General features: G+C 40.4%; 5 protein-coding genes across 12 annotated transcripts; 3 read left to right on the forward strand and 2 right to left on the reverse strand.

Annotated features, from left to right (window-relative positions):
- Positions 1-2,441: 2,441 nt before the first annotated feature.
- On the reverse strand, positions 2,442-16,891 carry LOC309704663 (interferon-induced protein 44-like). Its single transcript, XM_082529995.1, has 8 exons — positions 16,821-16,891; positions 15,027-15,038; positions 14,611-14,641; positions 13,710-13,911; positions 13,369-13,512; positions 6,666-6,837; positions 3,180-3,280; positions 2,442-3,074 (listed from the first exon to the last, which is right to left on the reverse strand). The coding sequence occupies exons 2-8, from the start codon at positions 15,034-15,036 to the stop codon at positions 2,907-2,909; spliced, it is 828 nt and encodes a 275-aa protein (XP_082386121.1). The 5' UTR covers positions 15,037-15,038; positions 16,821-16,891; the 3' UTR covers positions 2,442-2,906.
- Positions 16,892-18,825: 1,934 nt separating this feature from the next.
- LOC309705587 (interferon-induced protein 44-like) lies at positions 18,826-20,975 on the forward strand (the record flags this gene model as incomplete). Its single annotated transcript, XM_082531508.1, has 6 exons — positions 18,826-18,966; positions 19,084-19,117; positions 19,310-19,508; positions 19,895-20,041; positions 20,328-20,499; positions 20,842-20,975. The coding sequence occupies exons 1-6, from the start codon at positions 18,897-18,899 to the stop codon at positions 20,973-20,975; spliced, it is 756 nt and encodes a 251-aa protein (XP_082387634.1). The 5' UTR covers positions 18,826-18,896.
- Positions 20,976-28,757: 7,782 nt separating this feature from the next.
- LOC309705511 (interferon-induced protein 44-like) lies at positions 28,758-33,824 on the reverse strand. Its single transcript, XM_082531395.1, has 9 exons — positions 32,585-33,824; positions 31,969-32,014; positions 31,507-31,545; positions 31,355-31,388; positions 30,964-31,162; positions 30,430-30,576; positions 30,008-30,179; positions 29,807-29,907; positions 28,758-29,682 (listed from the first exon to the last, which is right to left on the reverse strand). The coding sequence occupies exons 3-9, from the start codon at positions 31,541-31,543 to the stop codon at positions 29,512-29,514; spliced, it is 861 nt and encodes a 286-aa protein (XP_082387521.1). The 5' UTR covers positions 31,544-31,545; positions 31,969-32,014; positions 32,585-33,824; the 3' UTR covers positions 28,758-29,511.
- Positions 33,825-37,238: 3,414 nt separating this feature from the next.
- Positions 37,239-62,480, forward strand: spag9a (sperm associated antigen 9a). Of its 8 annotated transcripts, none has more exons than XM_082531016.1 (31): positions 37,239-37,755; positions 41,214-41,334; positions 43,325-43,395; positions 43,492-43,580; positions 43,702-43,852; positions 45,896-45,982; positions 46,985-47,120; positions 47,245-47,338; positions 47,436-47,557; positions 48,045-48,056; positions 48,836-48,893; positions 50,830-50,982; positions 51,235-51,286; positions 51,387-51,517; positions 51,673-51,729; positions 53,295-53,456; positions 53,583-53,712; positions 53,969-54,058; positions 54,160-54,276; positions 54,386-54,572; positions 54,652-54,867; positions 54,947-55,166; positions 55,443-55,559; positions 55,800-55,880; positions 55,996-56,063; positions 56,246-56,397; positions 56,550-56,721; positions 56,981-57,094; positions 58,480-58,662; positions 58,980-59,117; positions 60,315-62,480. In XM_082531016.1, exons 1-31 carry the CDS (start codon positions 37,456-37,458, stop codon positions 60,431-60,433), a joined length of 3,900 nt encoding a protein of 1,299 aa, XP_082387142.1. In that variant the 5' UTR covers positions 37,239-37,455; the 3' UTR covers positions 60,434-62,480. The 8 variants fall into 8 exon arrangements, with proteins under 8 accessions (XP_082387142.1, XP_082387141.1, XP_082387147.1 ...); XM_082531015.1 differs by lacking the exon at positions 48,045-48,056 and adding an exon at positions 48,539-48,553; XM_082531021.1 differs by lacking the exon at positions 48,045-48,056 and adding an exon at positions 48,539-48,553 and having other exon boundaries at positions 56,249-56,397.
- Positions 62,481-123,422: 60,942 nt separating this feature from the next.
- LOC309705889 (protein Tob1-like) lies at positions 123,423-127,308 on the forward strand. The gene is made up of 2 exons (XM_082531956.1): positions 123,423-123,704; positions 124,987-127,308. Exon 2 carries the CDS (start codon positions 125,217-125,219, stop codon positions 126,234-126,236), a length of 1,020 nt encoding a protein of 339 aa, XP_082388082.1. The 5' UTR covers positions 123,423-123,704; positions 124,987-125,216; the 3' UTR covers positions 126,237-127,308.
- The last annotated feature ends 16,871 nt before the right edge of the window (positions 127,309-144,179 follow it).

Genomic DNA, 144,179 nt, shown 5'->3' on the forward strand with positions numbered 1-144,179 from the left:
TTATTGTTGTTGTTGTTGTTGTTATTATTGTAACTTCATTTATATGGCACTTTTCAAAACAGAATTACAGGTGCTTAACAGTTCAAATAAAAGCCAGAGATTGAAAATAAGTGTACATGTTAAAACATACAGACATGTAATCAGCCATAATGACAAACATTCATTCCAACATACATGCATACACACATGCATGACTGCAAACTAAGGCCAAAAATGATCAAATATATATAAAAATTAGTTTTTAGCAATTTCCTAAAACAAATAACAGAGTCGGCCTGATTGACTGAGAAAGGATGTTTCACAGTTTCAGTAAATAGGCCACAGGCTGACTGCAGGCAAGTGGAAACCAGAAGTGGTGGATGGAAGAGCTAAGTCGGGTTGGTGCGGCAACAGGGTGATCCAGCAGGAAGGAGCCGGAGATGGGACGATAAAGCAGGTTGTGGTTTTTAGAAGACATATAAACTTGAGAAACTCTGCTACAAGAGACTTATCTCCACTCCTGCAAATAAGCAGAAGCAACACGCACGCACGCACACACTCACACACACACACACACACACACACACACACACACACACACACACACACACACACACACACACACACAGTAGATGGTGACTGGGAGAGAGAGAGAGAACCACTCAAGGTCAAAGTGGAACAAGGTCATGCTGATTCAGGATCAGTTATTCAGGGCGAGTGAAGTGCTGGCGTGACACTGATTTTCAGTTTGGAGTTCAGTTTCACTGACTTATCTATTTGTACTTTTAGGAAACAGCCTTATTTAAGCCTCAGTTTATTGAATCACAATACCAACTGCCTTATGGTCTCCGCTGATAAGGTGACTTATTTACCGTAACAGCTAAACATTTCTCTTTTACAGTACACAACTTTCATCTAAATCTAACCATAAAATTCTGATTATTAGGCTTTAACATAATAATTCTTCTTCTCTGAACAGCGACAAAGAGAATAATCTCCAGTGCTCAAAGAATTACTTACCTGATAAAAATGAGCTCTAGAGCCTGAATTTTTCCTGGACCCGAGCTGGACCCAAGTCCAGCTTCACTGACTTGTTGACTCGTTGACCCTCTTTTATGAAGAAGAGCGACCACTCACTTCTTGGTGGATGCAACGTTTTGGGATATTGTCTCTTTTAAAGCATGTGTTAATTCTGAGTGTGATTTAATCAAGCGCGTGTATTTCATACATGAATAAAGTCTCACTGTGCCACATTATGGCAAAAATCGGTATATGTTTACCTATGAAACCTTCCAGTGCTTTTACCCTGTATGATTTTTCACTGATGAACTGTTTAAAAGTAGAATTTGTTCATTCCCACCAGACTCTCTCCTCTGTACACTATAAAATGACCCATTGCAGTGACGTCTCTGTAGATGAGCCTATCGGACGTGCTACGCAGCAATCTCTCCACCGTGTCCTGGTTCTGCCCCCAGGCTTCCTCCCAGTGGGACAAACCCAGAACACCCCCCCAGGAGACATCCTTGTGCCTGAACCACCTCTCTGGTTTCCCTGAAACCATATTCAGTCAGCTGAAGATAATTTAAGGGTTTTTGTTTCGGAGTCTTTATTTGACAAAAGTAGAGTTAAGCAGATAAGAGCATGGGGGGAGATGCAATCCCACACAAAAGGACTTCATTAAATTTGATGTATGATGTACTCAGTGAGTACTAAGGGAGTCCCATACATAATTTAGCTCAGCTAAATGTACAATTAGATTATGAACAGTCACACGAATGACTTAAAAAAAATCAAATGGAAAAACAAATTTTGTGTACAACTTTAACTTCTATAGGTTGTCTTTCTTCAGTGAAGGCTTGGAGAGTCCCGAATCAGAATATTGTAGTCTTTCTCTATAAATAACAAACTCAGACAAAAATACTTAACAAGTATTTTTACTTCAGAAGCTAGGATGATCTAATAGATGAGTAAAATAAAGGAAGTCCAACCTCAAACCCTACTGAAAGGCACCAACCAGATGGTGGACCTTCTTGCTGTGTGGCAACAGTGTTAACCACCATGCCACCGTGCTGGCCCAAGAGTGAAAATGTCATCCATATAGTTATTTCTTTCTTTCATTCTTTCTAATACAGTGAATGACTGTTGGAGATGACTCTATTGTAACTAATGTATGAAACTAATATAGATGCAAATCCATTATCTAACATGTTTGAAAAATTGGTACTCAGGGAGCTAGTAGAGCTAGTGGCCATGCTCCCCGTTCATGTTGAAAGGATGCAGCTGACATGGAGCCATCTGATCAAATGGTTAAAGGTTTTTCCTGGCACACCCAGCAGGGAGCAGTGTGAGATCGCCTAGGAGGAACTGGAAAATATTTCTGGGAAAGATCTGGACTAAAGGTCACACCCACAATGTCCTGGAGTAAAGCCTAGTCCTGAAACACAATGACTCTATTCACACAATTTGAAAGCTTTTCTTTTTTTTTTTAATCTGAGTTTTTAAGTTAGTAAAAAAAATACAAAAGAAGTGGAAACCGTAGGGGCAAAACAGACACAGATAAAAACAATTGAGACAATCACACTGGGGAGGAAGTAAAATCAAGCAGAAGACACTGGTGACTTGTGCTATGGGAAAAACATGACGAGGTCAAACACACAATACAGACTGAAAACAATACAGTTTTTGCATAAAAGCAGTGGTGTGATGTGTATGAGAGGAAAGGCACTGTAGACTAATGTATTATTAAAAGTTTGTGCATTAAGTCAGTGAGATAGGAAAAGAGTTGCTACATATTAATGAACTTTAGCCTATTTGAAGCCAGGAAAGAAAGCTGACTGTGAAAATTAACAGACAGTCTAGGTATAAAACGTGCGACTGAATAAATATTCAGTCTGATGTTTAAATGAAATGTTTCATTTTCTCATGTCTCAGTCATTCAAGTGGCTGAGATAGTCTTCTCCAAAGACAATCATCTGTTTCAGTGCACACAGGATGTGAGCATCAGTGGCATCATTTGTATTGATTTCTGAACTGTAGTTCTTCACAAGAAAGATGCTGTTCACTGGGAGGCCCAGATCCTGGCTAAATCTGTAGACCTGAGTGTTGAAAAGATTTCAGTGATTCAGTAACTGTAAAAAGATTTCAGTGCTAAATTTAGAAAATGTAACTGAAAAAGTGCATTCAAAATTGATAAAATTTACCTGTTTCTTCAGGTGGTCACTCTTGTAGATGTTGTTCACATTCTTTTTTGCCTTGGGACAGGCGCCATCAACTTTAGTGAGAATAGCCAGCTGGGGAATTTCTGTTAATGCAAAAACGTAATCACTTTATAAACATTTGTTTTTCTCCCTCTTTTTTGCTGCATATCCCATAAATTTATTTTTATATATATATATATATATACACCCAGCACCTAGTGCTCCGATTACCACGGGGACCACCGTTACCTTCACCCTCCACATCCTCTCGAGCTCTTCTCTGAGCCCTTGGTATTTCTCCAGCTTCTCGTGTTCCTTCTTCCTGATATTGCTGTCATTCGGAACCGCTACATCGATCACTACGGCCGTCTTCTTCTGTTTGTCTACCACCACTATGTCCGGTTGGTTAGCCACCACCATTTTGTCCGTCTGTATCTGGAAGTCCTTGGTGGTTGCAGCCTTTCTAGCGGCCTCTTCATGGTTCCCATTCGCCTGCAGGATCCCCAGGTACTTGTAACTGTCCTCTACGTCTGCAATGTTGCCTTCTGGTAGTTCAATCCCCTCAGTTCTGACTACCTTCCCTCTCTTTGTTACCATCCGACTACACTTCTCCAGTCCGAACGACATTCCAATGTCATTGCTGTATAGCCTGGTAGTGTGGATCAGTGAATCGATGTCTCGTTCACTCTTGGCATACAGCTTGATGTCATCCATGTACAGGAGGTGGCTGACAACTGCTCCGTTCTGTAGTCGGTATCCGTAGCCAGTCTTGTTAATGATCTCACTGAGGGGGTTCAGGCCTATGCAGAACAGCAGTGGGGACAGAGCATCTCCTTGGTAGATCCCACACTTGATGGTGACTTGTGCTATATATATATATATATATATATATACATATATATATATATATATATATATATATACATATATATATATATATATATATATATATATATATATATATATTGTTAAATTATAATATTATTTTATGCCATGTTAGACCCCTAATTAAAGATTGTGAATTATTATGTAGTCTTAGTTGGCATCATTCTCCTGAATTAGAAGAAGATGATAACTATTGCATTAGTTAAACTGATTTGCATTACATTAGACTGCTGATTTATTGTGGATGAATGATATTGTTTTATGATGTTATAAGAAATACTGTTTGCAGAAAGTCATCGCCTTATTTGTCTGATTAGAAGAGAACGGAACATGCTGGAGTTTTCTGCCCCATCTCAGCAGGAGCAGATAAACGGGGAGCCAAGGTCGTAGCTTAGGCGCCGTGTGAGAGACAAGCATGTGAATGTTTAGGCTTTTATGATAAGGTGGGGGCACCAGAGGCTATAAGAGTTTGATCAATGATCCATCATTTTGAGATCTGAGGCTGTCTGCATACAGTGTCCATCTCCCACGTGTGTGACTATTACAGTTTTTCTCAGTCGCTTTGGTGCGTTTCTCAGATCAGAATTGAAATTCTCATAACTATTAGTTCAACCTCCACAACACTCAGTCATTTGTGCACATCATAGTAGCAATTTCTCCTCTCTCTGAACAAACTGCAAATGATTTTGGACATGAATCAGTTGCTTCCATACATTTCCCTGCTGCTTTCTGACATTTCCATTTGCTTATGTCATGTCAGTCAAAAGTAATCATACCTATGGATGCTGAATAGTCGTTCCCAATAAAACTATTAGTCATACATCCATTGCTTGAGTCATCACACACAAAATTGTTGAACTAGTTATCACATGCCAAATATTGGCCATCTGTCAAGCAAATCCTATACCTTTCTGTATCATTGTTCCTGGAAATGTCTCCGAAATTGAACAATTGATCTCGGGTGAATTACAGCTGTCACTCATGAGGAGGCGTGTGAAAGTTTAGTTGTAACCAATGACAAACAACTTGTTCACTGTCAATTATGGATGAATCCTGTGAATCCCCAATTGGCAAGCATATATAAACTGCGCAGGAGCTAGTGTGTACCATTTCTACACTTCTGTGACACAAAATGGAAGGTCAGCACCGTGAAAGAGGGGTGAAGATGCAGGGAGGAAGGGGAAGGGGAAGAGGGAGAAGAGGCAGATATAGGCGGATTCCTAATGAAATAAGGGCTACAATTGTGGACCATGTTGTCAATCACGGCCTCACCATGGAGGAGGCTGGTTGAAGGGTGCAACCCAATATTGGAAGAACTACTGTCAGTAAATCATTCAAACATTTCGTAGGGAAAACAGGTATGCAAACAGTAATACACTGTACTGTACTGTGCCATCTCAGACACATCACATGTTACTGTACTGTATTTGCAATTTCACAAAAAGTTTACTCTGCACCACATAGGATTGTAAGACAACCTCGCGGAGGCGGAAGAGGGCCCCTTTTTACCCCACAGCAAGAAGAAGCCATTTGTGCAATGGTCATTGCAAACAATGCAATAAAGCTGAGAGACATACAAAGCGCTGTCATAGAGAATTACACGGTATTTGGCAATATTGAATCTGTTCCAATTTCAACAATTGACAGAGTACTCAAGAAAAATGAAATCCACATGAGCAAATGGCCCTGCTAGCAGCCATGGATGCAGCATGTGACGACATCACAGCAGGGTCCTGCAGAGGATGGATTCGCCACTCCAGGAGATACTTTCCTCGCTGCATTGCGAGGGATAACATCTGTTGTGATGTAGATGAAAATATGTGGCCAGACAGACAGGAACGTCTGGATGTGCCAGAATGATTTACTGTACTGTTACATGTGCTGTTTATTGTTCACATTAGTGCACAGCTCTACCAAATGGGTGATTTTATGTTTACATGTATTCTACAGTGAACAAGTGACTGTAGCATATTTTTCTTTTGCACAATTCTGTAGGATTACAAACACTTCTACACAATGGAAATGTGAAACGTACGTATTCAGTGTCTCAGTTACTCCCAAGACTCCCATAACATCTACAGTGACTTTACTGCACATTTCAGATGGCTGTACAGGTAGGCCATAGTGCTGTCGTCAGCATTTTCAGGTGTCACCAATTGTTTTTGCAATGGGAAACACTGAAATTATAAACTGTCATAGTGGAAACATGACAATGCCATTTGACTATCTTGTTCATAAAGATGGTGTCAAGACTTTTCATTTTGATGGCACTGACAGTTTCATTGACATGGATACTTGCTTTTGAGGTATGGATAATCAATTCTGTGCATGTGACGTGCTTTTGCAGGCTATCCACTAGGTTTTGCAGTTTGCACTAATTGTTTTGGGAAATGCACTAACTGCTGTGCAAATGTTAATGGTGTTCTGAGAAACGCACCAAAGCGACTGAGAAAAACTGTAAAATCATCGTTTGACTTAACCCGGCCGGACCAGTGTTGTTATTGTGGTTTTTCTCTTGTCTCCATCCCCAATTTTGAACTCGTAACAATATATATAATTAGTCCAAATAATGTATTACAGAAACCTTTGCAACTGCTACCTTACCCAACGCAGTGGCTGCCAGTCTGATATCTCTCAGCTTTGCGATCATGTCCGGAGTTAGTAAAGACACTACGGCAGCAGGAACAACAGTGACCACAACATGAACTCTGTCACTCAGTTCAGGAGCAGCGTTGTATCCTAGATCTCCCTCTTCCAGCTTGTTTTCAGGATCAAACTAGAAAACAATGGAGTAAGAAGAGGTGTAAAGAAGATTACACCTCTTCTTACTGAAACTCATCTCAGTTAGTTTTTCTCCATTGGTTTGGCTCATTTCTTGAAACAGAAATTACATTCTCAAAATAACATGGACAAACCTCCAAACCTCTTGGCAAATGTTCACAACAGAATGGCATTTCTCATTCATTTTATCAAGTGGCAAATGCCTAAGTACATGTCTCAATTGTCTCAGCGCATCTTTGCAAATGAATAAGTACAAGTAGCCTACAGTTATACAGTTAGCCCACATTTAGCACATTTTCCAAATGAATAGATCTTGTAGATCTAAACTGATTAGTTGATTCTCAGTCTAATGATCATTCTCTCTAAAACATCAGCATGATTTCATTGTATAAGTACTCGCATGCACAACTGTCTGTTCAATTGTCAAAATTGGTCAAGAACATAATACCATGAATACCATATATGAATTTCTTTGAATATTTGATAAATTGATGACAGTCATTGACAGTCAGGTGAAACTAGACTAACGAAGGGGTAGTATCACACACAGGTGTGTTCCATGATTGTGTGCTGGCAAACACAGATATATAGAGCTTGACCAGAGCCAGTCCGATCTCTGAACATGGATAGACAAGGCTAAGCAAACGGACAAGGGGAAGTTCTTCCTCAAGGAAGAGGAGGAAGAAGAAGAAGAGGAGGACTGAGAATGCGTGGTGGAGGAATAGGGGGAAGAGGCCGCAAATAATGCCATCATATTGAGACAGATCCGTGATGCCATCCTTCAGGACAATCATATATTCCAGAATATAAACACAATAAGCATCTCCACAATAGACCGGGTTTTGAAGAAGCATCAGACGACAATGAAACAAATCTACAGGGTACCATTTGAGAGGAACTCTGACAGAGTGAAGGAGCTGCGCTACCAGTCTATAAATGTAAGACAGTTACTGGTTGTCTCTCATTATAACCTTACCTGTAATCACAGTAAGCAGTAGTTCACTTATTTGGTTTCAATACCTCCTTTACCTGATTTCAGAATCAGTATTTGCTTCATCTGACTTCAACAATTTCAACAGAAAACTGCAGTTTACTGTATGATACAATTCTCATCATAATCCTTATTTTATTGTCTCCCAATCAAATCTATCTACTACTGTAGGTTTTACTGTAACATCTCAGTAAGTCATCAGTATTTCCCACTCCCCTTTCTATCAAATACCCCTGCAGTACTTCGTAGGCCTATCACTAGTTTAGAACCACTGGAGTAGTGGCCTGTAGTATATTGAACCTGTGGGGGAGAACATGTAATTGTCTAACTGTAGTATATGACTCTTCTGTATGGCTGATTTTATGTTCTTTACTCTACTTTAGAGAATAATGGCATTGGAAGGACATGAGACCCCTCACATCCTGGTGTTCGTGGATGAAGCTGGCTTCAACCTGGCCAAGGGCCGAAGACGTGGCCGTAATATTATTGGCCACCGGGCCACAGTGGATGTCCCAGGTCAGTGAGGGGGCAATATCTGTGGGGCAATATATGTGCTGCCATTTCTGAGAATGGTGTGGCTCACACTGCCAAACCAATTCACCGGACAATTATATCCACGCTCTTTGGTTCTGTCCACCAGTTCAGAAGTTTTGGCGCGAGATATGTGAAGACTTATCAAAGTGTCTGAAATGTAACATTCCAGCTTCCCCCTTAGTGTGTTTGTTGGGCAGCTTAGATAATGTCACTTCAGAAAAGAATATCACCCATATGGTTTTCACTGCCCTATGCATAGCCAAGAAAACAGTCCTCATGAACTGGAAAAATAAAAATAATCTTAATTCTAACCAATATAGAAATTATCTATTAGATTACATTAGTCTTGATACAGCCTCTGCCACCACATCAGATCAATTGCTCTGGGCTCCTTTGATCAGCTCCATCACCTAATGGGGGTGGGGGGTCATAGTTTGGTCCCGCCTTCACTGTTGTGATTGGTGTGGGGGTAGGGACAGACTTAGGGCGTCGGGGGGTTCCCCGGAGGCATCTTCCTTGGGGGGCTCAACCCGGGGTAGCGGTCATGTCCGGTTAGGGGCTCTGTTGGCTCTCAGGTGACTGTTTCCTCGCGGCTGCGTGCAGCGGGGCTAGGGGAGGGTCTGTGCTGATGGACGTGGGTTACTGACCTGGTAGCCTGGCTGCCCCTGGGTGGGTCCGGGATGGGCGTGAGGTTCTGGGGGCGCTCCGTCTCTGGGCTGGGACCCGGACCGGGCCTCGGGGGCTTGGGTCCTGGTTGGTGTGTTGCCGGGGTTGTGGGCGGGTGGGTGCATGGGGGCCCAGCCCTGGAGCGGGGTGCCGCCGGTGCATCGAGCCACCTGGGGGGCTCTTCAACTGGTGGGGGAGATTGTCACATCTTGCAGGAGCTTTCCTCTCCTCAGGAGCTCCCTCTGCAGGAGGGGGAGATACAGGAGAGGTGGAGGAAGATCTCAGCCTGGGTGTTTATTGTCTTATGTAGTCTGGAAGATGAGTGGATGGTGGGGTGGGTGCAGTTTTCTCTGTGGTGGGGTTGGGAGGACTGTCCCGGGCTCTGTGGGGCCGGGAGGCGCTGCTGCACTGGGCCCCGGTCTGGATGGGCCTGGGCCCCCTTACCCTGGCGGGTCGCGGAGTATGGGGGTGCCTACTGGGGTCAGCGGGGGAGCTGGCCCCAGGGAAGGGTCACTTGCCCCTCCCTTCCTTCCCTCCCCATCTCCAGCTGCCTCCCTCTTCCCGCTCCACCACAACCACCCACACATGCAGGACCTTGGAGTAGGGGTATGTCACCAGGGTGCAGAGGAGGCTACCCCCCCCCCCCCTGTCCCCTTCTGGCTGCCTCTGCCTCAATTTTATCCCACAACTTAGACATTCACATTACTCACACTCTCATTACACATACATATAGGATCTTGGGGGTGGGCACGATACACGGAGTCCAAAGTTCCATCAGGGTGTACACCCCACCCCTGGCATCATTGCCCACCTCTCAATTTTAAATACACGTAGACATTGAGGGCTAGCAGGAGGGACCATGCGCTTACCTGCTGCTCTCTGGCAGGTAGCTCCAAGCCCTCCTGGGTTTTAATTGCACCTTAGAACACATATGCATCAACACTACAATGAGCGGGTGGAGGGAGGTTTGGAGTCTTCTCTCACCCCCATTCTCTGCGACCTGCTGGAGCGGGAGGGCTAGGAGGAGGAGTTGGCCGTCCGACTGCGGTCTGGAGTGTGGGGCCTTCCTGCTGCTGCAGAGTCGGGGCGGTCTGCCTCCCCCCACCGTAGGGAAAAGGGTAACACCACCTGGGTCTGGGTGCAGTTCCCCCCTCCAGGGGCAAGGGTACCTAGACCCGGTTTGTAGAGTACGCTTGGGGAGTGTGATCGTGTGTACAGCGTCTCTTTATGTCTGTCTCCACGTTGGTTGAGTGTGGAGTAAGTGCATATGAGAGCATGAGGTTGGGAATGGATGTTTGTGTCTGTGTGTGCCTGTATGTCTGTGTCTATATGTCAGGTTGGGTGTCAGGCGCCACCTCTCTGGGGACACCTCAGGCCCTCCAAGGTTTGGAGGCCTATCTCCCCCTACCACCACTTCCCCTGCCAGTGGCGGACCCCCTCAGACATCGGTGCGTTGGTGGTTCTTTGTGTCCGGGGGTGGGCGTCCAGGTACACACCGGCTCTCTCCTTGGCGGCCGCTTATCGGGGCCTGGAGCCTGGGGCTCGCTCGGGCCACTTCGGAGGTGGGGTGCCCCCGGCCTCTCGGCCTGGGGCTCGGTCACTCAGGCGCGGCTGGCTGCCGGCGGAGCTCACGGGCGCGTCACTGCAACTCCCCCTGGCTTCTGCTCCGCGGCTGCTGGGTGAGCCCTCATCTGGGACTCTCCTCAGCTCTTTCTGGGACAGTGGCGCGGCTGCCCCTCTGTTGGTCTTCCTTGGTCTCTTGTGTTCTGGGGGCCTCTGGATGTCTGGAGTTTTGATCTCCTCCATACCTGCTTCATGCCCTGAAGGACGGGGCTGTGGCCCCCCCACACCCTCTAGCAGATTATTACATGAAGGAACCTTTTAAAAAACAAAAAACAAGCGCGTCCATGCTCACAGGTGTACACACGGGTGATCACACCCACAAACTACACCCTTTTTGGCTCCTACCTCAAAGCACACTGTGTTCTGTTGATCTTATGTGCTGCACAATAATGTTTAACATTTAGTATTTACTGTCATATTCCCATATATCATTGTGATGTTGTTTATTCTATTACTCTTGTTCTCTTCTGCTTGCTTTCTTTTTTCTTTCTCAGCAGGTGATCCAGGTGATTGATATATGCATTTTTTTTCTCTGCCCGTTCTGTTGGTTTTTGTCTTTTGCCCTTCTCCCCCGTCCCTCTTCTCAGCTGTTTCTCTTTCCCTCTTTCTTTCTCCCCTTCTTTTCCCCAGTCAAGTCTGTCCCGTATTCAGTAAGTGAAAATAAAATAAACAATAAAAGGTGAATCAAATGGACCATTACGGCAAGGCTGGGATGGTCAGTTTGGTAAAGTAAATCCGTTGGGCATCTTTCTTTGCCTTTAGACAACAATTCTGATGGCAAAAGAGCCAAACGGGACAGGCAAAAAAAAAAAAAAAAAAAGAGAATGGTGTGGCCACTCACATCCCCAGTCTTGGCCCATACAACACACACAAGCTCCTCATCTTCTTGGATCGCCTTTATACCGATTTTATCCCTGAAAATGAGAGAGGTCTCATAGGGCCTCACCTACCCATTCATGTAATTGTGTGGGACAATGTCAATTTCCACCATAGCCCACTCATAAGGGGCTGGTTTGCAACGCATCCAAGGATGGTCATGGGGTTCCTACCACCTTACTCTCCTTTCCTCAATCCGATAGAGGAGTTTTTCTCTGCTTGGAGGTGGAGAGTGTATGAGCATCATGCTCAGGATCAGCCATCCCTGCTCCATGCTATGGACGCAGCATGTGACGACATTACAGCAGATCAATGCAGGGGATGGTGGCGGCATGCACGCCGTTTCTTCCCTCGTTGCATCGCAAGAGAAAGTATCCACTGTGATGTGGACGAGAATCTGTGGCCAGACGGACAACAGCATGTAAATAATCAGGAGGGTGAAGACAGTGAACAAGAGCGGGAGAATGAGTACAGCGACCACTGAATAAGTCCTTGTTTTTTGATTTTTTGTTCATACAATTTACTACTGTAATGTACATTTTCTTTTTACATATGTATAAAACTTTCTTTGCGTGTGAATAACAAATGGTTATAATTTCCTTGGTAGTGTGAGTGCAATCTGTGATGTCAAACCTTGGAGGCTACTCTTTTCTGTTGTATATTGTTGGTCCTCTGCCATAGTGACAAAACATCGAAACATTTTGTATGGCAGTGCTCACATAATGCCAAAGGGACGATGCATTTTGGGGGCACTGACTATTCAGATTAGAAAGAAATGTAGTTTTGACACATGACTGAACTGTTTTAGGGGAGATATGAGCTTTTGCAGGTGGACCATGTTGTTGTGATCAACCATCCAGGTTTATTTTGACAAAAGCAGCAAGAATGATGAGAATGTCCGATCTGTGTCGAGAAATGAGCCAAAGCTATTGAGAAGGATCTTTGCCATTTTGGAGACACTGACTGTTTAAATGAGAAAGGGATTTAGATTGAAGCCCGAGTGAACAGTTTTGGAAGAGATATGAACTTTTGCAGGTGAGCTATAGTGTTGTGCTAAACTGTAAGAGTGTTTTGCCAAATGATCTTAGAGTTTTGAGAATGTAATTTCTGTTTCAAGAAATGAGCCAAACCAATAGAGAAAAACTGTAATATCTCTTGTTTATTAAATAAACAAGAGTTTAAGTAATAATTGTGATTAATTATGATTATATTCAGAAGGCACAAACTAAACAGAGCCCTGAAAAGAGTAAGTCTTACGAAGTTTTGACTCTGGAGAAGATGAGATAGGATGAAAGACGGTAGAAGTCAGAATCAAGGGTCTTCAAAGTCAGAAAAGAATGAACTGACTATGCAATAAGGACTTAAAGGCTGCTGAAGTCCAGAAATTATCAGCCTGTGATAAATGCCTGAGGACATGGTATACAGGGAGGGAGTGATGCTTGAAAGAAGAATAGCAGGCTCATGCTGAGACTGAGAATATCACTGCTAAAATTATTATGACTCAAAAGAAAGGTAGCACATCATAAACAGAACTTGTCACAAGATCTAAACCAAGACTACACACCATTACTCAACTCTGTACTCACACAGCTTATTTTTAAGATATTAACTTTTATCTTGCAGGCATATAAAATAATAATTTGTAAACATATTATTATTATGTTTACAAATTATATCCCTACTATATCCCATACTTTTGAAATGAAAACATTGTAACACTAAAATGTAAATGCAAATCTAGTGATTTGCAAATCGTATGAACCCATATAAGAACACAAATAAACAAAACCAAAAAACTAGACATATGAAGCAAAGCCAAAGGTCAAAAGATTCTACCTTGTAACCATCTTTCACATGTCCTCGTAGGGCAAGCTTAATGTCTTCCACATGAACGCCTTTGTTCCTTTCCATGCCCATGATGTCATTAATAACAAATGAGTAATGACCTTCATTGGTTTTGGAGAATTTATATGTTTTGTACTGAAAACAGAAGATGGAGTTCATAAGTCTTTGTTTAAAGCAGCTACAGTCATTATTTGACAGTAAAAAAATGATAGATAGATAGATAGATAGATAGATAGATAGATAGATAGATAGATAGATAGATAGATAGATAGATAGATAGATAGATAGATAGATAGATAGATAGATAAATAGATGGATGGAAACATACATACCTTTTTAGTGAATGAATCTGCTGTATTGTGGTGATCTGTTAGAGCTCGACTAGCAACTCTGCCTTGTAAAACGCTGTCAACAGAGTTGATGAAGGTAGATTTCCCCTCACCAGTTGGTCCAATAAGCAGAATTCTGAGATGGGTAGCTTCATGATTTCGAGGACTGTACGATTTCAGAAAATCCAGCGTATCCTGGTTATTCCTGCAAACAATCAACCAAACAGACACTGAAACTTTACAAATAATTTGTTTTTGTTTTTAGAAATAAAAAGGTATCACTTTAATTTTTCTAAAAATTTAGCATAAATAATATTTCCTGAACTTTAGCCAAAACCTTCTTTTAGGCCATACCAGTTTTGTGTTTTACCAACAAAAACTGAGCTATCATGAGCAGGATAAACAACACCAAATATTATGTCAGTGATCTGGGGCATGTAGGTTTGGATCCCCCCCCTCAATCAGTAACGCCTTTGTTTAGAAAATGTAGTGTGTTTTTCCATATATTATCTTTGTCTAATATTTACATTTATTTGATAATCTGAAACATTTAATTGTGAAAAAAGAAAAACGAATACAAAAGGAAGAGGACAAACACATTTTCACACCACTGTAGTCTCAACAGAGTTATTCTTGTTCACTAGCTGGCCCGCTAAGAAGGGGTTTGAGAAGAATGGTTTCATTATTTTGATATTTTTGAAATTTCACAAAATCAAGAATTTTTTGTTTATTCTTGTTAATTAAAACAAAACAAAACATTGAAATAAGATATGGCTTGCACTGTTAGCATAACAGCGATGCTCTTCTATCACACACAACAGTCAGCTACCAAAACAAAAAATCTAAATTCTGTGTTAAGGAGCAGAACGAAGCCAAAACAATAATATATGTTTATCATACTCACTTTGGCAAAGGCCTCCATGGCTGACTAAATCCTGAAGAGGAAAATCACATATGTTAACATAATGGGAAGACAGGAACATAAACAAATAGTGTCACAATGCAAAATTTGAAAATTTATCAAGTGTTAACATCATTATCATTTAATAAAATTTGAGTGACAGTAGGTGAAGCATCTATTGCTAATATTGTTACTGTTTTTTTTTTTATGTTCACCTTAATTACTTGGTTAGGTTGAAGAATAAAAGTTCTTTAAAAATGTTTCACATATAAGGATTTCACAGTTTTCAGTGTTTGTTGTAAAAATAAAATAAAAAACCCAATCATAAATGTTTTTAATTTTTTTTAAACTCTGGATCAATGGAACGATCATGCATTTTGCTCTGAGACTAGTGCGACATGTAACAGGCCAGGACTTACCTCCGCCCATATCTGTAAAACAAGACAATTATATGAAAAGGTCAGCAAACTGAAATAAAAAAAAGATGAAACTAGATATGATTTGCAATTCAGAGTCTTTCATGGTCCCTTCATCCTCACTATATGCGTTTGAGTCCATTCCAAGATTCAGAATCCTTCAATTGAGTCTCATAAACAAATATTTTATTGACAGTAAGACAGAAAATATAACAGGTATTTAAACTAAGATATTTTACTATTTCATGAAAAATATTAGTAATTACTATAAATATAAGTTATAATAAAAATATTAATAAAATATTAATTTAATAGTTAATTGTGAATATGATGACAGCAACATGCTACAAAAAAACTTTGGAGGTGAGCAACAAAATGCTGGAAAAATAAATGGTGCTAACAAGAAGCAGCCAGAGGAACACTTTACAGCTAAATAGGTTAATTTACAACAGCTCAGTGACATGATTGGGTATAAAAAGAGCATCTTAGGCAGAGTTTGTTAGAAATAAATATGGGCAGAAATTTATCAATCTACAAACATTATGCAAATTATGGAACAATTTCAGCAACATTGGGTGTTCAGGATCAGGCTGCACTGCATTAAAAACAGGCATGATTCTGTCATTGAAATCACTGCAGGGCCTCAGGAACACTGTCAGAAATCACCTTCTGTGCATACAGCTTGACATGCTATCCAAGCAGATTAAAGCTCTATCATGTAAATAAGAAGCTATATGTGAATATAATCCAGAATAATCACCGTCTTCTCAATTTAGATTTGCTTAGTCAAAGTTGAAAACTTCTATGTGTTCAAATGATTTGAAATGTAAACTAAAGACGAGAAGGCCATCTGGCGTTTTATCAGTGAAGATCTTGCAAGACAATGTTAAACTATTTTCTATTCTACTTTCTATTTTCTCTTTTCCAGTCAAGTCTCGGTGCTCAACTACATGCAGTTCAGACCTTTCACCAACCGAAAGCATTTGGTGCATCAAACCTCTCCTCTATAAAAGTCCAGCAGCTGTTAAAAGAGGAAAGGACGCTACACAGAGGTAAACATCCCTATGTCGAAATCCAGTATGAAAACAATAGAACGGAAGGTGTGTGTGCACATATGGTTCTTACACACACACTGGACTTTCTGGACTTTGTTTTTGCACAACACTGGTCACTATATTCTTCATTTCCAGTTAATACTTGTACAGCTGCTGTTATTGTGTATATATTTATTTATATTTAGATTTCTTCATACATTCTTATATAGTTCTATATTGTGTATTGTGTATTTTGTTGTACAGTTATTTTATTTTCAACTTTAATTTATATATTTTATCTTATTCTTCCCAGTTAAATTTACCCTTCATTCTAATTTGTGTTGTACAGTTATTTCATTTTTAACCTTAATTTATATTTTATTCCTTCCTAGTTAAATTGACCCTTTTTAATTTTTCATATTTATTTCCTATCTTATTCATAGCCTTTCCTTTTTTGTTTTCTTTAGGTCACGAGCAGTTGTCCAAGCATTTCACTACATATCGTACTGTGTATGACTGTGTACGTGACAAATAAAATTTGAATTTGAATTTAGTGGAAAGTAGATATGCTCCTGGAGAAGTTAGGGGAACTCACACGTTTTATCAGAGTTACTTTTTAACACACACACACACACACACACACGCTCTGAGAGCAGAATAAGCAAGGCTGTGATTGTGACTAACTACACAGTGAACGAATTGTCTTTCTTGTTGGTATTGTAACTGAATTTGAGTCAAAGCAGTATAATTGAAAAGGTCTTACCTTCGCCGATGTGGTTCTGGACACAATGACTGCAATGCTGACACGTGAGGCTATTCTGTTAGTTTCCTTACTGCTTTCACTTTCATATTCATCTATTTTTTTTTCAAGTAAGTCATGTGACTTTAAAGAAGCATAGTTTTCTTGTTCACATTACTTATTGAATTACTGACATGCAGGTTAGTGCGCTGTCAAAATAAAAGACGCACACCTGCAACGCGCGTTTGCGTACATACTGTATAATAGGCACTGTTTTTGTCCGCTAGAGTGGGATTTTCACTACATCTCTGTGCTTTCATCGTTTGTTTGAAGCCAGTTCACCTCCTTCAACCACTTTTCCGAGAATACGTGCTTCTTTTGCGGTTCGGACTCCTTCTGACATTTATTTGGAGGTGGAGTAACACCAAAGTAGGGGAGACTGGGGATAGTTGTAACGTGGGTCAGTTGTAACACTTCCAATTTCTCCAATCAGGGCTAAGTTTCAAATGATGTGATTCATCCTGTACATGCCCAATTCAGTTCTTCTATCACATGTGAAAAATCAGCACATTTTGTCAAACACAGACAATTTAAGAAGTTTTTTTTATTTTTTATTTTTACTTTATTTCATCTTCTAATAGCATTATCTGCTTTGCAGTTAAACTCATCAAATTAAATTATGTTATTTGTACGTCTATGGGGATATATTCTGTGTAGGTCTTTAGTGCTAATGTTTTAGCCGTTGGCTGTAATGTTAGCTAGTTCATGCTATAGTTGTAACAGCAACAGTCTGGGTTAGTTGTAACAATAATGCAGATGTTACAACTTACCACACTATTAATTTAACTTATATTAAACAAGTTGGGGCAATGACATCAGCAGAGAGATGTTCCCTGGTCACCTTTGGATATGCGATTAATGCCATTGGCAACACAATTCCTCCACTGTTTGTGTTCCCACGCATACATTATGCAGACCACTGTGTCAGAGATGGACCAGTAGGAAGTACTGGTAGTGGAAATAAATCAGAATGGGTGCAAGAAACAGATTTCCTCATCTTTCTGAAGCACTTTGTAAACCACACCAAGGTAAGCCATGAAAAAAAGTAATGGAATGAGCATGAGAGGCTTTGAAAGGACTGAGAGATTTCTGTTTTAAACTTTTACATTTTATTTTTGTTTAGTTTTTGTGTCTGAAGGAGGGAAAGATTAAAATAAATCTTCAATGACATCAGTATGATGCATGGCCATTGCTTCATGGCTCATTGTAAATTTCTTGTTGAACTTGGGATCATTGTCGTGTTTCATGATTCAAGCCGCACAAACTTTAGCTGTTGGGTTTCTACCCCCAAGTGCGCTGTGGATGTATTACAGGTGGAGCTATGGGAGGCCCATCTCAGCATAAAAAAAGACTTTCAGCATATTTGGTGTGTTCTAATTACAGATACATTTACATCTATACATGTTATGGGTCTTAAAATTAACTAAGAATCTTTGTTTAAAATATCTCCACAGGAGGAGATGATTGGCTTATTCTGAAAGAAAATCATGTACAGTGTAGACGGTGCTGTGCTCGCCAGTCAGAAGACAAAACAAGACTTGTAAAAGTGAAAGTATGTGAACGTATTTCCCATATTTGTAGCTTGCAACACGGTGGCAGTCATTAGTTCCACTTCATGGTCTCAAAAGTTGTCGTTCCTATTTAGTTCGACAGACACATACAACAGGAAAACGTTAATTAGGTACAAGTTTTCAAGGTAAGGATTATTTTTTATTTTATCAACAAAATGCTTCAACTAAAAGTAAAACTAAAGTGTGCATTCTTCTGCATTCATAAATGCAATCAAGGATGGATGATCATTGTGACACTATGGGAATATTTTTAGCATGCTAAAACTGTATTACAAACATAATAAATTTAATATATTTTTTCAAAAACACATTTTCCTGTTATTTAATTTTTTAATCAATAAAAATACATTAGTGAATTGTATTTCCCCAGTTTGATTAATATAGCAATGAAAGCATTGGTACTTTCATTGTTCTAATAAATTTTGGGCAAAGAGTGTTATGTTCTAAATGTTTTAATTCATATGTATGGATGTACTATTGTGCTTTTTTTTTTTTAGCAATGGGAGGACAAAAGTCTCGACCTGTAAACACTCCAACGAGTAAGATAAAACATAACACAATAAAGTCAAACAGATCAGAAAAATTACATATTTTTAAGAAATGCTTTCTTAAAAAATATTTTCTGTTTTCTTTGTCAATTCTGTGCAATTTTTCAGCTTTAAGTGAAGAATGGAGGAAAATACAGTGGAAGTGAGTGTTTGATCCTGAATGGGCTTTTGTTGCCACGTAAATGTTGTAAATTAATTACTTGCAAAAATCGGTTGCTGTCAGCTGAATTTCCCATTCTCATTGGTGTTCATAGCATAGTCTCACCACTGTATCTGCACCACTATCAGTTTCACTTTCTTGACTTTAACTTCATAAATATTCTTCTTTGAACAGTGGCAAAACCAGTGATCTCCAGAGCATAAATAATTACCAGCCTCATAACTCTGAGCTCCAGCACCTCAGAATTCTTCTTCATGGACCCGTTGGTGCCGGCAAGTCCAGCTTCATCAACTCAGTTGATGCTCTTTTACAAGGCAGAATGGCCACAAATGCTTTGGCAGATGGAATTTCTGGAAAGAGCTTCACTAAAACAGTATGTTTTAATTCTAGTATGGTTTAGTCAAGATCATGCATTTTGTGCAATTTGTTAAACAAAAGTCATGCAATTTGTAACAAAACTAGGGGACTGAAACTAAACAGCTATAAAGCTGCACGTAGAACCAAGGTCTCTTGTTTTTCCACTACAGCACAGTAAAGATTAGCACTTAGAGGTCTTAGGATGTGGTCTGCTCTTGCGTGACAGATGGGGGTTTTTATTTTTTGCTTCTTGAATCTTTGTCTGAAGTTTAGTTTCACTTTACTTTTCTCCATAGTTGTTCTCACAGATATCAGCCTTATACTAAACCAGAAACCAGCTTTGTAGTCTTCAGTGATTAGGTGACCTTGTTATCAGAATCGTTAAAACCTTTTGTTTTACAGTATGAAACTTTCAAAATCCACAAAGGAGGACCAGGAACTTTTTATCCTTTTGCCTTCACTGACATCATGGGCCTTGAGAAGGACACGGGAGTTATGGTGGAAGACATCATACTGGCCATGAAGGGGCACGTGAAGGATGGTTACACGGTATCATGAAGTTTAAGGCATTTTTGCAGACACTATTGAATGGTGTATACAATGACACGATTTAATTATGCCTTTAAATAACACATACGGTGTATTTAAAAGTTAGATTTAAAAATCAGAGGAGGAGATACATTTGTTCCAACGGGGATCAAAGTCTGGCAGAGGCATGGACATGTAAACCAGGAGGGGGCAATCCCTCGTTACCCTTGGGAGAAATTACACTGTGCATGTATATACATGTGAAACATTTTTATATACTTGTTTAACTGATTTGATTGTTTTCCAGGTCAGTCCTGAATCTTCATTATCCGAACATGATCATAAGTACAACAAGGAGCCCACTCTAAATCACAAAGTTCATGTTTTAGTGTCTGTGATCGATGCCAACAAAATAAAACTCATGAGTGATGATATAATAAAAAAGATGAGGACTGTCAGACTTGCAGCCAGGGACATGGGTAAGAGCCAAGCGTGGTTATAGGATAAACCCAAAATGAATTAAATAAGCTGACAAACATCACTTCAGCTCTGATATTCTGTGTATTGACAGGAATTCCCCAAATGGCAATTCTCACCAAAATTGATGAAGCCTGTCCAGAAGTTAAAAAAACATATAAGAAATGTGTATAAGAGCACCTGGTTGAAGGAACAGGTACTTTTCTAGCGGTAAATTTTTTAAAACGTTTTAAATTTTCAGTATTTATAAGTATAAGTTTAATTCAAGTAAATTTTAAGTAAAATAAATGCTAACAAAGGTTAAACTGTTGAAATTTAGATGGAGATAGTGAGTGCGACATCAGGTATTCCACTGTACTGCATCTTTCCTGTCAAGAACTACCACTCTGAGATCCAAACAGATGATGACATCGACACACTGATACTGGCTGCTCTGAAGCAGATGATCAACTTTGGAGAGGACTACGTCAACAAATAGAATAGAATAACAGAAAACAGCGAAATAAATAAATAAAACACATAAAACATAAAATTAAAACAGCCCTATGTTAAAACAAAAACAAGATAAAACAGCATCGAATCACCTAAAAACAACTAAAATAAAAAACCAACATCTCACGTGGTGTCAAAGGCCAGGGTAAAGAGGTGGATTTTCAAGAGTGACTTAAAAACAGATAAAGAACTGGCCTGTCTAATCTCTAAAGGAAGCTCGTTCCACAGTTTGGGAGCTGCTACAGCAAAAGCACGATCTCCTCTAAGTTTACGCCCAGTCCTGGGTATCTTCAGGAGCAGCTGATCAGCTGACCTGAGAGAGCGGGTGGGTGTATAAGGCTGTAGCAGCTCAGAGAGATAAGATGGAGCTAGGCCATGGAGAGCTTTAAAAGTAAATAAAAGAATTTTAAAATGAATCCTAAAAGAAATGGGCAGCCAGTGAAGTGAAGCTAAAACAGGGGAAATGTGCTCAAACTTTCGAGTGCCTGTTAAAAGGCGAGCTGCGGCATTTTGCACCCTCTGTAGATGACTAATATATAATGCACTGACCCCAATATGAACATACAACAGAGCAGCATGACGTTGAAGATAAGGACAGGGCATAAACAGGCATTAAGAGTGAGAGAACAAATACACAGAATATACAGTATATACACAGATTACACAGTTTTGAAATTAAAGTGACTGCACTGAAAAAAAGGGACTGGCCATCTCTTGGATTTATGTAAGCATCTTGCATGTATTTAACACAATTGCCACATGTTTTAAAATTAAATGTAACTACATAGTGTAAAAACTACATGATGTGCAGAAAGGGTGTATTAAGTTGTTCATATCATGTTCAGGTGAAGTAAGTCAATAATATAGCAACGTTAAATCTTGTGAAACCACGCGTGATTTCATCTTGCGGGCTTTGGATCGTGGTTTAAAAAAGGCATCCTTCTCAGTCAAGTCGAGCAGCCAACTCTACGTTTTTTGTTATGTCTTGATTTTTTGAATTAATATTTACCATATTTCAGCCAAATGTACAGGGTGGGCCATTTATATGGATACACCGTAATAACATGGGAATGGTTGGTGATATTAAAGTCCTGTTTGTGGCACATTAGCATATGTGAGGGGGCAAACTCCTCAAGATGGGTGGTGACCATGGTGGCCATTTAGAAGTCGGCCATCTTGGATACAACTTTTGTTTTTTCAATAGGAAGAGGGCCATGTGACACATCAAACTTATTGGTAATGTCACAAGAAAAACAATGGTGTGCTTGGTTTCAACGTAGCTTTATTCTTTCACGAGTTATTTACAAGTTTCTGACCACTTATAAAATGTGTTCAATGTGCTGCCCATTGTGTTGGATTGTCAATGCAACCCTCTTCTCCCACTCTTCACACACTGATAGCAACACCGCAGGAGAAATGCCAGCACAGGCATCCAGTATCCGTAGTTTCAGGTGCTGCACATCTTGTATCTTCACACCATAGACAATTGCCTTCAGATGACCCCAAAGATAAAGGTCTAAGGTGGTCAGATCAGGAGACCTTGGGGGCCACTCAACTAGCCCACGACGACGACCGTGCATGTGTGCATGCTTGCAGAAGGAACGTCAAGGCAGACAATCAGCTTTCTTTTTCTTTCTTTTTTTCTTTTGACAAGAAGTGTAGCTCATACATTGCGATAAATGTATTCTGCTACATCTGCTAATGAGAGAACATGTTTTTCATCACAAAGACTGTGATATGCAGCATCGTTAAAGTGTCACTTCAGTAATGCTGGACGGCATCGTCTTGAGCCGTCTGTTGTAGTGATTTGACACATTATAAGTAAAATTGAAGCACACAATCCCGTCGCACAACATTAACATTTATTTATATACAAAATAAAAATGCTTTTTTTCTTTTAAGCAGAAAAGAAGAAAAAAAATTGCCTCAACAAAATGGCACTTTGGGCACCCACCAGGAAAGGGGCGGGTGCTCAAACCCCTCCCGTTTTGAAGAAAGACTGGGTTTGTGCTGCTGGATTATCATCTTTAGGTTGGTGTTTAAGTGGATCAGAAAGTGTGGAACAACCTTTAAGACTTCAGTGAGAGAATTTTGTTTTTAAAGCACAAAAAAACAACAAATGTTCAAGTTACATCAACCCAACAAAACCATTCTCTGGCATTAACATCAGCACAATAACTGTTTGCTGCGAGCTTCATGCCTCCAGTAGGTGTAAAGTGTGGGTGGCTCATTTTAGTCCACTAGTAATCTTAGCTGTAGGGAAAACAGTTTGTGTGGAGAACAAAGGAGTGATATCCTTTGTTCTATTGGTACTATATGAAGTATAAAGTAACCCCTGAATATCACCAGAAGTCCCCAAAATACTGACCATTTCCAGGTTTGCAAATTGCAAATCCAAACAATGCAAAATTGTTCATTATCACAAAATATACAAAGTGTAAAGTACAAAAACTATGCAGTACAAATCTGTGAAGCAGAACTGTCGGCTTGCACACTTTTCCTCAGTTCAAAACCGCTTATATACTGTGTTTAATACTGTATGAACTGCATAACGCTGTTTGATAGTCCCAGCCAGCATGAAAAGCATTAGCATCTCTTTAGGTCTGAACCTGGTGGCTTTCCTGGTGATTGTATTCTCCTACTCCAGTATGTTCTGCTCCATCTTTAAAACCGGCATCAATGCCACCGACCGGAGGAGCAGACTGCACAGAGATGTAGCTGTGACCAGCAGGTTTTTCTTCATCGTGTTCTCTGATGCCCTCTGCTGGATTCCTATACTTTTGGTGAAAGTCCTCCCGCTGCTGGAGGTGGAGATACCTGGTAAGAAGTGAAACAGCTGCCTTATAGTATCTTAGAGGTTTTACATGGATTTTTAATATAGGTCACTGTGTTACTTTATAGAATAGTTTGCTGAAAAGCATCAGCACAGTTATATTTCTCTAAATGTCAATCGCTTGTGAAATGTTTCCTTCCTCAGGATACCATCTCCAGCTGGGTTGTCATCTTCATCCTCCCCATCAACAGTGCCTTCAACCCCATCCTGTACACCTTGACCACCAGAGAGCAAGTGGAAGTTTTACTCTGTCACTGGCAGAGGAGACATACATTAAAGAAAGACGGCAAAAGCCTTACCTCGTCCAGATCTTTATGGCGACGTCACAGGGTCTGTGCTACCAGCCACCCGTTTACCTCCAGCAGGTGTCACTTATAAGCACAGAATCTCACTATGCCTGATGATGTATTTGTAGAGATACAGCATTTTGTACTTTTTATTGTTTTACTCCATCTTTAAGAATAAAGTGTGCTTCAGCAAGACTTCAACAGACGTTTGCTTGGAAATAATTAGCAGTCACTGTGCCGTCTCATCGCGCTCTGACATTTATAAAATGTGATGACAACCCCAGAAACAAACACCAACCACCCTCAGCAGATGACTGTCTCATCATACCGTTCAAGCTACGTGTTGACTTTATGTTTGCAATGAAATTTGAAATGAAACCATTTCCATTTATTCACTTATGTTCCTCCTTCTTCATAAGGTGTTACAGGTACATCCTGGAGAGTCACGTAGAGGCAGACATCCACCACTGTTCACATTCACACTCACATCCAGGGTAGAATCACCAAATATCCTAAAATCAATATATTTGGTCCCAGATAGTGGTTTTACAGCTTTTTTTCTACTGATAAAGACCTGGCTCCCCCCCCCCACTAATTTCCAGTGAAAACATAACTTTTCTTGGAAATGAACAAAAACCATCTTTTTTAATGTCTGGGCAATGAGCTACCTAAGCTTTTTATGTAATTTTACACATTTATTTCTTACTATCGAAGCCCCAAAAGTCATTCTGTCAGATTTATTTTATTTATTAGCATTTCTTTATCATGTAGAAAGAGATGCACAATTTAAATTGCACTTCTTAGTAATCTGTTATATAGGAGGGAATAAATGTGCAGTTAACTTCTTTAAACCGATAGAAAAGGGAGTTTCAGTTAAGATGAAAGTGAGCTATATGTGGCCCATGATGTAAAATGTGTTTTTCATCCCTGCCTTAAAATTCCTTAAGTCAATCAAGAAAAGTGTTTAGATGACTCTTGTAAAATGCACACATAGATCCTAACCCATCACTGTGGTGAACCTTTTATGAAATTTAGAAGCTGTGGGACAAACACAGGGGGACTGGCAAATACCAGTGACACAATATTAATGAATCACATATTTTTATATACAGATTAGAAAAATATTTCTAATCAATTTAAATGAAGAATGAAGTAATACATTTATTCAATTTAAAAGCATAATAAGTAATGTTTTTTGTGTTGTATGTTGAGGACTTTGTATTTTTTGTATTTCTAGCTTCATTTTTGTTTTAGGTTGTATGGTTGATAGTGTAGCAAGATTACTTTTGTAAAAGACACTCTGTTATCAATGGGAGTTCTTGGTAAAAAAAAAAAAAAGGTAATAATAATCATGATCCAAAAATGAAGGTGTTTCACCTCCATATTACAGGGAGTGCAATATTATTAGGCAATTGAGTATTTTGTCCACATCATCCTCTTCATGTTGTCTTACTCCAAGCTGTATAGGCTCGAAAGCCTACTACCAATTAAGCATATTAGGTGATGTGCATCTCTGTAATGAGAAGGGGTGTGGTCTAATGACATCAACACCCTATATCAGGTGTGCATAATTATTAGGCAATGTCCTTTCCTTTGGCAAAATGGGTCAAAAGAAGGACTTGACAGGCTCAGAAAAGTCAAAAATAGTGAGATATCTTGCAGAGGGATGCAGCAGTCTCAAAATTACAAAGCTTCTGAAGCGTGATCATCGAACAATCAAGCGTTTCATTCAAAATAGTCAACAGGGTCGCAAGAAGCGTGTGGAAAAACCAAGGCGCCAAATAACTGCCCATGAACTGAGAAAAGTCAAGCGTGCAGCTGCCAAGATGCCACTTGCCACCAGTTTGGCCATATTTCAGAGCTGCAACATCACTGGAGTGCCCAAAAGCACAAGGTGTGCAATACTCAGAGACATGGCCAAGGTAAGAAAGGCTGAAAGACGACCACCACTGAACAAGACACACAAGCTGAAACGTCAAGACTGGGCCAAGAAATATCTCAAGACTGGTTTTTCTAAGGTTGTATGAACTGATGAAATGAGAGTGAGTCTTGATGGGCCAGATGGATGGGCCCGTGGCTGGATTGGTAAAGGGCAGAGAGCTCCAGTCCGACTCAGACGCCAGCAAGGTGGAGGTGGAGTACTGGTTTGGGCTGGTATCATCAAAGATGAGCTTGTGGGGCCTTTTCGGGTTGAGGATGGAGTCAAGCTCAACTTGACGGAGCGCCTGTGGAGAGAGTGAGCAGCACCAAGTTCTTGGGTGTGCACATCACAGAGGATCTCTCCTGGACGTACAACACCACAGCACTGGCCAAGAAATCACAGCAGCGTCTCTTCTTTCTCCGCAAACTAAGAAGAGCAGGAGCACCAGCCCCCATCATGTACACTTTCTACAGAGGCACCATCGAGAGCATCCTGTCGAGCTGCATCACTGTGTGGTTTGGAGCCTGCAATGCGTCCTGTCATAGAACCCTCCAACGCATAGTGAGAGCTGCAGAGAGGATCATTGGTGTCTCTCTCCCCTCCCTCCAGGACATTTACAGCACCCGTCTCACTAAAAAAGCCCTTTGCATAGCGGCGGATCCCACACACCCAATGCAAAGCTTCTTCAAGCTGCTGCCGTCGGGGAGGAGACTGCGGAGTCTCCAGGCCAGGACCAGCAGGCTGAAGGACAGCTTCATCCATCAGGCTGTCAGGAAGCTTAACTCCCTCCCGATTCTGCCCCCTCTCCCCTCTCTCCTCCACGGTCTCACTGAACTCTGTCACACACACACAAACACGCACACTCTCTGACTCACTCACTGGCCTGCACCAGTTACCAGTCACTTTGTGGAGCATTGGACTGCCATTACCTCATAAGACTTTGTTGTTACACTTTCTCTTACCGTACACTACTAAATCTCCATTTGCACTATTTGCCTATTTGCACTACTCTGCCTGGTTTACACTCAATGTCACTTACCCATTATATTGTATATTATACAGCTTTCTTGTTATATGTAAAATTGTATTTATTTAAATTTTTACTTTTTAATTATTTTACTTGCATTTTTTAATCACTTTTATATTTAAATATATTTAAATGTTCATTTGCTATTTATCTAGGGATTGAAGAGTAACGCAATTTCTATTCTCCGTATGTCCTGTACATGTGGCAGAATCGACAAATAAAGTTGACTTTGACTTTTGACTTTGAAACTCCCAGTCCTACTGCCAGTTTCTGGAAGACACCTTCTTCAAGCAGTGGTACAGGAAGAAGTCTGCATCCTTCAAGAAAAACATGATTTTCATGCAGGACAATGCTCCATCACACGCGTCCAAGTACTCCACAGCGTGGCTGGCAAGAAAGGGTATAAAAGAAGAAAAACTAATGACATGGCCTCCTTGTTCACCTGATCTGAACCCCATTGAGAACCTGTGGTCCATCATCAAATGTGAGATTTACAAGGAGGGAAAACAGTACACCTCTCTGAACAGTGTCTGGGAGGCTGTGGTTGCTGCTGCACGCAATGTTGATGGTGAACAGATCAAAACACTGACAGAATCCATGGATGGCAGGCTTTTGAGTGTCCTTGCAAAGAAAGGTGGCTATATTGGTCGCTGATTTGTTTTTGTTTTGTTTTTAAATGTCAGAAATGTATATTTGTGAATGTGGAGATGTTATATTGGTGTCACTGGTGAAAATAAATAATTGAAATGGGTATATATTTGTTTTTTGTTAAGTTGCCTAATAATTATGCACAGATATCCCCCTAAAATAGCTAAAACTAAAGACAAACTAAAAACTACTTCCAAAAAAATTCAGCTTTGATATTAATGAGTTTTTTGGGTTCATTGAGAACATGGTTGTTGTTCAATAATAAAATTATTCCTCAAAAATACAACTTGCCTAATAATTCTGCACTCCCTATAAAATCACACTTCGTGCACAGCTCTCTCTCTCTCTCTCTGTACTTCAACAACAGTTTCCCGTCTAAAAATCTGTTTTCTTCATTATTCGCTTGCTTGTTACGCACAAGTCTACCGTTGTTTACAGCGCTGTCGGCCGCTGTTTTTTTTTCCCTTTTACTTACTTCCAAAAAGAAAACCTAATTTCTGCCGTTCAATAGGCTTCTGAACAAATTTAAACTTTTTAAAATTATGCAAAATGCAAAAAGCTTAACTGTGTCTCTAATAAAACCGCTGTAACTTCAGAGGTGATGTTCATATGTTGATTAATGGTTTTCTTTCGTTTTTGATGTACTGCAGAATATTTTTTATAAAATCCCAGGCCAGGAAAACCTTCATGTTTTTCTGTGTTTTATCTTCAGCTACTTTGACACAAAGGCATCTGCTGTGATGCTCACACCTTTGATAAAGTCTTGCGAGTGTCAGCTTCCTTTTTATAGATACAAAAATATGTTAATGTACTGATCTGAATTATAATATTTCTGACTGTCTGAGGCAAAATTTCCCAGATTCAAATCAAATTGAATCGAATCGAATCGAATCAAATCAAATTGAATCGAATCGTGGATCAAATCGATTCGAGACCTTGTGAATCGGAATCAAATCGATTCGAGAAATCAGTGACGATACCCAGCCCTAATTTAAATAACCTTTATCAGATTTGATGGTTTTGTTACAGACTTCTCAAAAAGTGTTTTGCTTTTCTTTCACAAATGTGGGGATTCAATTGTGTTAAAATGTACAAAACAGTGATGTCATGTTCTGTGACGAGGACCCAGGCACAGAGAGACTTGATGCATTTAAGAATCTTATGATTTAATAAAGAAATTTGCAGACTTGCACAGAGATGGTAAAATTATGATGACTGATAACGGAGACGAAGACAACAGACGATGAGGACAGGGAGGAACAGGGGTTTAAATGCACCAAAGTGACAGTCAGAGAGAACTCGGGACAACATTTAAGGATGCAGGGACTGACAGAGACAGGTTTATCTTGCCTGGCTGGGCAGCTCTCTGGGTGCTCAGCACCCCCAAAGCTCTGATCCTAGAATTGCCCCTGAATTTCAGTACCGTCCCGGTGCTGGTAATTTTTCTTATACAGTTGAGGCCTTTTCTCTGTACCATTAGTTAATTCCAGAGGTCTTCAAGTTATTTTTTTTTGCCCTTTAAGCAAACAGTATTATTAAAGTACTTCATGACTGGGCCAAGTGTCCTCTTTTTGGAAATCAAAATATGGTCATCCTAGTATAATATGAAAGCAGTATAGTTTTCTTACACAATTACATGTCTGTTCAAAGGTTGATAGATACAAGAGCAAAACACAAAAACTGAAAGCCAAGTCTACAAAGCAGGGTAAATGCTTTAGCCAAGGAAATGAGAATCAGCATGCAAAGAATTACTCTGACATTCTTGTTCAGACCCAAAAGTCATTTTAACACAACAATAAACAAGGTTCAGCAGGTCTGCAGTTTGTTAACGTAGTCCTCTCCAAAGTCGATCATCTGCTTCAGAGCAGCCAGTATCAGTGTGTCGATGTCATCATCTGTTTGGATCTCAGAGTGGTAGTTCTTGACAGGAAAGATGCAGTACAGTGGAATACCTGATATCACACTCACTATCTCCATCTAAATTTCAACAGTTTAACATTTGTTAGCATTTATTTTACTTAAAATTTACTTGAATTAAACTGTTGGTAAAAAATAAATAAATATTCCAGCTAAATACTGAAAATTACCACTAGAAAAGTACCTGTTCCTTCAACCAGGTGCTCTTATACACATTTCGTATATTTTTTTTGACTTCTGGACAGGCTTCATCAATTTTGGTGAGAATTGCCATTTGGGGAATTCCTGTCAATACACAGAATATTAAAGAATATCAGAGTTGGTGATGTTTGTCAGCTTATTTAATTCATTTTGGGTTTATCCTATAACCACGCTTGGCTCTTACCCATGTCCCTGGCTGCAAGTCTGACAGTCCTCATCTGTTTTATTATATCATCACTCATGAGTTTTATTTTGTTGGCATCGAGCACAGACACTAAAACATGAACTTTGTCATTTAGAGTGGGCTCCTTGTTGTACTTATGATCATGTTCGGATAATGAAGATTGAGGATTGAACTGGAAAACAATGAAGTTAATTAAACTAAACAAGTATACGCAAATGTTTCACACACACATATACACATATGTATGTATATACATATGTGTATGTATGTATATATATATATATATATCTATATACACACACGTGTTTTTGGAAATCTAACTTTTAAATACACCGTATGTGTTATTTAAAGGCATAATTAAATTGTGTCATTGGATACACCATCAAATAGTGTCTGCAAAAATGCCTTAAACTTCATGATACCGTGTAACCATCCTTCACGTGCCCCTTCATGGCCAGTATGATGTCTTCCACCATAACTCCTGTGTCCTTCTCAAGGCCCATGATGTCAGTGAAGGCAAAAGGATAAAAAGTTCCTGGTCCTCCTTTTTGGATTTTGAAAGTTTCATACTGTAAAACAAAAGGTTTTAACGGTTCTGATAACAAGGTCACCTAATCACTGAAGACTACAAAGCTGGTTTCTGGTTTAGTATAAGGCTGATATCTGTGAGAACAACTATGGAGAAAAGTAAAGTGAAACTAAACTTCAGACAAAGATTCAAGAAGCAAAAAATAAAAAAAACCCATCTGTCACGCAAGAGCAGACCACATCCTAAGACCTCTAAGTGCTAATCTTTACTGTGCTGTAGTGGAAAAACAAGTGAGCTTGGTTCTATGTGCAGCTTTATAGCTGTTTAGTTTCAGTCCCCTAGTTTTGTTACAAATTGCATGACTTTTGTTTAACAAATTGCACAAAATGCATGAGCTTGACTAAACCATACTAGGATTAAAACATACTGTTTTAGTGAAGCTCTTTCCAGAAATTCCATCTGCCAAAGCATTTGCGGCCATTCTGCCTTGTAAAAGAGCATCAACTGAGTTGATGAAGCTGGACTTGCCGGCACCAACGGGTCCATGAAGAAGAATTCTGAGGTGCTGGAGCTCAGAGTTATAAGGCTGGTAATTATTTATGCTCTGGAGATCACTGGTTTTGCCACTGTTCAAAGAAGAATATTTATGAAGTTAAAGTCAAGAAAGTGAAACTGATAGTGGTGCAGATACAGTGGTGAGACTATGCTATGAACACCAATGAGAATGGGAAATTCAGCTGACAGCAACCGATTTTTGCAAGTAGATGATTTAAGACGTTTACGTGGCAACAAAAGCACATTAAGAGTCAAATACTCACGTCCACCCCATTTTCCTCCATTCTTCACTTAAAGCTGAAAACATGCACAGAATTGACAAAAAAACTGAAAATACATTTTAAAGAAAGCCATGACTGATAATACGTAATTCTTTCTGATCTGTTTGACTTTATTGTGTTATGTATTATCTTACTCGGAGTGTTTACAGGTCGAGACTTTTGTCCTCCCATTGCTGTAAAACATTATAGCACAATAATACATCCATACATATGCATTGAAACATTTAGAACATAACACTCTTTGCCCAAAATCATTTGTGTCGTATTGTACTGTGTTGTGCTGCTCTACTCCCATGTTCTGGACCAGAAAACAGGGTTTGATCTTTCGTTTCACTCTATAATACTGAAGTCATTTTTGTACGAAGGTTTGAACTTTGAGAGCGTTTAAACAAGAGAGAAACGTGAAAATGTTGATGCCTGTCTGATAAAAGTGTATAAAGCATGGACTGAGGGATTTTACAGCCTTAAAACATCTATAATAATTGTAAAAAATAAAGTTCGCTACTTCGCGGATTTCACCTATCGTGGGTTATTATTAGAACGTAACACCTGCGATAAACGAGGGAACACTGTAATTTCATAAAATCATTACTCACCTACAAAGAAAGTCTAATATTGTTTTCTTTTGTCTTTAAAATTTCACTGGAAAATAGAAAATAGAAATAAAAGGTTGAGAGAGAAAGAAAGGAAGCAATTTTAGGTAGCACCACCAAATATAACTAAATAACAATAATAAATTACACTGTTGTGAAAAAATTACAAATACGACAGAGGTGCTCATCACTGTTATATGTTCAAGTGCATAGTGTGGAGCATGTCATAAGGCCTTGAGGCAATTAGATGTAAAACACAATATTTATGAATTTTTTAATTTGTAAATTGGTCATATTTGACCCGAATAGGACAGAATATTTGGTATACATATTCAGTAATGCGCATACATTCTTACATATATTTATTCTTATAATTCTCATATTCCTATTCTTATATTTTGCCTTGTTCTTGTGTTTCTTGTATTTTGCACACGTCTGTTGCTGTTGAAAAATGAAACATTTTTAGGTAGCACCACCAATTGTAACTGAATAACAATAATCAATTACATTGTTATGAAAAAAAATACAAATGTATAAAAAGGAATAGAAAGACTAGAAAGAAAATGTAACTTCATTGAAATGCAAAGAATAATGTCAAAGTTATTCTGAAAGTCATTACCTTCTCCTGTGTGGCTCTGGACTGTCTGACTGCAGTGGGGGCAGACAGAGCTCATTTATACTGTTCTTGCTACTTTCACCTTTCTTATCATAATTTTACTTTTACTTTCTTTTTTATTGATGTTGACTCAGTTTACTGTATACCACATTACTTGACTTCACATCACTGGAACTTTCATTACTTTTCACTTAAGATAAGATAACATGAGATGAGATAAGATGAGATAAGATATCTCATTTTATCTCATCTCATGTCATCTTTTCTTAGCTCATTTTATCTTAAGATAAGATAAGATAACATGAGATGAGATGAGATAAGATTAGATTAGATTAGATTAGATTAGACTTTGATTCCACAACGCTGAAATTGCGTTACCCCAGCTCAGGTACAGATGGCAGATGATAAATACAAAAATACAAATAAAATACAAACAAATACAAAATAAGTAAGATAATAAACTATATACAACGGTAGCATACACAGAATGTGATTATTGATAGAGGGTTGTGGAAATATGCAAGACATAAATAAAAGTATTCTACCACTGCTATTACTATGTAAGTAATAGATGTCTACAAATATCTATAAGTATAGACATGTGCATGCACACAAGACGTCCATACTAAATATACATATGCATACATACACATACACATATATCTATACCTGCACACGTCCATACATATAAAAGGTGCATGTGCATGAAGTATCACCATGGATATGCAAGGGAGCGGTCTCTTCGCTGTAACTTCCTTTTGCACGTTTAGAAACCACAAGTTTCTGCTCTTCTGCTCTTTTGCACCTATAGAGCAACTTGAGAAGAGGTTGCGCCATGTATGGTGTGACAGGAGATGACACACACACAGACACACTTGCTCACATACGCTTGCCTTGTCACGTATTTAGCTGAACTGTGTGTAAGCCAGTGGTTTGGACGTGCTTGACAGGCTGTCATACGTGGTTTACCAACCTGTTCTCACTCCCGACGCATAAAATACTGACGATTTGTCACGTCCCTTAACTTCTCAACGGAACAGGGTGCTCGCCTGGTACCCTATCAGCCCATCCGGGGAGCCGTCACGGTCCCAGCTCCAAACCCAGGCCCCGACTTGGTCTCGGAGACGGCTGGGGGACCCGTAACACATATTTGACGACAGTGTCGCCTTCTCCAACGCCTCATAGGCCTTGTTATGGACACACAGGTTGCTGAGGAAAGCTAACCACTCAGGTGGGGGCTGTGCGGCATGTTGGGAGCGGCTAGTTGTCTCCCATCATGTCTCGGGAGCACGTGTTGCCAGTTAAGATGTAAAACTGTGTATCTGCCAGAGGTGGGTCGAGTATTCAAAAATTGTACTCAAGTAAGAGTAGCATTACTGTAAAATATTATTACTCAAGTAAAAGTGAAAAGTAGTCATCAAAAAAGTCACTCAAGTAAGAGTAAAAAAGTAGTTGCTGAAAAGACTACTCAAGTAGTGAGTAACTAATGTCCAATTTTTTTTTTAAATAAATGCTATCAGACAAACAAAAATAAAAAAATATACACATTTTAGTATTTTCAAATAGAATATGTGTAAAAACATCAACAAAATAAGGCACAACAATTCTAATTTCAGTTTTTCACAACATAAAGCCTTTTTAACCAATATCTACAGTCAATAATATAAATATAAACAGTGCAAACCATTTCCAGTGACAAGATATGCTGTAAACTTTATATTCATTTTTGCTCCAAATGGCACAGCAGCCTTAGAAAAAACATTAGAACAAGGCAATTTCAACATATGTAAATACAAGGCAGCTCAGTTTACCATAAATTGTATGGGTGTGCGTCTATTTCTGCATATTTAGCAAAAATGTGCCATTTCTTCACTCAGTGAAGTGATGGTTAAGCTTCAGCAGCAGTTTGCTCTCAAGGTTCTTTCTGTGAAGCTGTAACTATTTACTGTTTAACTGTTTGTGCAAAACACATTGCTAGTATTAACTGAACTCCCAAAACAGAGCTACCCAAATCACTTAAATTACACAGTTGAAAGCACATGTTTATTGTTTGTGTATTTATACACAACTACTCATATATATTCAAATAATCAAAAAATAAAAAAAGTTCATTTTCCTTTTACTACCACACACCAAATCCGGTCCGTGGTACTTCCTGGCTTGTTCAGCCACTAGGTAACAAAAGCTCAACACTGCCAATAGCATCCTGGAGCACTTCCGTTGTGTTTTGGAGTTTGTACATGTTTTTGTTAGGATGCCTGGGTCGTTGACCCAGGGTATTTGAGTTTCTTATATTATTTATACTTTCTAGTCTTTGGTTTCTTTGAGTTCTGTCTTATGGTTTATGTCTCTGTCTTCTTTAGTTGCTCTGTCTCCCCTATCACCTGTATCCCCTTGTCTAGTTCACGTCTCTGTGTATCCTTAGTTCCTATATCCCCGTGTTCAGTCAGTGTTTGTGTCTGCCCTGGTCCCACGTCTCTGTTCCCTCTGTGGTGCCTGCCTGGGAGTCTGTGTTATGTTTCCTGTTTTACTTTGAAAGTCCATGTCTGATGTTAATGTGTCTGGTTTTGCTTCCCCTTGTCTCGTTAGGCCTGATTTGCCCCAGCTGTGTTTCCCTCCTGTTACCCATTCCCTGATTGCTCCTTCTGTGTATTTAAGCCCTGTGTTTCTCTGTGTCTGTGTCGCGATCTACTGTTTACGTTGCTGTGTGTTTTGTCAATCCGCCAGTGTTAGTTTATTTTTGACCTTTTTCCCAGTTATGTTATGTTTGAGTTCAGCATTAAAGCTGTTTTGGTTTAAGTTCTGTCTCCGGAGTCTGCACCTTGGGTCCTATTCCTGCCTGCACACAGCCACACCTAACAGTTTTGGAGGTTTCACGTGCTTCTGTATTTGTACGTGCTTCTGTATTTGTACGTGCTTTGTCTCTAGGGGCCACTGTAAATATACTTTTATTTATTCACTCCAGATAAAATGTAATAAACAAATTATATAATACAAAAAAACAACTATTCACATTTCAACTTTTAACTATTTAAATTTTAAGCTTTTTCCTTTTAAGCAAATTTAAAGTGAAACAACACAAAACACTGCAAACCACAACACAATTAAATATAAATTAAAATATGAAAACAAAAAGAACATGCATATTCTCTGTCATATGGGCCCGCATGAATAAACTTTCTGAATCCTTTATCATCTGCAACTGATAATAGTTGTGGATGATTACTATACCTTTCTAATGTGACGTTGTTGTCTCTGGCTCTCTTTCTCTCTGCTCTGTTCCTGTGCTACTGCCAGTGTAACTACCGCCCCTCCCCCCGCTGCTCGCTCATGTGCGAAGTGAAGCCAAAATAAGTGTCATAGAGAGGGTGAGAGAGTAAAAAAAAAAATACATGGCTCCCAATAAGGAGCCGGCTCGCGTCGTTCACTTCAAAGATTCGGCTCTAAGAGCCGATTCGTTCGCGACCGACACATCACTAGTTGATAACTTTTTCATTAAGTTAAGACCTGATTTGTTTGAAATTCATAGCCAGTGCTCTGACACAGAGCCATCAACCTCCGAACGCAGAAAGAGCATAGAGTATCCAGAAAACACATTATATGCTGCGATAAATGCACTGCTCTAGTGTCCCCTCTCAGTGCCTTTCAGCGGCACGCAGCAGCAAACAGGTTGTCAGAGGCCGAGATGATGATTAAGTTTAACATTGTCTACAATATTGCCAAAGAGTGCCACTTTAAGCACTGCAAGCCCACGCACTTTTCCAGTAACTCACCTTTCTTGTAGAACTGTGCTTTAAATACAGAACTTTGTGTTGATAAGATTGTTAGTTAATCGTTTACAAATAAATATTGTCTGTATGGACAGCAATTAAAAAAAAGTGAACATGTAAAACTTTTGTGCTGGTGCAGCTAAGAAAAAAAGCGCACCAGTGTAACCCTGGCAAAAAGTTAGTCTAGAGCCCTGGCATTTGTAACCCTTTTCTGGAAAATTTCTCTCCATAGTACTTTGCATGGTATGTCACTCATCTTTTATGTGTATGTAGAAACGTATATAGGCAGACCTATGTTTTTTATTTTACTAATGCACAGCTGGGGAATTACCCAGAATCTTATAATATATTTATTTACTTTTCACTATCTAAATAGTTGCACACAAATCACTTTGCACATTTTTTAAACCTCAGTTATTTTTAATCATATTATTTAGAAAACTTTCGAGGCGACTTTTTCTCCATAAAACTGCCAACAATTTTACGCCGGTAGCATGATGTGACGTCATCACGTGATATGTCTGGTCAACAACTCAGCTGTTGGATAGTTGCTTCACGTACTATGAGAATTGTTGGAATTACAAGTTGTATTGGACGAAATAAAATGCCTGGATTTGTTTGTCTCCTTCCATGTTCAAGATAAACGTGTCATTATCGTGCAGTGTAACAATACGTCTACATTTCTAAATTCAATCAGCTACAGGAAAAAAACATTTTGTTGTTTACATTTAATGTGAAAAAATACAGTGTTGTGTGTCTATATAATATTGTTTGTGCTATATTTTCAAAAGATAAACAGTATCTTTCGCTACTTCTGGGTCTTCAAGGGCTGGAAACTGATCCTTGTGGTTTTGTTCTCATGGTGATTGAGGAATTTGGGAGCTTCGGGGGAGCATTTGAACGCAGCACGGGACAGGCGAGGAAAAAATAGGAAGAAATCCACGTAGCCTGTCTTGCATCGTAATAGTACATTCGTACGCTGTTCTCAATGTGTCCGTTTGATTAAAGAAAAGCTGTCTTTATTTAAGGAACACGGGCGTTCATAGTGGCGGGGTAAGGCGGAGAAAAAACTGGTCCTGTTAGTTGAAAGGAAGAGGACTAAAAATGGAGCTGGAAGACGGAGTTGTGTACCAGGACGACCCGGGGACATCAGCGATGATGTCTGAGCGGGTGTCGGGCCTGGCCAACTCAATTTACCGCGAGTTCGAGAGGCTTATCGGTAAATACGACGAGGACGTGGTGAAAGAGCTGATGCCGCTTGTGGTGGCCGTGCTGGAGAACCTGGACTCCGTGTTCGCGGAGAACCAGGAGCACGAAGTGGAGCTGGAGCTGCTGAAGGAGGACAACGAGCAGCTCATCACCCAGTACGAGCGGGAGAAAGCGCTGAGGAAACACGCAGAGGAGGTGAGCTGAATGGATCTAAGAGAGGGGGAAGGAAAATATCAACATTCAGCATCCTTTTTTTTTTCTTAAAGGAGGGCAATGAAGCCTGCCTCAGGTGCTTTCTCCTCCCAGCATCCCTGAGCGATGAATTAACCTATACACGTGGCCTGGCAGCATCCATGGTGTTCAGTGGGGATGTAAACAAGGCAGAGTCATGCTAACGGCTCACTGAAATGGCCCTGTCTCCTTGTTGGCTCTGTTTTCTTGCGGGATGATCTGTCATATAACTGTGTCTATCTATGAAACAACGCATCAAAGCCACATCCCTGGCAAATGCACATATGATGTCCTATTGCATCAGATAGTGAAGTCAGAAACAGCAGGTGAAGTGACTCAGCGTTTTGGGCCATCACTGTAACTGTAAAATACATATATGACGTTTATAAAACACATCAGTGTGAAGAGGATGGAGCTTGTGGAATAACAGTGAGGCATAAAATGTCACAGAAAATCCCACCACGGCTTTAACCAAACTACTCTTAGTGATGTTTACATCACTAAACAGCATAATTTCCATCATTCATGCATGTGCAAAGCCAAACATCCTGCACAACAGTGTTACTTCTTTAAGCTCTTATCTTCATATGCAGAAAATACTGTGTGCACAGATAGATGACCACAGTTCAGATATCTAACACCTGGAAAATATCAGAAATATACATTTATATTTACTTAAAGGAGATTTCCAGTAATTTAGCTATAAACATACTTTTGGGTAAGTTTGGGTAATTTGTAAGAGACAAAAAATAAAGTCTAAATTGACATTACAGTCCTTCCGAACTTAAAAGTTTTTATTTAGAGCTGGAAAACACCTGCAACCTACATTTCCTGTAATGCTCTCGGATCTCATTATTTACAACAGACTCTCACAGCTGGGGAATGTTCACATCTTCCAAAGCGGTCAGGTTATAACACTGTTGTTGTGCAATAATTACTTACTTTGTAGGCCCATGCCTATGAAGACACAGCTTCTAAAGTTTAGGATGTGATATCTGAGTGGGTGCACATTGGCAGCAAAAGTGGAGCCCTGGATTTCGTGTTTCTGGCAGGGTGTGTGTGTTTGTGTGTGGTCAATCTGCCCTGAGCCCTCAATATGAAGGGTGAAGCGATGTGACTCGGACCTTCTGTCACAGCTGGCCTCTGTGGCTCAGGGGCAGTGGAAAAGCAGCCCGGTATGCTGTGGAACCTCCATCCAGTGGGTGATGCTGCACCTTGGTCACAGCAGCCACAAACACTCGTATACACAGTGACAATACTGCTGTATCCTGCATTGTTTTGCAGTATAATGTGTTTTAAATAGACACAGAAACAATAAGCCGGTTTCCTGGGCAGGACTCTTTATCTAAAGCCCCGAGGAGGAGTGAGCAGGGGTACGCTGAGCCTCCTGGGAAGGCACAGTGTTACTTCCAGGTCATGTGATCCTTTGTGAGAAGAGGGGAACATCCTTCAGCTTTCATTTCTGCTTTTCTTTTGTTTTTGTCTTGGGTTTCAGTGTCAACAGACTGCCCTCCTTCCCACCCATTTTATCAGACCGATGAAGGGTGTGACATTTCTGTTTTTGGAAGTCGTTTTTAATGACACCTTTTACCCGCTCCTTCATTGTTTCATAACAGGTAAAAAAGGATAGCAGCACATTCCTGTCTGCTGTGATGTGTTTGCGAGCCTGTTTCCACTAAACTCTGATTTAAATTGAAGATAATCTTGAAAAATGAAGCAGAATAAAGCAGACGGCTGTGAGAATATCTTTAACTTTAATTACATCTAAGGCAGCAGTTCAGCCCATTAAAACTTATTTGCATCATCTTTAAATTTCTTGGGTGTGTCTGATCTGCACTGTTGATGTTGTTTGCTGCGGGAATACTTTCTATCATATCTTCACAAACAGGAAGCTGGTGTTTTAATTGTCTCACACATAGTTACTGCTTTATCTTAGGTCCAGCGTGACTGATTATTTCTATTATTCCTTATTAGTTACTAGCTAATTTCCTTCTGCCATCCCTGGGCAGTATTAACTAAACTAATTTTATTGGTTGTTTCTGGAGTTCTGGTGTTGATGTAATGTAAAGACTGGACAATAATACAGAGTAAACCCTGACAATGAAATTAATGCCTTTTGAGCAAGCACTTGGCGACAGTGGGAAGGAAAAACTTCCTTTATACAGGAATAATCCTGGAAGAAACAGGCCTTCTATGGTACTACTGTACTGCTAATATGGAAGACTGAGAATGTCAGCAAATGTTCATGCTTGAAACTTTTCATGATTCCTCATATTTCTACCACTTTCTTTTACTTTTATTTTATTTTAATTTACTAGTAGATTTCCAGTTTAAGATCCATAGTAATTACCTTAAATTTCACTTCTATGTAATTCATACCTTCAAAAACACAGTAGCGACTCCCTTAAAACCACGGCAAGCAGGCTGCTACTGATGAAAAAGAGTGTCATTTGGGTCGATCACTGAGTATAAGCTAAATTATGTCTTTGCAAGGAAGTTTCCTGCATCTGCTTGTACATCAAAGTAGGGTAAGATTCCTGTGCCCACAGGAAGGAAGAGAGCCACGTCAGGGCCTTGGCTTGCTAAGCTGGACAGGATGTGGACGTTGATACACACACATAAACAAAAGTGCATTTTCAGAGGCCGGCCTATAAGGAAACTGGGAGGAAGCGGCACTGCAGATCAGACTCAAGACACATTTGATAATCTGTCACAGTCGTAGGACCATTAATACTTTTAGGGATCCAGAGATATGTCCTTCATTTTCAGAAGCCACAGTTATATTTGTACGCGTCACATCAGTTTTCCTAAATGTTAATACTGTAAAACAGCGGTCCCCAACCTTTTTTGCGCCACAGACCGGTTTATGCCCGACAATATTTTCACGGACCGGCCTTTAAGGTGTCGCGGATAAATACAACAAAATAAAACAAGTACCGGTACCGAAAAAAAGAAGATTTATTCATAACACACGTGAAAAGACCAAGGAAAACCGAGTAAACGATAAAAACGATAACAAAATAACGCTGAAAACCGATAAAAACCCTGAAAACCATACATTTCACACCTGAGCCTCAACTCTCGCGGCCCGGTACCAAACGACTCACGGACCGGTACCGGTCCGAGGCGGTTGGGGACCGCTGCTGTAAAACAACTAAATTGTATTTATAATAGAGTTTTTATTCTAAATACAGTGACCAAATTACTATTTCAAACATGCATTTTGCAGTGGGGCAGAATTCCTCATTTGGTTTCATTACTGTCATGTAAAAATAGAACGCCCAAATTTAGGAACGGCGTCTTTTTTTTTCGTATTGCAAAACAAGCATCAAACAAGATCAGACTGCTGACAAACCAGCTTTGTTATGTTTTGCATTAAGTGTCAGTGAGTCCAACAAAACTGTGTTTGTGTGTGTGTGTAGAAGTTCATCGAATTTGAAGACACTCATGAGCAGGAGAAGAAGGACCTGCAGAGCCATGTGGACCGGATGGAGTCCCACTCCCGCCAACTGGAGCTCAAAATCAAGAACTATGCAGACCAGAGTGAGCAAAAACACACATTCATGCACATGCGCTTATATTATTGTGTACGTGCTTTCAAAAAAAACTTCCATGTCTGTCAGCATCCATGTGCTGAGATGAAATCTCATCGCTATTATAAATAATTCTGTCTGTTTCAGTTCCTGCAGTTAGTCTATTTTTCACTCCCTTACTATCTCCTTCCTCTCATGGCTTGATATGTATGCACACATTAACTATGCAGACTCTCACGCTCTCTTTCTTCATCTTTGCGGGGGTAACAGTAATGGGATTAAAGGATTTCTGTTATTCCCATCCTCCTAATGCGGCAGTACATTACCCGCCCATCTTATGGGTGGATTAAGAGGTAGAGGGGAAGCGATTGGTTCATACATTCTGTCTTGTCAGAAAAAAAGAGGGGATTCACACAATGACTGGTCCAGTATCTGGTGACTAAGTAGCTGGCTGGTTAAAGCAAATCATTCATTCACACAAAGCTGCGAGTGGGAAGAAAACAGGAATTTCTTTCCGAATCTGACTTACAGCAGAAGCTTTAACAAGGCAAACATAAGTATCCCAGTGGCTGGTGTGATGTGGAAAATCAAAAGTGAATTATTTATCGGTTATTGCTTTGTTGTGATTGCTGTTTGAGAGAATGATTCCTGCTCAGTAGGTTCAGCTAATTTGCTGCCACTCCCAGTAAATGGTAAATCATTCATTCATTGAGGTGCTTTAAATCCGAGTCCACTGAGTTAAACGGCCGCAGTTGCAGCAAGAAGTTAGGCAACAGCAGTATAGCTTAGATAATGTTAGTGCTTTAGTTTCACTGGCCTGACACGGAAAAGATCAATAATTAAGAGATTGGAGCTGAGTTTGGGGAATTCAGATTTAATTGATTAATAAAGCATCCAGCAGAGTAACAGCCTGATGAGGAAGTTTTAAACAAGTCATGCTTTATACTTAAAAAAAGATTTTTAACTTTCAGTCAACATGAAGCAATATTTTGAATAAAAGCAGCTGAAACAAATAAAATCAAAGGTTTACCTATTCAAATAATTCAACATTAATATGGAATCACTAAGAAGAATGTGCTTGGTATAAACTGAATGTTTACCAATCAAGCAAATTTAATCAGACCAGATTTGTTAAATTTAACCTTTTAAATTGTTCATATGTAACAAAATTAAGTTAGTTAAAATGAGCATTTCGGCCAAAACGTTTTTTGAGTGTAGAGCTTCACAGTGGATGATGCTGTTTGCTTTTTGACATGTAAACTGTTCATTTGGTATGCATTTCAGGATTTTAGGCTAAATGACTCATAAATCCAGTCAGGCTTATGGCCTTACATTCAGCTTCTTCTCCACCCAGTGATTACTTTATAAAACAACACACACACACACACACACACACACACACACACACACACACACACACACACACACACACACACACACACACACACACACTCACACTCACACACTCATCAAGGATTGCGAGAAGCTTCAGCTGTCCCCCTGCACAGCTTTTCTTTCTTCATTTTATTACTGGGATCTAGGAATGTGATGACTCATGACTGCAGAATAAAATTGCTCGATAGTGTCAAAGTACACACTGGCAAGGCATCATCGCACAACACACAGAAGCTTTAGCTGTTGTAATTGATAGTATCCGATAGCTTTAAACCCGTCTGTTGCAGCAGCTCGCTGCGTGGCTTAGGCTAAACCTGATGTGCTAATAAGGGATTAGATGTTTTTGTCACTTCGTAAGGCGCCCAGTGCTGAAAACTATTTGGGTGCGATTACCCCCCCCACCCCCAGCCCCCCTATACTGCATAGCAGAGAAAAACTGCACGCCTTTTTACGTACGACTGTCATACACATGCAAAAACCTAATGATCACGTTGAAGAATTACAGTAATGTGACAGTGAGGTTCTGAAGTATTTAACAAGTGATTTAAAGTCTATAAGCTGGTTGTAAAGTAGCTGAGACTGATGAGGGCCTTCCTTTGTTTCAGTTGGCAGGTTAGAAGAACGAGAGCTGGACCTGAAGAAGGAATACAACTCCCTCCATCAGCGGCACACAGAGGTAGGTTAGAGAGAAAGGGAGGCGCGGAGCGTAACTCTGAACAGTGGTCATGACTAACTAGCTCCCTTTTGGGTGTTTTTGCTTTGAATTCTGCAGATGATCCATAATTACATGGAGCACGTGGAGAGGATCAAAATGCAACAGATCAGCGAGACCTCCGAGTCGAGCGCAGTCGGCCGAGTCAGGTGAGAGCGCATAAGTTTGTTTGCCAAGCCACTTTCATATCACACGTCATCGACAGGCAGCGTTTGTGGTCTGTTCTCCAATAAAAAGGGACGTTTTATAATTTTTTTTTAATCTCCCAAGGAGAGAGCGACCTCTTTCTTTGGGAATCTTCCCATCATCTGGCGGAGCGTCTCTGCTCATCCCAGATCCTCAGGCCAGAGCAGAGACACTGGGCACAGAGAGCTGGAGGTTCACTGACTCATCGCAGCCTCGCTCCAACACAAGTCTCAAGGTGGGTGTGTGGGTCGTACCCACCTTGTGATCTATCCTTAGAGAATAAACCTGTGTCTGGTTCAGGCCACGTTATGTCAGCCAGAAAACCGATGTGTAGAAGACACATTCATGCCTCGTCTATGAAGTCTGGATGTAAAAGGCCAACATATCTAATTTCTGCTTCTTAAAGCATCTTTTCCATAAATAAGCTGAAGGCTGTCGTCCAGGTCATGTTAAATAAAAGAAAAGCAAGTGAAATGAAAAATCTTAAATAATGACATCACTTGATTCAAATTGAAAATTAATAATTGATTATTTAATTAGTGCTTTTGCTGTATTATTAAAAAACACTGGCATTATGGAGAATGATATGATCGCTCTAATTGGATTTCCTGTTTGTGGTGGTTTTGCCAGAGGTCGAAAATAGAAGATAGAATAGGGTTTTTAAGCTTCGAGTCCATTTATAAATAGAGAGCCTTTGATAAGGCTCGGGTATGCTTATGTGTTTTTTATGCAGGCATCTAACAAGGCGCCCTCTGTTTCTAGACTCTTCTTTAGCCATTGATGAATATGCAGACTTCCCCTGGTGTAGCAATCAGAGGAGATCATTAAATGTGTCACATGAATATTTATAAACGTTTTCTGCAGGTACAAATAACACATTTTTATGTGTTATTTTATTCAGTATTTACAGTTCATTTAATTCGTGTTTTAAGTGGGGAAACAAAAATATATTTTTTATATATATCCACAATATAATGGTGTTGATGCTCCTTAAAGTCACTTGGGTACTTGATGGGCATGTCAGCGGTGTTTGTATCTGTGGCAGTCAGAACCTGCAGGGTGACAATGTTATTACATTGCACTGCTGCGTTTTTGTTAAAACTGGGACACCAGCTCTGCGGCGCAGTGCATTCTGGGAATGATGCCGCTGTATGGCGTGCAGCCAGTCACTGAGAGAGGGAGGAAAAAAGAGGCTGGCTGGATTGTGATGGGGCCTTATGTAATCAGAGCTACAGGGCGGTTATTGTTAAGCCACCGCCTTTTGAACATGGGTGTCTTTGATATGCAAACATGGCGTCAGAGTTCAGGAGCGATGTCATGTTTATTTATGGGAGCGCGAGGTGCTGCAGAGGTGAGCGAAAAGCAAACGACAGGTTAATGACCTGCATGTGCTGGCCATGATCTAGTTTCCACATTAGTCATTTAAGTAAAACCATTTCATCTTAGCTCTGAAACTGGCATAATTATGTTTCTGCGTCATTGCATTTTACTTCATTCAAGGGGAGCGCTTAAATAAACAAAAGAATTAAAATGATTCATATGTAATATTACTGTAATGTAATATGTAAGTGCTGAAATTATAAAATACAAAAACTGAAAAAAATTGAATCAATATAAATATATTTGTGTACTTTTCATAACTAAACAATTGTTTTACTATTACTATTTCTGACTTCCTGCACAAATAGTTTTAGCTTTGCAACATGTCATTAGTCAAAACCTATTTTGATTCTATACAGAAAGTACAGTGGCCCTGAGAGGTCAAATGCACTGCACTTCAAGAACTCTAACACTGAAAATGACAAAAGCACACATAACACAACGGAAGAACAAAAGCTCACAAAAGTGACAAGCTAACAGTTAGCGGTTAATAGTGAACATGTATCTGCAGCATTATAAGAATCACACAATTACGTTATTGTGTCCCCAGAAACACTTCAGTTTTGTTTCATTTAACTTCTGTTGTGTTTTTTGTCCTTCTGCAACATTTTTTCTATTGGACGATATTTGCTTAAGTGCATTTGACCTCTCAGGGCCACCGTAGGAAAGAGATTTACAAAACAATAAACGCTGATTTGACTTGACTAAAGACTCATCTGTTGCTTGTTGATGATCTATAAACTATAATCACACATGCACTCACACACACATGCTTATTTGTATGTATGAACTGTCCCATTCACTTCACAGACATGCACACTATGAGGTGTTTGCATTTCTGTTGAACTGCTTCTGCACTTGTGAGCTGCATTCTTACTCTTCCCCCTCCCCCAAGCAGTTGGACTATGGTGACCCCCCAAAGGAAAGGGAGGGTAAGAGTGCGCAGGACTCTACTTGGGGGAATTCACTGGCAGACGACTGCAAGGTAGTTGGATGAGTGGCGGCTGGTACGAGCAGCAGCGCTCCTGCACTGGCCGTGCGCAGCACAGTTTATGTTTGCGTGTGTGTGGGCTTCTGTAGTTTGCTCCACTATGCTGTTTCATCTTTTCAAACACGTTGCTTTGTGCATTTGTAGACTCTCACGTCACAGACCAGCTGTGCTATATGCAACCATGTCTGAAGGCCTCATTGGGATCTTTCAAAATAAAAGTGCACATATGGAGCTGGTTAATTATTAATGTGCAAAAGTCAATAGCAGCTTGGTTGCATCTGGCCTTCAGTTTGTTTTTGATTTTGGGTAAAATGCATGAGTTGTATATATTTGACTTTATTTTTGCTGTATTTATGTAGCTCTTCAAACATTACTAATCACTCATTTTACATTAGCGTACATTTCATCTGTCACTTACTGCTGTAGTTATGTATTATTAGTTTTTGGATTTTCGTGGGATTTGTGTAGTTTACTAGAGTTTAGTAAACTAGCAGTAGCTCCTGTTGTTGTCCTTATTTATGTTCAGTAAATGTTGTTTGAAGCCTTCTGCAGTCTGTGTCGTGTTTTTTGGACGTTGTGTTTGCGTGCCACTTTCTGTGTTGCTCATATTGTCTCTTTGCATCCAGCCAGAAAGCTCTCCTCAGTCCATTCGCAACGTTTAGTGTTTCCAGTATATTTCATTTATATGTGATTATCTGTGTTTTGTTGTGCTCCAATTTCACTAATATAATCTCATATAGGATAGTGTGTCAGATCTTTGTGGTGTAAGTGTGATTTTTTTCTTTCACCTTATAAGAAGTTGGTAAAAAAAAGCTCGGTAGTTGAGGATTTTTACTTTGTGAAAAGTGCCCTCTACATAATGTAAGAGCGGAGAGAAATTGGACTCTTGCTGCTTCTGTTTCTGTGTCAGCTCTATCTTTGGTTTATTTTCTATTTTGGTACAGCTTCAGTTAAGGCATCGCTTTGTTGTTGTAAATGAATCACTTTTCATTACAGGATGAGCTATCAGACTTCACCGGCTCCAAGTCGGCCACACCGATGTCAACCACTGCCTCGGACATGGAGAGGGAAGATGGGAACAGTAAGAGCACAGAGGTGCAAGCTGCTCCAGGGACCAGAAGCATATCAGTAGGTAGGGTCACATATTCTAATACTCTTATGTTCAGGTTTACAAAACAACACCACAAAAACATTATGATGTTTACTTGCATATCCTTCCTTCTGATCTATATCATCTATGCTTGTGTGCTTTGCAGGTCAGCCTGAAAATGAAGACAGCTCAGATGTGAAGGACATCATTGAGTCCACCCCTGAGCTGGACATGGATCTCATTGGGTACAGACCCTGCAGGTAATACAAAGAGGACCTTTTGGGGGTGTTTTTCTTTTTTAAATGAAAGATCCATCAGGCAAAAAACATGACCTCCTATTGTTCTTTCTTTTGTCAGCACTCCTACTAAAGGCATTGAAAACATGGCATTTGACCGCAATACAGACTCCCTGTTTGAAGAGCTGTCCTCTGCAGGCACCGGGCTCATCGGGGACGTGGACGAAGGAGCTGATCTTTTAGGTGAGTGAAAACTTTACATAAAAGTGACTGAAAAAACGTGGATTGGTTAGTCTGAGAGTATTATGTAGAAAAGGTCACATAAAAGCTACATTTTTGATGTTTTTCAGATGTTTGACAGATATACTATGTAAAGGTGTACATTTCAATGTCAGATATGTAAAGAAAAAATACTGAAATCTTAAAAGCCAGAGGTGAAATACATGCTGAATGATTCTGTAAGAAGCCTGAATACTTCTTTATAATCACTGCTTATTTTCTTTCTAAAAGGTCGTAAAGGTGATCTGCTGAATTCCCACTTCGATACTTTACTAGCAGATGTTGTTCTACTTTCTTTAAATTCATTGTAACTTCAACACCAGCTGTTTTCTGCGACGCTACACCGCTTGCTTTGGTCCAGCTGTTGTACAAAGTGTTAGCCATCTACCCATGTTAACATCACCTCTCTCTCTCCCGTGTCTCATTCTCTGGCTTTTGTCCATAATCCAAGTGGAGTACTCTGGTGTGTATGACCTCCAACCTTTCCTTAGCTAAACATTTTTCTGTAAAGTTCCTTTGACCTTTACCCATTACTCATTCTTTCCACATCCACCATTGTTAAAGGTTCTTCTTCATTGCGTCTTATATTAGGGTACATTAATATATTTTCGTCTGCCTACTACTTCAAAAAGATTTTGGTGCATGAATGATGGAGTGTAGTGCTTCCTTTTTTGGCCTAATTGATCTTTATACAGCTTTTATTTTTTTCATTAATTTTTTTGCTCTTGTACTTTTCTTCTCTTGAGTGCCGAAAATGTCAAATGTATGTTATCTTTAGAGATTTTACAGCATCTCTTCCTTTTTGCTTGTGGAGTCAGCAGCTACACATTCAGCTCTGGCTCCTTCATCATTTTGGTCATTTCACTGTCTCAAACTATATCCGCATTTCTCTCTCTCTCTTCCCTACTCTTTTTCCGCCTGGCTTGGATTGCATGGTATTCTCAGACCTTAGTTTGATTGGTAAGACCTCACCCACTCTTTCCATTCTTCTCATGTCTGTCATGTGACATGTTGTGCTGTGGGTTTGTGCGTTGCGGTAGTTTCATGTGCTGTGAGACCTACAGTAACAAATATCTCACTAGGAGATATTTCATGTCCAACGTCATGCCTGGTTGGATTTATTCTTAGTGTGAATAGTGTACTTCTTTATATGTAGTGTTAAAGTAGTGACAAATCCAGTTTGTGTTCAATTCAGATTTGTTAGGTGATAAAATTATAATGTTGTTCTTTAATTCTGTTCAGGAATGGGCCGGGAAGTTGAAAATCTAATTATGGAGAATTCACAACTGCTTGAGACCAAGTAAGTAGAATTTAATATCCACTTCTTCATCCTTTGTAGGGCTGTAATGACTCTCTCTAAATTTGGTTTGTTTTAGTTTTTTAAATGTTTTTGTTTTATTGTTGGAGATCATTAAGAGGAAAAAAGCAATGTTGAAAATATTGCACCCACAAACATCCATTGATTAGTATCTAATACTGTCGTTTAACATATTGATGTATTCTCATAACGTAGAATTAAGCCTTAAAAAATACATAGGAGTGAGTGCCACATTTTAGTGGTCACCATGTTCCCCCCACCATCTTGAATACAATGGTGGAAATGGACTTCTCTCTTCTGCCTAATCGCTGAGTTGTGTATGTTGCTAGAGACCAGCCACAAACAAAGAAAAAGGTGAAGGAGAACTCTTAGATGTTCGAGTGCCATGGAGTCAGATTTTTAATTCATGTCTGCACATTCACACGAAAGGTACAAAGAGTCCTTTCGTGTGAATTTGTACACGAAAGGTACAAAGAGTCAGGGCAGCACGGTGGCACGGTGGTTAGCACTGTTGCCGCACAGCAAGAAGGTCCTGAGTTCAATTCCACCATCAGGCCGGGGTCTTTCTGTGTGGAGTTTGCATGTTCTCCCCGTGTTTGCGTGGGTTCCCTCCGGGTACTCCGGCTTCCTCCCACCGTCCAAAGACATGCAGCTTGTGGGGATAGGTTAATTGGATAATACAAATTGTCACTAGGTGTGAATGTGCAAATGAATGTGAGTGCGAATGGTTGTTTGTCCCTGTGTGTTAGCCTTGCGACAGACTGGCGACCTGTCCAGGGTGTACCCCGCCTCTCGCCCTATGACAGCTGGGATAGGCTCCAGCACCCCCCACGACCCTGAAAAGGATAAGCGGAAGTGAATGGATGGATGGATGGATGGTACAAAGAGTCATGAACTGAAGTCAGAGCCCTAACACATGAAAATGTGCATGCCTGTTTAATTATTACTGTCAGCAGATTAGACTCTCTCTTCTCTAGAAGAGCAGCAGCTGTTTATAAGCTATCATTATGTCAGATAATATTAGGCTTAATAAACACTTCCTTTGATAAACAGTCTGATGACATTTTCACATTGTATGAGAGTTTACTCGCTAGGTGTCCGAGTTCAACAATGTGAGATCTTGTTTAAGGAATGTTTCACTAACAGCTGCTAACAGATTTTAACAGCTGCTAACAGAGGCTAACAGCTGCTAACAGAGGCTAACAGCTGCTAACAGAGGCTAACAGCAGAGCTTACTGACAGAAAAGTGAAGGAAATTTAGCTAACAAGGTAACAGTGGACAGCCTACCCAAAATAGCAAAAAGGTCCCAGAGTCACTTTGCTATCAGAGTACACTGACGATAGATTAACAGTGGCAAGAGTTTTTGAGGTGACTCAGGCATAACAGCATAGAATACCTAGAATAGAAGTATTTACCAACACATATCCACTTTTGAATTTCCTAATTTATTGGTAAGTGTTGATCAAATTCAAATATATTAAAAGAAATAATGACTATTAAAGAGGATTTTTTTTCTTACACAAACAGTAGTAGAAACACGCTGGCAGGCCACGGCTATTATGGCATACAGCCTAGATTTAATGTTTTTGATCTCTCTTGGCTGACTAAAACATGTCTGCCCTACAGTAGCTGTCCTAGCTAGGATTATGCACTTCAATTGGGATAATTAAAAAAACAGAATTCAGTTGACTGCAACCCACTGACATCTATGGGGTGAAATTTTACACACTGTACCTTTAAGAACTGTTTTTTGGTTTTTGGATCACTGTGTCCTGATTGGACATGCAGCACTATATTACTGACTTTTGAAATTCATGATTTCAGTGTAAGTTTTAGAATCACTGAATCCTTTGTTTAAGCTGCCTTTTGTCTTGAAAACAGAGATTAAAAAACAAACGTACTAAAATGTCCTTCCAGGAACGCCTTGAATGTGGTGAATAAAGACTTGATTCAGAAAGTCGACGAACTGACAAGTGAGAAGGAGATGTTGGAGGGAGATCTGGAGGCTTTGCTGCAGGCAAAATCCAAGCTGGAGGAAAAGAACAAAGAGCTGGAGGAGGAACTCAAAAAGTAAGAGCTATGAGAGGAATCTGTGATGTTTAGTTTCTGTCTTTAGTCACAAGGACGATGAAGCACGCTGCTGCAGGTAATTCACTGTTGGTCGCAAAGTATAAATCCTCGCTGACACACTTTACTACTGTGCTATTGGAGCTAAGTAGCAGGAGTCTCTGCTTGGCGAGTGCCTAATGGTATCTCTCCAAATAGAAACTCTGGCTACGCCCATTTCCTATAGACATTTGTGTAAAAACTTATATTTTCCAGAGTACGCCTGGAGATGGAGGAAGCAAAACATAAAGCTAACGAAGAAGAAGAGGTGAGTCCTGTAACCTGTGTCTGTTGAGTGGCTCATTTATGTGGTAGAATTCATGCATTTCTGTGTGGTCATGTTTGGGTTTAATTGTGTGCCGGTACAGAGTGATTTACCTACGGCTCAGAAGAAGCGTTTCACCAGAGTGGAGATGGCCCGAGTGCTGATGGAGAGGAACCAGTACAAAGAGCGACTTATGGAGCTGCAGGAAGCTGTGCGGTGGACTGAGATGATCAGGTGATGAAGCAATGAGTGGTGGACGGATGGAGCAAAGTGCATTTGATGTTTTGTTAGGGTTATAACTTTGTGTTATACATATAAAAAAACATATATCAACATATCCGGACACATAAACTAAAGATTGTTAAAGATTGTCGTCTTCTCTTCTTTAGGGCTTCAAGGGAAAATCCAACTATCTCAGAAAAAAAGAAATCCAGCATCTGGCAGTTGTGAGTCTTTTTGGATTTACTGCATTATTTACTGTTTGTCTTTTAGTTTTGATAGGGCTGCCACGTTGCCTTCCAAGTTGAATCCTGACTTTTTTTGTCATTCAAATATTCAAATACATCTTTTTTCTTATCTTTTCCGGGATGTGCCATTGAATTGGCAGCATTAGGTAAAGATGATTTGACAGACCTCCCCACTAAACCTCTCTCCTACCCTACCCCCGTTTAACACAGAAGTGCTCCTCCATTCTGAAAGGATCCAACTTTGATGTGTCTTTATCCATAATCTTTGCTCTCAGTGCAGTGCATCAGTTGTTGTTATGACAAACTGCTCAGATGTTACTCTCCTTTTGCCCCCGGACTTTCCTGTCTCCTGCCTGCTGTGTGCCTTTTGATGTTTTCCTTACTCTGTCTGCTCATAGCGAGCAAAGGGAAACTACATATACGAGTATATGTACATGTTGTGTTGCTTATGTCTACCACGTCAGACTGCACATGCAAGTCGGTAGATTTGATTTCTATTATTGCGGAATTTTAATATCTAAATTGCCATCCTTAGCCTTGGTAAGCTCACCTCTGTAGCTTTTTAACATATTCTCAAAAATCAGAAAGAAAAATCAAAAAGCAGTACGATATCGTTCTGCAGTAATAAAACAGGCTTTAAGCATGTATCTTTGTCTTATATATTGTAAAAATTCACACTCACTGGTCACTTTATTAGGTATACCCTACTAGTATCGATTTGGACCACTTTTTGCCTTCAGATCCAACAAGATTGTATCAATGCTTCAGCAGCCTGAAGCATTGATACAAGGCAGGATGGCTTTGTGCTTTCATGGTGTTTAGCCAAATTGTGACCCTACTATCTAAATATAGCAGCACAGCTCGAGACATCAGACCAGGCAACTTTTTTCCATTATTTCATTGTCCAGTTTTGTTGAGCCTTTCCTGTTTTTCACTGACAGAGGTGGTACCCGATGTGGTTTCTGCTGCTGCTGTTCTTGCCTATCTGCTTCAAGGTTGAACATCTTGTGCATTCACAGATGCTCTTCTGCATACCTCGGTTATAATGAGTTGTTATTTGAGTTCACCATAGAAATGGTTGTTGGGAAAATTTCAGTAGATCAGCAGTTTCTCAAATACTCAGACCAACTTGTGTGACACCAACAACCACAACAGCCACATTCACAGTCACTTGAATTACTTTCTTCTGCATCCTGATGCTCAGTTTGAAGTTCAGCGGGTCATCTTGACCACATCTACATGCCTAAATGCACTGACCTGCTGCGATGTGATTGGCTGATTAGATGGTTTTGTTTACAAGCAGTTGAACAGACATGCTTTATAAAGTAGCTGGTGAGTGTATATTAGTTAAGTTTTAGTTAGATATAATAGGGGAGTGCTTAGCTCTACTTGGACTCCCAGCATGCTTTATGTCACTGTACAGTAAATGTTGGTGGTAGTTCCTTGATTGTCTGGTTTGTTGGTGACACCCCTGCCTTGCTCTTTCCCTGCGCTCCTGTCGGCTCTGTTTCCCTCTTGGCTTTCTGTAACTTCGCCACGTGCAGCTTCAGCAGACTGTTTAGCTCCTCCTCCAGTGCCCCTGCCGTAAAGTTTGAATCCCAGTCCAATACGAAGTACAGCACTCCGGGCAGCACGGTGAAGAGGAGCAGCACTTTCTCCCAGTTCCCCACGGAGAAGTCCAAGACATTTGACTTCCTCAATGAAGAGTAAGTAATGAGGACGTGTGACTTTGAGTTCTGTGGATTTTACCAAGTTGGAAATTCATTAATGCACCTGTCTATAAAATGTATTATCAGCTGATGGCTTTGTGTCTCTCGTGGTTCTCCCTTTAGTAAGGAACAGTGCAGTTCTCCATCACGTAAAGAGCAGAAGAGAAGCCAGTACAGACAGGTCAAGGCTCACGTGCAGAAGGAGGACGGACGAGTCATTGCGCATGGCTGGAGCCTGCCCAGCAAATACAAGGTGGGAAATGAAAAAATTGCTTTGCATTAGGTCAGAGATGCGATCGGCACTTTTTATTTTGCTTTGTTCGCTTTAGAAGAAGAAATCGTTTATTTTAAATGGCCAGCATATCCTGTGCAGCATAATAAGGTGTATCCTTTGTCTGTTCCAGCCCTGTGTTCATGTTCACCTGAGAAAATTTAAAAGTAGTGGTTTTAAAAGTCTTAAAATAAACTTTATTTACAATATTTAAGTTTTGACTGTTCTACCATCACAGGTAGCAAACGGTGGACAAGTGGAAAACAAAATGAACTTACCTGTGCCGGTTTACTTGAGACCTCTGGACCAGAAAGATGCTTCTATGAAGGTGCTTAAATGAATGAATAGACAACTCTAAGCATACATGCAGGATATTGTTGTTATATTTTAACATTTTGATGTTTCTAACAAGCTCTTTCTGTCCCACAGCTGTGGTGCGCTGCCGGGGTCAACCTGTCCGGGGGTCGGGCATTTTCCTCATCAGAGCTTTCTAAGCAGACAAAGGGTTCTCAGAGCAGCTTGGATCAGCTGGAGCAGGAGAGTAAGGTGAGTAGTTTAAGGAAGGAAGAAGCTCTTTGGAGGCAGTTGTGACTTCTGATAGTTCTTTATGTTTTATACTTTGAGTCGATTCGCTAATGTGTTACGTTGCTGTAAGGATCGGGAAAAAGGGGAGAAAGAGAAGGAGCTGATTGTTCAGGATGAGATGTCCAGTCGTGTGTGGGTGTGCACTAGCACCCACTCCTCCACCAAGGTTATGGTTCTGGATGCCACTCAGCCCTCTGACCTGCTCGACAGCTTCTACGCCTGCAACACTCACATTGTCTGCATTGCCAGTGTGCCAGGTAGGTCCAGTGGTCACGCTTTGTGTTTGTTGGGGTAAAAATAGTTTTTCTTACTGGGTCATTTGTGGTGTTTTGTCAGGTGTGTTGGAAACTGATTATCCAGCAGGTGAAGCTGTACCCCAAGACCTGGAGTCCAGCCAAGGGGATGCGGCGTCACTGGCTGGCAGCGTGGCCAGTGTAGGCTCAGCAGGCAGCGATAGCGCCTCTGCAGCCGAGGGCACCACTGCCATTCCCCAGACAGCTAGTGCAGGTGTTGCCGACCAGCCAGCTGAGCACAGCGCCACCTCAGCCTCTGGTAGTTCTCTACTAAAAAAAATGTTTAGATAGAGTACAGTATGTGTGGTTTGACAGCTGTGCTGTGCTGTGATCCACAGCTCCCACTGTTGAGTTGTCCAGAGAGACCAGTCCAGCAGAAGATGGGGTTCCCACAGCAGAAGAGGCAACAGAAGCAACGGAGGCTAATGCTGGCGTGGGCGAAGAAGGAGAGGAAGATCAGGGGGCTGACCAAAACCAGCCAGGAATCTACACGGAGCACGTGTTCACCGACCCACTCGGGGTGGAACCCACTGACTCCTTAGTTGCTGAATCACAGAGGTGAGAGTGAATATTGGTAGATGCTTTAGTCAATTCTTAAGATTTTTAAGGCATATATGACAATTGCAAATTTAAAATCTTGAAATGTATGAACCCTAGAAGAATTATGTCCAGACATTAATTTACACACCTTAAAAATAAAACAGCCTAAACTTGCTGTTGCAAAATAAAAGCACTGGTATTTTTAGCTTACAGAGGAAACCATAAGAGCAGCTGTGGAAACTCGGCTGCACGTGTTTACTCCATGTTTTCTTAATGAAGGACTGTTTTATCCAGGGGATCCAGACAGGATGGGGTGACTTCTCTGGCAGAAGACTCGGACCCATCAGAGACTGAGGTCCTGAGGATGAGCAGTGCACTTCCCACCATGTGGCTCGGTGCTCAGAATGGGTGGTAAGTGAGGCAGCAGCCACTAGAGGGAGCTATTAGTTCAGGGGAAAAAGGAGGAGAAAATTTGATGAGGTTGTAACTTCATGGAGAAAATTTGCTTTTGGTTATCATGCTGATTTTGGTGTTTATTTATTTATCAGCGGCTGTGTTTTTGTCATAGTGTTTAATCATTCGGATACATTTTCATGTCTTTATTTAGTTGATAATCAGGAGTTTTCCTCTGCTCGACTTTCCTGTCTTTAGTCTGTACGTCCACTCGTCTGTGGCTCGGTGGAGGAAATGTCTTCATGCCATCAAACTGAAAGACTCGATCCTCAGCATAGTGTGAGTAAAAAGTTGGTTGTGTTTTTATTTAAGGACTTGCACACACACAACAAATGAACATTTAAAAATAGACTAATAAACATACTTTTAAAAGTGTCTTCATAACCTGTTGCAGGCATGTTAAAGGGAGGGTCCTGGTAGCACTGGCTGATGGGACATTAGCAATTTTCCACAGAGGCATTGGTAAGTCTGTAACTTAGACTGCTTGCAGTCGGTCTCCGACAGCAAAAAGTCCGGTTCATCAGCAGCCAACCAGTGGTTTTTGCTAGTCACAGGGTGGTTGCCGTCTTATTTTCACTGTAGTGTGACTGAGCCACGACTAATTTTATGCCACAAATTGCCAAAGTCTTCTTGTTTCTTCCAAGCAGACGGACAGTGGGATCTAACCAACTACCATCTGCTGGATCTGGGCCGGCCCCACCACTCTATCCGCTGTATGACCGTAGTCCACGATAACGTTTGGTGCGGCTACAGAAACAAGATCTACGTCATCCAGCCAAAGGCCATGAGGATAGAGGTACAGCTGTCATTGAAAGTTAATAAACCATATGTTGTGCAAGTTATTTTTCTGTTCCAGTCAACTTCAACCAATTAAACCTTATTGTTGTCATGGGAACATCCCAATTTACTTCTAACATTACGCAATTGCAATCTATCGCGCCCTTGCAGAAATCCTTTGACGCTCATCCTCGGAAGGAGAGCCAGGTACGGCAGCTGGCCTGGGTTGGAGACGGCATCTGGGTGTCCATCCGACTGGATTCAACTCTACGCTTGTTTCACGCCCACACCTACCAGCACCTCCAGGATGTGGACATTGAGCCCTATGTCAGCAAGATGCTGGGTATACAAACTGTTTGTTGCCTAGCAGTTAATCAGCACTTTTGTAAATCATCTCAACAGACTTCTGGTTTTATGCTCACTCATTTATAGGAAATAATCCCTAGATAGAGTTGATGTATGAACGCTAAGGCAACATACATGTAGAATTCAGCGCTTGCTTTCTGTACACACACGTAGTAGAGTGATATTTTGAACAGTTTAGGAGGTCGCAACGTTTCTTCTTCAGATCTTGGATCGAACATCTTCTGTGTGTGTTGCAGGTACAGGTAAATTGGGTTTCTCATTTGTGAGAATCACCGCTCTTGTCGTATCCTGCAACCGACTGTGGGTGGGTACAGGAAATGGCGTAATCATCTCCATCCCGCTCTCTGAAGGTACAGCACAATCTCATCAGCTGCCTGCTTAAATGTCCACTTTTGTTTCATAAAGCAATGCATCATCAAAATGTTCTTTTAGCAGTGTTTATTCACTGAACTCAACTCATTACTGCATTAGGAATAAATACATACTGTTAGCTTTTATGCTCTATTTGCATTGCAGAACATTAGTTTCATCATTTTAAAGTGTCCAAGTCTTTATGATTTAAATATTCTGTGGGAAAACTGAGATGTTGTGAGGTTAAACTGTTTATTTTTGAGTATTCCTGAGTACAAATATATTCATATTTGGCATATGGTTGAATTGAAGCATGCTATTAGTTACGTAAATGCGCGGCGTGTTCTTAATATCAAATCCCTCACTGCTACCTCCACCGTCTCCTTTTATTCTTCTTTCATATTTCAACTCATCTCCCAGATGGCCATTCTGATGCCTCAGGGACCGTCATTGTGTAGCATCACCTTCTCTCTTAAAATCCATCAATCCTCAGTCTCTTCTCGCTGCGTATCTGTGCTGTAAAAGACAGTGGCATTGCCATGGATACAAGTCTCACATAGCTTACATAGTGCAGTTTGATGGGTTTATGCTTCAAAGCTGGGCTCTCAGTAGATATTGAGGAGTGCTGCTCTCTTTAAATATTAAAACTTTTCCAAGGGTGTACCTGCGTTTCCTGTCACCATCTTCTTTCTTTTATATCAGTGTCTGTGTGAAGGCTGTACAGTTCTCTGTGTTTTTATAATCAGGGTCTGTTCTTATGTCTGCTTTAACCTCTAACTTTAGGTTTTACTTAGAGGTCAGAGAATAAAGCGTTCTTCCAGAATTTAGCAGACAGGCTCCTCTGCGCTCTGACTCACTTGATCTACATACAGTTCGACTGCCTGTGTCACAGACTGGTTTCAGACCAGGCCATAACTGCGATAACTGGTTTTTGCAGATAATCCTAGCTTCTTTCTTTTTGCTCCCTGTATGCTCAGACCTGATTTTATTATTTTGATTATCACCTTTAAAGCACATCTGGGTCTGGCCCCACGCTACATAGCAGAAATATGAGCCCTTTGACCTTGGAATAACTGGTGTGAGGATTTATTTAAATCCCTTCTTAAATACACTTCTGCCGACTTCCTTTCTGTGATATTGTATCTACATAGTTTTTCTGGTATTAATTGTTGTAACTACTTTTATCTTTTGGTAGTTTGTCTTGCATTTTTGTTTTTTTGATTGGCGTTTTACCTGTTTCCTAACTTCACCTGTTTTTGTTTGACCTCGTTTGTTTTTCCGTTTTCATTTACCTTCCAACTTTCCTGCTTTCGTTTATCCATGAAAGCACTTTTTTCAAAGAAGCACATAAAGTGGGCAGATGACACTTTACTGTATTCTTCAGCTAACAGAACAACAGGAACAGTGCCAAATCGCCCGGGCAGTGCTGTACGGGTCTATGGTGATGACAGCTCTGTGACAGACTGTGCAATGCCAGGCAGCTTTGTGCCATACTGCTCCATGGCTCACGCCCAACTATGTTTCCACGGACACCGGGATGCTGTCAAGTTTTTTGTGACAGTGCCAGGTAAGAGACAAGTGCAGAGAATCTGTGGGAACATGTTAGGTAATGTTAGCCATTATCAAAGGAAAATTAGCAGCCATGTTGAAGTTGATGTGAAGTTTTCTATGATTGTAAAGAGAATATGAGTGTGAGTGTTTGTTGAACTAAAGAGCACAGTTGAATCAGTGATATGAATTGTACGATCTAGTTTGTCATAGATTAAATAAACAAACCATTAAATGAGAACGTAATCGGTAGCTAAAGTAACAAGAGAATGAAAGAGTCCCTAAAACACTATCTTTTGTTCTCAGTTTCTTCATACTTTAAATTAACTGTCACAGGTCAGGCGATGCCACCTCCAGGTGGTGCAGATTCAGGCTCTGATGACCCTCCATCTGAATCCTCTGACACAGCAACTTCTGAGACCAAAACCTACCTGGTCATCAGTGGAGGGGAAGGCTACATTGACTTCAGGATGGGTGGGTGTAACACAATCCATGTACAAGTGTATATTTATACACAGCAGAGGTTTTTATTCTGAAAAGAAACAGCTGTTTACTAGACTTTTTGGAGTAAAAGGCTTGAATGTGTCCCTTCTGGTATGATGTTTGCTTTAGGCCTTAATCACACAGGCTTAAAGACTGGTTGGCAAACCTCTGGCAACCTCAAGTCCCCAGGAAAAATGTATGATCTCTGTTAGGCAAGTGGTTGCTGGAGGTTGAAGGCTGTCGCCATGTGAAATTGATCTCAAAGCGGGTGCTGAATAAAAAATTTCTTTATGATTGCGATGGTCGCTAGCAGATTGCAGCAGTTACTTAAAGTGCTAAAGCATTAAAACAAAAAGTTTTACGTTTTGAAAAGACAAGTAAACAATAAATTACACTAATCCAGACATGAAGAAAAAATGGCATGAATAATCATTTTCCAATTTAGAACTCAACAATATTTCTGGAGTGATTTAAGAAAGAGTGAACCAGAGATTCAAAATGAGCATGAGCATTTGTGTAAGATTTATATCTTAGAAATAAGTTGTGCTTAAAAAACATATACAGCCAAATGTCATCTGCATAGCAGTAAGAAGAAATGCTCAGGAAGTTCTCAAAATGTGTTAAACACAAAGCAAATATTACAGAAACATTAAGGGCCCCAAAACAGAACCTTGTGGTACACCGTGAGCAAGAGAAGTGGAAGAGAACCTGACAGACATGATGAGAATCACTTCTTTTTATTCTGTAGAAACTGTGATGCAAATTAAAAATGGACAACGTTTCCCTTTGAAGTCAAAATTATGCCAGGCTGCTTAAACCAACACATTTAAAAAGTTCCAAATGTCTCCGGTTCTGGTTTGTGTTGTACTTTTTACAGTTTCACTGCCACTTGGTGAGTAGTTTGTGGACAACTCAGGAAACATGGAAACTACTGGCAACCATGGTGATCTTTTAGCAATGAAACCAATGGCAATGAGATTTTCACTACAGCAGCATACAGCTCTTTGTAAACAATTTCACACTAGCAACTTCAAGTAACCTCTAACAGCCAGTCAGCAACTGTTTCTTTCATCCAGCAACCCCCTTTACCCTCGGGTCCCTGACCACTTTCTAGACCTGTACAAATGTGGCTTTTGCAATTGATTCCACAACTACATCCAGCAACCTTACTCATCATCTTCTCCACAGGTGATGAAGTAGGCGAGTTGGATGGTTTATCCGAATCGACAGCCAGCCTGCAGTCGGCGCCTGCCAAGAACGAGCGGAGTCACCTCATCGTCTGGCAGGTCACGACTTCTCACGATTGAAAAACTTCATAGACTCTTGTGTTTATGCCAGGGGTGCCCACCAACCCCTGCATGCCATTCTGGAAGTTTTTAATTTGTTCTTAATACCTGAGTAGTTTACTACTTTGTAAAGAAATCAAAAAGAAAACAAACAAAGAAAAAAAACCAATTATTTTTAGTCCATGTTTTGTAAATTTTATTGTTTATGAATCTGAAATAGGTAAAATGAAGTATATGTTAACTTTAAGAATACGTCCAGGCGTTCCCTTCTGCATGTTGAAGAAGCTGGTGCACACACAGGGGAAAGGCTACCTTTTAGCACATCGTGTGGGATGGGCAGTTTGATCAGGTAATTGTCTGTTGCTTTGTATCTCAAACGTTAAAAAGGCTTTCGTTGTAAACAAAAAAAAGGCACTTACCTGAAGTTGAAGTCATCTAAATAAAGAGCAGGCAGTTTTGAGTTAAACTGAAGTATATTTTATAGTAATCAGACTATAGCACTACATGTGTTAACCAGCACCGACGTCTTTCCTGTGTTGAACATTTTAAGACCTGAGCATCAAAAACCTGCAAGTTATAAACGTATAAAAAGGTATCGAATTTCTTGTCACCGGCGATATCAGGCTGATTACTCGACTGTATTGTTTGTTTGGTATTAGAGACATAGCTTGCAGCAAGTGGTGCACATTAAACACACTGTTGCATATTTAAATGTGCTTTTATGCAGGAAAAGCTGTAGGCTACAACATTGTTTGGGAGTTCGAATGTCCCACCAGTTGCAACAGGCTGATGTTTTGTTCTATGAATCATGTCTAAGCACTTTGGGTACTTCAAGGTTTCCTGTGGTTAGAAGAACTAGTTTACTGTAGGTTAGCAGTAGCCTGCATGAAGAAACCCCTCGTGCCGTAGGTGAGGAAAATCTTCCTGTGCCGCCAGCTCAGTGCTTCCTGTTTGCTTCAGCTCGTCGGCACTTTAAATTGTTAGATGTTAGTCGCTTTGGAGGAAAACTGCTGTGTCCTGTTTGTATGAAGGGAACAAAATGTACAAATATTTTTTAGGAAGATGGTCCCAGTAACCAAAGGATGTACGAAGAAGTATCTCAAAACTATTTCATTTGTAACTCAAATATTTGGGAGCGCGTGCGCGCATATATTCAGGATTTAAGCTCAAATGATGCAAATTTAACTAACAGCAACATTTCTGTGTGGCACCTTGAATCGGACGGCACTAAAGAGAGACTCTCCTGATTCCTTCATCATTCCATGTTTCATTGTTACACACACAGATTTCAGGCCTATAAGGCACATTTTCTTTATTCTTTTGTTGTTATTTTGGGCATTGTGTGTGTTTTGTATCCATTTGTGAGACACTTTGATTAAGAGATGAGTATTTTCATGATTTGACTGTAACCTGACAGCAGGATGCCAACATTAAGAAGATGTTGTAATTTGTTTTTATATGTGAAGCCTTGGTCTTCAGTCCATTTCAAAACAGTAACTTTATATTGTGTTTTTGCCATTCCAGTATTTATTTCCTTTGCTATCGAGCCTATCTTGGTTCAGAATGTAACTTTCTACACGGGCAGAGTATCATAGGCGGCTATTGTGAACAGAATAGTCTAACGAGTTTACATGATTGTTAATAATGGTTAAATAAAATGGATTAATGTCATTATGTTGGAAATTTTTCACAAACCATGAGATCAAATTGTGCAGAGAAAAACTTTCATTCATGTACTAAGCTATGCATGTTTTTTTTAGAGAACACTGCTATATTATCGGCTAAATCTCAGTTTATTGCCACCGTTTTGGGTGGGGTGGATGTCAGTGTATGTATGAGCGTGTTTTGTGTTTAGAGTACACATGTACACTTAGGAGTGTCTGCCAGTGTGTGTTTGATTTTCCAAGTGTGTGGTGTGTGTCTGCTTAGTGTATGTTCATCCTTAAAAACAAAACCCAGAGGCTGGTCCCATTTATTTCTCTGGGCGCCATAAATGGTGGTCAATGTTTGCTAAAACAGTATCATAGCCTTATTTTTAACAATCTATTAAACTCAGTTTCATGGATAATGTGCTGGTATTGGTGTCTGTGTTTTTCCCCAGTGGGAGGCATGGTGAAGGCATAGACTGTTTATAAAAAACCAACATGATGTGACCTGTTGGTTACTGAGGTCCACTGTAAAAACCTCAAGCTGAGTAATTTCACTGTTTCTGTGATGAAACCAGATGTGTGAGGAGCACATGTGTCTGACAGAGAAACCAAAGAACACTGTACACTCATGAGAGGAGTGATTTTCAATCACAAAATCAGCCTTCCTTAAAAACCCCCACATTTTTCAGTCTGATGGGAGCTTTGCGCTCATTGGCAACTTCATGGGTCTAATCAACCAATCACGTTGCAGGAACACATTACAGGATGTTCTGACGTTTAAACTCAGCATAAGAATGATGTTACGGCCCGTCTAGGCGCAACCAGACCACAACATAAAGGGTGATCCATCCCCGTCCAACCCCGAGCAGCACGTCACACAATGAATACTTTGTGACAGTAAATACAACTTACCTAGTCAAAAGAACTAAACCAAACAACAATTACTTCCCTCCCTACCTAACAAAAACAGGAGAAAACTAATCAAACAAAAAGGCGGTCCACGCCTACATGCTCCTACATTAAACCAACATAGTGAAACAGTGAACACACGGTCGGGGTTGGGCCGAGGATGAATTAACTGGCAGTCCCTGGAGGTGTCTTCTTATGCGCTGCCTCCCGGTCGTTAGCCAATCGGTAGGATCCATCCACCCTGGATGCACCAATCATGGAGGAGCACCTGCACACTCAAATTTACATATTATAATTACGACAACAGTCGTAACAATGAGGAAGAAAGGTGATTTAATTCATTTTAAACAAAACATAGTTGTTGGTGGTAGACAGGTTGGTCTGATCGTTTCAGAAACTGTTAATCCGCTTGGGCTTGGCCTCACAACCATCTCTAGAGTTTATAGAGAATGTGCAAAATAGAGATTTCTGGCAAGCTGTGGTTCTTTTGACAAAAATGCCTTGTTGATATCAGAGGAGAATGGCCAGAATGCTTCAAATAACAAGAGTAATTCAAGTAACCACTCATTACAACCAATGTATGCAGAAGAGCATCTTTGAAAGGAAAAAAAGAGGAACCTTGAAGCAGATGGTCTACAGTAGCAGGAGACCAGACCAGCTGTTGTCAGCAGAGCTGGAAACTGAGGCTACAACTTACAGGGAATCATCAAAAATGGACAACAGAAGATGGAAAAAATGTTGCCTGGTCATATGAGTCTCGATTTCTGCTGCATCATTCAGATGGCAATTTCAGAAATCTTTGTAAAGCACATGAAAGCATGGATTAATTTTGTGTCCCCGTGATTCAGGCTGCTGGCGTAATGGTGCGGGCAATATTTTCCTGTTCTCTTTTTTATCAGCTGAGCATCTTTTGAATGTCACTGCCTGACTGTGTCAGACCCTTATGATTTCTGGATGCTTCCGGTTGGATAATGCGTAATCGCAAAGCATTATCCTGAACATAGCAATGAGTTTACTATTCAGTACTCAAATGGTCTCCACAGTCCAATCCAGTAAAGAAACTTTGGGATGTGGCGGCCCATTCCATGATCCTATCATGTCAATATGAACCAGAATCACAGCAATGTTTCCAGCGCCTAGTTGAATCTATTCGACAGACAATGCAGTTCTGAAGGTAAAAAAAAAAGGGGGTCCAACCCAGTACAAGCAAAGTGCCTGATTTGACCTCCTAATAAAGTGAATGTACACAACAAAAAGAAGTTGATTTTGTATTTGGTAAGATTTGATATTAGCAATAAAGCTCATAAAAGTATGAGCAAAGTGACTTTTAGACTTGCTCCAACAGGCAGTTGGCAGTTGGTAAAAGAGAAACTGCTTGTGTGTTTAAGGCACGTCTGAATTTGCTAATGCTTACGGGTAAAGTACCACACCCGCACAGTCCTGATGAAGCATACCAGTTTAACAGAAATAAATCAGCCAATTAATGAGTATTACCTTTAGGTGTTTTTGTGGTTTGTTTTAGGGTTGGAAAATTTGACAGCAGCATTTAAAAACAAACAAACTGTTTAACACTGTGATTTGAACAGACCTCAGATGTAAATCTTTCACCGTTGTTTTCCCCTTTCTGTCCTTTACTAATATCCTTTTATGCCCTCTGCAGAAATGAATAAGCAAAAGTCACCCCATGACTAAAGAAACACATCATTGAGGTCAACATCTGTGTAGAATGAAAGATAATCAGGTTTTTTCAGTTATATTTGAGCTTTTAACACAACTGAAATGTAAATCTTTGAAATCTATGACTTCTGCTGCCACCAGATGGTGCTGTATGTTTAATTCTAAAACGGACTGATGCATCACCTCAGTTTAACATTAATCGTAATGTCATTTGAAAACATGGCACCCTCTTTAAACGGCACCATGGTGCAGCTCCATGATTGTTATGATGGGTGGACTTGTGCGAGCATGCTAACACATCCAGGTTAGGCACACAGGTTAGGTTAACCGGCACACAGGTGTGACCACAAGTCTCTTTGCATCCCTTCACTGACCTTTCCAAAAATGTACTTTGCGTCAGATGAGCACACACCACCTCAATAATAAGCTGAGAAAGACCATGCTCGAACCTTCCACCAGCCTTCCTGTGGTTCATGTAAATGTTGCATGTGATTTTATGGTCATACATATCAACTAGCATAATGAAAAACAAACAAACCGTGAGCTCAATTGTTCTCTTACCCGGCCAGTAGGGGGCCTTGGTGTTCACATCTCCTGTAAGATGCAGCATCACCACATAACAACTTCCATGAAATTACATCACAACATAAAGCCCACCTCCCACCTCCGTCTTTCCCATCCTCCCTCCTTTTTTCCACCCCCCTTCTCCTTGTAAGCCATGCGGGGGCTGGCATCGAGGGCCGCGCGTACATACAAAGAGGTTTCTGACGTCAGTGGGTTGCAGCCCAGACAGGGGATTCTGAGGATGTAACACGCCAGGCTGCTGCTGCTGCATTACAGCTGAGATGCTGATAAAAAGGCACTGATCCCAACTTTGTGGTAAAAAAAAAAAATCAAAATACCGTGTACACAATTTCAGGATTGCAAAACAGACTCATGATTTAATATCCGAGTAATTTATGCATCAAAACATGAAAATACACAAAGCAATTTCATCATTGTTATCAACAATTGAAATGTTCAGACCGAGCAGCGGTGCAGGAACAGCCTGCAGGTAAAAGCTTTGCTAAAAATGTGAGGCACTTAAGGGATTTCAATCCTGTTTGGGGATTTTCCTTCACTTAGCAGGGATGAAAGTGAGATGTCGGTTGTTGTGCTCTCTGGGCTCATTGTTTATGGTGTAGCTCGGGTAGAACACAGATTACAGTAAAGTGAACCCAGCGCCCCTCGGTATGCTAAAACAGGGACCGACTGATATGTAACATCTCCATCTGCCTGCTCTGCTTCATGAAAATCAATCCTTGAGTTGAGTCAAGGTTGAATCTTTTGAAGTGCTTTGTTTGCAGTTAGTTACAGGGATGAGTAACACTATACAGTGAAGATATCTGCAGGGGTTCACACATGGAAAAGTACTCATCATTTCTTTATAATAACTACAAATTGTACATTGAATAATGAAACAACTATAGCATTTTAATCATGATCCATATGAGTTAATGTTGTTCTTGTCAAGTCTGCAAGTGGGGGCTAAACAACTGAGCAGTGATGGCAGTGAACGTATATGTCTGTAAGTGTTGAAATTATGATTAAGTAAGAATAATTGCTTCATGATTTCATGCTTTTATCTGCAGTCCTGCAGACCTGACTGAGAAATCATGAATATTATTAACAGCTCATGAATCATGATGACTGAAAAAAAGTCATTTATGTGTGGTGTCTGGCCATATTATTTAAAGGTCTTGTATTCTGAAGAAACTGAATTCTTTTCAAACAGTAATTAAATCCCTAGAATGAAAACATTTCTCTAACCGAGCGCATCAACAGTTATGGCGGCTGGTCTTCCTGTTTAAATCAGAATACAAAAGCTGCATTAATTAGATGAAAACTATTATGTTATAATACCTGACAAGAGAAACAAAACAAGAATACATAATTTTCATTCATAGGACAGTAAAACATGAAATAACCTGATAAAATTCATTACAAATACAATAAACACGCAAGGAAAACCTGCAGCCATCATCCCCTTATGTCTGCAAGGTCATTCAGCCTTCAGCTACACCGGCCAGCCTAAAAGCTCTGGCTTGCTCGAAATGTCTCAGGTCTAACTGTCTAAATGCCTAAATACCTCTTCCTTGTCCTGACTGAGAGGAACAAAAGGACTTCCTGTTTCCTGTCCAGGCATTTGTAGTTTTTGTCCCCCTTCAGCTGTTGTCTACTACAACCAGGCAAGATGCTCAAAACATGTCACGTCATTAATTCTTAAAAAAACAACTAATTTTCTACCAGTACATTTTCCATTTGTTTTGTTTGTTTGTTTGTTTGTTTGTTTGTTTTTTTAAATGCATTTCCCTAAATGGTATATGGCAAAAAACCAAACCAATCTGTGGTTTAACAGTTAAGGGAAAAATATGCAAAAAACATAAAAACAAGCAAAAGTTGTTTTTTTTTCTTTAAATGTATGGCCAAGTTTCCAGAAATAGAAAAAGTCAACGTGTGTTTAAAAATATTTTCACTAAAGGGTTAAAGGTCCTTTTTCCTGTTCCTTTTTATGGAATCAGTGAATGTGCTTCATTATAAGAAAAAGCCAATGTCACTGCTATGAAATGCATTTTCTTTTGTTGTACCCTCACAACAGCTTTGATGAGTTGGTGTTTGTGTAACGGCTGCAGCATGTCAGCGTGATGATAGAGCTGTGTGTCGGTTCATTTAGGAGACATGTAAAAATCAGAGCAATTCTCTGCTAGTGTTGGTGGGGGAGGCTGGATGAAAACAAATTCAGGAAATGAGAAGTCAAGAAAACAGAGGAGCCAAAAGGATGGGGAGGGCGTCAACAAAGAGAGGCGAGAGGAGAGGCTCGGCTACATCTGCTACTACTAGTTTGTAAACAAGGAGGGAAGTGTGTATCTCGTGCATGAGCATGCGCAGCATCCATCTTGAATCTCTCTGTGAATACTATTTTTTATCATAAAACCAATTTCCGGGGGCATCCACATTAGTGTTTTTTTTCTTTTGTAGTCTCCTAATTTACCATGAATCACTTCTGGTCTTTTTCAACAGATGCCCGAAATGCAAAAGCCTTCATTTGTTTTGTGTCACAGAATTTCTCTTAGTAACACCAACCCGATACACGTGCCTCTAACACATACTGCTGCAGACCTGCAAGCGTGTTTTTCTCTGAGCTTCAGGTTCACAGGCGATGCTCTGCTGCTTGTGCTGGGCATCACAAATTCATATTACCATGCCGTCGGAAAAAGCTTTTTAATCGAGGCCTTAACAATAAAAAAACGGTAACATAAAGAGGGAGCATGACCTTGAATAAAACTCCTCAGAAATGACTGAAGAAAAAAAGAAATCTAGTCTTAAAAGATTTAAATGTTTTATGTACTGTATATTTTGTGGATGCCGCTAAGGTTGCAGTGCTCTAAACTATTCACCTGACTCATGTGTTGTGGACATAAAGCACAGGAGCGTGGTGTGCTCCTACGTCTGTGATTTAAAAGCCTCCTTTGGTTGCAGTGAGAATGCCCTTGGCCTCCCGTTGAAGTGTGCAGTATTTTTACTGTGATGGGCTAAGCATTTTCTAATCCAATACTGCACAGCATGACTGCTTCCTGAGAGTGTTCACGGCATGAAGGAGCCTGCAGGTGAGACTTCATCACAGCTGAAGCTGTTTAGCTTAAAAATAAAAGCAGACGGTTGATATGGTGGCTGTGGTGTGTGTTGCTGCATGTATGCCTATTTATAGCAAATGACTACAGTGCTTAGGGGACTGAACCGGGGTTGAAAGCTGTGGCAGGGCTTAGTGTGACACTAAAAATGAGACAGAGGTTATATATGGGTGCAAATAGGATCCTCGTCCCAGTTTTTCTTTTTTTTTCTCCTCCTTCCATTTTATATTTAGGAAGTGTATGCAAGTGTGAAGTTTAGCCCTGTGAAATTCTTCCAGAATCTACCAACTCTTTCGCCTCATTCCTCCATTCCTGAATATTCTGAACAGCTGGAATCAGACAATCCACTGATCATGCGCAAGAATGTTGTTGTAATTTGGGCTTTTTACTGAGTTCTCTAAACTGTTCTTTTTCCGGAGTGGAATGATTGTGTCTAATAAAGACTTTTAAAAACACAATAATTTTCAGCCCAGTTCATGGCAGGCTTGAGCCTTGGTGGTTCCTGGGTTGTTCTTGAACATCCTAACTAATTTCTTCAAATCTGAGGGGAACAGTTTAGGTCTTCTTCCAGACCTTAGAAACGTTGTGCTACATGACAATATCTTGCACTTAGGTACAGTTGTTTTAAGTGATGATCTTGGGCTCTGCAGTTGTTATGAAACGGCTCAAAGAGACCCTCCCAACTCGTGTAAATCTACAATTCTCCTTCTTAGATCTTGAGTTTCCTGGACTTCCCCGTTGTACTGAGTATTGCTTAATCCAGGCAGTGCTGTCAAATAAATTCCCTTTTATGCTGGTCGAAATCAGTCATACCAGTCATGATCACTAACGGGAAGTTAATACGTCTTGGCTTTGTCAAGTTAAAAGACAATGTAAAATTTTCGGCATCACTGTTTTTGTTAAACTATTAAGCATTAAACACCACTTATTAACTGACTTAAGTAAGTGTATCGCTACATTTGAGTCTGTATGTATATTTTTTAAACCCTGCGTTGATTAGAGAAAATCGATGCCCATAAGAGTGGATGGTAGTGAAGTTAAGATGGATGAAAAGAAGAAAACTAGCAGAGAATAAGAATCGCCTGTCCAGTGTTTGTGGAAGGCAGTCACTGCACCGAAAGAGAACTTTAAATTATTGACCACTTTTGACAATGTTGAATCATGTGTTGTGTGTGTATGAATATATATATATGCTGCCTGTTTAATCATTAAAACTCTGCTGTGTGTGTGCAGATGCGTGTGCTTTTGAAAATGTGTTTGTGTGGGTCCGTGAGGGGCAGCACCAGCAAGCCTCCCTGCAGCCTGAGTGACATCACTGCCCAGCAGAGCATGACAGGCGCCAAAGCCACAAGCAAGCAGGGATATGTGGAGAATATTATCCACCTTCCTGCTCCTTTATTTATCCTCTCCACCCAGAGGGTCTGGTTACTCTTTCATAAGTGACGTAGACATACTGCTGTTATCACTTCCCATTGTTCACCCCATCCTTTTTGCGCTGTTTGGCTTTTGCATGCAGGCAGCGACTGGAAGAGTTTGTTATCATGAGTCACTCTTTTTTTAGTTTTGAATTGTGTGATTCATGAGGCCAGTAGTGGGTTTCTCTCGAGAGAGAGGCACTTAAGGCTTTAAGGCAACTGTACACTTTCTGACATCCACTTCTGTGCGTCAGCGTTTTATCTTTTGTAATCATGCATGTAAAAGAGACCAGAGTGACTGCAGCCAGTGAGAAAAGGTCTTAGCAGATAAGGCTGCCTGCACCACACTTTACAAATGTTATATATCTTGAAACACAATAATTAAAGATGATTAGCATACATTTCTTTTCCGACAAGAAGTTGAGTAGAAATTGGGATCAATCAGTCGATGGGAACTAGGCCCATTTTATGCACTTCAGTCAACTAAAAGCAACCAGCCTTCAACCATGTTACACACCTGTATAAAATTCAGACAGACAAGAGAGAAAGTGTGTTTATGCTTCAGTGAATGACAAACACAATCTGCCCACAATGCATCTGTATACACCAATAAGGAATAATGTTATCTCCATTTTGCTGCCAAACCAGCCCCAATCAATCGAGGCATCGACTCCACCAAAGCCCTGAAGCTGAGCTGTGGTATCTGGCACCAAGAAGACAGCAACACATCCTCTGAGGTGTGAGGTGAGGCCTCCATGAATCAGCCACATCCCACAGATGCTCAGTTAAATTGAGATCTGGGGGGTTTTGAGGCCAAGTCAGCAGCTCAAAGTCGTTGTTCTGCTCCTCAAACCATTCCTGAACCATTTTTGCTTTGTGGCAGAGCACATCATCCTGCTGAAAGAGTCCACAGCCATGAGGGAGTACCGTTTCAATAAAAGAGTGTACATGGTGGTCTGCAGCAATGCTTAGGTAGGTGCTACATGTCAACAACCACATGAATGTCAGGACCCAAGGTCTCACAGTAGAACTTTGCCTGAAGCATCACACTGCCTCTGCCAGCCTGCCTTCTTCCCATAGTGCATCCTGGTGCCAGGTGTTCCCCAGGCAAGTGATGCAGATGCACTCGGCCAGCCACGTGATGTAAAAGAAAACATGGTTCAGCAGACCGGGCCAACTTCTTCCATTGCTCCATGATCCAGTTCTGATGCTTAATGCCCATGTTTGGAGCTTTTAGAAGTAGACAGGAGTTAGCATGAGCCCCCTGACCATGCGGATATGGATACACAACAAACTGTGGTGCACTGTGTATTCTGACATCTTTCCATCAGAACCAGCAGGAAAATCTGCAACAATTTGAGCTGTGGTAGCTCATCTGTCGGAGTGGACCACTCCTCCCTGTTACATCCCACCCACTAACAGGTGCTGCAGTGAAGAGATAATCAGTATTATTCAGTCCATCTGTCAGTGGTCATAATGTTATTCCTGATTGGTGTTTAAAAGAGGGAATTTGCTACGGTGATGTCACCCATTTGAATGTGTGGTCCCGTCGTGAAGACTCATAGTCATCATTTTGTCTGTCGCTATCTTGATGTTTTGAAACTGGAGATGAAAAATGATGAACCTGACTATCTAATAAAGGAAATCATGAACACATCAGGAAAGTGTTTACTGAAAGGGTTATGAGTCTGTTATATATTATTTTAGGTAATCGTTAACACTTTTGTTATTTATTTATTATCTGGGGATATTTAGTTAGCACTCTGCACTTTGGTAAAAAAAATAAAAATAAATTGCACATTAAGGAGCAAAAGTTTGCACATGAGAAACCTCTTATGTCATGTCTCGTGTCATTTTTCTCTTTCTCTTGTGTCCTCTCCAGGGTGTAAACGTCGACATACATCAAAATATGTAAAAAACAGTATTTGGCACCAGGATGACCAATGGACCAGACTGTAGTGCATAATCTGAAGCTTTGTTTTTGTATCTTGTGAGAATTCAGCTGATTTCACAAGATTTACCTTTTGCCTTCAGTTTATTTTGGTCAGTTCATCTCTCTTCTCATCTCTGAATTGTCTTTCCTCCTTTCCATCTCCTCTGCCTCTCCATGTGCAGTCCTCCTTGACACCCCATAGAGCGGTCCCACTGGTGCGCTTCATCCTAGTTTATGATTTCATCTGTGCTGTTTCTGATGTGGCCCCACAGGGTTTGAGCTGTTCTGATTTCCTGCAGGGTCTGGCTATGTCAAACTCAAATGAAGACCCCCAGAGAGAGGTTCGGGGTAATACTGCTCTTTCATCATCAAAAGCAGCAAAAAGCTGGCTTCTTTATGTGTGCAATGTGTGACAGAGGTACTGTATATACATGCTGTGCCTGTTGTCTGCATATCAGTGTGTGTGTATGTGATTGGCACTGTGGCATTAAGTGGCCTGCTGAGCTTACAGGTCTTGTTTGAAGTCATACAGGCAGATGATTGATACTGATTAGTCTAAATCTCACTGAGGTGCTATGCACTACATTTCTGCTTAATGCACTTGATTTGATATTCATTTGATATTCTCCTAAAGAGGATGCCAGTGACTATTGTAGACAAAATTATTGTAGAAATTTGTGGCAGGGTTAGTCAATTTTGCTTTTATGTAGAGACAGAACAACATAAAGTAGGCGGGATGGTGCATGGATCCATCCATCCATCCGTCCATCCGTCCATCCATCCATCCATCCATCCATCCATCCACACATTTTCTTCTGCCTATCTGAGGCCAGGTGCAGGGCCAACTACCACAGTTGGTATATATGTTATTGTTACTTGACTCTAGATATCGTTTGTAATTTTGAAGGACCATGTCTTCACCATGTCTTTGGACTGTGGACTGTGATCCAGAGAGAACCCACAGAGGACATGCAGAACATCAGAACATGTGCAATCATGTGTCATAATAGTGTGAAGCATGATGTGTGTGTTTGTTACAATTTTTGTGGGAAACGTATTCAAAGGGAAGCCATTTTTTAATTTCCAGTTGCTAATGGCTTCAAAAAAAAAGGTCCTTTTATTCGACTCAGCTTGCCCACTCACAAAGATAGAGATGTGCAGTATCCTCCAATACAGTATGTTTGTTATTTAACTTATTATTGGGGACAGATACAGTTCTACAATATGACACCAATTTATAGGTCACAAGCAAACATTTTTAAAATGGCATCCTGCTTACTGAATATAATGAGCCGTCGTCATTTAGCAGCAGCACTGATGCGGTTCATTACACAGCAATATCAATTAGTTTACAGCTCAGAGAACGTGTGAGTGTGCAGCACCTCTATGAATATATATTACACAAACTCACTCGAGTGCTTTATATGCCCCACACACGTGTCATTGGACCGCATGAGAAATCAAGTTTGAAAGCTGGCCTGCGTTCTTTCATAATAATCGCCTCATGAGTCACAGTTTCGAGGTAGCTCATTAAAATGCAAATGTGTCAATTCATAAGTGCGACTTGTTTTACGTTTAAAATGGAAATGTTTACGCAAACCGCTGAGCTGCTGTGCTCATGCAGACTGAAGCTGATATGTGCTGTTGATTCTGCGTTAAAGAACCATCCTCTGCTTTTACCCTTTCAGCGGTGTGTTTGCTCGCTCATAAGGGCCTGTGATATTGTTTCAGTAAAGGAGCTTACAGTCAGTCATCTTGTGTTTAGTCTTCAGTAAACAAATTATGCCCAGGACCATTTTTCCATGTCCAGAGGTAAAGCCGAACTTGGAGACTGATATTTCCAGGTTAGCTGTCACTCTGGTGACAAAGAAACGTCGAGACATGAAACTATAACCTCTGGAAAAACTGTGCAACTTATGCAAACACATAAAAATGCAATTTGTTACCAGGGGATATTTTTGTGTACTTTGCAAGATGAGGAGGCAGGCAGTCATTGTGGCAGGTATGATGTTGGAAACTGTTTTCTTTCTCTCTTAACTTGCTGTTTTCTTGCCAAGACTTGAAAACATAGCACTGACTTAAGTAGTAGTAGAACAGCATAATAAAATAAATGGTAATATAAAAAAAATATTATGGGCAGTAGTAGCTGGATGGCAGGAAACAAAAACTGGCACTTCTGAAGCTTTACCTGAAGGCTTACGGACAATACTTCCTGTATCATCTCTGCTAGTCAGCATTATCTTTGGGATCGCTGAAAAACATCGTTATACGGTCTGTGGTTCAGGTGTCCTGAGACTTTATGGAAAAGAAAGTGAGCTTGAACAAATCATAGGCTTGATTAAACACAATAAGACCCTAAGTGCCAAATAATAGTTTATTTAAATAAATACAATTAAATTAAATGTATTTAGAGTAATCAAAAGCATGCCGGTATATCATGGACTGCATATCATGATATCTGCAGTACTGTGCAACAGTCTCGAGCCACACCTCATTTTTTTAATACTTTGCTTCCAAGAAGTCAGAGTTTCTGGTAATTTAAAAAGAAAAAAAAAAGTCTTAAGCAATAGTTCTCCAGGCTTTCTGAAGATCTTTCAAAGTTTGTCTTTGAACACTGCTACACTGGCTACTTTTTCACTTTTTCAGAGCAGTTGTTTTTAAACCGCTGGACACTGAGCTACAGATCATTCAAGCACGAAAAAGGCACCTAACTCGACACATGAACCAGTGTTGTGTCTACACATAATAGACAGCTTAGCACAGAACCACTTTTAAATGGTTTCTTTAGGCATTTTGTTACTTGCAGCAAAAACATTTAACAATTTGTTGCAGTTTCTTTAGCTGAATCTATGAAAAATGCCAAAGATAACACAGTTTGAAAGTCATAAAGTACTGTAGTATTTTTACTGTTTTAAAGTAGTAGTTTTGGACAACAATGTGATTGCCAAAGAGCTCATTTGCATGTGCCAGAATCTGTGTAGTACCTATGGAGCCAGCCGCTTCGAGTAGCCGTTCAAGGAACTTCATGTTTCAGTCTCGATTGTTGCCTTTTGATGCATTTGCATAAACGCCACACATACACGAGCAAATGTTTTGCTTTTGTGCACCATGATGTGATTACGGAGCAGCTTTGGGTACAGTGGCAGTCCTGTGGTGAGACAGAGCCATAAATCTCTGACAGGGACACAGAGACAGATGGAAGCACAGAGAGAGTCTACAATTCATTTACTGTAAGAACACCACATGTCTTTGGTGCAGGGATGATTTGTTATTTTCACTTAGCCGTTTGTGTGGCAGAAGGTAGGCCGTTTATTCAGTAGGCGAGTGAGAAGACAAACTACGCCACCTGAGCAACTGCAAAAATATGTTTTTTTATTGTTCAAGAGTGTTTGAACTGTTCCCTGATTAAAGGGGTGTGTGATTTAAAGTGACTTACTGAAGTAATTCAGCCAAAGTAAGCTGGATCTTGGGTTCATATGGGAAACAGAAAAAAATATAATTGGGCTGTGGCTTGTGAATGGTGTCTGGCTACACTAAAGACCGTATCTGCTGATTCTGTCACCTAAGCTCAGATACTGTAACCACAGTCACACAGCAAACAAATGAACGACCTATTATTTTTACACAGATTATGGTGTTACGTTAGGTCACACACTCTTCAATATACCTTTGCTTTTACTTTAAGCTTTACATCAAAACACTATGACTATAAATTACAGGGAGTTTGATTCGAGCATTGGGATTTGCTTCAGTTTGAAGGATGAAAGAGAAGCATGTAGGATCAGTTTCTGCCTGAAGTGAGCACTTAAATTGTTTACACTCTACTCTTTATTTATCCCACTGTTAATATGTAATTGTAACAGAGGAGTACTTTAACACAATTCAGTACACTATCTATACACGATCAATGTTGGGTCCGTTACTAAAACAAAGTACATATTACACATTACCTGTTACTTTTCTTAAAGTAGTAGTACATTACATAATTACTCAATGGAGAAAGGAGTTTGTTACAGTACTTTCTCTTTATTCTTATTAAATGACCTGAAAAGCATTATCTCGTTATCACCAAGATATACCAAGCTGTGATGGTTGCAGTTACAGCCACACAGTGGTAACATCCACTAAATATTAGTTTAGAGACTTATACATAACACTGCATTCACATTTTCATTCTTTAAATATAGTATTTAATTTGCAGGATAATAACTAGTTTTAGTTTAGAATTCATTTACATACTCGCATAACACTATATTCTAAAATAAGTGCGCACATTTTAGTTTACACTGTTATGTATGATTTAATCTCTTTGTTTTCTGAGTTACCTCTTAATTGCCCCTTGGGGTTAAATTAAGTCTTTCTGATTCTGATTCTGATTGATTGAGGGGGCCAAGAGGTGGGAAAGGGGCGGGGCAAGCCTAGATGGAGAACTGCAAATTGGCTTATTTAATAACTCTGGAGCATGGGAGGAGATTGGAATTTGTTATGTTAGTTTCAGTCAGGTTTTGTGTGTTTTACCCCCTTTTGTGTTTTTGTGGACTGATCAGCCACATTTTAAGTTTCCCCTTTGTCTCATTTAGGGAGGTCCGTTTGTTTGAGTTACCAGTACTGTTTGTTGTCAACTTTGAGTAGAATTGTGTTACTTTGACCTCTTTTATGGCCGCAGGATTTAGATTTTTTTTGTATTATTTAATCAACTTTGCTTTGGGGTTAAATTAAAAAAAAACTTTTTTGGACTTTAACCTAGGCGTGAATGGTCAATCACACAAGCAAAGATGAAAACCACGACAAAGAGAGTGTAAAGCCATCACCACAGTCACTACTTCAGAAACATGAGCATGTATAATTGGAGGCTGCCAGGCTGACTACTCATCAGTTTTTTTGTTGTCTGTTGTCTCCAACAGTCACAGTCTGACTTGAACTGATTACGCTCACTCTCAGACAGATGGGCGAAGGTTTGCACATAACTGCAGTCTAATGTATAAATGCAGACAGATTTCCAGCATATTGCAATCAATCTGAGTCAGTCTGCACTGATGAGCATAACCTATTCCTAACAATAGGGGCTCTCTTTGCAATGGGGGACTTGACTCAACCCACTGCCAACTGGCTGGATTGTGGGCTCTGTATAAAAGCAAGTTTGCGAGCACCTACAGGGTGTCATCCTGCTGTCCAGCAACAACTACACCACTATTTGTAGCACTTTAAGCATTTAAAGTGAATTCTTGTTTAATGTGAAGTTCCATGTATGTAGATGTAGATTGCATGTATAAAGATGGAAACAGTTTGGGGATTTTCACTGAGTTAGCACAGGTAATCGCTGTAATATCACAAACACCTTGAATGTAGTTGCTGGCTTGACTTCATTTAATTGAAAACTGATAGCAGACTGACTCTGTCTTATTGCTGTTTTATGGCTATCATGACTGCAACTGGCCACAGACTTCACTTCATCTCTCTGCATGTCTTTTTGTCTTATTTCATCCCTTCATCACCAACCGGTCATTGCAGACACCCGCCCCTCCCTGAGCCATGTTCTAATAGAGGTTTCTTCCTGCTAAAAGGGAGTTTTTCCATCCCGCTGTCACAAATTGACTTCTCATAGTGGGTCTTGACTGCTGAGGTTCTCTCTGTCTTATTATTGTATAGGGCCTTTACTTTAGAAAATAATGTTGTGATTTGGAGCTCTCTGAATAAAATTGAATTGAAATCTTTGAAGCAACCATATCCAAGGCAATGAGACTGCAAGTTAATTGTACATCACAACAATTTTTCTCATGCCGTGGTGTCCAATGCTTAGTGAGAAATAATTAATTTACTTAACTAAACAAAGCTAAACTCACCAGGTAATGACTATAATTTTATTGTTGTGGCAACAGTGGAGACATCAACTCTCAGCCTCCAACCTGAGCAGGGCCTCCCCGTGTGAAGTTTGTGTGTTAATATTGTTAATATTGACATCATGGAAAAAATCCTAAGTAAGTCTACTTTTGTAGTTCTGTTTGTTTGCTCAACACTGCAGAGTCATCAGAGCCAATCATAAAATCAAATGAAATCTGGGTTAAAATCTTCCAAAACCGTTAAAAAACCTGTGTGCAATTGCGCACCACGACCCTAAAATTATTTAATAGTCCCACCGTGCATTTAGCTAAACGTCACTGATGACTCCCTGTGTTTCTGTTTTTATGAGCACGCTGAGAAAGCAGTTGAAAATGTGTTCCCATGACAACCTCCATCCAGCGTTAGAAACATGAAGTGTCTGGGAATATCCGAATGTGTGTGAAAGAGCAGAAACTGACACATGACGTGGGTGAAGCAATCTCAAAAGGAGAACAGAGAACACTAGACATAAATACAAAGCACGCATTTGTAACAGCAACCTCTTTCCCCCCTGAACATGACGCAAACTAAGCACAGCTCAACCTTTTTTTGAACAGCCCCAAGAGGGCACCTTCAGTTCATTTTCTCATGTGAATGGAAAATGCTGCTTTTCCATTTAGGAAAGCATGCTTACAAAACAACACATTTGCACTCCATGCTTGTCACGTATTCACAGTGTGCGTCTCCTCATGTATTAACCAAGAGGTTTGCATAACGTATCAAATATCTCTTCAGTATCATTTCATATTAGTATGAACAAAAACCTAAAATAATAAAATAATCTTTGTTAAGAGGGTGTAGTGAAAGGCTCGACCACAGATAACGGCAGAGTGATTGTGCCTGCAGTATCGTGATGTTTGTTTGAGATCAAACACTGATATACACTACCTGGCCACTTTTTTAGGTACACCTTGCAAATAGCAGTTTGGACCCTCTTTTGCTTTCAGAGCTGCCTTAATTCTTTGTAGTAGAGGTGCTACAAACGTTCAGAGATTTTGGTCCAATTGATGTGACAGGATCCCACAATGGTGGACGTAAACACCCAAAGGTGCTCTATTGGGTTGAGATCTGGTGACTGTGGAGGCCATTTGAGCACAGTGAAATGTCATGTTCAAGAAACCAGTTTGAGATAATTCCAGGTTTGGAACATGATGTGTTATCATGGACGCAGAGGATGGGTAAACAGTAGTTATAAAGACATGGTCAGCAACAATACTCAGGTAGGCTGTGGTGTTTCAACAATGCTCAGCTGGCACTAAGGCGTCTCAGAGTGTGCCAAACTAATGCCCCCCACATTATTACATGACCAGCAGCAGCCTGAACTGCTGATCGAAGCCAGGATGAATCCATGCTTTCGTGTTGTTTACACTAAATTCTAACCCTACCACCCGAATGCCACAGCAGAAACCGATACTCATCAAACCAGACAACATTTTTCCAATCTTATAATATGCAGTTTTGGTGAGCCCGTGTGAATTGTAGCCTCCGTTTGCTGTTCTTAGCCAACAGGAGTGCCACCTGCTTTCTGGTAACTTTGCGGTTATTTGAGTTACTTTTGCCTTCTTATCAAAGCAGTATGGACAATCTCCTCTGTCCTGTGATATTAACAACACATTTTCGCACAAAGAACTGGTGCTCACTGGATATTTTCGTTTTTTTCTGGCTTTTTTTCAGGCTATTCTACAAACCCTAGAGATGGTTGTGTGGGAAAATCCCCGCAGACAATCACTTTTTGAAATATTCAGGCCAGTCTGGCATCAACAATGAATGCCAGATTAAAAGTCACTTAAATCCTACTTCTTCCCCATTCTGATGCTTGGTTTGAGCTTCAGAAAATTGCCTTGACCATATCTTCTTCCTTAAATGCACTGAGTTGCTGCCATATGATTTGCTGATTAGATATTTGTTTTAATGTGCAATTGCATGGGTGTGCCTAATAAAATGGCTGGGAGTTTCTGTATTCCACTGGGCTTTCCCACACACTGAAAAATGATCCTAACTAAAATGATACCTTATGTATTACAGTGTGAAAGCCTATGGGCCTGGCACACACAAAAAGATACTCCTTGAAATTCTAGTTCTGAGGAAAAGTAAATATACCCAACTACTAGCATAACAGTTTGCCTCGCTAAGATAATAATCTTGGGTTCCAGCAGTTATGAAAACAGTCACAAAGTAGGTCATGGTTTATGATAATGCCTCTTCTTGCGTAAAAGTTCATGTTGTGACATGTTTCTGGCACCTGTCAGCTTACAGCCTGAAGTAGCTGCTCAGTGAAACCCCACACCTCCCACCTGTATCTTTTTCTTCACATTTCCCTTCTTACAATTGCTGGGTGTTATTTGAATCCTTTTCTCCACTTTTCCCTCCACCTTATCTTTTACCTTCCCCACTCAGACTCCTCTTGTCCGTCCCTCTTCTTATCTTATACAGAGGAGCAGAATCTATTTTCCATATCTGTTGTTTTAATGTTCATTGACATTCAGTTTGTTGCCCCAAAACAACTCAAAAGTATCGTGGCTGCTTTTCTCCTTCTCCCCCCAATTTTTATAACCAACCCCTGCAAGACTGAACACATCTTCAAACTTGCAATTTTCAGATACAATCTGGTCGAAACTCCCATTTACAAACCGCCCCTCTAGGGATGTGAACCCGTATTTCATACATGTCAAACTAAATTGATTTCTGCTCCCTCCTTCTCCTCGTGCGTCTATCTCTGTCTCGCTCAGACACATATGAAATACAGCCGGATGGACCGCGAGGATTGGCCTTTACCAGACGTTATACACACAAGACATACAGCACAGGAGAGGTGAATTAAATCTAGTAATGTGTCTGCCAAGGTTGAGCTGCAGTGAGGGGAACATGGCTGTCTGACCTCTCGGACGTGAACATCAGTCTCTTTCGTGACAGCGTGAGGTGGACGGTAGTATATCTTAGCCAAAGGGGAGGCCAGCATTTCAGAGTGTAAAATCCCCATCTTTGTAAAATATGTTGGTGTTTATGAAGGTGAAGGGTGCATTTAATAGGATTGTGAGGAACAGATTCATGCAAGGACTGGTTGGGAGGCAGTGTTGGGGATGTGCCTGTTTCAGCTTCATGTTAAGCAGTGTGAAAACTTTATAATGAAGACTAAGGCAGAGTTAAATGATGTTCGACTGCACCATATCAACATGCTCACAACATTTCCGATCAATATAGCGGACTTGTTTGGTTCCCTTTACCATATGTTTGGTGTTACCATGGCGACGTAACCGTGGATGGCACCTCCCGTGTTCACTGACACTGAGGTTTGAGCGATTGCTCTTTTCTCCAGTGTCAATTTGGCAGCTTAGGTGAGAAAATCCCAGTGTTTGTGAAAGTTATGTGGGCAACACTCCCGACTCCAAGAGGCATTTTCCACCCTTTGGGAATCAAAATAAGCCTCCTAATACCAAACCAGTCACTTCAGTTGTTCTTGAATCTTTTGTTTTTCCTTTGCACAGTGCTTTCACCATCTTGTTGAATTACCTGCATCTAATTTTCAAAGCCAATATCATTACCAATCGAGAGGTGAGGCGTGACCTTTACATAAGCCAGCCTCTTTCTGTGTTTGTTTTCGATTGGGTCTGTTTCTAGATAGTTTTCCACAGGGTCATTAAGTCACAGTGCTTGTCCTCACAGAGCTGCGAGCTTTATCACTATCTGGTTGTGTAAACTTTCGCCGTGGAGCATAGATTTCTTATAGGCCAAGCTACAAAGAACTTAGTTGAACTACAATCACTATTGTTTGATTTGATCGTGGAAGAAACCCTGAAATAAGCAAATCTTACCAGAGAGGTCACTTGTCCCTAGTTTGACCCAGCTGTGTTAAAATGTTTGCGTTTAGGTCTTTAAAGGTTAAATGGCCTTCATCGCTGTGGTTATAATAATAAACACTGTGTTAATGTTATGGAATCATCATGTTTGATAGAAACAATGCAGGTCATCAGCTGGAAAAAACACAAAAACAATATCTCTTTGTATTACCTTCAATTTTTTGTTGTTGACTTATCCAACAGCCCGCATCTTCCCCAGTATTTATAATACTACTTGGTGTTACATAATTTCCTCTTTTTCATCTCCATTGTCTTTTGATCCTTTGCACATTTGACAGAAAGAGATAAAATGATGCTTTAAAATATACAAGAGGTTTGCTTAGTCACTAAAGAAGAACTATTTAAATCTCTTTTATCCCTCTATCTCAGCCCGTCTCAGTCTGTAAGCTCGCATACTCCCACATTCCAGTTGTCATCCCTCCCTGCCTCTGTTGCAGCATTTTTCATTCTGAGCTGTTTAAAAACACTCTAGATTTAGACCGCCTTAATTAATTCCCAAGGTAGAAGATTGTATTCAACTGTTCAGACTCAGATGTTGTAAAGAAACTGGGGGGGTAAAAACAATGAAAGTGTCCGCAGCATCCATGTCTTTTCATGCCTTATTTTGTTTCCCCACTTTTCTCCACAGTGGCTCCCTTCCCTATTTCGACCTATTTGTCAACCAATCAGCAATCGACTGACAGATAGGTCATCAACCTCTAGTGAAGAGCAGTTTGTATTTTGGAAGACTGCACAGGAGCATGTCCTGGAACATTACATATATGTGAATTATTTGTGTATGATAAGCAAGCACAGTATTGTACTTTAAACAACGCTCTCAGAGCAAGCAAAACTTCTGGCCTGCAGTGGCCCGCCACTGAAACTCACACTTAAACTAAAGCAACAATTCAATTTGAATTAAATTACACTATATTTATATAGTGTCCAAAGCCACTTTGTACAGTAATACAGCAAACATCCCACCAATCAAACTACCCTGTATGAGCAAGCACTTGGTGAGAGTGGGAAGGAAAAAATCAGTTTTGACAGGAAGAAAGCTCCAGCACAACCAGGCTCAGGCAAGGGCAGCCATCTGCTGAGACTGTTTGGGGGTGATGGGAGAGAGAAAAGACACTGTGAAAAAGAACCAGAGATTAATAATAACTAATGATTAAGTAAAACGATTTAATAAAATGATTAACGATTAAATAAACTAATGATTAAAGAAGAAGAAGAAACATGCTACAGTAGAGCTATGCAAGCTAAACCCACAAGGCTAATATTAGTTGATGATATAGTTAGTATTGCTAGTCACTAGCTAGAGTTAGGGTTGCCAACCGTCCCTTAAAAAACGGAATCGTCCCGTATTTCGAAACAAAAGTACACGTCCCGTATTGAGCTAATAAGGGACGCACTTTGTCCCGTAATACAGTGAGAATCAAAAGTAGTCTATAAATGTTAATGGAATTAACGCTTTGTTTGAAAGCATAATTCCCAGCCCCTCTCCTGCTTTGTGACCAATGAGCTGACAGCACACTTATGACAATTCAGATTACCGCTCATCTCATTGGTCGAGGAAAGGTCGCTTGCGGAGAAAATACCGGAAGACAACAGATGACCACAACAAGAAGCATGGCCAACAGGGAAACAAACGCCGACACTGCGGTGCAAGTCTCGGACGACAGTACACCTAAAGCTGGGCAGACACTGTGCGATTTTTTCAGTCACGTTATTCAGCTCCTGCTCAAACTGCACGATTGACTCGCAGGGATTAGAAGTTGGTAGGTCACGATGCAGGTCTCACACTATACCGCCCGATGCTCTGATGCGACCTGAGTGCTCACACTGTGCCTCCATAACATGAAGGTTATAACAGAAAATCTGTCGCTCTCCCTGTCTTTCACTCACACAGACACACCACCATCAACTTTGCTAAATTGCTAATGAAAAACATGATCAGGCAGCTGTGATTGAGCAGCAGTGTAAATCCAACTATTTTCACGGTTGTTGTGGTCGTGATAATTTTGTGATGCCACATCGAAAAGGCTCGGATGAGCTTTCCAAAGTTCTACAAGTTGTGCCTCCATCGCTTGTGTCCAGATCACACGCTGCACAATCGTGCTGCTCCGTCTTTTTCACCGACGTTTACGTGTTTGCGCGTGAGCAGTGTGAGCGGCTCACGAGCGATTGATGATCAGGAGCTGCTCGAGGTGTTAATCGCTTCTCGTTACCCCACGTATACTACACGATGCACGATGAAGGCCAAAATTGGGCCGATCACCAAATCGGTCGCACGACTCAAAAATCATCTCAAAATATGCCAAAAATCGCACAGTGTGAGCCCAGCATTAGAGCAGCAATGTTTGTTCGCTCAGAGAAAGGAAAAAAAAAGGCTGCAAAAGCACAGGGAGGAATGGGAAAAGGGAAACACCTGGCTGGAAAAGGTCACCATAACACCTATAAAGCGCACTGCACTGTGTGTCGGCGCACTTTTTCCATAGGCATGCTTCTAGTGGTGGGCACATGAAGAACATGAGGGGCGTGAAAGCTCAGGGAACCCTTAACCAATTTTTTGTCCACCAGGCCACGGCAGAAGCAGATATGGTATGTAAACACTGGTTTGTTTTTTAAACCCTCTGGTTAAGGTTAATATGGGCATGTGCAGTGAATATCAGCGCTATGTGGACAGAAGTGTGATAATATAATTTATTTTGTGTAATAAACAACTGCAAGGATAGATGATTACAACAAATAGATGACTAATACATAAAAGTAATACATAGATGAATAATGATGATGAGTTAAGATGCGTAATCATGGGAACAAGCGGGTTTACAAACAGGAGCAGCTGATTAGCTTTAGAAAAGCTGAAATAATACCTCAGCTGAAGCCAATTGTACTAAATGCACTAAATGTGCACAGTTACAAGAATATTTTTCGTTTTATTGCTTTCTATTAATTTATATAATTTTAAGTTAAGCAGGACAGAGTTCTTTTAAAGAAAGATTTACTTATATTCTCAAAAGTTAAGCATGACAGGCTTCTGTTTAAGAAAGAGACCTGTTTTACTGTGTTAATGTTGTCATTTTGAGCTAAAAATAAATGGCTAAATGATCATTTGTTTCCCATATGGTCATATCACAAAGAATATGCATCTGCTTAAATCAAATTCAAGTCAAATGGTTAAAAAATAATTTCACACACACAAAAAAAGAGCTACCACACTGGGAAGGGTGAAGACAACTAGGTTGCCCGGCCCTGGCCATGAGGTGTCCCTTATTTATTTTTCAGGGAGTTGGCAACCCTAGCTAGAGTGCTAGTTACTGCTACACACACCGACTCCCACACAAACCTATCTAACACAAGTGTGTTAAGTAGATTTGCAGTACAGCATGTGTGACCAGTCACATCCTTGAGGAGAGCGGCTGAGGAGGCAGAGAGCTTTAGAGGGTAGCTTTGTTGGGGTATGAATAGCAAGGCTAATCACCGTAGGCCATGGGAACCAGCTAGCTGTGGGGCTAAGTAAATAGTGGATTGCAGCTCGGTGTCACAGCCAAAGAGCTGCTCTGCCGGGCAAGGCTGTGACCCACAGAGGGAAGGGATTGAGGTCAGCTCGAGGCTTTCGGCTGCCAAAGCTAGCTCAAGCTTATGCAAGGGGAATATACAAGGGGAATAAGGAGGCTGCAAGGTACTTCATTGCACGTACAAAGCAGATGTGTGCAGGAAAGGGAGGGAGGAGCGAGAGATAAAGATTCACCTTTTGTGAGATAGTGTAGCTTTATATAATGACTCAACAGCGGCCTAAACCCCGCTGACCCACGGCTTTAACATCGATTGGATTAGTATCAACACCAGCAACAACAACAGGGCTCTGCTGTAATTTTTTGTGCATATATTAGTAACAGATATGCAGTGGTTTGGATATGCCAGGTAATAATAAGCGTATTCTGCACTCAGCGAGGTCACATTGTCTTTCACAGCTTATTTGTCAGAATTTGCAAGTAGGCATTTCTCCTAAAGGGGAACATTTGTTTTGCCTCTTTTAGCTACAAATCATATTAACATTACCACAGCTCCTTTGTTTTATTCACAATGCACACCACAGCAGATGTATTATATTTTTTTCTCTATGTATTTGTCAGTACGATTAGTCGTACCACATTTTTGTCCTGCCAATTTGCATTGAAATGGTCGCTGTTTAGTTAAAAACTGACACAAGGTGTGATTCACAGCGAATAATATGTCTTATTTAAAGTACCCAGCGGTCCTCAGGTCCTTCAAGATCATAGAAACCTGACAACACGTGCCCTTCAATGATTACCTCAGAGCTCGAAAAACATGCGGGCTCTAATTGAATCCTATCATTCTGCGCCTCATACGAGGGCACCACATCTCAACCCTTCTGCCCAGTCACTGTCCATAAATTGTTCATTCTTTATTGACTCAGGCTGTCGATATTTCTGATACGTAAAGGGAGCTGTTAAAATTCATGAAGGGTACGCGGGTCGCAGCGAGCATAAAATCCATGCACAAAAACTCTAGAGAAATTCTTTCAAATCAAATGCAAAACATGATTTGTTTGCAGCATCGCAAGATCGGCTCTGATTAAGTTTATCAATTTATATCCAGTGAATTTTGTAAAAGCATTAACAAGGAGCACCTCTGGGCAAAAATCAATCTGCTTCTTCATGTGAAGCAGTGCTGTGAGGATATGAGGAGTGACCTGAATTAAAATGACATAAAGTGGAAGAGGAGCAGAATAAAACAGGAGAGGAGAAAAATAAGCAGCATTACAAGCTTATTTCTTACAAATGATTACAGAGCATGTTCCCCTCTGCTGCAGAGGTCGAACATATTTGCTAATGTAGTAACAGCTCTCTTGCTAATTTATGAGGGCAGCGTTTCTGTTTTTGGGCTGTATAGTCGACAGTGTGACCTGTGAATGTGCCGGGTCGTGACACTTTGGTGAGAGGTAACACCAAAGCTATTGCCTGTTAGCTAGTGACTAACTTAGCTCTATGCTTGCTCAGATTAACAGATCAACAGCAGAGAGAGTGGCGGCTGCAGATGCATCATGTTTTCATTTCTCTGAGCGTATCACTCTCTTTTTCCTCTTTCAAACCCCCCTCCTCTGTTTTTAGATCATTTTCACCATTTTTTTATTATCATTTAGCTTTTTTCCCCTCCCAATGTGTTCTCTGTTGTCATCTTCCCACACTCTAGTGTTTCTTTTACTCTCTCTGTCAGCACCTTTCCATTCCTTATAAACCCTAAACAGCTAAACAGTTTGCCCGGAGATTTGGAGAAAGGTGTCTTTTTGCACTCTTTCCCTCTTTTTCACAGCTATGCTTACTGTAAGGGACATCTTTTCAGTCATCGTGGGCAGCAGTTCTTAATGATGACGAGAAACTAAGCAAGACTACGAGGATCATTTTATCAGCAAGGAGCACATTTGTAAAAATGCCACGCGAGCCTGAAAGAAAAATGCTGCAAATGTAAGGCAGCGAAGTCATAACCATCCATCTGAAAAAAGAAAAAAAATTACCATGCACATTTGACATTTTCAGCAAAATAACTGCACATTAATCACCATAAAGAACAATTTCCTTATTTTCTCTGCTGTGGACGGTCTGCAGTTGTGTGCGGTGTTGACAGGGTAAACATGCAGGGGAAGGCTGGTCACCGCATCCGTAAATGTCATGACCAGGTTGCTCTGCCAGTGCTAAGTTTTTCTGCTTGCAGCTAAATTCATGCCACAAATAGCCAAGAGGAAATATAAAGGTGCAGAGGAATGTTGGGGGGGGGCATGACTTCTTTTTAACAGCCTGTAAGTAGGTTACCTCACTAGTTTGGAAAATGCACAAATATCTGTGCACTGTTGAAACTCAGAAGCATAAATGTTGCTATTGTTTATGTTTGAACAGAAAGAGAAACAGAGCCGCTGTATTTATGGATTCCCACACAGGCGCTATTTAAGGATTCATAGTCTAATGCTGTTCATAGCATGTTTTTGTATTCGGGCTGAGCACTATGCAAACATTAGCAAAATGGATTACAATTTGACTGGCCTTACTGGGCAAACATCTCGACCTTACTCTCTATTGACTTAATGGCTTTCTTATGTTTATAAAAACCCACAGCTAGAGGTTCAATTACTGCTTTGAAAGGAGGCACAAGTGATGACAGCCTGTTTTTTCCAGGTCCTAATACACAATGAGGTACAGTACTGTGCAATAGTCATGATATACCTCTTAATTTTAAGGCTTTACTCACAAATTTTGCAGCAATTTATTAAAATGTGCAAAAATACACTAAAATGCAACATATAAGGCAAAAACAGAGCCTCTAAGATGCTCGATATTTTGTATTGGCACCTATTCTTCAGCACAGTCTGAACACTCATAGGCAAGCTGTCTTCTTATATCTGTGAGGAGTCTTTGGGAATAGTTCTCCAGGCTGCTTGAAGGACATTCAAAGCTCTTCTTTGGGTCATGGCTGCCTTTTGTTCTGTTCTCTGTCAACATGATCCTTCTATAATGTTAAGGTTCGGGCTCTGGGGAGGCCAATCCATGTCTGACAGTGAGCCACTGTGTGTTTTTCTATCCAGGAGTTCTTTTACTGCACCGTGTGTTAGAAATCTTTTGGCACTTTCTCCTCCACTTGTTCAGTTTATTCAAATTTCTAAGGACATCATGCCAAGATGTGCCAAGTTATCAGGGAATAGGTCTTTAGGAATCAGCTTATTGGTTCGAACATACCATTACCATACTGTGGCATTTACCTGGCATAAACCTGGAAGGCTGCTAGTAACAACAAAGACACAATTTTAAATTGGTTCTTTGCTAAGCTTTTTGTTATCTGTAGACCCAGCACTGGCTCATCCCTCAGTGCATTTTTTTAATCCTTGAATGATTCATAGGTCAGTGTTAATGACAACAGTGAGGTACAAGGACTGGATTTAAAATGAACAAAAAAGTAGGGACTATCCAAATAAATAGATTTCTTTCTTTCTAGATTTCTCTCCCTATAACTGGAGAAATTGTGATATCCTACAGCACAACGTTTCATTCAGCAACCCTTATACGTGCCTTGTGCGTCCACTGTAGTGGTAATTTTCTTGACACACACACACAAAAAGGAGTCATATATTACAGAGTTTATAGTAAACGGAGGGAACCTGCATGAAACAGAATGTAATCACGCTCACTCTGATCAGCGTACAGTCACTTTGGCCTAGCTTCTTAGTCTTCTTCCTTTCTGTTTTACAGCACGCCATAACTCTCGCCCCTACACCTTGCACCCTGTGGCATCAGCTCAGAGCGTGCTTTATGATGGCCTCTGGGGAGACTGAAAGATGCCTTAATATTTTGAAGGTCACCCTGTTGGCTCTGTGCTGCTGCGAAACCGGCATCGGACTCAACCTAAATTAGTGTACTGCAGCCTCAAACTTCGCAGCTCAAGAGAGGAGGAAAAAAACAAACACAATAAAAAGACCCTGTCATGAAGAGGGTGTGTAGAAATGGATTGTGTTTGACTGAGCAGCATTTTTTTATATTCATCAGCTATGTACTGTGGGATTTATGCCATCCCTGTCTAAAAGTGCCCTTGCCCTGTTCTTTATGGCACTGATATGAATCAGAGTTCCCATGCTCAGCTGAGGTGCAGAGAGCATAGTGAGCGCCCAATCATTCTGCCTTCACTGTGGGTTGTTGTTGGAGCTCTGTCACGAGTGAACATAAAGTAAATTTTCAGATGTTGTACACTTAGGTTTGTAAAGTGTATTTCTATGTTCCAAGGATGTTCTCTAATATATGACAGTGCTGCAAATAACACAAAATAGGAGAAACAGGAGTATAAAAGGGCGTCTTCTCTGATACAAAAAAATCATGTAAATTACATTAATGTGATATGTTAACACCTTCCCGCATGTGGATCGTCTAGATTTAGAAAGATCAAGACTTCTCGATGTTTCTCTCTAATATTTACTTTTTTGCTCAGACTGTAATAAGCCAAGCAGTTAGTGCAAACAAGTTCAAGCAAAGCGCCGAAAAAAAACCCTGTCAGTTTCCACAGAGACATTTTTATAACACATTAGACTTTATAGTGAATAAATATGCTTAAATAATTTCCTCCCAGCAAGACCTGCATGAGAGAGTTTCTTAAATATATAAATTATATCTGATATCTAATGAAATCTGTTATAACTCTTTGAACTAATTAGCAGTTAGCTGTGTCTTTGCAATGCATCCATCAAGTTTTGGCTAAATGTGGTGGTATTTATACCTCATAGTCGTAGATTCGAACTGGGCACTGTGGCTGCACTACAAACTACATTCACCCATACCTTCTTGAAGCACTTTTTGCACTCTGCCGAGCTGCATGTCAGATCAGTGGTGGGCTCTTTGTAGCAGGTTAACTGATAACTTACCACTTTACAGATGGTTACCTATGGTTCCACAAAACAAAGATCCTGGAGGATCTCAAACACTATTATTGTAATACTTTTGCCATTTATATCAAGTCTGTGACGTCGGTGTGATAAAATTATGTGACAGTGACTTTGTGTTAACAGACATGGAAGACAGTCATCCAGTCACCGAAATAACCTTGAAAGGCACTTTACAAATGATTATATACAAATGTGCATAAAATGACAATTAGAAAACACCACAGAATTAGTGAATGCATTGTATAATTAAAAGGTCAACTAAAATAAAACCAAATAAAAAAGTAGGTTTAAAAACATGCATTTTAATGCAAGAATCAATATTGCAAATGTGGTGCAGGAGAGAGTTTCAAAGATCAGGGGCCACTCAGCTGAAATCTCTGAAACCTTCAGTGGTTGGGTGAGCAGGCGGTATAATGGGATTAATAGAGCAGCAGGATCTGAGAATACAGAAAGGAGTGATGATGTGCAGAAGATCAGAGAGAGTAGTAGAGGTAGGAAACAGTGCAGATTCACTTGCTCCCCATCAAGTTGGGATAAACAGGTTAAACAGGTCGATTTGAGTTTTTGGTCTTCAGTAAAACAAGCCCCCACCCTGCTTTTTGACCCCACAGACCTCTGAGATGTAAAAAATCATATCTCAGTACTACCCATTATGAGCTATAATGCCTATAAGAGCTAACACGAACTGTTAACAAACCTGTTACTTGGAGTGACAACAGAAAGATTTTTCAACAGTTTTTACACAAAGCTACTGTTGGCCTAAAACTAATAGAGAATGTCTTCATTTGTGTCAACTATGAGTTCTTCATGTGAAAGAACGGCTCATCAAGGAAGGCCACCACCTCTGTAACCTCCAGTTCAATGGCTTTAAATCTTCTGACCACTGATATCTTTATCTGTTAAACCTGTTTTCTCTTGGCTGATTTGCGACCTCACAGATGATGTCAGACTCCTGCGTGGCCTTTATAAAAACGTCACCAGTTCCGATAACATCTTTTATAAATAAATCTTCACAGACTTTGTCGTCTACCTTTGCACTAGTTTTTAAAAGCCATAAACAAACTCTGGACTCATTGCTTAACCAAAGTGCAGTTTAGTCACGTTACAGGAAGCCGGGGAACCTTTGGATTCTTAAACAGCATCGATACTTGTAACATTTTTTGTTTGTTGTGAAGACAAAATGCAATAAATACATTAAAACTTGCAATGTGCACATGTGCAATGTGTGCATAAAGATGAGCGGAAAATTGATTAATCAGTGCACATCTATCTATAAAAGCAACCTTTTTATCATTAGCTATAAACCTGTGAGTTTTTGGTTTTCCATTTTTGTGATGCTATAACTTTGACAAAGTCTTTCCAATGACTGACTACTTTCCAAAGTTCCTGCTTCCTGGGGCCCGTTCTTCGTACCTCGCTAAGTAAGTTAGCTGGATTTGATTGTTGACGATTTCGCGTGATCCTGGATCGTTCGGTTCCCTGAAGCTCATCCGGGACTTGCTGCCATAGCAACAGAGCCGTAAGCGTAAACCTGCTCGGGAGCAGGTTCACTTTATGTAAACAGGATTAGATCGCGGCCACGCAGGTATGTCCGCTTCATTTATACGAAAGCAACAGCGATATTTTACCACTGTTTCACCATAAATAAATAACATCAATGTAACTAAAGACAATGCAGCACTTGATCCTGTTATTGATGTCACACAGATACATACAGGTCATTTCCTAAAAAAAGGGAAATGTACTATTAACATTCTATTACATGTATGTGATTATTACAGATGTAATTCATATTTCAGAGTAGTAATTGTAAATTACTTCGTGTAATCAAGATGGGAGACCACGGCTATAAAAGCGAAGGTGGATTTGGGAAGTCTGTCGCAGCCATGTCCGGTCCGTATACGCGAGCCACCCATTGCGGAAGGTGCAAGATTGATAAGGAGAGTCCTCAGAATTCAGCGTATATTGCGGGATAGACAGGATCCTTTAGCTCAGCGCGACAGTGTGCTCATTGAGAGATATCGATTTTCCCGTGAGGGTATTATTTACTTGACCAACTTGTTGACGAGGGGGTGCAGGACCACCATCTGTCTTTTTTTGCTCTGTCCTTTTCTTGGTTGCTGTTATGAACAAACAAACAGATTATTTCAGGGTCTCTTTCCAAGAGACTAAAAGCAATATAAGTGATAAATATTACCATTGTGTAGAATATTCTTATATTTCACTTTTACTTGTTCCCATGTTCTAGTGGGTCCTGTTGTGGCTCTAATGTGAAAGGGGATATAATATAACATAATATAATATAATGTAATATAATATTGGATATTATAGTGTGATATGATAAATCTACCCTACCGCCTACTGGTGTTGGCCAGAGGGGCCGATGGCGCGATATGGCAGCCTGGCTTCTGTCAGTCTGCCCCAGGGCAGCTGTGGCTACAACTGTAGCTGCCTCCACCAGTGTGTGAATGTGAGAGTGACTGAATAGTGGTATTGTCATGCGCTTTGGGTGCCTTGAAAAGCGCTATATCAATCCACTCCATTATTATTGTTATTATTAAATTACTTACGAGTTTAATTTGTCAGCAACTTTCTGCCAGCCCTCTCTCCTTGCTTTTGCAGCCTTTGCAGTGTTCCCTTGCGTTCTGATTGAACTCTGAAACTCCTGAAATCCCTCACTCAGGAGTTCTTGCTCTGCTGCCGAAAAATACCGAGCGCTCTCCTTCGACATTTTCGCCGACCAATCAGAGGGTTGCCGATCAATGTTTCTACTATCGATGCGTAGCCCCTTTTACGACACCCAGTGATCTCACATTACTTCATCCAGCTGTACTAATCGTCAACAGCAGGTGTGTTCGGGGAACCGGAATAGCAAGCTCAGAGTTAGCGCGATGATTTGGTCTTGGATGTGTCATTTGATCTTGGATGTAGTAAGCGACGTACGAAGAACGGGCCCCAGGACTCCACTTTGCAATAACGAAACACGCAGACGCACAAAGCAACAGAAAAATCAGTGCTGTAAGTTCATTTTCCATTAGTCATAATGGTTTAGCTATTATGATAATAATATTATTCAGCCAAAATCTTTTTAGAATATTACACATTTGACTAATGTATAAAAAGAACCGCGGCTCATCGCCAGAAATAGACACAAATCCTTTCGGGGTTGAGTCAGCAAGAGTATCTGGTATCAAAAATCTGTCCAATCAAACATGCCGAGCGACCTACAATAGCGAACCCTTGTTAACAAGCGAGCAGCCGACAGTAGCCGGAAGTTTTTCTTTCTTTCTTTCTTTCTTTTTCTTCAAGATAACCTATTACTAAAACATTTGCAGTGTTTTAGTGTTTCTTGTGGCCTTACCAGGCTCAGTGGGAGTAATAGTCGTGGCGTTCCTGTTAAGACTGTTTCCACCTTATCACTGGGAAATTGTGCTGAGGTAAACATTACTAAAGATGTTACAAAACTACGCAAACAAACCAAAAAAACAAAACACTTAGCTCCCGCTGACCAGTGTTGGTCAAGTTACTTGAAAAAAGTAATCAGTAACTAATTACTGATTACTTCCCCCAAAAAGTAATCCCGTTACTTTACTGATTACTTATTTTCGAAAGTAATTAATTACTTAGTTACTTTTTAAAAACACGATTTACAACCTGAATAGGTGATAAAGTGATAGATCTGTCAGCCCAATTCTACTTTTTCTGCATAATCCATCATACAAAATGTAATCAAATGGAAAAGTCTCTTTTTTTTAAACTTGTTTTATCAGTTTTAATCGTTTAACTTTATGCATCAAGCAAACATTAAATTATATGCAACATTCTCTGACTGGAAGAAATTTATTTAACATTTAAACCTAATTTCTGCACATTCCAGCACATAAAATAAAATATTCTTTTGTGTTTACACTCGGTCTTTCAAATAGATGCAAGTAAAACGTGGCAGAAAATAAATAATGTCAAAGACTAGCAGTCCTGTTGCTCTATTTTCACCTGTAAAGCAGGAGTTGGGTAGGCGGAGGCTTACCCTGGTGCAGGTGTGCCGCAGCGGTCAGTTGAAGAATCCGCGAGTTTCTCTGTGAATTTCCCATTACGTCGTTGCACACTCTGAGCTTGTTTAGGGTTTTTTTTCGGTGTAAAAAGAAGTTTTCTTCCCACGCAGTGAGCAGCGGACGCTAATGTTTTTGTCACTTTTTATGGAATCAAACTCAAAGTAAGGTCAGTACTTCCACGCTTTAAACGCTGCACACTCATACTCTCTCCCGCACTCGATATATGATCCATTGTTGATCTGCACACAGCTGTTGTCACGAACGTCGCACTCGCTTACGTCACTGTCATGAGACATTCTCGCAAAAAAATCACGGTTTTAGTAACGCAGTAACACAGCGTTCCTACGGAAAAGTAACAGTAATCTAATTACCGTTTTTGCAATAGTAATCCCTTACTTTACTCGTTACTTGAAAAAAGTAATCAGATTACAGTAACGCGCCCATCTCTGCCGCTGACCCAGGGCATGTGGTCCTGACACAAATCAATCATAACAAATGTCTGCCTCTTACTTAGCCTGGGTTTGCCAGAGGTCTTTTCCTGTTGAAAGGGAGTTCTTCTTTCCCACTCTTGCCAAGTGCTTCTCCTAGAGCATAATGTCATCATCGGGGTTTCCTGTGTAACTTTGGAAGCTCTTCGCCCTGCAGTATAATGCACTTTGGGTTGGCTGCTGTGAAATAAATAAAACTGACAATTGAAACTGAAGTCCCTTGTGCCTTTATAAATAGCTGAGGCATCTCACAGTAACCTAATGAATAAGTGATGATGCTGTCTGGCAGAGGAGAGGCTGAATATGCCAGTCTGTGGCTTGAAGTCTTGAGGAACTTCAGAGCATGGATTTGTGAAACTTTGAAATGTATGAGCCACTGAATAGAAGCTTATTTTTCTTCTTTCTTCAAATGGCCAACTAGCCTCTTCCCTCTGCACTCTGTGCCAACACTGAGACCCACACAAACCTGCAGTAAACCTCATTCAATATGCAAGCAGAAAAAAGTCTTCTTGTGGCACAAATGTGGCTAATTGGTCCTCTTACAGTCCATTAAAGGATGTGAATTCTGTATCCTTTTAATGTGTGACACGTCTATGTACTTTATAAAACAGTGAAGGGCAAGAAAACACCATGGTGAGCCGTTCCTGCACAAATCACTTGTGCAAATCATATTAATGGAGACATTAAACTGTCAAGTTGTGTGTGTGATCTGAAAGACAGGCAGGAAGCTTCTCATTTCTGTTCTGCCTATTAGTGATACACACATGCGTGCACAAACTCTGTCAACATCCAGTGAGTGGATAGAGCAAACATCTGCCAGTGCAGGTTGCTCCATTAAATCGGACTTACTTCAACCTTACGTGCTGCCTCACTCATTCAAACAGCAAATATCAATTATGCTGCGTGAGTCTGAGAACACATAAAGCACGCATTGATCGCATGTTTTGCATTTAGTCGTTAAACCGCACAGTCCAAACATACAGGTGAAGGCCTCGTGAGAATGAAAAGCCGCTTTCTTAGATTGACTCATAAAGAATAACAGATGACCACGACTTCAGAGGTGACTTTTTAAATCCGAGTCAATGAGAAAAGCCACAGCTAATGAAAATGTTGGCAGACTACATGCTTCAAAATGTTCTTTTCACATTTCTCCAGCATGCAGGAAACACGAGTTGGAATGGTCTACAGTGCAGTGCAAAACAAGAGTTAATAAATGCTGGATTTTATCGTGCAGCGCTCTGGCTTTCTGTTAATCTAAAGCCGATAAAAGATACTCAGCTGCCTTCATCGCTGACCTTACTGTTTACTCTTCCCGCTCCTATTTTTCCGACCGCTTTATCCATCCATCTGTCCCTCAGTGTTTCCTCGGCTTGAGAATGAGAGCAGATGGAAAGGGAGCGCTTTGCCGAATGCCAGGTGGTCAGTGATAGAGGGAGTTTGGGAAGGAGGGATGGATAGAGAGCGAGAGTGGAGAGGCCAAAGTGCACTCCTTGTGTAGCAGTCATCTCTGACCTGTGATCAGACAGTGGCGACTCTTTCTGTCCTGGAAAAATCACCTTTTGCTAAGCTTTGTGTTTTTCTGCTTCTTTTTACAATCTCACACAGATACCTTTAAAAGAATGAATACGATTGACTCTTGTCTTGTTATATGAAGCAACAGCGTGTACCACGATGAATAAAAGATCATAAGGATGCTACAGATTATGCTGACTACTTTATCTCGCTGTTGTCCAAAGATCACATGCATTATTATCACTTTAAAGCGTGATTAAGTATTGTTTTGTGTAGACGCCTACCTTTGACTTTCACAGCAATGAAACTTTTCCACTGCCTCCACGTCCTCTCCGTGCTCCTCCCTCGCACCTCCCCCTCTTCTCTCTCTTTCTCTCTCTCTCTCTTTTTTTGTAATCAGCTGTAATCACTGAAAGGACTTCAAATAACATTTGCACCATTTTAACCCCAGTTGCACAACATCTCCTCCAGCTTACAGTTGTTGCAAATTAACCCAGTATACTTTAACTCAGTGGTTAGACTGAGCTGACCTCTTTGTGCCTGGAAAAAGAAGGTCACGTTCCCGGTCATCTATTTACCCTGCTGTCACGTAGCGAGGTGAGAAAAGGCCATTGAACTACTTTGGGTCTCAAGGCAAATGATAGTCCACAAACTGGCACTGTACCTTGAAATGCGAGCTTCAGGCCTTAGCAGCTTCTTTTTGTGTGCATGACTATAAGCACTTGTGGGTCCTGGTATGACTTTGTGCATTTTACTTTAACGGCTGGACAAAAGCAGCAATCTAAAATCTATATTTCGATTGGTTGAGGCTGAGAGAAGAGGCAAAAACAGCAGACTACCTCATCTGTTTGCATTAATTTCTTTAGTCAGTAAAAGCATATGTTGTAAAAAGCTTTGCAATAAACTTCACATAATAAGTGAAATCTACTTTTATGCAATCAGTTGCGAAGGCAGGAGCAGGCTGTCAGTTCCCCCTTTCATTAACTAAACACATGCACAAACAGCTCTGCAGTTCAGTTTCATTCCCCACACTTTTTCGACACGTTTGCTCCAAACAGCCTTTCTCTGTCTCTCTGCATTTTCTTTCGTTGTTTGAATTGCTGAATCAGTGTTAGCAAAGCTCTTACGGGACACAAGATGAATGTACACACAGTAGTTTTTTTTCCAGCACTTTCAAGTAACAGTTTGTTTATGCTAGGTACAAATATCTAACCAGAAGAGCAAATAATGATGTCTGTAAGATTAACTGTGGATAGCGTGCATGCACTTTTTGTGTCCCGATGCCGCGTGCTGTAGTGGCAGTGCAGTGGCACGTTTCATGTGTCTGTTTGTCTGTGTGATAGAGCTGCAATGAGTCTCTCAGTGGAACATAAGCAGGGGAAAGTGACACAGTACTTGATACTGGCTATTTAAAGTGCAATCAGTTTCTTCCTTTATGTTTTCTTTTAATAAAGATTTTATTTGACAAGTCGTTGCCTACACCTGCTGAAAGCAGCGAGTGGCAAGAGAATAGATTCGATTAAATTAAAACAGTAAATTTAAGGTCCAAAAACCTAAACAGTGGGAAAATAGAAGCTATAAAGTTGCTGGGAAAGAAAATTGGATGTAATTTTCTATGGGCTCAGAGTACAGTCAGCCGCTTTGAGATAAACAAGTAAAATATTGCTAATTTATAAATATTGATTATAACTGCCTTCATAGTGGCAGGAGTTAGATGAGACTGTGGAAGTAGCACAAGTTAGCAGCTGAAACAGACTCATGGAAAGAAATAACTGTGTTTCCTTAAGAAGCACTTTATTTACTTTGAGGTGCTTGTTAAATTAATTAAGGCCTCTGTGCCTTTAAACGTTAAAGCAATTTAAACGTTAAAGCAAAAATTCAAACTCAACAGAGCAGGCAACGTTTTTCCAACTTTTTTTTTCCAATTTGGTTGAGTCCATGAGAACTGTAGCCTCAACACTGTTTCCCTTCCTTAGTAGCGCCCAGTGTGGTCCTCTGCTGCTTTGGCCCATCTACATCAAGGATAGATGACTTGTATGCAATGTATGCTCCTCTGCATACACTGATCGTAACTAACCTTCCAAAAAGCTTTTTACTACTAAACTCATCTTTGTCTCTCTGAATTTTCTTTTAATTGAATTACTAGTAAAAATCAAAACATTTTTTTTTTGTCAAATTTGTTAGTTGACCACTTTGGGAGCAACAGAAAAAAAACTTACATACTAAAAGTTAATATATTCAAGACTCCATGGATGATTAACTCCTTTAACAGCACAATGTGCTCACACGTTGTCACACTGTCTGATGGATTGTGTCAACTTTTACAAAAGAAAAGGAAAAACATTGTTTTTGCTGTTTTGCTTTTAAAAAAAAACTCTCTGAAGTAGCTGTACTCTGACAGATGCTGGATCAGATTACCTAACCCTGGGTTCTCTAACTTTAGCAGCCAGCACATCACAAATACCTGGCCCCAGAACAGTTGTCAGAGCTGCTTTCCGCTGCCTGTTTGTGACAGATGGCTGCGCTCATACACATAGACGCCACTGTTCCAAGAGGTTGGGCTGTCCAGGACCCGTCAACCAATCGCGGCGAGGGGTGGAGATGCGCTTCTACCCGGCAACAGATTTAGAACATTCCCCATTGCTGAGATGGACTCAGGTGGGCTGACAGAACAACTGCAGGCCTAAGTGGAACTTGTTATGGACTGTCTTACTGTGTTGAATGCTGTGACATTAGACCTCATGACAAAAAGCTCCCTTTCAAAATAACCTCTCCATAGTAGCTGATGAATCCGCCTTTCACAGCTTCAATAAAGCCAGTGTGTGTTTTAGGTGAGACGTGTTGACATAACAAATAGGTGAAGGAGGAAATGAGGCAACAGATGTACATATAGCAGCAAAAGAAGAACTCAAAATGTCAGGAAGGAGAGAGAGAGAGAGGCTGTTTGCACAAGCAGTTTTTGTCTCCACGAGGCCCCACGGTGTGTTTTTAGGAAGTTGGCAGAAAGAATGGCAGAGTGAGTGAAACATTAACACTCCTCAACCTTTGTTACTGCCAAAGGAGCTACATCAGGGATCAAGGGATGGAGAGTTTTCAAAAGTCAGCCTTCCTGCATGTGTGAGTTTAAAATGTGGGTGTATGTGTGTGTGCATCTCTGGGTGCCCAGCTACAATATACATACATATATATATGAAGGTGTTGATAAGATAAGATAAGATAACCTTTATTAGTCCCACACGTGGGAAATTTGTTTTGTCACAGCAGGAAGTGGACAGTGCAAAAGTTATGACGCAAAAATTAGAATACAATAAGAATAAATACAGTACACAGCTGTACAGAATAGAATAAAATAATATACTATATACAGTAGAATAAAATAGAATAAAAATATACAATAAGATAAAAATAGAATACGAATGCTATATACAACTGAGTAAAAATACAACGATGCCAGAAAAGATTATTGCACTTAGTGTTATTGCACATGTGTGGATGTGTGTGTTTGTTCAGTTAAAGTCTTTATTATGGAGTCTGACAGCAGTGGGGAGGAAAGACCTGCGAAATCTCTCCGTCCCACACCGTGGGTGCCGCAGTCTCCCACTGAAGGAGCTGCTCAGTGCTGTCACAGTCTGCTGCATGGGGTGGGAGATGTTGTCCAACAGGGATGACAGCTTAGCCGCCGTTCTCCTGTCACTCACCACCTCCACTGGGTCCAGAGGGCATCCTAGAACAGAGCTGGCCCTTCGGATCACCCTGTTCAGTCTCTTCCTGTCCCCAGCAGAGATGCTGCCGCCCCAGCAGACCACGCCATAAAAGATAGCAGAAGCCACCACAGAGTCATAGAAGGTCTTCAGGAGTGGGCCCTCCACTCCAAACGACCTGAGTCTCCGCAGCAGGTACAGCCTGCTCTGCCCTTTCCTGTAGAGGGCGTCTGAGTTATGAGTCCAGTCCAGTCTGTTGTTCAGATGAACACCAAGGTACCTGTAGCTGTCCACAGCCTCAATGTCCATACCCTGGATGTTCAGTGGTTGCAGTGGAGAATGCTTGTGCCTGCGGAAGTCTACCACCAGCTCCTTGGTTTTACTGGCGTTGATCTGGAGGTAGTTCAGCTGGCACCAGAGAAACAGAGAAACAACCTTTCCTTTTGCTTTCACTGCCAGCTCGCCCCGTCGTGCTTCACAACCCTTATCAAAACCAAAAGTACCCTTTGGTGTAATCTTATCACTGCTTCAGGGTTTCAATTACAACTCTGAACTTTACCACAGCGTTCACTTTTTGAAAGATATTCTCACATTAAAAAGATTTTAATGCATGCAGAACGTTTTGTCCTTGGCCTGTATGTTGTATACGGCAGCATATTAACTCCTGGACCATTTATTTTGGGTGTTGACACCTCTTTTAATGCTGAAACTGTAAATCACTGAGCGAGGGAGACAGCCGTGACATTACCAATCCATGCAATAAAGGAGATTGCTGAGCTCATGAAGAATATACAATCTACATATTATACATTTTGCAAATTATGTTTTTTTTCTACCTTTGAGTCTGTTGCATAATTCCAAGCAATGCAATCACACTCTATCAGGACTGGGCTTTATTATTTACTTATTTATTTATTTTTAGGGAAGTATCATTAGTCTAAATAGAAAATGCACATTTGCAGCGAGGCAGTACTCAGATTTGTTTTAATGTAGCCACAAAATGAATGCCTTCCACTTTGTTGTCTCAGCAAAAACGTCAGTACCCTCACACGGTAACTACTGCATCAATCAATGATAGTTAGACACACTCTGCTGGAGCAGATACAGACAGGAGCGTGAGGCTGCAGGAGGCTGCAGGAGATGCTGTTTAAAAAAGAACCTGAACTTTGGCAGATGCACGAGGTGCATACAACATTGCCCCAGTTGGTCATGTTTACTTTTAAATTCCAGTCAAAAGTTTGATTTATAGCATTTAATTATATTATAACTGTCTGACCAAGTATTAGTAAAATACCTCTTAAATGGTGGAAAACAACAGCTGGCTGTTTTAGAGAAACAAATGAGCAAATTGTAATTGATTGTACAACTTTTCAAAATCCTGGGAGGCTATACTAGGTCCCAAAACAAGATGGGTGGGGTGGGGGTTGTAGCATTAGCAAAATGTGTAATTAAAGCCTAAAAAATGGAGAATAATGCTTGATATTAGCTTGTTTTGAGCTCTGAGGCAACAGTAGGATGACACATTGGATTATATTTTCTAAAATTGTTTAAAAAAAAACCCCAAAAAAACTACTGCTGCTGGGTAAAAAAAAAAAAAAGATGCATCTTTTCTCTTGTTTCAGGTCTTTGATGGATAGTTTTTCTGTTTCTTAACTGTATGACTTTCAGATGTTGTTCATCTGCTGTGACAGTTTTGTTTTTGTTTTTTAGGCTTTTTTAGGCTTTTTTCCAGTTTCCTAAAAGTTTTTAAGGACACACTGCATGCCACGCTGAGATATGCCAATTTTTTGACTAATTTCAACTATTTCTTACTTGAAAATTGTGTCTGTACTAAATTGTCTGTTTTATGTAGATGTAAAGGAATAAAACAAAAAGTAAATGACCAGGTAAAACACGTGGGGATCGGGCTTTTCAGGCACTGGCACCGAGGCTGTGGAACTCTCTGCCATTGTCTTTACGCTGTCTAGACTCTACTGACTCCTTTAAAAAGCAGCTGAAGACCTTTTTATACAAACAGGCTTTTAATTAATTTTAACTTGTATGTCTGATCTTATTGTGAAGCACTTTGTGATTTTTATCTGTGAAATGTGCTATATAAATAAATTTTACTTACTTACTTAAAAGGAATGCACTGAATATGAGTGAAAAAGCGTCCGATATCCAAAGATGAAAACTTTGAAAGACCTTCAGAAATCCCAGAGACCTGTGACTGCCTTGATGGACCACTGAAATATCTTGTACCAAAAGTAGCTGCAGGATGCAACACACAAAGACACACACATACGCACACGCACACACTGTGTCTGAATGAGGAGAGATTAGGAAATAACAGCAGCGGCATTGTGTGAAGCCCAACAACAAGTGGACACACCACTGCTTGCTTTAAAATGCTCCAGTGGTGGCTGAGTGGTGGAAAGTCTTCTTAGAATTGGAAAAAAAAAAGGTGTGACTCTGTCACCTAAATATATACAGTCCAGCTCTCGCTACAGTTCATCATGCTCCGAATCGTGAGGATGGAAATCGAATCTGGATGGCTTTGGTAAGGAAAACACGTCCCGCCCTGTCTAAGGTGTTGTGTGAGTCCAAAGACTCTATTGTGTTTGAGTGTGGAGGCCAGCGGGTTCTTCCTCCTAATCCAAACACGGCATAGACCCGACAGGATGTGTGGCAGAGGGTCACTTTCTGAAACGCCTCCCAGTGTACATACAGATGTGTTTTTGATTTGTGTCTGTGTTAGTTCAAGGCTAGAACTGTGCTCTTAGAAAGGACGCAGAGATTATTTTCACTTTGAAAAATAAGATGTCTTTGGATCCCCCCCCCCCCCCCTTTTGTAATTTTGGTTCCCTCAACATGTTTTTTTGCATAAAGATTGCAGTTGATTTACTTTGGACCTTTAATCTATGTTTGCCACTTGTTTTGCACATATTCAACTCTGTATATTTTATATATTTTATTATTATTATTATTATTTTATTTTATTTTTTTACTATTTAATTTGTAAAAATGTGTATACACACACACACACACACACACACACACACACACGTAGGAAAATATTTAGTATACACATCCAGAAATGCATACACTATTATATATTGTACATATATTTATTAGTTTCAGGTTGGCCATTCTTGTATTTTGCTCGTTTGTGTTGTTGTGTTTGCACATCTCTGTTGCTTGTGGGGCTCGCACACAAGAATTTCACTCGCATGTGCTGTGCCAGTGTGCCTGCACATGTGATGTGACAATAAAAAGTGATTTGATTTGATATGAATAAAGAAAGAAGGCAAAAAAAAAAAAAAACCCCTCAAAATGTTGGCACACTATTTAATCTCCCATCTCATCAGGGCTGATTATCCAGAGTTGGTTGTATAAGTTGTATAAAGGAGCGGCTGTACTGTTGTAGGTCAGAAATAGCTAAAGGATATTATTTGTACCAATAACTGCAGCATGTCTGGAGGATGGAGATAAAGGAACTCTGCTATTTTACATGATGCTGCATTCCTGTATTACTTGTATCTTTCTGATTTGCAGCATCTGTGACCACCTTCTACATGTGCCATTCATCTACCTCTGTGGAAACCTGGTGCAGCATTAGAGGAATATAACCAAATGAAACTGTGTTAGTTTATATTTCGGTTAAATTGAACTATTTTCCTCTTTTTCTTGCTTATTTCATCTTTAAAGTCAATCGAAAGCGCGGTGCCATGACTGCTTGAGAAACCCTGGAATAGGTGGGTCAGATGTGAAGCCACTTGTCTGGCGCCCTGTTGGCACTTTAACAAAGCAAGAAAATGGTGTCCAGTTGCAGTCTTCTTTCTGATGCTTCAAGTGCCCCGAGGTATTGATTTTATGTTTAAAGTTACTGGAGGACAACAATGACTCAGCAGTTATCTCATGTCCGCTGGTCATGTTGGGCCATCTCCTTTTCTGCTGACCTGTCACACAGCCTTTATATAGCATGTGGGGAAAATATAAAGATTCTGTATCAATGCAGCGTTTTTGATTGGTGGATTACTTTTCTCTGAGGTTAATCTGACAAGAGACTGCAATCATTGATACTGTACCGTAGATGTGTTTTTCACATTTTTTTTACAGGCCTATTTGCAGCACATTATCCCTCAGCAGGGATCATCATCACTCAAAGGATGCAAATGATGTTGACACTGCTGCTGCTCACTGCAGGAACAAGGTAAATAGAAGATACTTTTTCCGTGATGGGATGATAGGAAAGTGTGATGTGTTTAAAGACTTTAGAGCTTCTATAAGAGCCACATTGGCTCTCTAGTGGTGCGTGCGAACACTCATGCAGCTGCTGACGTACACAGGGAGTAATGAAACACGCTTGGGAACCGGCAGTGACACAGAAAAGGATTTCTCATCCTTATTTAATGGGGTTGTTAGTGTGTCCTTGGAGACAAGGTGGACTGTGATGTAATAAGTGATCTGGAGGGGCCGAAGCGATAAATGAAATAATCTCCAGGATAAATGACAATGTGAACCCACGATGCTGCACCACAGGCCAGATTACGCGGACTCTAAAGCCTTTTTCTGACATGAGATACGTAATACTGCCGGCTGCATCGCTGCGGTAAAGTGATGGCATTCAGTCATTCAGACATTGGTCACATTTTTATCAGGTTCCTGCACAGCTTCATTATTCAGACTAGAGAAAGGCATGCTTTTTTTCCTATGTGCAAAAGCATTTAAAGAAATGCTTGTTGAACCTCTTGTTTAGTGTAGCAACCACTTTGAAAACCATTTTTCTTTCGAAATGTCTGCAACAGAAGTGTCTCTTTGTCTGTGCAGCTACAGCAGCAGCTGTCCCTCACAAAGAGCTCCCATTCTTATTGTTGGAAAACCTGAAAAGTACTGTTCAAAAGTCTCAAGGTACCCCTCATTTCTTCATTTCATCATATTTTTTTCCCCAATCTTTATTAGAAATGGTCTGAGTGGAAGGGTGGCTATCAATAAACCATTTTACCTCTCACCTGTAAAAGGCTGATGGGCTATTGTTGTCTCCCTGGCAGGCAGGATGGGGGGCGGATGCACAGGCAACCCAACTTTGTGAACACGATAACATGACAATGAAGCAACATAGGATTTTCAAATTGATAATGTGCATCTGCTAAAATTCTTGAAGGAGTTTGAATCTTAGTAATGTCAACCTCAGGGTCAAGATCAGAGGATAAGAAAATCTTGTGAATGCAGTAACTCAAGAAGGAAGTCTTAGGATGTTAGGAACTTGGATGCTCAAACTGATACCACAGGTGTATCTACCAGACAGAGGGGTATGCAGTTGATTCTTTCATTAAAACAAAAAATGCTTCACATCTCAGTGGGCGTAATAAGATGTGAAGCTGACATTTTGGGATGGCTGTCTAAGGATGCTCAAATATTCCTCATGTAAGGACAAAATGATGAGTCAAATAATTAATAATCTATCATCATCAGCTCACAGATTTTTAGCCATTTTTGTGTTTTATTATGAGCTTTCTTTCTACAGAATATTTCCACAGACATTAAAAACGCAAACAAATATGTGAGTCTTTTGCTTTCTCTGGCAGCTGCTGAAAGACTGAAGTAAACCCCGAACCATTTTATATCTGAGTTCCATCTCAGCCATTCAGCTTCTGAATGTGTAAGCCTGATGTGGAAAAAAACATTTTTATTTGATGAGACCCTGTCACTATAACCAAGGTTGGCCCTAAACACTCTGAATAATCTCTTCCTTTCATCAGAATAAAATAAAAGTACTTCATTGGACCGTGACATTTCTCTCACAGCACGTATTCTTCAGCTATGCGTTTTTTAAGCTTTGATTTTTTCCATGTGTGTGTTTTGTGTGTGTGTTTCACAGCTCCTGTATATAGAACATGACTACCAAAAGAAAGGACACTTATTTGAGTAAACTAATTGAATCAGAATGTTGCACCTTGAACTTTTGGACTTGTATGTGAGACAGAAAAACTTTCATCAGCTCAAACTGATGACTGGTGACAAGTTTTTAATCATTACAAATGAACAAATGAGCAAATTATTGCACAAAGAAAGTCCAGTAAAATGTGTGCCATTAGTGCTCATACAGTATTGGCTCAAGTGCTGGGTTTCACTATGGAGGCATATAGTTCCCTCACCTTATCCATGCACTGACACTGGATATCTAAGATGAGCAAAAAGCAGGTGCCCAACGGATGGACGGCAATAGCACCTAAATCCAGCTGCAGCCTCCTCTATATGCTGTGAGGGCTGAACACAATTCAATTTATGATAATAAAAAAAAGAGCTGTCAGGAAAAAGTGAAGTGTTGTGTCTTTTAGCTTCCCATTTAGTCTCAGAGAAACATTACAAACTATCAAATTCAATACTATGGGAGGTCATGAGTGCCAAAATTAAACAACTACATCTTTAAACAGTTAATTAAATGCATCATTAATTAATTAAAATGGGAAATAATGAATTAAATCCTAGATAAATAATTAAATAAATACCAATGATTTCATAGAAAACATTTAGTAATTTTTAAAAAATTATATTCCAATTTTAACTAATTAATGGCACATTTATTGAATTCTTTAATGACGTATTTATTTAATCCATTTTGGCACTTATGGACCTCCATACATACCTCCCAATACACAGGAATCTTTTCCTACAATTTTCTTCTGCAGTTCGGAACATATTATTTCACATTGTGTACATTTGCGTTGATGACTGGATCCCTGTTACTACAAAACACATCCATTTTTTTTAAAAGTAATTTAAGCAAGATTAACAACACAGAAAAAGAAAATAATGAAAATAGTGGAAAACAACCATATCGTTAAAAATTGTACTGTACTGCAAACAAGGGAACAGCTGGTATCGTTTATGTTACGGCACAATGTATCACAGGAAGTGTAATGCACGATCGAAATTTAATCTGCTTCCTCAAATGTAATACTTTCTTCATCAGCAGTAAGGGGTGACTGAGATCATTCCAGTGATAAATGTGCGATAGGGTGTAATACGTGAAACATCCAATATGGTTCCACATAAATGAAACAGCCTTTTTTCATTATTATTACTAAATTCTGGTAAACCTGAGATAGATTTACTGCTCCAATTACAATAAAAGAGCAAGATTTTAATGTATTTCTCCAACTGAAGCTCTGGATCTTGGGTGTTTTGCTCCTGGCACATTTGCTGCAGGAAAAAAAAGAACTTCCTAATTATTATCTATCGACATACTGACAGTCTATACACCACTTCATCTGATGTCAGGAAATTTGGGTTCCTCATTAAAGTGGAGCATGTGTGTGAATGTCAAAATGGAAATCAAGCTCTGGGCGATCGGTAATTTGAGCTTCTGCTGTCAGATCGCTAAATGCTAACTTTATTGTTGGTCCCATTTCCAGTTTCTAGTGCTCCTATTTCACTTCGTAGCTGCTTGGACCCTCATATTTTTAGCTTCAAGCTCCATTTTGTATCGACTGCATCTGCTCGTGTGTTTTTGTGTGTGCAACTTGGAGGTGAGCCACATTCTTCTGGTCCTCTTTTGTCCTTGAGGGTGCCGTATCATTTTGTCCCCTTCGTGTTCCAATCTACGGATTTCAGAGCCTGAACCCTCATTTTTATTAGTCTGCTTGAAGTATTAGGATGCAATGCATGGATGTTTTGCCAAACTATGACATTAATATATTCATGTGGATGTGTTTTTTTGAGTATGCAAACTTCTAAAGGAATTCTGCAATAAGATGGAGAAGCAGGCAAACACACGGGATGAGGATAGGCTCCAGCAGCATGTACTCAGGATGAAGATATGCAAGAATAGAAACAGCATTATGTTCCCTACTGATTCCCAAAAGGCACATCAGCACCACAGACGCTAAAACAATGTCCCTCCTCCCATGTCTGCTTTTTCCTCTCTACTCCTCTCCCCCCTCATTTTGTCATATCTTTTGCATCCTGAGCTCTAATATATTTCCTTCGTCTTCCCGTCTTCTTTTATGTCCTCATGCTGGCAGCTGTGCCAGAGACTGCGACACACAAAATGTTAATCTAAACTGACACAGGGCAGTATGACACGCTTTAACCCAGCTTTCTAAAATGAAAAAAAAAAATAACGACCCTTTCTTGACCCTTTTCTTTTCTCACCCCTTCCCTTCTCAGGCCGCCTTTTCAGTTTTTGCTGCCAGTAATTTGACCTGCAACAGCCTTCAGAGCTCAGACAATGATTTTTCCACTTGCTCTCCCATCTCTTGTTCCTCATCCCCTTCTCCGGTGGTGGCTCTGCTGCTTGTGCTTTTCACTGTTTCCATGCATGCTGATTATTCACAGGGGGACCTATCTGCCAGCGACCTCCCCTCCATCTTCTTGTCTGCCTGCTACTTTTCATTGCTCTGTCATCCATCTGCACCCATCCATCCAGGTTATGTGTGCATGGGGCAATTTTTAAACGCTGCTTCCACAAATCCACACTTTTAGTTTGGGAGTTGCGAACAAGGGGAACATTGAGAACGGTGGCAGGAGGAGGGGCAGTTGGGAAGTCCTGGCATCTGACAGGGGGCTGATCAAAGCCTGCGAGACACAAGCTAATGGCTGAACTCAGCTGGGCATGGGTAATGTCAGGATTGTTTTGGGTATTGAGAAAAAGTATTTTTCATTACTAGTTTAAAGTGACTAACTAGTGGATGCTTTATCTTTATCGCGTTTGCATGCAGGTGAGCTGTACATGGATCCACAGGAATCTCTGTGACAAGCATTTAATGTTCCAGAAAGACTTTAGAATACGGCCCATGATTAAAGGCACAGTTCACCTTTAATTTAATGGAAATTCAATGTATTTTATTTGAAATTACAATGTACTTAAGGGTAGGTACACTAGAAAAAGCAGGTTACAAGTGTTAGTAATATTTTACTGTGAAGAAATAAAGAAAAAACATGATTTCAAGACAGGAAAGGAGACGGAAATGATTCTTTATAATAATTTTAAGTCCTCCGTATTTCTCTTTTTTACATTGTAAGAACACTCTGCGGGGCATGGATCGTATTATGAAGCAGCTTAACCTTTCCTAACTTCCAGCTGTTTTATAGTAGAGGACAAACTCCTTTCCTCCACCCTCCTTTTCAAAGATCTGTTTGAACAGTAAAAGTTGGACTTCCGTCATTGTAGCTCAGTCATTATTGTGCCACAAATCCAATATAAGATGTCAAATATAGTTTATTTTCTCCAAAATTACCATTAAATCACACACTACTTCAAATTACGTACACAGTACTTACATTATATTATTGACTTGTTTTCTGTAAAAGTCTAACTTGTTACCACCTTATTCTAGTGTACCTACTTGTAAGTATTAGTAGGTAAATATAATTAAATATATTTATTTGTTTTTTCAAAATTCCATTTAATTACAGGGGAATTAACAACTATGATTTATCTTAACGATGAGTCTTGATACCTCAGTATATTTCCGTAAAACTGGTTTGACAGCCGTTAGATTCGTTTTAGGGTTTTTCCAAGGCTGCATAGGCAGAGATGGAAATCCACTCATTAAGTTCTATAAGCAGGCCTGAAATATGACAGAAACCACCTTCAAGGCTTTTAAGGGGTAAAGAGTTAAAGCAGCAACTTGCTTATAATCTGAATACATGTTTTTAGTAACTTTTTGGATGTAAATAATCCAAAATGCTGTTCAGGTGACCCCAGTTTGCTAATTGCTCATGTTAAATCTGTATTCGATATGCATCTGATCTCCCTGTAATCATTTTACCTCTGCCACTCCACAGGCAGGGTGGAAACATGAGGAATTATAAGGGCTGTGCTTAACTAGGTCACCGTACAGTATGTCCCCATTACATAACACATGAGCACGGTTTGACCAGAGCAAATGGGATGGCACTGCTCAGTGACCACTGTGCACAGTGACCCGGGCTCCAGGAAAAGAAAAACAAACCAAATCAACCCCGCCCACAAGGCCTCACTAACTGGCCCACACAAAGAAAACCAACATAACAAGCATAACAAGCATGATTGGTCACCACCTGTTAATTTGGTTTTCTTATGTTGCTCAGCTTTGTTTCAGTATCACCGAAGCAGCTGCTGCACTTAGAGGGACGAGAGAATTCAGGCGCTCCACGTGAACACCATAAATCACAAGGAAAATATAACATGAAATAACATTTTTCACACCTTGCTCCGCGTGAGCCAACATGCCGTCTTATCCATATGCTCCCAAGATGGAAGCGCACAAGCCCTGGATTTATAGCAGTGGGTGTTTCCTTGGATTGTGCTCTCTAAAAATAAACCCGCACCCTTACATAACAACCAAGTCTGAGCGAGAGCAAGAGTGATCAGTGCCAGAAGGTCGTCCTGACTGCTATCAGCTACAGCGAGTATGACTTGCTAAGGCAGCCTCAGAACCCTGACTGACTAATAAAATAATAATAAACCCTCAAAACTAAAGACAAGTTGTTGTTTTTTTGTTTTGTTTTTGGCTACTATGGCATTAAGGTTTCCTCTAAATGCTCATAGATGTTTATTTATTTATCATATGTAAAAAGCATAGATTTTTTCTATTTATTTCTATGAAACTCGTCCTTTTCTTTCTTAAAATTAAAATATAGACGTCACTAAAATGAACATTTTAGGGGGATGGTTTAAACCTGATTTTTCTTCCTGTTTCCAGTCTGTCTGTTTACTCATTTCTGGGAACTAGCTGCTGGCTTCAGCTTTAATTCAATGGGCAGATATTAGAGTGGTATTGGTCTTCTTAATAAACCTGACCGCATATTTCCAGAAATGTCACGCCATTCCCTTAACTGGATTTAATAGTGTTTCCAAGGTTCTTGGTTTGCGCACAACAGAAAAGTCATGGTCATGAGTTTCAATTCTGCCTGAAGTACGAGACTGTAGATGAGAAAAACAAACTTTTTATGTCATGAATGATTCAGGACTCTGCAAGTGTGCCGCAACCGTCTGCAAAAGGTGGAATAAAGCTCTTGTCTGTCTGTATGTCTCCTCTCTGTTCTGTTGGGTCCCTCACAAAGTGCACTGTCACTGCCTCCCAGAGATGGTCTGCTGGGATGGGGCGTTGGTAATCCGGATCAAGTTTCTGGTGCTGAACATACAAAACATGAACAGCAAAAAGTGGTTTGAAAACCTCAGACATTCATTTATTCTCCCTGCTTTTTTTTTAGTCACATCAATCACTCCTGCCTATCTTTCTCATCCATCTCAAACTCCGGTGTCATGTACCTCATCCCTCCTTCATGAATCAACAAATGTCAGTATGCACAGTGGCCACCTGTGTGAACCGCTTGTGCAGAATTTAGGGATGGACACAATGAGACTAGAAATTAATGAGGATTTTTCTCAGCATTGCAGCTTCGGCACCATCCTTCTTCTTCCTTCATTTTACTGGAAAGTCTTTCAGCTGGTCCCCTGATGTATTAGCAGCATTAGAGTCACATGGAATGTAAAGAAAGACAGAGATATGTATGTCTCTCTCTCTCTCTGAGGAGATTTAAAAGATCAAAGAGGGTGGAAAAAAAACAAGAGGAGGGGTGGACCGTGAGAATAGTTTCCATGGTGACCATGACATCATCGGAGTCTTGTGTCTTAATGGCAGCTTTGTTTGTGTGGAGGTGAAGGCAAACAACAGTCTGGAGATGACAGAAGGAGGCACTTTGTGAAATTTAATTGACAGAAACGTGGCTCTCAGAGCTCTTGGATATTGAAGACAATCAGGGAGATTGAGTTTTGTTTTCCTGCTCCGCTCTCTTTCTCTCTCTCCCTCCTTTCACTCAGTGTTGTGGGTGGCTGCAGTAACAGATCGGGAGTTACGTCAACTCGCTAATAACACAGTTTGGTAGTGCGGGGGTGAAGTTAAGGTTCCAGCCAGCTCAGTCATTTTTAATTGAGTTATCGCTTTGACAGACAGAAGACAGCAGAGAGACAGCGCGGGGCACGGTGTCACTGTTACAACATTTAATTACTGATGTGAAATTTTATCTAGCTGACTTACATTCAACGGTCGCTTTGTTGAGGACGCCTGTTCAGGTGCTCCTTAATGCAGATATATAATCAGCCAATCACACAGCAGAGACCCAGTGTATTTAACTATGTAGCCAAGGTTGAGACGACCTGCTGAAGTTCACACCGAGCATCAGAACAATGAAGCTGAAGGTGTGACGTGGTTGTCGTGTCAGGTGGGTTGGTCTGAGAATTTTAAAAAATGCTGATCTACTGACGTTTTCCCACATAGCCATCTCTAGGGTTTATAGAGGATGGTCTGAAAATAAGGAAGAATGTCCAATGAGCAGCAGCTCAGGATGAAAATGCCTTGTTGGTATCAAAGGTCAAAGGAGAACAGCTAAACTGCTTTGAGCTCATAGGAAGGTAACAGTAACTCAAATAACCACCCATTACAAGGTATGCAGAAGAGTATCTCTGATTACACAATATATCAGACCTTGAAACAGATGGACTACAGCAGAAGAAGCTAAGAAAGGGAAGCTGAGGCTATAGTCCACACAGGTTCACCAAAATGGACAATAGAAGACTGCAAATACTTTGATGACTCTCTATTTCTGCTGGAAAATTCAGATGGCAGGGATTTGCCATACACAGCATGAAAGCATGGCTCATTCCTTCCTCGTTTCAAAGGTTCAGGTGTGGGTAATATCCAATTGGTACAATATGGGCCAAAGAGCACCTCTAGGATGTAGTGGAACAATATATTCACTTCATTGATGGACAGATGACAAATCTGCAGCAACTGTGCGATGCTGTCATGTTAATATGGACCAAGATCTCTGAGGATAATGTTGAATAAAGACATTTCTGAGAGTAAAAGTGGACCCAAGACGTTACTGGAAAGTGTTCCAAATACAACATCAGGTAAATGGATGTCAAAGATAGTCGATTTAATAGACATAGTTTGTGGTGTTCATAATTCTGCAACTTCTCTAGAATAGTTTCAACAAAAACCACCTTTGTAACTTCTATTAAAAGTTTGATTTATTGAAGCAATGTATTGGCGGACATTTGCATAGATTGATGAAAGCTAATGCATTCCAATAAAAGGCAAGCACACAGGATGATAGAGCCGTAACTTTAATTGCAAGTTCACAGACGTCACTGTCAAACCTGGTCTGAAATAAATAAATAATAAAAAGAGTTTGCTGACTTTGCTGCCGCACAAAAAAAGGTTTTAACAACTTTTTATTGCCGCACACAACATAATGCATGCACAGGTTCCCCAGCATTACACCGTCAATAACTGGTCAATCCAGAGTGCAGACATGATCAGCATCTCAGGCTCATCCCACCAGTGGACTCGGACAAGACGTTGCGCTAATTAACATTAACAAGAGCAATAAGCCAGCCAAAGGATATGTTTCCTTACCAATAAGCACCCCTACCTGCATCTTTTCAACAACAACAACACCCACTGTTGAAGCTGCTGTGCACCTCTGCTGTTGTTCCATGATTCAGTGGAACAAAACCACTGAGTCATCGATGTTTCCTGCTTCAGCTGCTGATCGGCTCTCTGGTGAAGGAGCCATCATTGTCTTTAAGGAATTTTCTTTTAATTTCCTGTTTAGGATTCTGGCCAAGTGTGCTGTGTGTGCTCTCCCTTGTGATCCAAGTGTAAGGAAAGCGAGAGCCCTAGATTTGATAAATTATGCGCAATAAAGGATGGTGTTCAAAAACACAAATTTGCAAGACTAATCTCAGGAAATGTCACCGTGTGGCTATGCCCAACGTTCTGTTCTGCTCTACTAACCTTTCCCCCATATCTGCAACTAGCACTTAAGTTGGCCACCCTTGAATGCCAGGCTAAAACCAGCCCTGTCACATGCTAGTGTTAATACAGACTCACCTGTAGCGAGCCTTTAAACACAATAGCTGTGTTGATGTAACTCCTGAATGCCATTCATTTTCCTTCATGTCCTGCAGACAGTAATTGTAGCTGTTCTCCTGTCGCTGCTGGGAATCTGCGGGTGGTAGTTTGAAATTGCCTCTAAATGTCTGACATCAGTGGGGATGATGGGAATTGACAATTATATGATAAGCCTTCCAGAGGACTCCTGATTTGTTGTTTTGAAGATTTTGCCCAGCATGGTTCATTCACAAGTCCAGGAACAAGAGAATTGTAGCACCTCAGGATAAATGGGGAAAAAAACATTTGATGTAGAGTTCAGGGAACCTTGTAAAAAAAAAAAAAAGTGTAAACTAACAGGTATGTTTTTTGTGGTGTTTGGAAGGAACATTTTGAAAAAAGTGAAGATGAGACATTTGGGGTCTCTTACAGACTGGGGAGGTCGGAAAGAGTCACAGCTGGTGAATGAGTCTTTGTTTGCCTTTGAATGGACAGATGATGCTTCCCGACCTCCACAGAAGCCAACAGTTGTCCAGAGATATCATAACTGGCACCATTATGTCAAAAAAGATTTGCGCGCGTGTGTTTGTGACTCCATATGTGTGTGTCAGCCAAAGGTCAGGGCGAGGGGGACAGTTTGCTGTGCTACATACATGCTTGACTCGAAGTGGGGCTGGTGGAGGCAGGGACGCCATATGCATCAAATGCTTTCGCTGGTGATCAAAGGGAGCTTGTAAATGATACGGCAAGTCGTGCACATACTCTGGTCTCTGAAGTAAATTTCAGATGACTGGTGCAAATTTCAGAGTGTGAAGTGTAGCAGCTGGGTGCTTCCTTTTAGTGGGCGCAGGAAGATTTATGATAGCCAGAGTATTGTAGAAGGATTGTTTGGTTAGCACTTTGAATTGGGAGGAAACAAAAAGGAGAGGATAAAACAGATAGAGGGCTATTTCTGAATTCTGTGCCTTAGGGGTAGTGGCGTTTTTAGAAACTTTATTAGCTACAATATGGGATACGACTGGTTCACAACATACAGATACTGTTTTCTTTTTTGCTCACAAAATAGTGCAGCTGCAGTTGAAGATAAGTGGGGGAAATGGAAAGTGGTCTCACAGCTGAAAGCCTGTTTTCAGCATTTGAGGAGTTTACTGGCCTATAGCATATTTGAAAAAAGTTACATAAAGCCTTTTGCGCCGAGTCTGACAGCTGCCTGGAGTGATGTCACTTGACTGAGCGCTGGATGTGGAGTTAGAAGTGACCCTGAGCTGCTTTCTGAACAAACTTTTGTTATACTGTAGGTGGGCAACACAGGCATCAATCAGGCTTTCACAAAAAACCAATGTGAGGCATAAAAAAACGACCCAGTTCTGCTGCCTTGCTGTGAGCGTGATTATGTCATACAGTTGCATTGCTTAATTTTGCTGTGGAGTGTCCCTTTAACTCAGGTTAATGGTGTGTATCATAAAAACAATGAATTGTAATTACTAATGGAGATATGAGAAAATTCATCACCCAGTGGAAACGACTGAAATCCACAGTTTCTTTGCTACTCTATCGCCATTATGTATAAACATCCACCCACCCACCCACACACACAAGCACACGCACACACACAGATCCATTAGATGATTCATCGGAGCTGCTGTCAATTACTATCTATGCTGTTTGCCTGCTTTCTGATTTGCATTCATGGCCAGTCGGTTTGCCATCTGATATTTGTTCACCTCGTTGACTCCACAGGACAGAAGCTAAATAAAGGAAAGGTTAATGTGCTGTACTCATTTTAAGTATGCATCAGGCTCTCTGTGATACCGTATCTGTTCCCAAAACAGGTACAACCAATAGCTGCTGGGAGTCACACGCTGTTGCCACAGTTGTGTTTCCATGTTACTGTGCTTAGGTGTGACGCATTGATAAGGGGGCAGGAGATCTTAAACCCACACACACACACACACACACACACACACACACACACACTGCACTGTTCCAAGAGACAAGAGATGTCTGGTAATGCCGAGGAACACCAGCAGAGATTATGTGCAGTAAAATGTGTGTGTCTGCTCCAGCCAGATGTACCCTGGGGCAAAGTATTTGCAAGTCATCAGCTGAAGATAAAGTAAAGAGTTATATACCCAGAGCTGCGCTTATCTGTTACATCTCCTTCAAGTCATAATCCTTCTGGGAAAGAAAAAATATTGTGAATAATTTATGAGTTTTACTCATTATGAGAATTTGATACAACATAATTTTGATATGGTAGCGTTCAAAGGCTTGAGTCAAAGCAAAAAGCTGAAACAGGACCTCAGAGATGCATCTGGGCCTACAGTTGATTCATCGACTCTCCATTGAAGCCTCATTAAAATGCTCTCAGTGGAAGGATCAAGAAGGGGTTCTTAAAGACAGGAAATGGGGAGAAAAGGTGGAGGTATGCCAACCTACACAAGAACTTGAAGTATGGAGTCATAAATCCAACTTTGAAACTTTTGGTTCAAATCATAGTCAGTATGTATGGACGAGGTGTAGGACCAACTGTAAAACACGGTGGAGGCTGTGTCATGGTTTGACGGGATTACACAGTGCCGTCAGATTTTGATCCACCGTAAAATAACGTGAAGAAAGCACCTGCCTTGCAGTGGATTCACAATGATCTAAAACACACATCTAAAGCTACTGTTTCATTTCTGAAGAAGAACAGGGTGAAGGTGATTGAAATGCCAAGTTTGTCTCCTGATCTGAACCCTAATCCAACACCTGTGGGCAATTCTGAAGCGACAAGTTGAGCATCACTCTCCATCCAGCATCCAGGCTCTAAAAGAGGTTATTCTTGAAGAATGGATAAAGATAGATGTTGCAATATGTCGCCAACTTGTTCATTCCATGCCTAAAAGACTTGGTGTTGTCCTTGAAAATCACAGTGTTAATACAAAATACTAGATGTTGTAGTTTTTGTTGCGGGGTGTATTCGTTTTCGCTTCAACCGATTTGAGTAAAACTGAAGACTTTGTGATCTAAGTTATATTATTAACCTTAATTTCATGTTATGGAGTTAAACAAGTGTTCAATAAAACTCAGCCTTGTGAAAATGTTGGAAACTGTTCTTTTGTTCATTGAGCTACTGATTAAATTTCTACTTTTTAAAGGGGTTGTACTCATTTATGCTGAGCACTGTACCTCTATCAGTCATGGATTGGCCTCTGCAGAGCCAAGACCTCCGTATTATTGAAACAGTGTGGGATCATCTTGACAGAAAACTGAACAAAAGGCAGCCAACTTTCAAAGAAGAGTTTTGAATGTCCTTCGAGACCATTCTTGAAGACTACTTAAAGAAATGACAAGAAAAAAACTTGCCTTTATAAAGTTCAGGCTGTGTTTAAGAATAAAGGTTATCATACCAAATATTGACTTCCAAGCTTGTTAGATTTGCTCTGTTTTTGCTTTAAACTGTATTTTGTGTATATATAAACACACACAACTACACACACCTACCCATATATTGAGGGAGAGTGAAAGAGAAGGCAAAAACTGACTTTGTACAATTCTAACAAGGTAGTATGGTGTTAAAACCTATATGTTACTATATACCAATTATTGTAAATAACAGCGTAACTGTTTTTTATGTACTTTTATACAATTATATTCAAGAGAATAAAATAATCATTACAATAAATTTGGATGTTGTGATTGCCCCGGGACTTACCCTGCAGAATTGCATGTCTGACTCAGGACATTCACCTGTCTTTAACCTGCCAGCTTCTTAGTACAAAGTCCGTGTGATTACTCCAATTGTGCTGATGTGACGTTCACCACTGGTTTGGAATGTAAAGCCAAAACAACATCTCTAATCTTTGTGGATAAAAATTATATCGAATCTAACTTGCGACTTGAATTTATAAATAAATTTTCACCTAATTAAACACACGCCACATCTTCCAAACACCATCCCACCACTAGCAGCACACATGCACGCAAACTCACTTTCTCATTTATATTTTCTTATTTTGAAGTTCACTTGCCCTCGAATGACTGGTTCAGAAAAACACACACGTTTTTCTTAAGCAGATGTTAACATTTCCTCAGCGTTACTGAATAAACAGCCACGCTAAAATGCAGTCTGTAAACGCAAAGGAATGTCCCGTTATTCTCGGATCAGGCTTTGATTAAGCTAAGAAATCATTCAGATCACCAAAGAACTGCTGGAATCGCATGGAAGCAGTGCAAAGTTTAAGCACATTTTACTGTCTTTTGAGTAAGGGGAACACATCGAGGCTGCTCTGGTCTGATGCAACGTCACAGGCTAAACAGCGCAGGGCGTCCTTTTTTTATTGAATGGTTTCGTTTGTATAAGATGAGCTGCAGAATCTAATTTGCCCCCTGTGACAGGCTGGATGATTACATGTTGAATAATTTAATACAATAGCCAGAAAATTTCAAGATAATATGGGTGTTTCTTAAGCTGTCAAACCACAATCTCATTTTAAAAGCAGATGAGATAGCTACCGGTGTGTGGCTTCATCATTAGTTACAACATGCACGCACAGACACACACACACGGCTGGTGTGATGAGAAATGTATTGACGTGTGTGCGTATTTCTGATGGAGACGCAGATTCAATAAAGTATTTTTCCGCAGCCACGAACACAGTGGAGCCTCCCCCCCTTTGTTAAAAACAACAGTGGGATTGTTATTCCCTCTCAGTTTTTCATTCATCCTCATTCCTCTTCCTCTGTTGTCTGCCTCTATCTTTCCTCTCATCTATCAGGCCCACGTCTGCAGAGACAGCTCCTGCTGTTTACTTTTAATTTCTCTCCATGAATCCTAATTGCGCGGCGTGTCACGGAGGGTCAGCTCTAATAGGAATTATGATAAGTGCATCGGAGTCTGCAGCCGCTGAATCTACCTTGAATAGGCTTACAGGATTGTCTGCGGAGGCCTCAATGCTGATGACTTGAGTTTTTGAAAATAAAATTGAGCTGAAGCTTTTAAATGGCTTTCATCCATTCATTCTTGTTCTCTTATTCACGTATCCGCTTTCTGAACTTATCTGTCCTCTCATCTTTCTTGCTCACTTTCTGTGACACTCATGCTTCCTCCACACGGTCATAACCGTCTCCTCTTTTATGCATCTTTCTTCATATCCTCCCAGCTGTCCTTTATACCTCCCTATTTCCCCTTTTCTTTCCTCTCTCACACCTCCACACTCCTTTAACCCTAGACGCTATTTATTCCCCAACACCCCAAGAGTCACGCTGAGCACTAAAATGCGTCTTGAGTAACCCAATCGGAAATAACAGCTCTATATACAGGTGCGAATGTACTCGGAGAGGCTTTGCCACCGCATTCCTGAAGGGACATTTGGAGGTGGTCAGTGACACATGGGGCCACAAATATAATAATAATGTCAATGCAAATGAGCCCCTGTCCGAACTGAAGGACTGAAAAGTCCAAACATGCCAGACAGTTTTTAGACCAAAAGGCAGATAGGGGGTAGATGTTAGTCTGGTTTGTGAGTTTTCATGCATTGTTTTTACAGTCTGCTTACTGTGCAAGCACATTAACTCCATTCAGGGGTACACTAAAGAGTGCTCTGACACACTGCAGTATCTCCCAAAATGAATCCCAAACTAGATCTATTAAAATGTAATAAAAATATTACAGGCAGAATGATGGGAGGCGAGGAAAAGATTTTCCCATTATCACTTTTAGAACCGTGAATGCAGGAAGGTCCCTGGTGTTAACATAAAAAAGATGTGACAACATTAACAGAATAACAGTCACAAGATGAACGTTTAGAATAACTTATGATTGTTATGAAAAGCAAACAGAATCATTAAAAATATATGGTGGGCTGAAGATAGTGTCTATATCTAATCCAGGCTTGTCGTTGAAGAAGAACATGTGCAGAGAATTTAACAACTCAGTAAAATCATTCGTTGATTTTAGAAATATTACAAATTTAGGATCTACAGGCTGTGTCTGTCATCCTGTCAGCTACACATTTGCACTTTTTGCCAAGCTGTGGCATTGAGCCACTGTAAATTATTGATAACGCATTGTTCTCTTTTTAAACTAACAAGCTGCAGAGCGTCTACCCAGCTCTATTTGTTTACTATTTAGATTGCCAACTTGGAGCACATCCACTTCCTGCTGTTTGACTCATGTGGAGTATGTACAAGACCACACAGGGGACCTTCCACCCCTCCTTTCAGATCCTGTGCACACTGTGAGCAACTGTGTTGCCATCCAAATGGATGATTAGTGAGAGAGAAGAGTGCAGAAAAGTAATAATATATATTAACTAGCAACATAATCTACCACAAAAAGTGATGAACCTTGTCACTGTATAAATGAATCAGAATTTCCTCTGCACTTTTTTTTTCATATCTTCCATTAGCCATCCATGTCTCATTACTAAATTGATTCTCCACGAGGCAAACGGGGTGTCACTTGATCATATGAGGGAATTTATGTGCAAAGAGACCCAGCATGCATGTTCTGTTGAGTTGACACAGAGCTATCGCATTGATTGATTATCTTCCTCCTTCTCTTTTCCCCCTTGTAAATCAGCCAAAATCAATAGAAATACAGGGTGAAGATAGTTAGCTTTAAAAAGCCGTCACACGAGGAACCATTCCTAGGAAATATCAGTCTGGGGCGGTTCAGCTGAAGGTACTGACCTGCTCATTTGTGTGTGTGTGTGTGTGTGTGTGTGTGTGTGTGTGTGTGTGTGTGTTTGTTTTCTATTTAGTCCAAGTTAAAGCTGAAGCACGTTCTTTTTTCTGAGCAGCGCTACAAGGTCAAAGTAAAATAAATGAATGTAAAGCCGCAGCTCGGCACGAAAACAGAGAAACAGAGAAGCAACAGCAAACTTCAACTATAAAAACATAAAATATATACATAACAGTCCAGACAAATATGTATCTTTTATTTCCTTTTTTCTGCCGTTTTACAGAGCTTACAGTTGGCTGTATTAAGATGCTTTTTTTAACCCCCCCACTCTATGCAGATGTCACATAGATCTATTGATGTTGTCCCAGTGGTCCGCTCCTGGATGAATTATGTAACAGCCTCTGTGGATTTTAAAGGTGGCTGTGCGGGAGAGAAAAGCGTTTACGTCGATGTCGTGACAACTCATAACACAACCCCTGTATTTACACATACCGTGCCGTGTAAATCCTCAGTGCGTATGCACACAGCATGACTCATAGTCGAGCCACTGATGCATGATGTTTAATGGACAGCCACAGCTGAAAGGCTGCTACAGAGACTGGCTGATACTGCCATGAAACACTGATGTAAACACTCAGAAACAGATCTCAGTGAGATTTATATTTATGTGAATTAAATATGTCGAATGAATGAAAAGTGTAGCTTTAGCTTGTCCTGTTTAATGTGGATGTACTTATTGTGTTCTATCATCTTACCAGACATATAAGAGACATAACTGCCCCTCGCTGAGCCTGGCTCTACCAACAGTTTCTTCCTGTTAAAAGGGAGTTTTTCCTTCACGTTGTTGCCAAGTGTTTGCTCATAGGCAGTTGTTTGACTGTTGTTGTTTTCTCTGTATTATTATATTGTATCTACCTTAAAAAGATAGAAAGAGGGATAAAAGGAAAGGAAGGCGGGGAGGCAGACAGGGAAGCAGCAGTGTGTGAGAAATCCTCCTCCACTTGTGTGTCTGTTTGTTTGTGTCACTGCACTATAAAAGTAGACCTTAAATAAACACAAAGCAAATGGTTATTTAATCACAGCCCTTAAGTTCCTCGTTGCTAAGAGGATAATGCCTTTTACATTATTGCACATTATTGGGCTGTCTTTTTTCCCATTTCTTATCGCTTTCCAGTTTTTATCTGTTGTACAGTGTCCTTGGGTGCTTTGAAAGGCGCTATTTAAATAAAATGTATTATTATTATTATTATTATTACTTTGAACAAACCATTCAGAGGAAAGCAGAAGTGGATTATTATGGTCTGTAGTCACTTCACACCAGGGGCTTGTGTTTTTCTGTTAAAGGACAGCAGTGAAGGATGGGCAACACCGTGTTGTCTTCTGGTGCTAGAGGAATGTTAGGTTAAGGCCTGGTTGTAAATACTTAAAAGATGCCCTTCAGTTTGCTGAGAAATGGCTTAGTAAACTTTAAAATACCCTTTTCTCCTTTCTTGTTGCAAAGTTCCACAGGAAGGTCAGCTTAAGCCCTGATGAGCTGGATTTCCATACAACAAGGCAACTGAGCTGCAGCGTTTGCTAAATTACTCACGTAACTGCCTATATTCTCATTTCTGTGGCACAAAGTTAGACTGGACACTGTTTTCAGGGGAGAATTAGAAATCTTCATGTGACAGAAGCAGCAGTGAGTGGCAGATACACTGGACTCCAATGATTAGAGGATTACGCTCTAAGACAATATAGCAGTCTTAACGTGCCTGATTATAGCTGCTGACCTTGCTCTGTCAGCTGATGCCTTTTATTGCCACTCCAAACATCACAAGGGCACAAATTGTGTACACATTAGTGGGGGAAAAATACAGGAGCCATACACAATATAAACACCATACCATAAAAAGGAGCCCCAGCAGAATGGCTATATGGAAGTGATTCTGGAGGACATGTGACACCGAGATCTTTACAGTGAAAACAGCCCACAAGGCATGCTGCAAAACACAGTGCTGCTGGCTGGCAGTCCACTCACTCACCCGCCCACTTCCACTTTAAGATAGATGGTGAATCTGAATCTGCTGGGCAATGTCAAATCGTATAATCCCCCTCTATTTCAGCCACCCCTGCCTCATCTGTCATGTCTTGTTCCCTAAAGCACTTTCCACAGGAGCCCTGTTTGCTCGCATTTACAGCTCACATCAAGCACATGACTCTGCTTGGGAAACATAAGAATGTCCACTCTGTCAGACTTTTTTTTTTTTTAAATAAAAAGCACTGCTGCCATGGTAAATAAGGCGACCTATCTATCTATCTATCTATCTATCTATCTATCTATCTATCTATCTATCTATCTATACGACCTCAAAGTTGTCAGCAAAGTAAATTAATCAGGATAACGACTTTATTTCCGTTTCACATAACACCATTAATCATGAGGAGAAAGCACGTTTTCCTTATTGTGGTTTTAAAGGCTTTTAAAGCCCCAGCGACTCTTCCTTTCTTGAGCAGATACCTGTGTGTGTGCCGGTTCACTTTAAATTGGGCAACAGCGTGCGTTCAGCCGAGCGATGACGTGCGCAGCCTACATCAGCACCTTGGATACGGGTACACCATTCACAGTATGGTTCCTGCCCCATTTTAGGCCAATCAGCGCTTGTGTTTTCTAGATAGCATGCAGCACAACCCACACTGCTTGCCAGCTGTATCGTTCCGCTGTGGGGAATCTCCTCTCAGGCGTTATACATTTATCACAGATCCTGCAGCTTTTCGTGGCAGGTAAAAAAAAAAAAAAAAAAAAAAAAAAAAAAGGGGGGGGGGGGGGTCTTTGTGACTATTCTGTGACGAAATGTAGGCGCAAATTATTTTAAGGTCCCTTTTTCTGGTATCAACATGGCACAGAGCTGTTAGTCTTAAATATTATCTGATTGCGACGACTAAAACCTGCTGGGTGGGTTATTATAACATATTTACTTCCCGGAAGTGCCACAGTTTCACCTTTATGTTTGTTTCAAGTCAGCTCGATCTCTTTACATAATACTGCTAGTGAATAACATTAATTAGGACTTTTGCCTTTTGCTGTCAGCACAGACCTAGGTTATCTCTGACGCAAACTCCTCATCACAGGCGTCTCTCGTCTCACAGGACCGTTTGTCCGAGTTTGACAGCGCCGATCAGCCAATCAGTGCTCGCCTCGGGCGTCACGAAGAGGGCGGGACTCCCGCCGCGGACCAATCGCAGGCGCTTGCATTGTTTTGACCTCTGGAACCGCATCACCGCCTACCTCGTGCCCATGGCGGAGGAAAGCTATAAATACGAGCAACGCCGTATCAGAAGAGGACGAAGTTGCGAAACTCCCGAGAAAGGAGGGAGCTACTCTGCAAGCCTGCTGAAAGAGGAGAGCTAAAAAACAAAAAACCGAAAAATAACCTTAAAAAAACCGTAAACGCCAATCCTCCAAAAATCTACGTGTACTGGAAGACTTTTTTGTAACGCTGATAATTTATTATATGTGAAGAAAGTATTTATACTTTTTTTTTCCTATTTGCACTAACTAACGGTACTTCAGAACTACTGAGAATCTTTATTTTTTACAAAAAAGTAAGTACTCCAGCTCTCTTGTTTATGCTAATGTGTGTGTGTCGCTGTCTTTATTATTGCTCTTAGTTGTACTGTAGCTCTATTCGTACTTAACTATAAGCTGATCTGCTGCGTCAGTTCACGAAGTTAGGGAGGGGTGTATATAGGCTGTGTGTGCTCTTTTTTTCTCTATTCTTATGTAAGCACATAGCGATACCTCCACAGACTCGAAATGAGTCCGATGTGGTGTTGAATTTTCACTGCAGCCCGTTATTATTTTTTTATTGTATCGCCTTTTTCTATTGTCAGTACAGTCTGTTCCTGTGCGCTGCAGTTTCTGCAATATTATGCCTTTCTTACTGTAACACCAGCCAAGACCTGTAGCTACAACTGCGACCAATCTTTATTAGTGAGGTGTAGACACTGCAGATTTTTGGGGTTTTATTTTCCAGTGTGGGCTAGCTTCCCCCTCTGAGAAATAAAATAATCCACTCTGGGGCATTTCAGCAGCCTCTACAGGCTGACTCCCTATAGACCCTCTCTGTCTAGCTCTTCTCGGTAGAAGAGGGCTATTTCTGTGCTGCCTGCATCCAGCCTTCGTTTCAGTAAATGTTTAATGGCTAAATCCTTTCGCAAAAATCGCAAAACAAGGGCGCAGACAGGTTGTTCGGCGACACTGCTTCGACTAATCTGTGCCGTATGCATACCATACCAACCCAGTAGCACGGTTATAAGCCTGAAATCCAACCGGATCGTTTCTTTGCCAACTTATCCACCATTAGGTATTATCTACAAAGCAGTCACTAAGTCAAGCTTACCCTTTTTAGATAATGAAATGCGGTAACCCCGCAGTAGTTTTCCTGTCTCCTGCTGTAAGGAGGATATCTAGAAGCCTATTATGTAATAGGATTCTCAGTCCTAGTGTGAGGTTAATGTGCACGATGCCTACTTCTTGACATTTAGATGCAGGGTTGACAACAGTATAGCCCAGCTGTAGTGCCTCTTCTGTTTATTTATGTCAATATATTCATATTATTAGAATATATTCTGTATATTCCTCTTTTCTGGTTTATTTTACCTTTAAGATCCTGCTTTGGTTGGCCATCTTATGGCTTACAGCCTACATATTTATGAGCTCAAATGGTCACAGTACAACATACCTGCTTTAAAAACAAATGCTTAATAATTAAAGCACCCTCCTCCCTTCGTTTTAGCTGTGTAGCCATACTGCATGATCATTCCAAATATATTTTCATGTACTTATACATGTGTTTTGTCCCTCCCCCACTTTTAATTCTTGCAGGAAAAAAATATCACACCCTGTGGAAGGACACCACTTACACAAAACCAGCACTTCTGATTTTGATTTTTTTTTCCCCAACCTGTTTCATCCAAGTTCTGGTTACTTTTGCCATCCCGACTGGAGAGAGCAGCTGTGCTGCCAAACACGGATAAACAAAGCAGACCCAGTGGATACGTTCAAGGTCAGACACAAATAATCTTGTTGCATCGGGTAAACTTCAGCAGTTAGCTATGCAGCTTGAAATCCAAGTAGCCCTCAACTTCATCATCTCATACCTGTATAACAAGCTGCCCAGGCGGCGAGTCAACATTTTTGGCGAGGAGCTGGAGCGGCAGCTGAAGCAGAAATATGAAGGACACTGGTACCCGGACAAGCCATACAAAGGTTCAGGATTCAGATGCATCCACGTTGGGGAGAAGGTTGACCCCGTGGTGGAGAAGGCAGCCAAAGAGAGTGGGCTGGACATTGAAGATGTCCGCAACAACCTTCCCCAGGACCTCAGTGTGTGGATTGACCCCTATGAGGTGTCCTACCAGATTGGGGAGAAGGGGCCCGTCAAAGTGTTGTACGTCGACGACAGCAACGAAAGTGGAAGTAGCAATGTGGGACTTGATTTGGACAAAGAGATCAAGAACAGTTTCAATCCAGACGCGCAGGTCTTCATGCCCATCAATGAGCCTGTGAATGGTGCCTCCCCGGGTTCCAGCTCGCCCTCCCCACCCTTTGGCCACTCGGCAGCAGTAAGCCCCACCTTTATGCCCCGCTCCACGCAGCCTTTAACCTTCACAACAGCCACCTTTGCTGCCACCAAGTTTGGCTCCACTAAGATGAAGAGCAGTGGACGCAACAATGGCGGCAGTGGTGCTGGGAACAAGGTGGCACGTACCTCTCCCACCAACCTGGGCCTGAATGTGAACAGTCTCCTGAAACAGAAAGCCATCTCCACCTCCATGCACTCTCTGTACGGGTTAGGCCTCGGCGCGCCGCAGCAGCAGCACCAGAAGCCCTCGGCACTCTCCCCCAATGCCAAGGAATTTGTGTTCCCCAGCCTGCAGGGCCAGGGCAGCCAGAGTGCTCTTTTCCCCAGCGACAGCTCGCTCAGCCTCAGCCCGCTGCAGTACAGCAATGCCTTTGATATGTTTGCGGCCTACGGTGGCCTTAATGACAAGTCGCTTATGGATGGCTTGAATTTCAGCTTGAGCAACATGCAGTATTCTAACCAGCAATTCCAGCCAGTTATGGCCAACTAGTACACGTGAAGGTACTACTTAAGCTACTACTTCATACAGAAACGACCAGAGATAATGTGATGGGGGGAAACAAACACAAATGCACATTTCAAAACAGAAATAAAATTAAAAAATTAAAAAAAAGTAAACAAGAACAGAATGTCAAGTATAAAAGGAAAAAGTGACTTGTCACCTGTAAGATCTTTGTTACGAGTCTAAGAGCATGAGCCCGAGGGTGAATTATTTTGCCCCCTTGAGTTATACCTTTTTCTTTTCCTTAATGAAGCTTGTAGTACAAAATGTCCAAGCTTGGTTACCTAAACTTCAACATGCATCATTGTTATTTCTTTTGCCAACCAAGCACAAAATATTTTTTTTATGTGACTGTTTAAAAAAAAAAAAAAAAAAAAAATATATATATATATATATATATATATATATATATATATATATATATATATATATATATGAAAAGACAAAAAAGAGAAAAAAACAACACAAGTCATGGCCTCTTTTCAGTATTTAAACATAACTGGACATCGCCAATTATTTTTTGTTTTGTTTTTTTCAAGAGATTGGCATAAATAAGTGGGATTTCCTGGTCTTTTTCTAATTGTATAATTTAATTTAGTACAGAGTTTGTAAAATATCAGAGTATCTATTGTTTCTACGACATGGTATTGCATTTATATCTTTTTACTACTCCAGTGATCTGTGATGGCTGCAGCAACTTTATGTTTTCTTTTTTATTGAAATAAAAAATGAATTTATCATTTAAAAAAAAAAATGTAAAAAAATTGACTATCCTAAAGATTGTGTACAGAATATTCCGTAGTGGTGGGATATAAGAATATTTGCTTTCTTTCTTTCTTTCTTTTTTTCAAAAAAAATACATGAGAGTTGTATTTTCTGTTAAGAGTTTAAAAGATTTTTGCTATATCATGGACAAAATGTAATCGTATATTAATTTTGTACCTACATTGTGCAATACTTGATAAAAACAAACGGTATAACAAAGTATTCAGAGTCAGTGTCTTACATGTTAAGAGAGACTGATGGTTTATTAAGTTTGTATTAAAAAGCTTGAAAATAATTGCCCTGGTTCACTTTGTCGTTGGTCTTTGTGGTTCAGTTGGTGAAGGCGAGTGCACTGAAGTCACTGGTGCGTAGCCATGTCATTAGCGAGCATGAATAGTGCTTTTAAGTTAGAGATTGCAGGTTTCGTGTCTACAACATAGTTTCAGGAACAAAGTTGCTCTTACACATGACATTTCATAACACATTGTTTTATTTCCTCTGCCTGTAACGCAGATATGCCAGTACACAAGCAACACTGCTAGCTCTTGGCACTTTTTTCTTTTTTCACGCCCTGCAGACTTGGGCCAAGTGCCATTGCACACACGTTTAATGCGAGTGTGACTCTGTCTACCCTGATAACCTCTTAGCTTAGGCTCACATTTAAGTCGAGGCAGGATAAACCAGTCAACTGGATTCTGAGGTGTACTCTGCACAGCGTGTATAGAAGGCAGAAGAACCTTGGATACGATGAAAATGCCCACTTGTAGATTAGAGAAATGATGTGGCATATTTTGTGGTTCAAGTGAAAAAGCAGAACTGCATAATCAGTGTGATGAGGCGGACATCAGTCATCACTTTAACTGTGTAAACTGAAAAACCGAGTGAAAGATATGTTCATTATTTACGTTTTACTCAGTGTCTTCAAGGATGTGGGCTGGTAATGGGTGCTTTTGGTGCAGGGAAAAAACATTTTATGTAAATAGACATATTAAGACAGAACAAGTGGACTGAAGCCCAGAAACCACTAAAAAATATAAGGTAACTCAAGTCTTTGGATGCTCAGCTCATTTTGCAGTTTTGAATTTGAATTTAGTTTGGTAATGTCAAACTAGGGAAGGCAATCGGATGATACCCCCACATAAATTAGAATATTTACAACGATGGACGTGTAATTATAGAAAAAACCCCTGATGTCTAGGACTAAAAAATGCATCAGATTTAAGGATCAGTGCCTGGGTTGCCATTACTGAGAGCTGCGTCACTGCTGTTTGTTCTGATGAGAGGTTGCTGAACTGTATCATGCCAGCACCGACCCTGCTGACATATCTTTGTCCCTTTGGGGCTGCCTCATCATTGCTTGTCTGTCTGCATGTCCCCTGATACACTCGGGGCTTGATAGGCAGTGCAAAGTTCAGCGTGTGTGTTGGTTTATCTCGGCCGCTGATACAGGCTCTGGTGGGAGTGTGTTTATCTTGGTACGTGACACGGTGTTTGTGCACAAGTGTTGGGTCATTCTCAAAAATACTGGGGTGGGGGCTGGGAGTCGGAGCTCCTGCAACAGAGGCAGAAAGGAGGCGTTAGTGATATCAGCTCCCTCTTTATCCAGGATTTGTCATGGTATACAAAGCATGAGTCACTGTAATGTGTGTGGTTGAGATCAGAGATGTCCAGTAGCTGGAATGAAAGGGAAAGGTGCGCTAATGCCAGTCAGTAGTTATTTTCTGCTACTTGTTTAAATTAGGTTTGCTATTTCTGCAAATACATGCAATCATAAATGCAATCTCACAAGTGATGTTTAGTTTGTTAATGATTACTAATAATCATATCATGAATGCTGACATGCACAAAGGCAGTCAGTTTATCATTTTAAAGCACAGTTATATCTCTTATACAATATGCACACGATTGGCCGTTGTCAGTAAATAGATGGACCACTGAACTGACTGATGTTACAGCTCTAGATTAAATTATTTCTCACATTTGATTCTAAAAATCAATGTCGAAGTCATTCCTTCTAAGACAAACATACTTCCTAGACTTTCATGATGCACTTTTGTTGCTTCTTACTTATCATTTGATTACAAGTTGTAAATGGATTAATTTGATTGAAGAGCTCAGACAGAAAAGTCTAAGTCCATCTGACGTGTTTTGTTTTTAATAAGCGTTGTTTTTCTTTTAATCAGGCTCCTATGTTATGTTAACTGTAAATGTAACTTAAATTAATTTATTGGCTTTTAACAAATTGGATATTCTTTTGCAGTCCATGCCTCTACCGCAAAAGATGCAACTGTTAACACTGGAAATCATTAGAGCAGAAATTAAAGCGAAACATTGAAAAAGCTGTTGAGCAAAATCCACAAGATGACATCATAGTTCATTGCTAAGTGACAGCACAAAAAATAAATGATAAACTGACAAAAAAAATAATAAGTACACTATGATCAATGTACTTCAGTGTATCAGTAACTATAAAACCTGTTGTCATGTCAAGTAAGTTAAGATACGAAGTCGGGCATGAAGCTGGCAAACAGCATTACAATAGCAGTCTGAGCAAACTGATAAATCCAAGCTGACCTGGTTGAACGTCACATGATGTGAGTTGTGTCTTCTGATTAGTGGTGCTTTGGCTTTTGCCGACAAAAGGTAGTGCCATTTCGAGTTTTATTTGCCAAAAACTCTTGTTTTGGAAGAGGTTCACTGTGGGATTTAGGGATATTTGAAGCTCGTATGAGATTTTTGACGACGGCTTTTACATCCGAACTCTTCAGTTTGCTTACTTAAATTTATGTTTTGTAAAGCAACATCAGATATTTAGTTGTTCTTAACCTGATCTACAAGCTAAACTCAAGGATGGTGGAAAACAGAAGGGAGGACCGACCAAAGACAGCATGAGGGAGTGTAATATATTTTACCAACCAAGGGAAAATCCAAATGAGAGTGAGACTGGGATCAGAATATAACAGAGACACAAAGAGAGAGACGAGCTATGTGCTGGAAGCAGTGCGACAGTGAAATGTTGCCAGCACCGCTATTGATTCAAACCCAGTGCCAAGCTCACCTCTCAGAACCCCCCCACCTGCTTGTCATAAAAACAGGTGGAGTTCGGCCCAGCTTGTGGTCCCCTCCACGAGACGGTGATGTGGGGGAGCAGTTAATGGCTTTTCAGTCCAACTCCTCTCCCCGTCTATTTCTGGAAGCATGCTAGAGCTGATTGAGCAATGATAAGCTGGAAGGAATTGCGCTTTCCCCCCTGAACATCTCTTCACTACGCCTTATCTGTATCTCAGGAAAACAAAGCATATCAGCCCGACATAGAAGAATGTAACCAGAAGAATGCACGATGTTGTTTTTGTCTTCACCAAGCAGTTGCTAAGTTTAAAATGAAATAAAATGTTTTAGAGGTGAGAAAAAAGTATGAAATGTTATTCTTCTTTTATATCTTCACGTTCAAATCTAGAATGAAATTTAAAATCCTTCCCCTTGAGTAATCAGGGCTCATCTTATCTGAAAGACCTCATTTTACCCCAGTGGAGCACTTTTCTCTCCAACTGCTGGCTTTCTTGTGGTTCCCTGGATATTTAAACTTACAAAGGGAGGCACAACCAGCTCCCAGTTTAGATTCTGGAGACAGATGCCACCTCTAACTCTCTGATCTCTACCGACCCTGAAGAACGGCAATCACTTTGTGTTTTTACACCACTCTGCATCTAATTCATTAGTCATTATTAATCTCTGGCTCTAGTTTGTTTTTGGCCTGGTTTCCCCACCTCACTCCAAACCGGTCTTGGCTGGTGGCCACTTCTCAAAACGTGATTCTGCGAGAGGTTTCTTCCTGTTAAAAGAGAGTTTTTCCTTCCCACTGTCACCAAGTGCTTGCTCAGAGGGGGTTGTTTGATTGTGAGGGTTTTCTTTGTATTACTATAGGTGCGGGTCTTTACATTTCATTAAAAAGCACCTTGAGGCAACTACTGTGTTGTGATATGAATAAAACTGAAATCAAATTCATTTTAGTACAGAGAAAGGGACATTTGTTGAGTCATTTAGCAGGTGACATCTAAGTATTGGAAGCACAATTGCCTTCAAAGACATTTGGGCTGTTTTTAGTGGGCAGACAAAAGCAGTTTACATTTTTTTTCTAATGTATTCTTGTGCTACACTAACACACTGCACTGACGCCCTTTAGCTATTTCAAACAGCCACAGTTTTAGCGTGGTTAATGTACTGTATATAGTATACATGCCTTTTTAGGAATTGCATGAGCTGTTTCCATTGCATCTGGCATCATGAGTGACAGATACATTGTGCACACGCTGCCACATACACACACTGTGAGCTATATTTAGACTTTCTGATGCATAGTGGGCTGTCCGGTTTGTGTTGTACGCTGCAGATCTCCTCAGCACACACTCACACACCCAGCCGTTTAAACTGCAACTGCTCTTATCTGCAAAAGGAGAGCATAAACAAACCACAGTCCTCTGCCTCAGCCTCTCCTCCCTCTCCACACCTCTCCGGGTGACATACTTCAGTTTCCCTGGTAGTTTATCACGACACTCCCGTACCTGCCAATGGGTCACACCGATATTTTGGAAGTAAAATTTGGAACAGAACTCTGATTTGCAAAGTTACTAAGTTACCCGCATACTAATCTCTGGCAAATATGTAAACAACTTGTAAGGTCAACAGGTCGTCGCCTGCCCCAGACAAACTTCTGCTATTGGGTTAAACTCTCCAAAAGATGATTTTAGAAATTTGGCAGCTTTGCAGTGTCGAAGCAACACGACTCAACATCGACCTGATTAATCGCCGTGGTGCAATTTGTGGTGATGGTGAGGAAAAGGTAGTATGGGGGGCTGGTGGACACCAGCTATCCGTCACTTCCTGGTGTGTGTGTCTGTGTGCTGGAGTGAAAGACGCAGAGAGGGAGGAGCAAAGGAATCTTCTGCTGTCTCTACAAGGCCCGAGGCTCAGAAGAGGATGATTTGTAGCCAGGAGAGATGCCAAGGCATGCGGGGAAGGAAGGGAGATGGAGAGGAAAATCACACTCGTAGCAACAAAGCATGACAACAACCCAGAGAAATACAAAAGAAACACACACCTTCTTTATGAAATGTGAAGAATAGAGAGCTACCAAAAAGGTCAGCTATAGAAATGAAAGTCTTTTCCACAATATTCCTGTGATGTTTTTCCTCATGCCACCAGCATTTTTGATCTTTATAAATACACTGCATGTCTGGTGATGTCTCACATTCATTTCTGCATTCATACAAAGTGTGTTTAATCCACTCTACCTATAGTGTCTTTCCCACTGCTGAGAAAATATAGCGCTCTAAACAGCTCTCCTGTCTGCTTAAAGTCAGGCTGGATTTATCTGGCTTGTGCTTTGAAGACTTTCATGAATAATATTTGCACATATTAATGAAAGAAACAGCTGGCCAGCTTTTGACTTCAAGTCATGAGATGCACACTTTGTTCCCTTACCTTCGTATGTTTGTGCAGCAGTAGAGTGTTTTTGTCAACAGCTTTAATGTAGGCTCAAGTTCTCAAAAGAAACCTTTTTCCCCTCTCCTGCCTGTCCTCATGTGTGAGTCTGGGATTACACCCATGTGGATCAGTGGGACAGAAAGTCAAAACACGCAGAGGAAAAAGACATCTCTGTAGCATTTGCTGGCAGTGGCAGAGAGCAGTAATTGTGAATGGACCCTTCTATGTCAGTTTTATGCCTTCGAGAAGGGCTTCCACTAAAACCAAAATCGTGTTTAGGGCTGCGAGGGTTGCACTGCTTTCCTCTAAAACGTATTTCAAGACCATTAAACCAGCAATCAGTCCGTGTGTCTGCCATTTGTAAACGGGCAGTTTCTAAGGGGAAGGTTTTGTCAGTTGTTTACAAAGAGAGAGATGGCGGGAGCTGAGATCACCATTACTATGGGAACCTGTTTGGGCATCACCAAGAAATGCCTCCACAGCTGGATCAACGCTTACTGACTCACGGCTAAGGAATTTCAACCATCCTTCTAATACGGCTGCCAGGGACACTCACGTGCAGGCCCGAACACAAACTTTCCTGCGTCACTTTCTACGCCAAACGTCTGCAGTCCAGTAAATTTAAAAAATGCAAAAAGAGAATAGCAAGAAAAGATGGTGGATTAAATGAGTCAAACTGAGTCTCATTTTAGCCATTTATAACAGGAATATTTACATTTTTGTCAGGAGTGGACACTGTAGCCACAAGTGGGAACTGTGAGACAATAGTAAATAAAATGTGGTGTACATGTAGTACAGGTCGAGAGTATTTCTAAATCAGTGACCTCATTCAGTTACACATATACAATCGTTGGCCATTTTATTAGGAACACCTTGCTAGTACTGGGTTGAACCATGTTTTTCCTTCCAAACTTCGTGGCACAGATTCAACAAGGATCTGGAAACATTCCTCAGATATTACTGCACTTGTGATTTTCCCGAGGGTGTGCTTTCCCATGCTTTCTGTGCTTTCTGAGTTGCAGAAGGTTTGTTACTGGACCAGCTCTCCATCATAGTGCTATTGACTCACATATGTCCAAACTGTATACTGGCTTTTCACGGCAGCTAGTTTCAAAGTTCACCACCATTGAAAAGACATTGTTATCCCTTTTATTATTATCATTATTTTAATTATTATTAGCATTTTAGATGTGGTATCACCTCCCCCAGTGGTGTCTGCGGTACTGCTCAGATTGGGCAATGGTCTGAGGAATGTACCACACACCTGTTAACCAACAGCCCAGTATCGCTGAAATGAAGGCAGACTTGAGTTTCCTGCACTAAACCTACTTCCTTTTGCACTGTTGATGGTCACAAGATGTTGAAATAATCCAAAAAAAGTGTACACGTCAGAAAACAGGTGTGAACACCTGCTTAAGTCCAAATATGCTTGTTATACTTTATACCAGTCTGAGAAAACTTTGCTACTTTGTAATTTGCATTTACTTTATAATATGGGATCCGGTCGTTAAGTGATGACGTGATGAATCCTACTTCCGGGCTTTGTGTTGTGTTTAATGTTTTCTATTTTCTTCTATTTAATCCCAAAAAGCTCCTAAAACAGTCAGTGATCACTGTTGACCACTGTTTATTACCACTAATCATTTATTTAAGCTCAGTTTTTAAAACCTTAGGATGTAACTACAGCCCAGCCCATGCAGCAGTATATGAATGACTAACCTCGTATTGTGGATGGATTATCTCAGTTGTTCTCCTGGCTGAAGTTTGGTCCTTTTACAGCATTCATGCGATTACATTTGTTTCTGACCACCATGAACACTTACATTAACTTTTATCCAGTGGAAAAAAAGTTAGCTTGTTTATATTGTGCTAACATAGCTGTGTCGCTAGCGGTCACATAGCACATCTTTATATACCAGCTAGCCAAACTTCAGTAACCCTACAAACGTCACTGCTGTTTAGTTTTCTGTCTTCATTTATGTTGGAAGTGATAACAGAGCTGTACGTTTGAATTTGTTTCCAAAACCCCGCAGTCAGGACATGCTATATTGTATTTAGATAGAAGCTAGCGAGCTAACTTCCTGCTAACTTCTAACTCTGTTAAATGTCATAAATTCCGTTTTCATGGATGCCTCGATGTTAAACTCAATTGTTACACCTGGTAGAGCAGAACGCTGATCATTTTATTACAGATGAAAGACTTTAGACAGTTTTTCAACTCTCAGTAATGCCATAGTGATCGTTTGATATATGGACCTGCAGCGGAGTTTAGGCCCAGACACGGCTAGTGACGTCAGACTTAACGACCGGATTAGATCCTACCTATTATTTAAACGACTTAAATTGAGAAGTTAGTTTATAAGTAGATAAAATTAATGCTTCATCTATTTTATTTATCATTCTCAGTTAAAAGTTCATCAAGACAAAGTCACATTACAGACTTTGTAACATGTAAAACTGGACCATATGAAGAGCCTGTGAATGTAGGATTATTAGTGCTATGTGATATTGCAAACCCAATACCAAGTTAATGCAGGGCCAGTATTTCCAATATCGATACCAATAGTTTTAATCTATAAAGTTTATTTGGGGTATAACAGTGTGTCATGGTTTAGGAGATGAATCATCATCAGTTTGCATATTCTGTACATATTTTAATGATCACTAAATCACTGTGATTTCCCCTTTCTTTCCTTTTTTTTATACCTGGAATTTACATGTTTCTGTCTCTAAAGCAGTTTGGTCACATTGATCCAATACCAGCATCAGCATTGGAATCAAAGGATTATGTCGATCCTCGGAAATCAGAGTTAGAAATTGTTGTCATGTTGTTTCAATGTTTAACTGGTGGCTAAAAGATGAAAAGTTAAAGTTGTGATATTAAATTAAAAAAGAAAACAGAGATCAGTTTCTTTAATTTAAATTTTGTTGTTTACTTTTAAAATTACCAATAACACTGCACCAAGCTATCTTAAGGAACTTTTAAACCCATATGCTCCTGCTAGGGCTTTAAGGTCATCCTCACAGTTACTGTTGGTTCAGCCCAGATCTCGACTGAAATCTAGAGGTGATCGATCGTTGGCTCTAGTTGCACCGGAGCTGTGGAACAATCTCCCGATTGGCATCCGGGCGTCTGATTCTATTCATTCTTTTAAATCACAGCTAAAAACATATCTTTTTAAACTTGCCTTTTCTACCAGTTAAATGCTGGCTTGCTTGCAGTGACCTATTGACCTATTGTATTGTATTGTATTAAATTCTCTGCTATCTTTCCATTATTGGTGTCTTTTATCATGGTGGTACAGTCTTACCTTGCTATAACCTATGTGCTGCAGTTTACTCTTATTGGTGGCTTTTATCTGTGAACATAATCCGTTACTCTTATGTATTTGATGTTAATGTGTGAACTGTTTTATTTTTTATTGTTTTATGTAAAGCACTTTGGTATGCCCAAGGCTTTTAAATGTGCTCTATAAATAAAGATTGTTGTTGTTGTTGTAATTGCTTTAGAAATATTGTTCCCAGTCCTTTAATCGGCATCTGAAATTAACTGCATTGTGTAATGTTGTGTAGTTGTGTAAGACATGCAGGCTTATTAAACTAATACAAACTGTCAGGTATCATCCAAGGCTATTTACCGGGGCTTCATCATTTGTCACATGATAAAACGGTGTATAACACAAACAAATAGAGAGGAGTCATTTACTCTGCAATCCATTTTGGGCAGAGGGCATATCTGAAATAATGGCTTAATTAATCGCTCTGTGTGGGTGACTACAAATTCATATTCTCTCTGCAATTAAGAGCCACATGAAACCTGGATAAACATATGCTTCTTACCCTATTTCCGAGGTATTTTACTGCAAGCCCTCTCCTCCAATGAATTGCTGTGTTCACGGTTTCTTACCAATAATTGGCATGAAACTCCAGGCCCCTGGGGTGAAAATTAAAAGTTTTATGTTCATCTTCACGAAAAATCAATACAAATGTATATATCTAAGTATCTAAATCTTTATTTCCACTCTAGCTGCACAATAATCAGCTGACTGAACTCTCTCCCCGACTTTCTCTTCTCCCAACTCTTGCATTAACCAGTCAAATCTGCCTGAGCTTTAGCCGGTATGGCAATCCAAGTCTTATTAGCAAACAATAGATTACCCAACCCTGAAACAAGCCACACCGCATAAATGCTGCGCGGCTTGTTTTGGTCAAGCAACACAGGTGGACTAAATGATGTCACTTCTCTCCCACACAGAACAAAGATGCTAGAGGGTACTCTTTATGTGTAGGCCCACTTCATAACATGTGTGTGTGTGTGTGTCTCGGTGTGTGTGGGGGAGAGGTGTTGATGGGCCCTCGGTGGGTGGCGTTGCATAAGAACATTAGTGCTGAAGCAAGGTTTGATGGAAAATTAGGAGGGGGAAGGGAGGGACCATCATTTGATGTCTCTCTGTCTCGCCTATCCACCCATTCTCTCTGTGTCTGTCTCACACAGGACAGCACACACACACATGGACTAAGCCCAGCATGCACTGGTGTCTGTCTGAGTCAGCTGCGTGGATCATGGTTTGTAGAAATATGCCCACTGAGCAACTGCAACAAGTAAACACATGATTATACCGGGCTAACATCACCGATCAAACAGACAAGCAGAAAAAGACACGGACGCGTAGCAAAAAGTAAACTAGAAAAAAGCAGGTACTCTGGCTCTAGTGGACACGGAAAACTTGCTCTGTTTAAAGACAGTGCAACTTATATCAATAGCGTTTGCCCTCTCTTCTCCATCAGCATTTAAACATCCAAACATGTCTCATAATTATTTATATTTCTAAATATTCTGTCAGCTTGAGAATGAGAAGCACCTCAGAAGGGTCAGTTTGATTTCATGATGCCATAAAGTGGACAAAGTACAAGCCCAGTGATGTGGATCTTATTATTGCCATTCTTTATTGCCACCAAACTGCATTGCATTGCAACTTTATTTTAAAAGGCTCCATAAATGGCGTTGTTGTCAGTGTGCGAAGAAGTTAACATGTCAGTGACATTTAATAACCTTTTAAGTTGAGAAACTTTAGTAAACAACAGCTACCACAAAGGCCAAGAAAAAACAAAAAACAAAACAATGGTATGAATGTGGTGAGTGTGAACAGCAGGGCGGCCAAGCGATGAGCTGAAAAAAGAAGCACTGCAAAGCCAAGAGGACATGAAGATCTGGGTGATAATCTTTGGAAAGTCTTCATTACCAAAACTGATTTACAAGTCACCAAAAGAACAGAACAACAACAACAAAAACTATTTGTTTGTTTCGCTAAAAACCACAGACTGTATATAAAAGATGGAAGAAAACAAACTACTGTGGGGATGCTGCAACTCCAAATTAGCACTAACAAATTGATAAAATAATAATAGAATATAACCCTACAAGAAGTACACTTCTTGGATTGTTTATAAGAATAATTAACGAGATGCCATAATATATGTTATTTACCTGATTTCAGTTCATTTTTAAGGTGGCACGGCAAGGTCAAATGGACTACAATTAAAAAAAAAACACTAAATAGAAAAACACAGCAAAAGCATATAAAACCAGTAGAAGCAGAAAAAAAACAAATGTCATAAAACAAAATGCAGTTGTTTATGTGGACACAACAACACGACGAACCAGCTGCTGAAGTGCTGAAGTTACAGAAACCAAAACATGTGACGGCCTGCACTGAGACATTTAAAAGAAACAAAGGGTTCATCGGTGCTGTGAGGGGAAAAGATAATGCCTGTTTAAATCCAGTGATTCATATAATACTGTAGAAACATGTTTGTTATTAGCCATTTATTGTTTTGTTTTGTGATTTAAAAAATTTTCTTTTGCAGAATTTATTTCTATTTCTGTTGTGTCTTATTCAGCTTTTGTTGGGTTTTGTGTGCTTTTGTAGTATTTTCCGGTGTGCTGGTGTTTTCCTCAGCTGCAGTGCATTTATTCACTCAGAGCCAGCGTACACTTCAGCAGAGATGGGCAGCAACACATTACAAGTAACGCGTTACTGTAATCTGATTACTTTTGGGTAAAGGACATGAACTCAAAATGTTGAAAAAACATCTTGAAACGTGCTATTTGTGCATCTGTTTAGCACATAAACATGTTATCATATTTGATCTCATTATAAGCTTTACACTATATGGACACTGTAATAGAGACATATTTGTACTTGTGACTTTAAGGTTTGTCTCAAAATAAGCGAGTTCCCTCATTTAGGCCACATTCCTCCTAAGTTAGCTTTCATACAGAAGTTCTCCATCTCGAGTGTTGTGAAATTTTTTATCTCTCACTAAGTGACACAACTACCGCTTTCGATGACCTGCTACTTTGTAACTTTTGGTTCAGTCAGCTATTTGTCTTCAGTTTAGATGTCAGTATGTTTGCGTGCTAGCTGTTTGGACATGTTAACACAGGCTTACAGGTGCAGAATCAGTGAACAGCATCACATCAATCCTCCAGCATTTTACATTATCAACAATGAGAACTCAACATATTGCTTCTGTCCTGACAGTGTGTAGAAACCGAGCTCTAAGGGAATAATTGGAGCCTCTTTTTGTGGCCCACTGCACTTGCAGCTTGAGGAAGGAGGAAATAAAGACTGTTTTATCTTAAGCAGGATTAAATGCTTAAGGAGGTAGAAGAGGTGAAGGAAAACAAGTGCTCTGACTAAATCTTAAGCATAGTTTCAATTAGTTTAACTCCAGAAAACCGTTGCACGGCGCAGTGAAATGATACTGTTTTAGTGGTCTCGACAGAACACTTGAGCAGTCAGTACCCAAACGCAATCCTCCATGATACTGAGGAATGTTTGGCAAGGTGAAAGCCTCAGACAGCCTCCTCTCTGTGTGGAGTTTTACAGCAGTCACATTTCAGCCCTAATTTATACTTCATCTTTCACTCATGCTTTTTTGTTTCTCAGGCTGATAGCAATCCACAGCAGGCCTATAAAACACCATTTTCATATTTTGATACAGTGCCTGCTGTGCTGTCAGTCATCATGGAGGATTACTAGAACTGTTACGAGTTCTCTGGCAGCTGGTTACAGCCAAACGAGGACAAGGAGGAAATGTAAATGGAGAAGCTGGAGAAGGGGCTTTGGCAGGTCATGTCGCACCATGTCACTGAAATGTGATCTGTAGGTCCCACATGAAGGAGCGCAGCCAGGAGCTGACAGACCTTTTTAGTTGTTCGCCCTGTGCCATGTCTAAAAATCAAGTGTTCTTTTGAAAAACAGAAAAAATCTAAGTGATATTGGCCAAGAGACACAAAAATGATGACATCCATATTGTTTCCAGACCCACTGGAGTGTTTGCCTAAGTAACTGTTTGCAACTAAGCTACAACGACTGGGCCGTGATTAGCATGTGGGTCTGTTAACACAGGTTTTGAGCTCAGGGGAATATGAAAATATTTAACACGCTCTATCTAATGTGTGCAGTTTTCCAGATTTTTGTTGTGAATGTTGTCTATAAATGGAGACATCAGAGGATAATTCTGTATACACAGAATTAGGAATCCCCAAAACGTGAAACTTAATTAGATGCATCATACCGGCAAAATGAAAATAACTTTCTCAAGAAGGACGACGATGATGTAAAAGCACCTAAAGAAATACTTTAACTATGTCACTAAAGTTAAAACAGGTCATGTAAAGTAGTGCAGTCTTGAGTTATTCTTCATTTCTTCATGTTTTGCTTGGAAAAAGGAAAGGAGATAATGGGAAATGTATACTTGCATAGGTAAACGTATGAAACAGAGCTTGTACAGTTCTAACAAGCTTGAAAGTCAACATTTTGGAGGATCACCTTTACTCTTCAACACTGAGAAGAGTAAATGAACCCACTCGTCATGTCTTTAAGTAGTGCTCAGGAATATTTCTCCAGGCTTCTTGAAGGATATTTAAAACTCTTCTTTGGATGTTGATTGCCTTTTCTTGTGTTCTCTGTTGACTGATGATCCCACACTCAAAAATGTCGAGGTTCAGGCTCTGGGGAGGCCAATCCACGAAAAATAGTTTTCCATGGTGTATATTTCCATACAGGTTTTTATTGCCTAGGCAGTGTGTTTGTGATCACTGTCATGCTGAAAAATGAAGCTGTTGTCAATCAGACTTTCCAGATGGGATTGCATGGTGAATAAAAATGTGATTGTACTTCAGCCTTTTCTTCATGTTCTGACCAAAATATAATAAAACAAGAAGACTTTTTCCCCAGGACTGTATTATTATGTGAATATTGTTGATGTTAATGCTGTCATCAAAAAAGGACCATTACATTTTCAAACATGTTTCCAATTTGAAATTCATTCCATCAGCAACTGAATTGCAGTTTGCAATTGCAATTTATGTGAAAATGTATCAATGATTTATAAATGTGAAATCGTGAATATGTGTGTGTAAGGGCAGTCATACTTCTGTTTCTATTCCTGGCACACTTCTCAGTTCACATATGTGCGCGCGTGTGCATTTCATTGGAAATCAGTTTGATTTAAGGCAGTTCTTGGCTGTGCTCCACTGCTACTGCAAACGTCAGCAGCCTGGCCAGCGGCTGAGAGGGATGAGGGTTTGAGGGTGTGGGTGGTGAGGGGTTAGTTAGCAGATGGAGGGAAAAGATTGAGGAACTAAAGGTAGGAAATGAAGAATAGGCTGGTGACATGATAAAGAGTTTAGCAGGGACATGGATGGGTGGAGAAATAAGGCAACTGAGGGAGGGAAATAGAGAGTGATGGCTGGAGCTGCATATGGAGAGGAGGGATGAACAAAAGGTGAAAAAGTATGACTCTGATCATATACCAGATACAGGCATGATAAAATACTATATGGACACAAAGCACAAACTTAACTACCACTTAGTGTTAAGATAAGAGTTCACTTCAAAGCACAAGAACCAAGCAACCTTAGTAACAGTGTGCTGTCCCAAGTGACCCCTGTCAAATACAAACACTCTTGCACAATCTTCAGAAATTAATCAGTGACGTGAACGTCCTCAACAGGCAGACAGGTGGATGTGGGCTGGCAGCAGAAAGCACAGCCCTGTAACAGTATGTGACAGGCTGCGGAGTCAGAGATAACAATGAGCCAGCTCAGTTCCCAGCAGGAAGACAGTCTTTAATGAAGCCAATAGTTGGGCTGCCTGCGGAGAAAGGATGTTATTAGCACAGGACAGAAGTCTCTGTTACAGGTAGCTCAAGTTAAGGGGAAAAAAACAGGAAGCAAATTCGGGATTTCAGCATTGCTTTTTGCAGATGATCTCATGTTGGCTTAGAGGTGGTGACCTCCAATCGCACTGGAGCAGTTTGCGGCTGAGTGTGAAGCAGCAGGAATGAGAATTTGCAACTCCAAGTTGGAAACCGTTGTCAGCCGGAAAAGGGTGGAGTGCCCACTCGATGTCAGGGAGCAGTTACTGTCCCAAGTAGAAGAGTTCAAGTGTGGTGTCTTGTTTACTCTGGGTCTTGTTTAATGGTGAGGGGAACACGAGATTGACAAATGGATTGGGGCGGTATCCGCAGTGATGCGGATGCTGCACCGATCTGTTGTTGAGAAGAGAGAGCTGAGCATAAAGCAAACTTGTCGATGTACTGGTCAGTCTGCATTCCTACCCTAGACTGGAACACTAAACATAACCTCCTTATAACCAGGTTATGTGTTCAGGTCACCATGGTCATTTTACTGTGGTGATTTATGCAGTTAAAAAGACAGCCAACTCCGTCACACAAGAAATTCTGACTAACCCATTCATTTCCTCCATGTTACACACCTCTGCTGCATACTACACAAACAAAAGCAAACATTTTTTCACATCTCAAAATTTAAACTCAAAATCATTCTCACACATAAGTTTTCTTAACATGGCTCCATCTCACAGCTTGTTTTAAAGAGCTTAATGATATGAATTCTAGTGTAATTCCAAAGATAGCAAATCTGTTTTTAAATCACAAATAACAGTGAGGACCTTTAAAAGATTGCTTAAAAGTGGGGTTGGCAAATTCATTAATATGCTCTAGGCTAAATATGATTTTCAGTTTATGCTAGTGTATCTATTCTAGCAAATATTATTACTTATTACCAGTGATGGGAATAACAGTGTCACTAGTAACAGCATTACTAACGGCATTAGTAGTGTGTAGATAGTTTTATGTTGTGTGTCAGAACAATGAGGCGACTGCTGTCTCCAGGTAGAAAATAGGAGTGATACACCTGCTGCTGTCAGACCTGCAGGTATCAGGCTGTGATGTTCTCCTTTATAGTGGACAGAAATATTTGGACTGGCACAAATAATTTGTGTGGCATCTTATTGAATGCAGAACAGCTGACTGTTATGTAAATAGTCTGAAATGTTTTTTTCTTTTTAAAAGGGGGTAAAAGGTAAATGGCTGCAAATAACTTTGTTGTTTGCAAAACTTGTGCATATCATTTTCAAATTGACAATTTATATTTGCATTTAAAGTTATGAAATATGATTCATTAAGGTTTGTGGTTGTTACAGTAAAAATACAACTTGTTCTACTCTGATTTGATTTTATTTTTGTTTGATTTTAGATCATTTGTGTTAATGCAGTATATCAAAATGAAAACATAACTGTAAATTCAGACACGTGAGGTTGTGCTGAAAACAATGATACCAAACAAGGCAAAGTAAATAGTTTTTAAAGGTGTAATGTAGAGGAAACATCAAAAGTAGTTAAAAAGGGCCAATTATACCCTGGACCCTGGAGTAACGCAATAGTTACTTTTCAAGTAATGAATTACTTTTAGAATCTTGTAACTCAGTTACTAACTCAGTTACTTTTTGAAAAAGTAACTAGTAGCTATAATTAATTACTTTTTCAAAGTAACTTGCCCAACACTGCTTATTACTATTGTTAATTATTGATTACTGCTTGGCGAGTACTTTTTGCTGACAGCTCCTTTCTTTCGCACAACATGTGGCTGAGGCTATCTCCAAACAACCAAACCAGTTGTGGAGAGATTTCAGCTGCAGCACTGTATACCAGCTCTAATAATCAAATTCATGCAAGCAACAGCGATAGCAACCACTTGCCATCCAGTTGCAGAATACACACTTTCCCATAATGACCATTGGTTACCAGGAGAAGGGGCTTTAGAAATCTATTTCACAGCAAATACCATGCAGACACAACTGGTTTCAAATATGCACTTTTCCCTAGTGGCCAGTGGGTGCCAGGTGGTTGCTAGCTAGTCTTTAGCCTAAGCAAACTAGCCTGTAGTCGGTGGATGGGAAATGTGTTATCTGTATTGCTTTTTATTTATATTCATTTTAGATAAAAACACAAGTAAAAGAAGAAAGATGCATGCAAGGTGAATTTAAATATAATGGAAATAATTGAAAATGAAGAAAGTAAAGAAGAGCATATTGCCTCCTGTTCACTCAAAGTGGACAACCTCAGACATTTCTAGCTGCAGTGAGCACAGAGCAGTATTATGGGATTTGGATTTTCTGTCATCTCTCCTTCATACTGTAACCTTTGAGAATGTAACCAGGGTCGTTAAGCCAGAGATGAACATATAATGTCATCCTTAGGTCGTAAGCTTCTTCCTCCCACCCTGCAATTGAAACGGCAGTTGTATTCATGGTGGCTTGACAGTCTCACACAATAGACACAGTAATGGGTGGGTGCATTCCAGCATGC

This window comes from Aulonocara stuartgranti (assembly GCF_965226115.1).
Source record: "Aulonocara stuartgranti genome assembly, chromosome: 4".
NCBI lineage: Eukaryota > Metazoa > Chordata > Actinopteri > Cichliformes > Cichlidae > Aulonocara > Aulonocara stuartgranti.

Excerpts from the sequence above, each read along its gene's own strand:
- LOC309705889 (XM_082531956.1), top strand. The coding sequence starts at position 125,217 with ATGCAGCTTGAAATCCAAGTAGCCCTCAACTTCATCATCTCATACCTG.
- LOC309704663 (XM_082529995.1), bottom strand. Across the intron at positions 13,513-13,709 it reads CAGATTCATTCACTAAAAAG|TACAAAACATATAAATTCTC; the intron begins GTATGTATGTTT and ends TTCTGTTTTCAG. Across the intron at positions 3,281-6,665 it reads ACTGGCAGCCACTGCGTTGG|AAATTCCCCAGCTGGCTATT; the intron begins GTAAGGTAGCAG and ends TTGCATTAACAG.
- LOC309705511 (XM_082531395.1), bottom strand. The coding sequence starts at position 31,543 with ATGGGAGGACAAAAGTCTCGACCTGTAAACACTCCGA. Across the intron at positions 30,180-30,429 it reads ACGTGAAGGATGGTTACACG|TTCAATCCTCAATCTTCATT; the intron begins GTATCATGAAGT and ends ATTGTTTTCCAG. Across the intron at positions 29,908-30,007 it reads ACTTGCAGCCAGGGACATGG|GAATTCCCCAAATGGCAATT; the intron begins GTAAGAGCCAAG and ends GTGTATTGACAG.
- spag9a (XM_082531015.1), top strand. The coding sequence starts at position 37,456 with ATGGAGCTGGAAGACGGAGTTGTGTACCAGGACGACCCGGGGACATCA. Across the intron at positions 47,121-47,244 it reads GACCAGAAGCATATCAGTAG|GTCAGCCTGAAAATGAAGAC; the intron begins GTAGGGTCACAT and ends TGTGCTTTGCAG. Across the intron at positions 58,663-58,979 it reads GTTTTTTGTGACAGTGCCAG|GTCAGGCGATGCCACCTCCA; the intron begins GTAAGAGACAAG and ends TAACTGTCACAG.